General features: G+C 32.9%; 6 protein-coding genes, 1 long non-coding RNA gene, 2 other non-coding genes and 5 pseudogenes across 9 annotated transcripts; 9 read left to right on the top strand and 5 right to left on the bottom strand.

Moving 5' to 3' along the window:
* Positions 1-10,923: 10,923 nt before the first annotated feature.
* LOC25499858 (RGS1-HXK1-interacting protein 1) lies at positions 10,924-23,278 on the bottom strand. The gene is made up of 9 exons (XM_013592881.3): positions 22,985-23,278; positions 21,879-21,945; positions 21,701-21,778; positions 21,347-21,399; positions 20,586-20,669; positions 17,196-17,248; positions 17,044-17,108; positions 16,871-16,929; positions 10,924-11,465 (listed from the first exon to the last, which is right to left on the bottom strand). The coding sequence occupies exons 1-9, from the start codon at positions 23,228-23,230 to the stop codon at positions 11,376-11,378; spliced, it is 795 nt and encodes a 264-aa protein (XP_013448335.1). The 5' UTR covers positions 23,231-23,278; the 3' UTR covers positions 10,924-11,375.
* A 7,637-nt stretch (positions 23,279-30,915) lies between these two features.
* LOC25499857 (uncharacterized) lies at positions 30,916-31,495 on the bottom strand. The gene is made up of 2 exons (XR_003006955.2): positions 31,383-31,495; positions 30,916-31,258 (listed from the first exon to the last, which is right to left on the bottom strand). It is a non-coding gene; the product is annotated as an uncharacterized lncRNA (long non-coding RNA).
* A 5,910-nt stretch (positions 31,496-37,405) lies between these two features.
* On the bottom strand, positions 37,406-37,512 carry LOC112416821 (small nucleolar RNA R71). The gene has a single exon (XR_003007336.1). It is a non-coding gene; the product is annotated as a small nucleolar RNA R71 (small nucleolar RNA).
* Positions 37,513-54,515: 17,003 nt separating this feature from the next.
* On the bottom strand, positions 54,516-58,295 carry LOC25499852 (peroxisomal adenine nucleotide carrier 1-like; annotated as a pseudogene).
* Positions 58,296-63,804: 5,509 nt separating this feature from the next.
* LOC25498112 (cullin-3A-like) lies at positions 63,805-66,670 on the top strand (annotated as a pseudogene).
* A 6,560-nt stretch (positions 66,671-73,230) lies between these two features.
* Positions 73,231-74,048, top strand: LOC25499850 (cullin-3A-like; annotated as a pseudogene).
* A 4,041-nt stretch (positions 74,049-78,089) lies between these two features.
* On the top strand, positions 78,090-79,757 carry LOC112416596 (uncharacterized). The gene is made up of 2 exons (XM_024770850.1): positions 78,090-79,373; positions 79,557-79,757. Exons 1-2 carry the CDS (start codon positions 78,090-78,092, stop codon positions 79,755-79,757), a joined length of 1,485 nt encoding a protein of 494 aa, XP_024626618.1.
* On the top strand, positions 78,902-81,405 carry LOC112416319 (uncharacterized). The gene is made up of 3 exons (XM_024769733.2): positions 78,902-79,373; positions 79,557-80,498; positions 80,583-81,405. The coding sequence occupies exons 2-3, from the start codon at positions 80,286-80,288 to the stop codon at positions 81,177-81,179; spliced, it is 810 nt and encodes a 269-aa protein (XP_024625501.1). The 5' UTR covers positions 78,902-79,373; positions 79,557-80,285; the 3' UTR covers positions 81,180-81,405.
* A 1,873-nt stretch (positions 81,406-83,278) lies between these two features.
* TRNAL-CAA (transfer RNA leucine (anticodon CAA)) lies at positions 83,279-83,362 on the top strand. The gene has a single exon. It is a non-coding gene; the product is annotated as a tRNA-Leu (tRNA).
* Positions 83,363-88,157: 4,795 nt separating this feature from the next.
* LOC120577182 (probable membrane-associated kinase regulator 6) lies at positions 88,158-89,667 on the bottom strand. The gene is made up of 2 exons (XM_039828292.1): positions 89,030-89,667; positions 88,158-88,909 (listed from the first exon to the last, which is right to left on the bottom strand). The coding sequence occupies exons 1-2, from the start codon at positions 89,631-89,633 to the stop codon at positions 88,902-88,904; spliced, it is 612 nt and encodes a 203-aa protein (XP_039684226.1). The 5' UTR covers positions 89,634-89,667; the 3' UTR covers positions 88,158-88,901.
* Positions 89,668-107,150: 17,483 nt separating this feature from the next.
* On the top strand, positions 107,151-112,889 carry LOC25498107 (cullin-3A-like; annotated as a pseudogene).
* Positions 112,890-115,895: 3,006 nt separating this feature from the next.
* Positions 115,896-120,741, top strand: LOC25498106 (cullin-3A-like; annotated as a pseudogene).
* Positions 120,742-123,987: 3,246 nt separating this feature from the next.
* On the top strand, positions 123,988-127,695 carry LOC25498104 (cullin-3A). Its single transcript, XM_013592854.2, has 2 exons — positions 123,988-124,182; positions 125,691-127,695. The coding sequence occupies exons 1-2, from the start codon at positions 124,025-124,027 to the stop codon at positions 127,693-127,695; spliced, it is 2,163 nt and encodes a 720-aa protein (XP_013448308.1). The 5' UTR covers positions 123,988-124,024.
* A 7,476-nt stretch (positions 127,696-135,171) lies between these two features.
* On the top strand, positions 135,172-136,932 carry LOC25498103 (F-box/LRR-repeat protein At3g59210). Its single transcript, XM_024770377.2, has 3 exons — positions 135,172-136,139; positions 136,295-136,453; positions 136,549-136,932. Exons 1-3 carry the CDS (start codon positions 135,267-135,269, stop codon positions 136,819-136,821), a joined length of 1,305 nt encoding a protein of 434 aa, XP_024626145.2. The 5' UTR covers positions 135,172-135,266; the 3' UTR covers positions 136,822-136,932.
* Positions 136,933-144,179: the final 7,247 nt, after the last annotated feature.

Genomic DNA, 144,179 nt, shown 5'->3' with positions numbered 1-144,179 from the left:
TTTTCTTTTATACATTAAATATACCCTAGGTGCTCCGCAATCTCAAGAACCATATATATCTTTATAATATAGGTCAAAGTCTACTCATTATTTTTTCTTGCATGTCTTTTTCATTAATTTATCATACATGGAGGAAAAAAACCAACATGTCTGGTCTAGTTTAATCGGTAAAAAGTTGTCTCATATCCCGTAAGAATGGATGGTAGATAGTAGTTTTCTATTCGATCTTGAGGTTGATATGATTCTTACAATGCTATAAAAACTTAATTAACCAAAACTTGAGAAGAATATGAAGAAAAAAAAACAACATGGCTGGTCTACTCTAATCGGTAAAAATTGTCTCATATCCCGTAAGAATGGATGGTAGATAGTAATTCTCTATTCGATCTTGAGGTCTGGCCTGATTCTGATTCTTACGATGTTATGAAAACTTAATTAACCAAAACTTGAGAAGAATAAGAAAAAACCAACATGGTTGGTCTACTCTAATCGGCAAAAAGTTGTTTCATATCCCGTAAAAATGGATGGTAGATAGTAATTCTCTATTCGATCTTGAGGTTTGACCTGATTCTTACGATATTATGAAAACTTAATTAACCAAAACTTGAGAAGAATAAGAAAAAACCAACATGGTTGGTCTACTCTAATCGGTAAAAAGTTGTTTCATATCCCGTAAAAATGGATGGTAGATAGTAATTCTCTATTCGATCTTGAGGTTTGACCTGATTCTTACGATATTATGCTTAATTAACCAAAACTTGAGAAGAATATGAAGAAAAAAAAACCAACATGGCTGGTTTAGTCTAATCGGTAAAAAGTTGCCTCATATCCCATAAAAATGGATGATAGATAGTAATTCTCTATTCGATCTTGAGGTCTGACCTGACTGTGAAAATTCACCTAACCAAAACTTTTTTTCATGAAAAAGAAAAAGTGAGTGGAAAGGTGTATAGAAGACTAGAAGAAGTACTGGAGTTTCTAGTTGTGGTGGTTGTTTATAGACCATACATTTATGTCGTGTGTGATATTTTCCTCACAATTGTTTGTACAGTGTTGACCCCTAGTTTGTGAATTATCTTCAAAGTACACAATGACAAGGCCTCTCCTTTGCTGTGCCTGTTCTACCCATTTATTAGAAACCAACAAATGCTTTCTCATTGAGGTTTTGAAAGTGGAAAATTATTTCACCTTTTTCATCTTCTTAGTCCGTAATTGACTGCAGTCGGTAATTTGCCGCATTCATAAAGTCATGCATTCTCGACCATCCGATCATAATCGGATGATCCTGATTTGAGAACAGAATTATAAATAAAAATTAAATACTTTTTTCTAAACTGTTTGATCAAGATCAAACGGTTATTAATGTGATAAATGCATGACTGTGTGAAAAAATTGACTGCACTGAATCATAATTATAATTTCACCTAAGAAAATTTTCACTTGGATAAAATATCTCTCTTTCAAGTTTCAACCTTATGTTAATAACTTTGTCTGACCTTCATGTAAGCTTCCTACCTAGTTGGGGACCTTATGAAGTGACAACAAAGAAATGAAATCTATGTGCCAGTAAACATATACATAACATAGGGCCAAATCGTCTACAGTTTCATGTGAAATAAAAGGAAAAAAAAGAGAAATGGACAATTAGACATACCCCTAAATGTGTCCTAACAATTTTAGGTTGAATCGTTTTCAGCTAACTACTGTACAATAATTCTTTCTAATTGGAAACCATCGCTCTCTCTCTTTTGGATGGATTCATCCTATCACGTGGTGAGAGTATGAGACTGTTGGATTCAAGTACTGGTAGTAAATTTTAGGGTTAATATATATTTACCCATGAAATACTAGCGATTTTTGGTTTACTTCATGTAGAAAAATTAGATTCCAACCCTGTAACTTGAAGATTCTTTGGTGTTATACCTTCATGAATTTTGACGTACAAAATCGATGATATGATCAGGGTACGTAATTTAAAATTCACTCAAATAATAAGGTATGAAAATACCTTATAATTTCAACCTAAAAACAATACAGGGGTAAAATAGAAACCGGTAATATTACGGGGTAAATATATATTAACCCTGAATTTTACATCGACTGTGTATGCATCAATGAGTTAAATATTATATATATGAGTTCCATCTATATACTAAAGTATTTTAGATGAACCTGTGATGTCAAAATCTCTTTCGATACTAGATCATTGACTCATCGTTGCTCGTGCCACTCCAACTAACTTATCTACAAATGGTATCAGAGCTTTGGTTCAATTTAATTAGACTAATTTCTTACGACATAATGGAATCACCACATCCAAAATTGTCACTATAGTATAACTATCAACAATGATACATCTCCATCTCATATTTTCTAACACCTCATTGTATTTCTATTTCTTTCTTCGTATATCACATCATCAACCTATTATATCCATCACATCGGTCTTATTTTTTCTTTTTCTCTCAAGATCTATACACTCATATAGGTGTACACCAAATATTTCCTATAATTATCTTAGAGGTCATTGCAATGGAATCTAAACTTCATGTGAACCTAATTTAAGGGTTAAGTAAACTTGATATATATAAAAAAATAAAAAAAAAACACATGATGACCCCAGTAGTGGTCTCCTTTATGTATATCCATCCACACTTTCCTTTCTTTCTAATCCATCATCAAGATGAGTCACATGCTTTCTTCTCTATCTTTCCTTGTCTAACTTACAAGCTACTTTCCAAATGTAGGATCTAACACATATTAACCCATGCAATAATGCTTATTCACATGCAAGTTCTGAGTCATTTTTTCATTCTTCAATGCCATCATTTAAATCAATACCAACCGCATATTTTCATTGTAAAACTATTAAAGGTATATTCTCTAAGATATAATATATTTAATTCATCACACTTTTTTGGTAACCACTATAAAGCTATTATAGTATCATTGAGTTAATAATATACTTTGATATTAACTTTCTGGACACATGATTCAACTACCTAGCTAGATATATGAAGCATTCAGAACCTTTTCAATCTTTTTCTATTCAGATGTTTGTCTCAACTTTTTCACACTTGTGCTTTCTCTTTCTTTGTACGGGTACCCATTTTCAGATAGTTATTAGACTCTTGACTTGCTTTAATTAACTTATTTTAGTTTACATCAATAAAAAATTAACTTATTTTAGTTTACATCAATAAAAAATAAAAATTAATGAGGGATATTTAGTAAGGAAAAACTTGAAATTTCTCTCTAATTCTGTCACTAAATTTTGCGACCAAGAAATTTGTGAGAAATTTCAATTTTTCGTTTTTTTTTTTTTTTAAGAGAGAGATATTTACAAGTTGTTTTCAACCTTTATTATTGAGAGGATTTTTTTTTTTAAAAAAAAGAATTAATGAGAGGAAGTTGTTTTTAACTTATTTTTACAAACTCTGGCGGAAAGATTTTTGGGTTAAATAAGTATATGGTCCTCCTAAATATATCCACATTTAATTTTAATCCTCTTAAATTATTTCTTAGGCTTTTTATCCCTCCAAAAAATTTCATCCATGAAATTAGTCCATGTTCTCAATGTAGAGTATGGACTTATTTCATAGATGAAAATTTTTGGATGGACCAAAAACCTTAAGTAATATCTTTGGGGGACTAAAATCAAATGTTGGTATATTTAAGGGGACTATTTCCATATTTAACCCTAAATTTTTAACAACACAAAAATAAAATATTATACGCACTCCTGTCCCAAATATTTGGTCCTTTAAGGTTTAGGCACAAATATTTAGAAATAATAAGTTAGATAAGCTTACACAATTTTACCCTTAATTAATTTATTAAGTTGGTGTACTCTTATTTGGAGTGGTTTTGCACTTACTCTTGATTAATAAATTTTTTGCTTACAAAAGAAAAATTAAATAAAAGTAAAGTAAATTAATTTAATGCGTGATTTTGGTGTTTGTAAGTATATAAAAGGGAAAAGATCGTATTTATTGTATCTTGAATTCTTAAAAGGAAAATGCTAGATATAAAGAATGATTTTATAAGAAATATTCAAGAATGACATGGCACAATAATCACTTTTAGATTTCAGTCTCATTTATTAATCTTTCATAAAAAATAAAAAAAATAACACTCACCACCCCATGATTTCCGGCCAGTCTGAGATTTTATTGACTAACATTAATTTCAAGACTATTTCTTGATAAAATCTAAGGGTGATTATTCTGTCATGTCATTCTTGAAATTTTCTTGATAAAATCTTTCTTGATATATAGCATTGCTCTTCTTAAAATATCCAAAATTTTGGAGAAAAAAAAAAAAAAAAAAGGTTAAAAAGACTAAAGATTACGGACAAATGGAGTAAGATGGGGATTTTAAGACGCACCTTCAACTCAATACACCTAGTAGTTAAAAAGATACGTAAAAAATCATAACATCAAAAGGAAAGTTACTCTTTCTTTTTTTTGTTAAGCAAAATTTATTGATCACGAGCATAAACTAGCACAAATTCAAAGCCATTGAAGAATTATGCTCTTCTCCCATAAAAAATTGTTCACTCCCATCCAAACTTCTAAATATATATTTGCGTAGGGTTTATAACCTACATGAGTTAACTCAAGCAGGATTTATAACCAGCATGAATTAATTCATACAGCGTAACTTAAGTCATGCAAGAATATTTTCGAATGTTTGGTTGGGAGTGAACAATTTTTTATGGAAGAATAGCATAATTAAATCACAACACCAACAGAAAAAAGAAAGAAAGAAAAAGTAGAAGCTACATACTAAAAACACTCCTACCAAAACAACCCCCCAAACACATGACAAAACTAAAACTAAAACTAAAACAAAAAAAATGTCACTCCAACAAAATAGAGAAGACTGAAACCAAAACCTTAAAACGCTAGCATGCATATGTTATTGCTCACTACATAGTATGGATTCGAAAAGAATGTATGTAAACGATTTAACTTTATTTTATCTTTTATTATAGAAATAGATTATGCATAAGCACTTATATATGAAGAAATAGTCCTTACGTACTGGTTTAATATCTATATCTTTTTCATAGACTATACGTGCAGAAGTTTTGGAATTTTATGCACATCTTTATGGTATATAGCTCTCAATTGCCACGAATGAAAATCAACTTTCTTTGCATGATGGCCAAGCCATGGCAGAGAAATATACAACAACAAACAAAATTAATTTAGGCACTCGTATGAAAGTACTTTATCATTTTAAATATTTAAGATAACAAATTAAATATTTAAATCTTTTTTTCCACCTTTTTATCATTTGTGCGTGTGTTGAAATAAAAATCATTAAGGATTGTGGCCAAACAAGGGTTCCTCTTCATATCTTTATTATTTTTATTTCTTTTAAGAAGCTAAAAACTTCCATATCTATGTACAACCTTTCTACCTAAAAGGCAAATCTTAGATTTGGCCAAAAGGAGGCGTGATAATTGTCTAATATCGGAAATAAATTTTGAAAAGGCTTAACAGCAGTTTTAGTCCCCTAAGTATTAGGGAGTTGTGATTTTAACCCCTAACAAAATAAAATACAATACAGCCCCCTAAGTACTGTCCCTTTTGCAGTTTTGGCCTCAGACCAATTTTAATCAAGTCAATGCTGACGTGGACGCCACGTGTGTAATTTTAATTTTTTTAATTTTAAAAAAAAAAATTACATATGTGGCCATCTATATCAACATTAACTTGATCAAAATTGGTCTGGGGGGCCAAAACTACAAAAAAAGGTAGTACTTAGGAGGCTGAATTGTATTTTATTTTGTTAGGGGCCAAAATTGCAAATTCCTTATACTTAGGAGGCCAAAACCTTTTGAAAAAGCATACCCCCTCCATTAGCTTTCATTGGCTCTAGGTACTATATCTGTTTTGGTTGATTTTAGCCTACTAGCCCCTATGTCTTGTATTTTATGTTTTCATGCAGCTGAAAATTGCAGCATTTTTTTTTTTTTTATTGTTCCTTCAACAAATCTATTTGGGATATTGTTTTTGGCGGGTTTAGGTCGTCTTGTCTTTCTTAATTTGATTTGATTGTTTCTTTCTTAAGTCATAGGTCTTAGTGATGTTTGTTTAGAAATTAGAATGTAGTTAGATTAGGGTAGAAGTTTAGGTAATAGTAGCAAGTAGTGAGAGACTATGGAGCAAGGAAATATATTGTTCTCAAATTGGTTGCTAAGAAATATGTCATAGTTGCATATGTAGTACTGATCAATTATATGAAAAACTATCTTTCAAAAAAAAAATTATATGAACAATTAAACTATTAATCTAGCATCTTCCCTAGAAAAGAAAAGAAAAAACACTAAACTATTATAGCAAAATAGTTTATTATCTTCCCTGATCAATTATTTTGGTATCTTAACATCTCTCCGTTATATATTTTGGTCATTTCCGTGTATTTTAATTCTAAAACGTTAGGTTTTCTTCAATTTCTTCTGGAATTTTTCTCAGATTTTTGTTGTTGAAGGTTGATGGAGATGATACGAAGATGAAGAAAATGAAGAAAATCTAACATTTTTGCTCAAAAAACTAACGGAAAGGACCAAAATGTGTAAGGAGAGAAAGTTAAGATACCAAAATAAATCAAATTTTAATTAAGGGACCAAAACGATACTAATTAAATAGTTAAAAAACTAAAAATGCAATTTAGCCTAAATTATTCTAAAAATATTTTAAAATATGCATCACCTTTCAACTGTTTGGCTACTCCAAAATATAATTGTTTAAGGGAAGGTGACGGATTGTAACACAACTATATACTTGTCGTATTAAAATGTTTCTTGGAGGTGGTTTATTTTGAAGGTATAGGGTTGAATCAGATCTTAAATTATTTTTATTGGTGTTACAATTCAATAGGTTTGTCTTTATTATGAATGGCATAATGTGGTAATAATGGGTTGGAATACATTTTTTACTCTAATTAATATATTTTTCTAATTGAAAAATATGTTTCTTTCATTAATTTAATTTTTTGAATAATTTAAAATAAAATTACATCATTTTACAAAAAATAAAAAATAAATATTTCGTGGTTTACATATAGAAGATTTTGAATGATTTTAAATCAGAACTAACACGCTAAAGCCATATTTTCTCTACATTAATTTTTTTTTTCTTTTGAGTCAAGTGGTCAGCAATTTGAAGATAGTTTCAAAATGAATAAGTGAGAAATTTGAAGTTCGAATCTCATACTCTATTATTTTACGGAGATTTATGCTATTATTTTATATGAGAAATATTTGATTATCGGATTTTCCCCACAATACTCTATATATTTTATGAAAAATATTTGATTATCAAGCGTCAATGACAATTCAACTGACAAACATAATTTGTGGGCAACAAATTTTATTTCGAATATATATAAAAACAATAAAACATGTGATGCCAATATGATCATGTCAAATTAATAGCATTATAATATGCAAAATGTCAACTCTTAACACTTTGTTGTATCTTTTGATTTTAATTTAAGATGAAACAAAACGACCACCATACATTATTTTATTCACTAATATCTGTCCAAATCTATGAGTTTCTAAAATATTACCACCAAGTGTGGTTAGTATTATTATATTTGAAAGAATTGACTCATTTTTCATATTTAAAAATTTATATATGCATATGGATGGCGCATGACAGTGTTGTGGGTAGAAGAAGACATTGATGTATAAAAGTGGCATTAAATTTACTACACAAAGTGGTCAATGTCTTTTTAAAAAAATTAAAGTGAATTGAGTTTATGTGAATTGAGTTTATGTCCTCTCCCGTGAGAATTTTACTAAGGGAGTCCTTTTATTGGTGTTTTATTATAAGAGATATGATATTTGAACAATCATTTTTGACAACTTTTGTGACAACTTTCTCTCTCACACATATTGTTCTTCTACTTTCTCTCTCTATTGTTTTTATTTTTGTGTCACTATCTAAATTTTTTTGTATAATGTGGTTGTCCAACAAGTTGTCACATAAAAAGGTTGTTCAAATAACATTGCTCTTTTTATAATTGGCACTGTTTGTGGTAAAAAAAATTGAAGTCGATGACATTTCACCGACCTTGATCTCACTTGTTTATATGCAATTAGAGAATGCTGACAAAAGTATTTACAATTTACAAAACACATAGTTTTTTATCAGATCTTAAAAGATTAAAAACCACTAACAAGTGTGTTGGACCGTCAATACATTTCTAAGGACATAGAAGTCCTTCAAAATGACATTTAGACTCTCCCAGAGGTCTTGGTGCCCTTCAGAAGGGCTCTAAGGCCCAAGGTGCGTCCTTCCTAGGGCGCCGCCTCAACCAGCTTCTGGAGCTCGGCCTAAATACTTAAATATCCTCATTACTTATAGCTTAAGTAATCATAAATCAGACTTCTAGAGGGCTATAAATACAACCATTGAGAGTCTTTTCAAACCATGACCAATACAATACAGACCCTAATACGATTATTGTACTTTTGCAAATACTAAGTGTTTACAATTTACAAAAAACACATAGCTTTTTAAGTTGGGAATAAGATTTGATCCCACTTTCTTACAAAGTATGAGTCAACCCATTCTCAACTAAGCCAATCTTATGGTCAATGTCTTGATTTCATTATTTGCATTTTCTATGTGTATGTACATACGCATGTTCCTGGCTTGTACTTTGCTCGTACCAAGGTAGTGATGGAAGAAAAATATATAATAGTAATCTAGGACTAGAAAGGGGTCATCTAGGTTATAGCCCGACGAAGTTAGTACATATTGTCATCAATGGTGTATTTCTTTATTTGGATCTATAGATATATGTATGTATGTGTGTTGAATAGAGGTGAGTACAACCAATAATTTGAGAAAAATTACTATATGATTGTACTTTCTCCGAGAACTTCAATGTCTTAAAACTTTTGACAAGGATATGCTTTGAAAGAAAATATAAATTATAAATGAAAATTGACTTTGAATATTATGAATTTTCTTTTGGTCTTATTGGGCATAACCAAATAACCAATAATTTACGAGAACTATTAGATGATGATGATGATGATTTCACATTCTCTACAACCGAACATGAGATCTTTTTTTTAAAACTTGAGCTATATCTGTTGTAGATTGTAGTATAAAGAAATGAAACCTAAGGTGGTCATAACACATCAAATATGAAAATTAATTCAAGAATTACATTGAAGCTTAACTCAAAATGTAGAACACATGCTAAAAATATGATATCAATTACAAAAAAAAAACTCTCATAATGGAAAAACGCACTAATCAAATTCCACGGCAACGTCACCAATTTGATCAATATAATGCACATTAAAAAATGAGAAATGCTTCTTAGCACGACATTTTTGATGCACGACAACACACGAACTATTCAACGCCGTTGGATGCATGTATTTCCTTTTACTAATTAATTCTCTCTCTCTCTCCCATGTTTTGCTTTGAATGGGCATTGATTTCTACTATTATTTATCGTGTGCAATCGTGTCGTGCTATATAGCACATCTCTTAAAAAATTTATCAAGTAGTAGAAGGTTGTTAAAGTGGTTAATAGGATCTTATATTGGTTGTCCCTAAACAAAGATCTCCAACAACAGCACCAAAATGGAATATGAAAATGGCAGAAAGAAAAAAATGATGATGTTATGATGTTTCATCTTACTTATATGCTCAAAGATTTAACCTAATAATACATCCAAAACTGAGTGTTATTATAAAGTGGTGGTTGATGTTTTTCATTCTAATTATAAGGTGCTCTTGAGTCTCTTCACTAGGTGGAAGAATTGTGACATTTTTAAAAATTGGTTTATAATCCCTAATTATGGTTTTCATTAAGTCATTGTGGCTTCTTTGATTGGTTACTGTAGTGCACTATTTTTCCTTCATCATGATTTTATTTCATTGGATTTTTCTATTAAGGTTTTTAATGAAGCATTGTTTTTAGTTAGTTTGATTGTTATCTTGGATTTTGAACTAGTTCCTCCAAGTTGTAACATTCTTCTTTTATCTTTATTTTAATAATAATAGTTTATGGGGTGCTGCAAATGATATATGATATCTCTAGAGTATAAATCTAGTTGGGATGTCTTAGTTTTTACACTCTGACTTTCATAAAAGTATAAATAAATCCTTCACAAAAAAAAAAGTATAAATAAAGAAATGGATTTTCTCTCTCTTGTATATATCTAACATTCTTCCTTTTTTGGTACAATATATTTAACATTCTAAAACCGTAATTTAATAATATTATACAATCCCCTAAACAAAGAATTCTTCTACATTGTGGAATTGAGTCTAGGTTTCTTTATAAAAGTTGTAGTTCTATACTGCTGACTAATGTTTTGTTTGGTTAGATCTTGTTTCTAGAATAACACTTCTACAAAAAAAAATTCCCTGCTTAAGCTTTCAAAGCCACAAAGAACACCTCATTAGAACAATTGTAGTTATAATAATTATAGCCTAAACAATCACTAACGGTATATGCTTCAACAATCATGGCAAGCAAATTCGCTAAAAAAAATTATGTCAACAATCTAAATCATGACAAAATTGATTTTGTTTTATTGTGTTATACAAAGTAACCACCATCACCAAAATTCACAACAGCAAGGTTTTGGGTTCAAACCAGTGGCATGTTATTGATCATTTCATGCTAGAGAAATCATATCAACTCTCATATTTAAGAACGTTTAGTGGTCTTCAAACTCGTTTAGAACCACTAAACAAATTATTGATGACGATCGGAAGTTCAAGCTACGGTAAGATTGATCCTAGTATAGGGCAGTATGAAAGATGTGAATAAAATTCACAATTTCGGAGCTTCATGTAGCAACAAAGCATGCATTTATTCTTAGCAGAATTAACCATTGACGATAGACTAAAAAATAAAGAAAAAACAAACCAATGAAATAGAAAAAAGGTATGGCTGATTATATGGTTGCATCTCGGATATTTATAATTCAGCGGAGTTTCAGCCCTTATTTTCAGTTCATGTGATTAGATTTCCTAATCATGTTGAACTGAGCAATATTCTCGCAGATTTGATACAACTGCAATCTAATTCAATTCCTAAAATATTCGTCAACTAAGTTAGAGAGGTGTTTAGTAGCGAAACTTCATTCAATATAGGGCTTTGTATATTCGAAAGGATAAAAAAGTAAATTTTGAGTTGAAGGTAAACAGCCTCAATGTATTTTTCTTGTATAATCCCTTTCTACTGGGAACGATGCATCCCCTCTAGCAAACATAATAAAACAAAGGATGCATCTAGAAAAAAGGGAGGGCATGATGATTGGAGATGATGATCCTCGTCAGAAAACTTGTACATCCATTTATAGCATGATAAAGCAAAGTTTCTTAAATGGAGATGCCATAGTTGCTAATTTTAGAGACCTCCTTGGCCAAGGATCTCTTTTCTTGCTTTACATCAGAAGCAATTCGGGAAACCTGTAAACACACGAGTGCAAGATCAGCATATTGCATTAGCTGAAAAGCTTTAAAAATCAGTATAAGGCTCTGTTTGGATAAATAGTTTGATCAAGTCTTGCACAATAAGAGTTTATCATCTAAGTGCAAATATATAAATATGTTGCTACTATAAGAAAAGATATACTAAGTGCATATATATAAATATGTTGCTACTATAACAAAACATATAATAAAGTTGAATAGTTTACATATATGTTTGAAGCTGTTTTCATAAGCTATCCTGAAAAGCTTATGGAAATAAGCTCAAAATTTTATAGTATGTTATCATAAGTTGTTTTCATAAACTATCCAAAACAATCTCAAAAGTGCTTAAGTCAGTAAATAAGCTCAAATAAGTCAATCCACACATGCGTTATGTAGACTCTATATTCCTTCATTGTTGTTAAACGATGCAAAGTTCAATATGGAAATTTATTGAACTAATAACTGATTAAAGGTCATTGACTTGACTACGCGAGACTATATTCATTGTCTCTAACAAAGTTAATTGTAATTACTCAGTAACTTCTAATTATCAATCTAAACGAAACTACTATTTCAACTATAAAAGCATCGATTCAATACTTAACTGTCAAGTATATTATGAAAGATGTTTGATTATTTTGGTATTTTCCTTCTTTCATTTTATTCTTTGATATGATTGTTTCGGTTCCAACAGATTACATACTGAAATCCTATTTTATCAAACAAACTATTATCAACAAATACATTGTGTATTATCATCAATAAAGAGAACTGCTAGCGGCAGTCGCTTCAACACACGCGGAGAAGCACTCGCTCAATTATCAAAGGCACGTCACCTAATCATTTAAATTCTTGACCTGGTTCTGTCTGTTTTAACTTTTTTCTTATTATTAATTAATGAAAAACAAAATCCAAACGCTCACCCTTTTAAATTTCCCCACCTTCTCCTCAAAAAAGAAACCCCACCTCTTCCATCTTCTAATACACAATGAAATTCTAGCAGCTCTTGCAATGTAACCTGAATCCCAATTTTTTTAATAATCGTTCCAACTATGATTTAAGGATACCTTAAAAAAACAATATTTTGATGACATTTCCAATAAAATATCAACAATTGAGATCTCATTGTGTGTCATTGATAATCTTTGGTAGACTTATTAAAACAAGTTCTAATCCGTTGCGGGTGTGTCTGTCTTACTCTTCTGACAAGGGTTCACCAAAGAAGTGAACGAATTAGAACTTGAATTTGTTGTGTATAAAGAAGATTGGTTTAGAGATTGATTTTCAAATAAAGATGAAACAAAAAAAAAAGAGAAGGGTTTGGCAACAAGCAAGCGGCTTTTTATCATGGATGCAAGGGTTCCATACTTAACTTAAGTACCAAAGGGAATAAAAGAGGAACCTAATGTTCAAAATTAGAATTAGAATAACTCAAGTAGTTGATGGTGACGTTGGTTGTGTTTGTTTAGGGAATATGGGAGAAACTGAGTTGAGTATGTTTGTTCCACTTGACAACATGAGATTTGATAAACAAGATTCAATTTTGCCACCGTCATGGAATTGTGTGTTTCTGTTTTGCATATTGGTCACCGGTGATTTCAAGGGTTTGTGCTTAGAGAGAGTGAGTGAAAAGGAGAGCCGGTTGCTGGTTTACTCATTTACAAATACACATCGTAGAGTTTTCTTTTCTAATTTCGTATACTTCAATAAAAAAACGAGTCCACGAGACATGTCCATAACATTGTAGAACAACACGCCCCTCTCAAAGCACAACCCAATTTAACTTCACAACCCTGCAGTTGAGAGTCTTGCGCTATGAAGCACGGGGGCACCACTGCTGTCAAAAACATAGGACACAAACACCACTGTATATTTTTTATATATTAATCTAATAAAGCAATTTATGAGCACACTTTATAAAGAATCTAAAATGAGAAGCAAAATTTATGTTTATTTTAAATAAAGTATTTTCAATCTACCTAGAAAAGACAAATCAACCAAAACAAACCAAGTACTTTCAATTACGAAAAATATCCTAAAACAATGATAAAATCATATCCTAGTCAAAATCATGCTCTAAGTCTGGCTCATCAAAAAATTACGAAAAGTATCCTAAAACAAAATGATAAAATCATATCCTAGTCAAATTCATGCTCCAAGTCTGGCTCATAAAAAGAGAAATCAGCAACTTCAAGAAATCCACTATCATCCAATGATCCAAACTTGGCTCCAGTGACATCCCACATTTTAGTTTCATCTTGATGATATTGGGGAGTTCTCCGTTATTATGTACATATACTAAAGCTTTAACAACATGAACAAGGTTGTGCAAGTAGTTAAGTGCAACCTTTTGAAATAATGGAGCTCAAGCACCAAGAACAAACCACCATGTTTTTGGATCCATCCCATCTCTATCAACAAGAGAATCAAGATTGTCTAAACCTTCTCTTCCATCAGAGAAGTTTGCAAACTCTATTCACTTTCCTCTACATCAGGAAACAATCTTCTGAAACATTTTTCTCTTTCCACAGTGAGCTCAATGTCTTGATGTGGAGGGACTTCATTGGTGTGTGTGTGTTTAATCCAAAAGATGCAAGTTAAAAAGCATCAATTTGAAACTTAATAACCTTGGATTTAAAGAATGAGTTAGGCAGCGGAAAGGTGTGTTGTTCTTAGTTCAACTGTCAATTAATATAGCATGAACTACATGATGAAAGAGTGACTCTTGAATATTTGATATTCTTTCATGCTTATATATGGCCTTCCTAACATCTTCAATCATTGAATCCCACATATTATAAACTAGATTAAGACATAAAGCTTATGTGTCGATTCTTCTAAGAGTATCATAAACATGATCAATGAACGAAAGTATATAATCAACCTTTTTCCACCAATTTTTGTCCAACAAAGTATCATTCACAAATTGCGCCTTTTGAACATCATCATTCTTGTAAGAAGATCATTGATCACTAATCACTATTTGTTAGAGTCCAGTCTTCAAAAGCTTAAATCTCTTCAACATTACAATAGTGGATGCAAATCTTGTTGAAGCAACCAAAACCAACTTTAATGGAGTGAATGAACTGAAAACTGACAATTTGGGAGTGACCCGTGACAAAGTTATCGATAAACGTTGCATCATCCGCAATTTGGGTGATTCAAGAACACTCTTAATAAACATCACTATTTTTTTTCAGTATCCTTGGTTGCACATAGGTGCTTCAAAGCAAGATTTAATGTATGCACAAGACTAGAGTCCAGTAAATAGAAGGAAGTTCATCCTCAATAATTAAACATTCATTCTGTCTTACAAACAGATGCATTATTCGTCACTACTTGCACATCATTTGAAGGGTCAACCTCCATAATTACAAGATGTGGCTCTCACTCTAGTATTATCTTCAACACGTGTACTTTCACTCTGGTATACACCTGTTTATGGAGGTTGTAATACTAGAGTGAGAGTACACTTGTTGAAGAAAATACTAGAGTGAGATTCTCATCTTGTAATTATGGTGGAGGTTGGTCCTTCAAATGTTGTGCAAGTAGTGACGGATAATGCACCTATTTGTAAGCTAAGACAGCGGGTTTAATTATTGAGGCTGAGTTTCCTTCTATTTACTAGACACCATGTGTTGTGCATACATTAAATCTTGCTTTGAAGAACATATATCCAACCAAGGATACTGCAAAAAATAGTTGTTTATTAAGAATGTTCTTGGATCACCCAAATTGCGGATGATGCAACGTTTATCAAGAACTTTGTCATGGGTCACTCCCAAATTGTCAGTTTTTAGTTCATTCAGTCCATTAAATTTGTTTTTGGTTGCTTCAACAAGATTTGCATCCACTATTGTAATGTTCTAAGAGATTGCTTTTGAAATTGGACTCTAAAAAATGGTGATTAGTGATCAATGGTCTTCTTACAAGGATGATGATGTTCACAAGGTGCAATTTGTGAAGGATACTTTGTTGGACAAATATTGGTAGCAAAAGGTTGATTATATACCTTCGCTCACTGGTCCTATTTAAGAAACTCTTAGAAGAATCGACACAAATTTTTTTATGTATTCATCTAGTCTATGAAATGTGGGGATTCAATGATTGAAGATGTCATGAAGGCCATATATTCAAGAGTCACTCTTTCATCAGGTAGTTCATGCTATATTAATTGACTGGCTGAACTAAGAGCAGAACGCCTTTCCGTTGCCTAACTCATTCCGAGGCTATTAAGTTTTAAATTGATGTTTTTCAACTTACATCTTCTTTTGAATTATATATATATATATATATATATATATATATATATATATATATATATATATATATATATATTGTAGGTATTGTAGTACATAATGACTAAGTGAAGATATTAACATAAAGACATTGAGCTCGCTGAGGAAGGAAAAAAATGTTTCAGAATATAGAATGTCGTTTCCTGATATAGATTCTTAGAAATTATGGTTGGGCCTAACACAACACCACAAAACTAGTTTGTGAGGTGAGGATTGCCCCCACTTATAAACACATGTCAGGCCATCTTTTATCCAATGTGGGGAGTTGTTGGAGATGAGTTTAGATCATTGGATCATAGTGGATTTCTTGAAGTTGCTGAATTGTCTTTAGATGAACCAGGATTAGATGTTGGTTTTCTCAATATGTAGTGACTAGGATATGATTTTTTTAATTTGTTTTCGAATATTTTTCGTAATTGAAAGTGCTCGGTTTGTTTAGGTAGATTTATGTCTTTTTTTGGTTGATTGAAACGTGTTAAGTTCATATAAACATAAATTTTGATTCTCATTTTAGAGACTATAAATTTGTGCTCATAAATTGTTTTATGTTATTAACATATAAAATATATACAGCGGTGTCAGTGTCCTATGTGTTTTACATTAGTAGTGTCCTCGTGTCTGTGTTTGTGCTTCGTAGTACAACATAGACTAAGATACCCTAATCTAATATCAAGGTACTAATAGATATTCTAAAGACTATAGTTACTTATCAGTACTATGTTTTATACATCAGTGATGTCCTCGTGTCGGTGTCTGTGTTTCATAGTACAACATAAACCAAGATACTCTGATCTAATATCAAGCAAGATACTATAAGATATTCTAAAGACTTATAGTTACTTATCAGTCTATGTTATGGGTGTTTAGACAGGGAAAAAACAAACTACATCATTCATGATGCCATTTCATGGGCTAAACCTTGAAAATTTTCATCACATTATATCATGTCAAGTGTCTAATTTCCAGAAGCTAGTGAAATTAACCAAAAAATCAACAAGACTAATATAATTTATCACAGCTACTCTTTGATGTTATGGGCGTTAAGAAAAATAGAAACTATGTGGAATGAGAGATGACATTTGAGATTACACGACAGTTTACCTGTGACCGAAAGTGAGACGCTTCACTTTTAGGGAGCTCTCCAAGGATATCTTTTAAACCTAATGAACCAAACAAAAAATAAGCCACTTATCAAAAGCACAAGGTCCCAATGCTAGCTTATTTCATTGGCCAGCACTATCTTTTCCTAATTATTGAAAGTACATTTTGTATACCTCCTGCCCGTCTTTCAATTTTATATGCCGACTGAATCACATTTCGGATTTGCTTTCCGGCTTGTCTGTGATAAACATAAATGCATATAAATCACAATAATCAATGCATGAACACAACCAATGTTATGGCTCAACATTTGTAAATTGCAAACCTGAGTTTTGTCCTTCCATGTAAGAATTGCTCTTCTGCATGTAATGCACTCTTCTGAAAACATTAAATAAAATAAAAAAATGCCATGAATAATTTAATAGCAATCGAAATTCATGGGTTATCTCAAGTTTATAAAATAAGTCAGTCCCACCCGAGGGTATCGAAAGGCAATTGCAAACCTAGCTCCCTACAACAATCATTAAATGTATCAACATTTTCTATAGAGCAACTTGGATTAGTAACAGACTCCGTAGAGATGGAAGATCAATGGATCATTAGTGTGTGTGTGAACCTCCCTATTGAAATTAAAGAAGGAACTAAAATTAAATTAGTATCACCAACTCACAAATCATTCTTCTAAACCTACAGACTACCTTCATTACCAAAATTAATTTTGAGGCATTGTCTGATAAAAGATGGTAACAAGACATATAGAGTTGGAGACAAATAACATGGAACTAGTTACGTTAGCAACAAGAAAACAAATGTTGTAAATTTTACATGGAACTACACAGACTTAGAGGCCAATTTTACATTTGAGCAAAACATATGTTGTAAATTTTAAAAATGTGGTGACTAAAACTGTAAATTAGAAATATGGGACCAAAATCATGAATTGTATCGAAAATGACAATAATTGCAATGGAGCCTAAAAATAAGTAAATGAAATACTTGTATAATATGGAATGAAAATGGAGGTAAAACCCTTGATGAGAGTGAGATGGATCAAAATAAAAATTGAAATTAAAATATGGAATTGATGTGGCTAGGATCCAAAGTTGGAGGCCTTCACATAACCCCCGAAAAAACTACCTGAAAGCTCCTCCTCTCGTGTACTTTTTTAAAATAAATATATAAATAATCTTCTATGTTTTGCTGTGTTGCAATTGGTTGGCAGGATTTTTGGTAGGAATTATGTCCTGTGTTGATTCTACTACATGCCAACTTTTATAAAATAAATAATATTCTATTTTTTCTGAGAGCTTTATGTGCAAATATGATTGGCCCAGTTTTTCCTTTTAAGGAGAGAATAGAATCGCAACAAAAGCTGGACCAAGCACACTCTAGGTCTCCACACACCAATTCACTACTTCATGTTGGTGGTACCGGCTACTTTAAACAATTCAATCTAATTAGAGCCAAGAAATACCTTATTCCTGTCTGATACCACAGAAGTTAGGATTCCATGCATTCTTACTATGTCCCTAATGATTATCTCAACCATGTATTTGCCTGTGAAAAGATAAGCCACAGCTATAAACTGAGCATATTGTGTCAGTCTATCCACCACCATAAATAGTCTTATCAACCAAAAGCAGCCCTCCTATGACACCATATATACATCAGAACCAGAGTAGTTACCAAGCTCTTACACAAACCTTCTGATAAAAGTGTTGGTACCAAACTCTTCATTGGGGAACTCTTAAAACGTGTTTTGAGAAGAATATAAGAAGAGAGAAAGAAGCAAGAAACAGTGAGAGAAGAAAGAGAAATGGAGTAAATTTGGTGTATTGTACAGTATAAAAGAAAGAATTAGAAGAGAAACAAGTGTGTTTAATTTTCAAAAGGACCAAAACATTCCCGTTTTAAATCCAATTTACAATTTATACTACGGGTCCATTTGTTTCAGATTTTTTTATAAAAAAAATACTTTTGTGATGTGCTTGTTTAGGATTTTTAAAAAAATCATTTGATCATAAAAAATCTATTGACTCTAAAATGAAAAGCTATTAGGATTAACTTTTTCCCAAAATCTATTTTTTTTTAAAAACAAGGAGGTAACACATGTGCAAGTTAAAACTCTTTTTTTGTTAAAAAAAGTGATTTTTAAGGGTAGTAAACAAACAGAAATAGCTTTGGATTACTCTCAAAAAATTCTCAAGATTCTTTTAATATGGAATCTTTTTTTCTAAAGCTGAAACAAAAGCACCCAAAATCTTCAAAAATTGATAAAGCATTCCTCTTGAAATAGGAATTGAAAATTGTTATCATAATGATTAAGAAATGTATCAAAAAAGTAATAGGAAAGGAATGACATCTGAATCCCACCAACAGTCACTGGCATATGCTTCATAGTCTCTCTGTCACCATGTTGCAGCCATTTTTGACGGATATTAGTGGAATAAAGAGAAAAAGAGCTAATTCTCTCTCTCTCTCCTCTCTCTCTCTCTCTCTCTCTCTCTCTCTCTCTCTCTCTCTCTCTCTCTCTCTCTCTCTCTCTCTCTCTCTCTCTCTCTCTCTCTCTCTCTCTCTCTCTCTCTCTCTCTCTCTCTCTCTCTCTCTCTCTCTCTCTCTCTCTCTCTCTCTCTCTCTCTCTCTCTCTCTCTCTCTCTCTCTCTCTCTCTCTCTCTCTCTCTCTCTCTCTCTCTCTCTCTCTCTCTCTCTCTCTCTCTCTCTCTCTCTCTCTCTCTCTCTCTCTCTCTCTCTCTCTCTCTCTCTCTCTCTCTCTCTCTCTCTCTCTCTCTCTCTCTCTCTCTCTCTCTCTCTCTCTCTCTCTCTCTCTCTCTCTCTTCTCTCTCTCTTCTCTCTTTTTTTTTTTTTTTTTTTTTTTTTTTTTTTTTTTTTTTTTTTTTTTTTTTTTTTTTTTTTTTTTTTTTTTTTTTTTTTTTTTTTTTTTTTTTTTTTTTTTTTTTTTTTTTTTTTTTCTTTCTCTCTCTCTCTCTTCTCTCTCTCTCTCTCTCTCTCTCTCTCTCTCTCTCTCTCTCTAAAAGAACATCCTAGGTACCAAGCTCCTTTCCAGCACAGCGGTTAGTTATTCCCCCTTCAAAGACTCCCGACTTTAGACCATTTTTCTCTTTACGGTTTGATTTTCTGCACCGCCACTCTTTCTTTCTTTCATAGACTTTAGTTATTTGAGGTGTTCTATAAAAATCTAACTGGTGCCCAATAAGTATGAAGTTTCTGGTTCTACGAAAGGACTTAAAAGCGGTCATTGATCAGGATGACAGATATTTTCTATTTCTGAATTTTCATCAGCAATAATATCAATACATTATAAGAACTTATATAGGTGTAGTTATTCAACTGATTCTGACGGTTATTAGTTATAGTAGAATTTGTTGGTTATCTGACAACATGTGAATTACAATTTCTCCCAACAGACTAACAGACGTACTGAACAGACAAACAAGCTAAACATTGGTCACTGAGCTACTCGAATATGTAATTTAGTGCAGGTAATATAACCAGAGTGTTTTTGTCTATCAGAAAAATCGTGACCATTACTTTTATCTAATTAAACATCATACTTACTACTTTATTGTGAGCTTTTTACCAATGAGGCATTCTTAACGCGTGAAATAACTAAAAAACGTGACAAAATAGATAAATAACTAAAAAAATGTGATAAAATATATAAAACTACTTCAATAGAAGTCGAAATGTATTTTACCTCCATCCTTTCAACTTCAGATTTCAGAAGATCAATTGACTGCCGCAACTCTTTAACTTCTTCACTGGCTTTTGAAACCAAAGACTGCATCAAAATACAATGTCAAAGCAATAACACTGGTAGTTATTATGATGCACCTCCACATGCACTTCTAATTTTATCTAATGAAAAATATACAGCGAATAAATCAAGCAATATTGCAATTGTTATGGCAAGCTGGCCAAGCCATTAGCACATTTAACAAAGCACGTACCATAGTATTATGGTTAGCAAAACACAAGACTCTTTCAGAACAATGTAAGACGAGAAGATTTGAGTTCAATAACATTCATTTGTATGACAACTCAAAACTAACAGAGATGTTTTAACCATGTTCACTACAAATTATGTTAGGATCAACATTTGCAGATCAAAATTCTATGATCAAAACTATTTCTTCATACGAAGGAAAAAACATGAATATTCTCCCATTAACAAAAGCAGATCTATAAAATAAAAAATTTACAAACAAATTATGTTCCTTAACCTTTTTTCTTTTATTTCTCTTAACTTTTTTGAGTATGGCATTTTTTTCCAGTTTCATATTACAAACACAACATATTTAACACTTATACTCTCCAGTATTTATTCAAGACAATGTTCGGTACAGAATCAAATAAGATATACAGATTTGAATACATATACAATTCATAATTAAGTTAACTAAAAAAACTGCATCCTTGTACTTAATAACTAGACAGATAAATCAGGTCACCACTCACCTCTTCACTAACAAAAAGACGCTGCATGTTGTAGTACAAGAACCTACGAGGCCCTGCAACATAACCAAGATTTAAAAAAAGGATAATCAGTTATTGAATCACTTATGGAACATATAGAACAAGGTCGATAACATTGCCACCAATGAGAAAAGGAGCAGTATAATATGATATTCAGAAACCATCAGTAGTTTAGAGAATTCAATGATAATGTATACAATGATCCACGTAAGTTCTCTAATTATGATTATAATAATGATACAATGGGAACGAAATTCAGTAACAAAATACAAATATATTATATAATAGTAAGTACGCAATACTTGATGAAAGTACTAAACATAAAACAAATCTTACTTTTGAGGACCAGAAGCCCCATGGAAGCAGTGGCTCCAGAAGTAATTACTGGATGTGAAGCTGCAACAAGTACACCCTCTGCAATAGAAGAATAAACAAAAATCCTGAACACTAGGTACTTGATAAATCAAAAACAGAAGAACCAATCTCAAGTAAAATAAAATCACAAAATGCAAACCTTTGATCTTTCCAAACAGAAGTTCCTCATAAGCATTGTATTGAGACTTGAAATCATCCAAATAATCCTGCGCTCAACAGAAACAAATAAACAAAAAATTAATAAACAATTCAACAAAACCGTCGACGTTTTCAAAAGAGATAACACAAAAACTGAGCAGAACACGTGATTTCTTGTATGTTTGTTTACATTCCTGGAAAATTGATTATGACACGTTTGGAATGTTCTCATGTAGAATTAATTTACGTCTCTAGAATTGATTCATTTAAGCTAGAATTTGTAGTTTTTGCCTTTTACAATTGACTTTTTCATTTTTTAATCCACTTTAAATTGAATGTATCCAAACATAAATCACTATACATTCAACTCACTTTTAACCATATTCAATTTTACACAATCAATTAGTTCAAAATCAATGGCACCGCAAAACAAAACACAAAAAAATATAAAATCTAACGACACCATAATTTTGTATCATATATCATATCTCTATACCCAAGATCACTAGGATAAAATGGTAAGGGGTCCATTCCAGCTTAACCAGAGGTCCTAGATGGAATGGTAAGGGGTCTATTCCAGCTTAACCAGAGGTCCTAGGTTCGAATCCAGACCTGCGAATGCAGTAATGTTAAATCTCTAGAGGGGAAGCTTTGCCATCCATTGCGGTCCTATCCGGATCGAGAGGTTAGTATCTATAGTTGCATGCAGAGTATACCCAGTTCACACCGAAAAAATATATCACATCTCTATTCAATACATTAATCTCTACATCTTTGTTAATAGTTTCGTCGATAGTTTCTCTAATTTTTCATGTGCCTCTATTGGATTAACTACTCTCATCTGATCTACTCTCCTTACTACAGAATTTACCTTTCTTCTCTCTACCTGCAAAAACAACCTAAACCAAGTTTCCACCATCTTTTCTACAATAGCCGCTACCCCGGACGATATTCCAAACAATGTCTAAATTAATAACACAAAAACCAAACAGAACGAAAGATTTCAACAAATAAGATAAGAATGTATCAAATTCACAAACAGTTCGTACGCAGTGATATTCAATTTTGCTAAAACTAAAAAAATAAAAGGAATTATAGAAAATTTACCAATGATTGATGAAAATGAGCTGAAGAAGTTGATCGAATTTGAGAGAAACGAGAAGTGGAAGCGTCGATTGCAGAATCGACGGCGTCGTTGAAGGTTTTTTGGTAGTATAGGACATGGCCAACAGCGTAATCGATAAACGGTTTCACATCTAGGGTTTGAGGATTGGTGGTTGTGGACTGGTTAACGGTGGGAGCGGGTGTGGATGGGGGTGCTTCAGGTTCTGATGATTCCGCCACTGTTGCCATTGTTTGATGCACTTTCTCTATGAACGATGTTAGCTTAAATTTGTTTTGTCCCCCTTTTTTTTTTCATTTATTAAATTAAAGGTTAAAAATTATAATTTTCAAAAAACTATTTTCTTTCTTGTTTATTCACTCTTTTATCCTTTTTCTAGCATCTCCTACAAAAGTAAGAATATTGATGTTGACACATTTGATAGGATTGAAAAATACATTAAAAGACGAAAAACTTTCTCGGCAGTTAACTGCCGAATTCTAAAAAAACCGATTGCAGTTAATTGTCGATGATCTATTATAAAATCAGAACAGACATAGGAGTTTCCAAAACTCCATTGTTTTGTTTTTGGTTCTCCTAGGTGCAATTTTGAGTCATTTCAAGTCATTCCAAGCCAATTTCAATCACAAAAACAAGTAAGTTTTTTTAATCTTATTGCATTGTTGTTTTGTGGTCGAATTGTTTGTTTTTTTTTTCTGTTAAATTTCGATTATATAGGTTCCAAAAGTAATGTATTTGTCGGCATAAACAACTTATTTGTAGTTTATAGCACAAACGTTTATGGAAAGTTTATGTCAGTTATTTTTATGATAATTGATAAAATAAAGTTAAATTGTTTTTGTATATGTTTTAAGTTGTTTTCATAAGTTATTTCGGAGAATTTATGAAAATAAGTGCAAAAAGCATATGAAAATTGTGATAAGTTGTTGATCATGTCAGACCCGAGATCTTTGAGTTGATGACGTTGAATGTCCTTTAAAGGGACAGTTCCGTCAACAATAGCCTTTCTTATCCATCGTGTGCGGCCTTCTTCGGCGAATAGGTGTGGTCTACCTGCATGTGCTTTAACGCTCAAGCTAGAAAAAGTCACGGAAAGAGCGGTGCATTTGGGTGAGAATCAATGTATCTAACCCTATGGGCATGAGGCAATATTTAGGCTTAAATGTGTGTTTAGTCCTTGCACTTTTTTTTTGTTTGACATTGGTACCTACCTGCACTTTATAAAACTTTTGGCATTAGTCATTATGTTAAGTATTGTTAAAAAAAAAAAACTAACGGTGTGCCACGTGGACCAATCACACCACGCCATGTGGCACACTAAAAGACAAAATAAAATCAATTTTTAAACTTAAAAATATCATTAGTCCCTGCACTTTCAGCATTTTTGGATATTAATCCCTGCACTTTGGTATTGGTCCCAAATTTATTTTATTTTTTTAAAAAAAAACATTCAATGAAATTATTATGTTTTATTATTGTTTCTCATTATTTTTATTGGAATAATCATAAAAAAAGTAAAATAAAAAAAATTGATTAAAGCTTAATAAAAGATCAATAAAATATTATTTTGATTTTATTTAAAAAAATCTTTTTAAACAAAACTAAGCTTTAATCAATTTTTTTTTTTAAATTGATTTTATTTTATTTTTAAAAAGGTTTTTTATTAAAAAAAATTAAGCTCTAATCAATTTTTTTTATGATTATTCTCAATAAAAATAATGAACAAAACAATAATAAACATAATAATTTCATTAAATGTTTTAAAGAAAAAATCAGGGACCAATATCAAAGTTCAGGGACTAATATCAAAATATGTTGAAAGTGCAGGTACTAATGATATTTTTAAGGTAAAAAATAATTCAAAAGTTCAATTTTTTTTTGTCTTCTAGTGTGCCACGTGGCACACCATTAGTTTTGATTTTTTTTTTTAACAATACTTAACAAAGGGACTAATGCCAAAAGTTTTATAAAGTGTAGGAACCAATGCCAAAAAAAAAAAAATGCAGGGATCAAAGCCAAAATTGAATGAAAGTGCAGGGGCTTACACACATTTAAACCCATTTATAAAGTAGGTTTAGAGTGTTTTGCTCTAGTACCTTTACCTGGACCGTAGTCATTTAGCCTCTCAATGTCTCAATTTCATCCCAGATTGATATTTTTAAAAGAGAGAGAGAGAGAAAACAATTAATTACAATTAGTTAAAAAAAATTAATTACCACAAGTCTACCGATTAATTACGAATCATTTACATCATGTGCTTTCTTTAATTCTTTTATTGTTGACACAATACAAGTCATTAGATCAATTGCATATGACGACTGAGAGTTAGGGTAAGTTTAATGACTTATTTAACAATCTGATTTTCGTTAGATTTATTTTAATTAATTTTTATATGTGTTTGTGTGTGATTAATTGTCTATGTGTGTATTTTGATTGGGTATTTTGGTCATTTGGTAAATTAGTAATTTCATTGTGAGGTAAATTAGTAATTTCACCATTATTTTTACTAAGTTACTAGTGAAGTGTGGTAATTAGTTAAGAATCGGTAACTATTCGTTATTTTTAACCGTAAGTGAGTACAAACTTTGTGAATTACTGAATGAGGACTTTGAGCCCATTAAGACATTTTGAGGGTTGAGCTCATTAGTGTAGAGCCTATATAAACTCTAGTCTTTAAAGAAAATAGGGTTTCACGTTCATTTCATATCTTTTGAGAGAGGTAGAGAGAGAAAGAGCTAGAGGAAGAGAAAAAGGGTTAGAAGAGAATAGCTTGAAGATCAAGAAGGGGGTAGAGATTCAAGGAGCTAAATCGAAGCTAAGGCTAGGTTTGTGCTCAATTGAGGTAAGGGGGTTAGTGTTCATTCATAATCTTTAAGTTGTAATCTATTTTCTACTTAATTTCATAAGTGTTTAATTGTAGAAAGTGATTATTGTGAATTTAATTGGTGAAATTTGTGCTCTTATTTTGATAATATGTTTGAGTATGTGAATTTGATGATAATTAAGTTGTTGATGTTGAATTTACATGCTCAAGTGATATAGAAATGGGTACTTTGTGAATTTTGCTCAAATTGGTGAATTGTGGATGAATTCATGATTATAAGTTGTGATTGTTTTTAAGTGTTGTTTTTTATGTCATTTCATGAATTGGGTGTTGATAGGTTGAGTTGTTGTTGTTAATCGAGTTGTTTCGAAAGAAGTGAATTGTTGTTGCTAAGAACTTTGGTGTTTTGAGAAAATCGTTTTCAATTGTTTTCATAAGTTGTTTCAAGTGTCGAGAAATGGGCGTGTTCGATGTGTTTGAGCCTTGGGTTGAGCCTTTGATCATTTTGGGTGAATGGGGGATCTAATTAAGCGTTTTGGGGTGAAAAATGGAGAAAACTCGTGGCCGAAAGACGCAAAAACGCGCGTTTCGCGGCGCTGCGCCTGAGGTAGGGCGCTAGGCGCCCACTTCCAGGAGGCTAGTGCTAGGTGCTGCACTCCAGGCGCCAGGCGCCCTGATAGGAACAGCGTACGCGTTGTTTCGCGTTCGAGTGCTTGGGGGCCAATGTGTAGGGGTCCTATACACTTGTTTGAACATGTTCTTTTACCGTTTTCATTGATATTACTTCTGGAACATGTTTTGCCTATTCAAACTTTGGATTTTCTAAATGTTATGAAACTTGGATTTGTGACGTTTTTGGTTTTCGGAATTTTTTCAGAAAATGAACTTTTTGTGAACAAGGATGAATACATGGTTGGTCTATAGTTCATATGGACTTAGATGAAGCATGTAGGGTTGGTGCAAAGCCACGATCATGTGAAACTTAGTTTTCGGAAGAATGGTGGAATATGCGAATTTGGGATTTCTCATACGAACTTTGGCGAAACTTCGAACTAAGACTTGATAGTTTGTAAGTGGCCTATGTTTATTCTTGTAGGATTGATTAAGATTGAATTGTAGGATTTCATACTTGAATGAGTTGCCCTTTTTTGAAAAGTGTCAAATGGCCGTTTTTGTAAAGTGATTTGAACTTAGTGTGATTTTGTGAATTCTTGGAATTGGCCTAGGATACTCATATCCCTAAGCTACTATGAACATATGTGAGTAGTGCATGTGTTTTGTTGAGGCAATTGTGTATGTTTGTTTAGTTTGGTTAAATACTTTATTTCTTGACTTCCTTGAAATAGAGATTCTTTTGATGGTAACTTGATAGCGATGATGTTGTCGATGTTGTTGATGTTGAACATACTAAATGTTGATTGTTGATGGTGAATTTTATACATGCATGATTGAATGAAATTGGTGGTAAATAAATGTATGTATATAGCCGTTGTTTATAGTCGTTGATTATAGTCGTTGAATTGTTGTGAACATATGCATGGTTGTTTGAGTCATATGTCCATTCATCATATGTTGTGTTGGATGTTTATTCATATAGCCGTTGATTATGATGTTTTTGTTGCATCATGAGGTGACGACCTTGGAGAAGTATGGTACCACATGCATATAGGAGTCGTGTTTAGGCACATAGCATAATTTTGCATGAGTCCTAATTGCTTATGTGCTTGATATTGACTGTGTTGATCATGATTGTGTTCGTGATGAGAGTGATTGATGAATTGTTTACTTGTGCTGATTGAAATTATTGTGTTGATAAATAATGTTGAAGTTAAATGCTCTTGTTAATCATTTCAAGTTTAAATTGATTGCAACATTTCAAATTATTTATATTTGATTATGATAATGTGAAGCTAGCCCCCAGTGGTCTGTGGTGGACCGCCTACCTATCTGTATGAATGGGTAGACGGCGTGCAGGAGTAGTTGTTGATTGTTTGGTGAGTGCTTGAGGATAGAGGGACCTACCTCCGTTATCTGTTTATGAAGTCTTAGACTAGGCTATGATTAGGATGTCAGTCTTTATGTTATCATGGATTGATCATCTTGTTGAGATTTTTACCCATATGTCGGAATTTGGAGATTTTATATGGTGACGTATGTATGATTTTATAAAATGTATATTTTGGAGATGTATGTTATATATCCGCTGCGATTTTTGAGGAATTTTTATATGCATGTTTTGAGGTTTATTGGATACGTGACGTCTATTTCATGAATATTTGATTTATTCGCGTGTTTTATCGCTTTAATAGAAGTAGGGCGTTACAACTTACACCTGGTGTCAACGGATTCTAACTCATATATATGAGTCAGGATCCATTGACATCAGGTGTCAATGAATTCGTTGACACCAAATCACATCTGTTTATTTTTGTTAATCCAATGGCCACCATTTCTTCCGATTTTATCTCTCACATTACCATCTTGTATTCCAGAGACCGGAGTTCTTTGTTCTCACTTGTGTGATACAAGCTTGACTTCACCATCCAGAACTTCTCGCATATGCTCTCTAAGCTTGGAACCTCCTCTCTTCAAACGTCATTTCACCTGAACTTTGTTGGAACAAAATAAGTTTAAACAATGTCACTTATGTTTTGATGATAACAAGGTATTAAAAGTTCAATTGGATATGCTAATATTTGTTCAAGTGTGCATGACCATAAACTAAAATTTCTTGTGTCTTAATAAAGTATTGGTTATGGGAGAACAAATTCATGAGCAAGAATTTTCATGAGAAGCTATGTTGCAAGTCAGAATCTGAAGGAGTCAGACTCTGAAGGTAGTCAGACTCTAAAGATGTTTCAGACTCTGAAGGTCAGGATTTGGACAAGCTAAAGGACAAAGGAGCTGAAGCCTTGAAGATCAAGCCTGAATTATTCTGAAGATCATGCACAATGGTTCTGAAGATATCAGAAGGTCAATGAATGTCATTCAGTTAAGATACAAAAAGGACAACAATGTACGACCACTACTCTATTACCTCCAACATTCCCATGTTCATTATACAAAGCTACAGTTGTGTCTCTATTGAAAAATAACGGTTAATTCCTTATCAAGAAAAGGATTCAAATTCATTCCTTCATAGGACACCAACTAAATCAAGCAACAAATCAATGTTGGAAGATCAAGTTTCTCAAATGACTACTTGATGCGTTGACACTCTTCAAAGTCTCTTTTCTACCTCTATATAAAGGATTGAAGACTTGAAGAATATACAAGACTCTGCAATATTTTACAAGTGTCAAAACTCTGTCAAATTCATTACGCATCAAACACTTAGAATTTCTTACTAACTTTCATATCTTATAAATTCTTAAGTCTAGAGTCTGAACTGTTTTGTATTTGTGAACACCTGATTGTATATCAAGTGTTCAACCAAACAATTATTTCTTTGTAATTTTTGTTTGTTAGAAGTTTCTTGCTTGTGTGCTTGAGCATATGAAGTCTCTTGCTTGTGTGCTTGAGCAATTGTAATCTTGTGTGATAAAATAAATTAAGCATTGTGTCACAATGATTAAACTCATATGAAGTCTTCCATTAAAAACCAAGTTACAAAGCACAATTACCTAAATAGGAAACCATCGAAAAGAGTACTATACTACTATACATTCATATATAATAAATTCAACATTAATGGAAGATTAGAACAATTTTTACCAATTGATTCAAAAACACAAACATTAACGTTTAGCACAAAAAAAAACCTCTGAAATATTGAGAAGAAAATACATTTTGAACACAGATTCAGAATTGAAAAGTTGAAGTCAAAAATTGAATGCGGATTCATCCTTCAATTTATAGCGAGAAACAAAGCAAAAGACATAAATTGGAATCAAAACAAGATTTAACTTCTAGGTTAAGTACGTTAATGGTCAAATTTAGACAAGTGTACCAAATCGTTTACCAGGTAATAAAGTGTAAGTAAAGTATCGTATCTACACGAATTGTCGTTCCAACTAGGAAATTCACGTTACTTATTTGAGAACAATAAAATAAAGAAATAAAAGATAAAAAAAAAGGGTTTTGCAATTTAGTTTGTTTGCTGTAGAGCAAGTGTTTATGTGTTAACCTGTTTTGATTGCAGAATGTTAGTGGCGGTTATGATTCTTCGATTCCACTTCACTCATTTGCGGGAAGTAATTAATGATCAAGCATTATTCAGATTGATTTTACATCTTATATCTAAGTGATGAGTTAATGAGGTTTTATTTGTCACCAACTGTCATGTTGCACTTAATGATCACACAAGTTTGTACGTTTCGGGTCTTACTCTCTTACAGGTATAGGTTTATTCCCCTCTAGCTGTCGAGTTGCAACCTTACACCGGAGTTTCTACACAGGTTAGTGTTTAGGGTCGTCGACGTCAATCATGTCAGGAGATACATTTTCGTGTGTAAAGGTATGTGTGGGTTCTCACTCTCTCAGAAGTATTTGAAACAATGATGGATATTAGGGTTCCTAAATTCTCTGTGTCTAAAAGGTTCCCTCATCTGTTGGATCTCAGAGGGACATCAACATATTCTCCCTCTTATCAAGGACCAAAGATTTAAGAAACAAAGACCAAAGAAACAAAGATGTAAGAAGAATAAAGTTACTATGCTGATTTAAATCTTGAGCTACTATGTTTCCTTAATCTTGAAATCTATTTTTGCTCTCACACACTTCTACACACACAGAAGCTTTGTATTTTCAATTCTGCTTCGATGCTTTCATTCCTTCAAGTACCCCTCTATTTATAGAGGAAATCAGTTGATGAAGAGTTAAATGCTATGGACTCCTTTCACACGAAAGTCATGTCTTCAATGTGTGAAAACTATATTTTATGTCATGCTTTCAAACTGCTCCACTGCAAGCTATGTGTGTTCTCTGCACAACCTATACATAGCCAAACTATTTGAAAGGAAAATCTAAGCCATGCATTTAATGTGTAGAAGACTTTGACAATTGCTTGTTGCGATTTTCCTTTTGGCTGGAACATGCCCCACATGGTGGGACCAACACAAAAGATTTTGAAAATGAATGAAAAGGCAAGAGTTAAACCATAATAAGTGGACCCACACAGATTTATATAATATAATACTGTAACACATTACAATTGTTTACTAATATATTAAAAATACAAATAGTTATTTGTGACGAAAGCGTTTATCTTGTGTTGTCATGCTTGTCCTATTAAAGATACGAAACAAAAAGTGTAAGAGAAGTTATAAGTGTAATAATATTGAATGTGGCAAGCAAAAGCAGCTATAGAATTAGAAGTAACAGAATCATTCTTCAACTTAAGTGATGCACATGCATCCAAAAAGAACACATTTTGGCTTTGCAGGGGGAATACATTTATAAATTTCGCAATCAGGGCTTGAACCACATTTTTCACCTATGATATTAAACAAGAATAAAATAGTAATGATTGTCAAAAATAAATAAATAAATAAATAAAATGATGAAAAATTGTATATAAGGTAAATACAAATACGAAAATGATTAGAAAATAGGTTTACCGTAAGCATCGGCTACAACGAAAAATAGGGATAGAAAAATGATCATAACATAACTAAACTTGACAATGTTATTCATATTTTTCCTCGTACATGGAATACTCGTTTTATCACACTTTATATAATATACAAAATCCAGGCACTATTGATTTATTTCAATAAAATACTTTTTACCACTTTATGAAAATGTAAGAGACCTTTTGTAAAATTAAAATATTAGTTATCAAACACATATTTGGTACAATGATGAGCTCTGTTTGTGTCATTGGCTCATTTAATTGATCATTTGATTACACATAAGTATATTGTTGTTCATTCAAGTTAATTATTTTTTAAGAGATATTTATTATTACTTTTGTTTCTTTTTAATATTTTCATAATAGATTACAGACATTCCAACGACATAATAATATTTTTAAACATCAAAGATTTAATTGTAGGAATAATGGACAAATAGGTGATTCCACATTTATCCATAAATTCAAACTTCTTAAGGTTATTGATATGCCCCATGTGCATGGGATCTATCGTCATCATAAAAGTATTGATCCATAAGGACTTGTGATTATCAAAGCTATTTTTCCCAAGTGTTCTGTTAGATTTAGTTTTTTTATTGATTGAGAGTTTTGATGATTGGTTTATTGCTAAAAGTATGCAATTTAATAAAAAATTTATGGAATAAATAGAGTTCATCACAACAACTCCAATCTAAATCATTTCTATTGTTATGGGAAATCAATACTCACAACAAGGCAGTTAACATTGATTTATCATCACGGTCGTGGAAAATATTCGAGAGCTCGAAGCAAAGCAGTAGTGTTCAATGGACTCTAAGTAGTGTTCATCTGAAGAGATGCTATTATGAAGCTAGCATATACATATATGGAAGACGTTAGTATAGATTTAGTTTTTTTTGGACTCAATTGATATGATTTAGTGATTTTTGGCTTTAGTAGAGTACGTTTAGCAGACGCTATTAGCATCTGCTCATGATGGATGCTACATGTTATGATATACATAAATGAAATAAGTGCAATAGAGATGTTGTTGTTTAGAAATAACTTAACCAGACCTATATATCTTTTAATGACACTTGATATAAACATAATACATTTTTATAGATGTCATAAAACATAGTATTGTATATTATGAATTATCCATTGTATTAGAGTAATACAATGATGTTTAAAGAAACTTATTTATATGATTTATTTATCTGGATTAGATTTCTTCAATCTAGGGGTTGTCTCTTGAAATTCATCCAAGTAGACTTGAATAAAATAATCTATATGGAGAATAAATTTTATGGAACGTGGAGGCATTGTCGCTTGGAAGTATTTTATATTTTTATTTTTTGGGGACTTATATTAACAATATTTGTATTTTTAACATAAATTGTTGTTCTTCCGCTGCTTGATGCAACCAATGATATTTGACATCAATATGCTTTGTACGAGAGTGGTACATCGCATTCTTACTCAAATCCAAAGCGCTTTGACTATCACAATGGATAACGTACCTTTCCTGCTTCATTCCCAATTGATCATGAATTCTTTTTAGCCAAAGCATTTCCTTCCCTGCTTCATCCATGGAAATATAGTATGCCTCAGTTGTTGATAAGGCTACACATTTTTGCAATTTAGATTGCCAAGATATAGCTCACCCTGCAAAAGCAAACACAATTCCTGAAGCAGACTTTCTACCATCCAGGTCACCTGCCATATCCGCATATGTGTAGCCTTTCAAAATCGAATCTGATCCTCCAAAGCATAAGCACTCATTAGATCTTCCTTTTAGATACCTCAAGATCCACTTCACAACTTCCCAATGTTCTTTTCCCGGATTGGAAAGAAACCTGCTAACAACTCCAACTGCATGAGCAATATCTGGCCTGGTGCAAACCATTGCATACATCAAACTCCCAACTGCTGAGGAGTAAGGTATTTCAGCCATAGCTTGTTTTTTATCTTGACTAGTAGGACAACTTACTCTACTGAGTTTAAAGTGATTGGCTAACGGCGTGCTAACTAGTTTAGCACCCTTTATGTTGAATCTTTCTAGAACCCGTTCCACTTACTGTTGTTGTGACAACCATAGCTTTCTAGATTTCCGGTCTCGCAAAGTCTTCATGCCTAAGATTTGCTTTGCAGGGCCTAGATTTTTCATGTCGAAGGATTTTGACAATTCATTTTTCAAATCACCAATCATATCCTCGTCTTGCCCCACTATCAACTTATCATCTACATATAACAGAAGGATGATAAATTTGTTACCTCGAAATATTTTGACATATACACAATGATCTGCATCTGTCTTGGTATATTCATGACTCATCATGAACGAGTAAAATTTCTTATACCATTGTCTTGGTGCTTGTCTTAATCCATACAAGCTCTTCTTCAATTTGCAAACCAAGTGCTCCTTTCGAGTCTTCTCAAATCCTTCTGGTTGAACCATGTAGATCTCTTCATCTAAATATCCATGAAGAGTCTTTACGTCCATTTGTTCAAGCTCCAAACCCAAGCTAGCAACCAATCCGAGTATAACTCGAATTGAACTCATCTTAACAACTGGAGAGAGAAGATTTCATCAAAATCTATTCCTCGCTTTTGTCCAAAACCTTTTACGACTAAGAGAGCTTTGTATTTCACTAGCTTGTCACTATCTTTCTTGAGCTTGAACACCCATTTATTCTTTAAGGCTTTTCTGATTTCAGGAAGCTTCACAAGTTCATAAGTATCATTTTTCTGCAAGGAATCCATCTCTTCTTACATTGCTTTCATCCATTGGATTTTATCCTTATGAGTTTGAACTTCATCAAAACTTTTCGGCTCCCCCTCAACAGTGATGAGAATGTACTCCAAACTAGGGTACCTGGTAGATGGATGATGATCTCTGCTTGATCTCTTGAGCTGAGATGTTGGGCATTGCTCTCCATCCTGAACATCTTCCTCATCACCATCTTCAACTACTAACTCACCATTAACCCCAGGGTCTTCATCAAGATCTCCCCCTTCTGTGGCAACTCTTACAGGAGGAGTGGTAACTGTAAGATCAACCTTACCATAACGTTTAGGTGTTTCTGGAATAGCAGAATCTGACATAGTTTCTTGCTCATGAAACACTACATCTCTGCTTCTAATAATTCTTCTCTTCTCTGGATCCCATAACCTGTAGCCAAATTCCTCATCTCCATAGCCCGCACATATGCAAGGAATGGCTTTATCATCAAGTTTTTGTCTATGCTCCTTATTTACATGAACAAAGGCTTTACATCCAAACACCTTCAAGTGAAAGTAACTTATATCATGTCCGGACCGTACTCTCTCAGGAATGTCAAAGCCCAAAGGAATAGATGAAGATCTGTTAATCAGGTAGCATGTCTTTTGAACAGCTTCACCCCAAAATGGCTTTGGCAGCTTAGCCATTTTCAGCATACATCTCACTTTCTCCATAATGGTTATGTTGATTCTTTCAGCTACACCATTATGTTGTGGGGTGCCAGGAACCGTCTTCTCATGTCTGATGTCGTGCTCAAAACAATAACTTTTAAATTCATGGGAAGTATATTCACCCCCATTATCCGAATGAAGACACTTCAAAGATTTACCAGTCGCTCTCTCCACCATCGCATGAAACCTTTTGAAGTACTGAAACACTTGATCCTTACTTTTAAGGAAGTACACCCACACCTTTCTGGAAGTATCATTAATAAACGTCACAAAATATCTGCTACCACCAAGGTCTCCACTTCCATTGGTCCACACACATTAGAATACCCCATATCCAATTTATTATCTTTCAGCTTTGAAGTTCTGCTGAAAGAAACTCTATGTTGCTTGCTAAACAAACAGTAAGCACAAGGATTCAACTTAGTACCTTTTTCAGATGGAATGAGGGACTTCCTTGACAAAATTTGCAATCCTTTTTCACTTAGATGAGCCAACTGATGAGTCATTTATTGACTATTTTCATATGCTTTTTAGTTTAGTTTTATTTAGATTTTATTTATTTTATATTAGTATTATTTCCTTTTTAGGATACTTTACTTTAAATTGCATTTTATTATATTTCAGGAAAGAATATTGGATGGATTGAATCTTGGAGCAAAAGAAAGGGACTTAGAGCCGATTGGATGCAAAAATACGAAGATTGAGAGACAAAAATATGTCTCCCACAAGTCAGAAGCTTGGCACGGCCCGTGCTAGCCTTGGCACGGCCGTGCCACCCTCCAGAGTGCCTTTTGCTGCTTTTGCTTAGATTTTAAGCTACTCTATTTTTAGCCCAAATGTAATAGCTTAGATTTTAAGTCGATCGAATGCTATAAATAGAGTAGCCACCCATCACAAATATTCATCTTTTCTTGGAATACAATATGTGACAATTGTCTTTCTAATAAAAGTTCATTTTACTTTCTTGTTATTTATCTTTATGCTTTCTCTCTTCTTCTCTTTGTCTACAATGAACGTCAGTGAGTAGACTTCTCTTGTCTTGGGATTGTTGGATAAGTCTAATGACATAATCCTAATCAAACCAAGCTTTAAACCTTAATCTTATGTAACCCTAATTCCTTATCTAAATTCACCGCTTTAACATGGATCAACCATTATCAAACTGTGGAAACGAAAGTGGAGGGTTTGATAATTGTTTATCCATCATCTCAAATATCAATTCATAAAACGAAAGTGGAGCTTTGATATTCGAACAAGTGAATTTAGACAAAGATTGTAAAGGCAGCGAAATAGTCTTTAAAATCTTTGAGACATATAGTTTCGATCTTCAAGGGAACTAATAATGATCAAGTCAGCGAAATAGGCTTGGTTGTTAGAGGAACCAAAATCTAATAGTAATCAAGTCAGCGAAATAGGCTTGGTTGCTAGAGGAACAAAAGAGAAACTGTCTTGAGAAATTAGGTCTAACATAAGGTTATAAGTTTAATTGTTTGGTTCGTGAAGGACTTGTCATTAGGATGAACCAATAATTCCAAGACTTTTATCTTTTCTTTTATTATTTACTTTTAATTAAAAAACCCAAACTTTTCTATCTTATAAACCTTTAGTCTAATCATTTTCTAAAGTTGATTGAATTCATAACTCCCTGTCGGAACGATACTCTTTTATACTACTTCGGTAAGATCGTGCACTTGCGGTTTTATCTCATCAAGTTTTTGGCGCCGCTGCCGGGGAGTTATTGTAATTTGATTAACTTTTCAATAGTGTTTAGTCTAAAAAATAATAATAATAATAATAATAAATTTATATAAGTAAATAAAATATATTTATATATAAAAAATATATTTTATTTCTTTTTCTTATCTTTTTATTTTTTATATATTTATCTCTCTCTCTCTCTCTATAAAAAAAACAAAAAATATATATATATATATATTTATATATAAAATATCTCTCTCTCTCTCTCTCCATAAATAAATAAATAAAAAAAACATATATATATATATTTTCTTTCCTTTTCTTATCTCTTTATTTATTTATTTTATTTATATATATATATATATATATATATATATATATATATAATATCTCTCCCTCCCTTTCTCCTTATTTTATTTTATTTATTTATTTATTTATTTATTTATTATTTTTTTTTTCTATCTTTAAACGTTTTGATTTCAGGCATGGCTCAAAGAAGATAATAACGATATGGATGAGAAACGTGCTCTCAAAGAGTATGCAATCACATATTCAGAAGAGCCGTACGATGCTATTGTGTACCCTACGGTTGAGGATATTAAATTTGAAATAAAGCCTGCACTTATTTACCTGGTGCAGCAAAATCAATTTTTCGGATCACCCACTGAGGATCCGAATTTTCATATTTCAACTTTTCTAAGACTCAGTGGAACTTTGAAGGCAAACCAAGAGGCCGTAAGGCTGCACCTCTTTCCTTTCTCTTTGAGGGATAGAGCTAGTGCTTGGTTTCATTCATTGCAAATTGGTTCTATCACTTCATGGAACCAAATGAGGAAGGCATTTCTTTCCCAATTCTTTCCCCATAGTAAAACTGCTCAATTGAGAAGTCAAATCACACAATTCACTCAAAAAGATGGTGAATCTCTTTACGATGCGTGGGAGCGTTTCAAAAAAATGCTTAGGCTTTGCCCCCATCATGGTTTTGAGAATTGGCTTATTATCCACACTTTTTATAATGGTCTTTTTTTTTCCATAAAAATGAATGTTGATGCAGCTGCAGGTGGAGCTTTAGTGAATAAAACTTTCATAGGAGCATATGATTTGATCGAGGACATGGCACAAAACCACTATCAGTGGACAAGTGAGAGAGTTATCGCTGATATTACTCCTCCACCCTCTAAAAAAGAGGCAGGTATGTACCAGGTTTCTACCCTTGATCATCTATCTACTAAGGTGGACACACTTCTTCAAAAATTTGATAAATTAACTGTAAGTGTCGTCACACCTGCTCTTGTTTCACCACCTTGTGAATTTTGTGGAATACTTGACCATACTGGTGTTGAATGCAAACTAGGTAGTGTTGCTAAAAGTCCCGAGCAAAATTCTTATACCTTTGGACAACACACAACACCACCCGTGTATGCAAACAACGAACGAGTCCCTCAGAAATCCAGCTTGGAAATTTTACTAGAAAAACATGCTATGGAGCAATCCAAGCAATTTCAAGAACTTAAAAATCAAACTGGATCTTTGAATGACTCTTTTGTCAAGCTTACATCTAAAGTGGACTCCATTGCTACTCACACTAGAATGCTAGAAACTCAAATCTCTCAAGTAGCCCAAAAAGTAGCTACTTCCTCTCAAACCCTCGAAGTCTTTCGAGGTCAAACTGAAGCCAACCCCAAAAGCCTTGTAAATGCTATTCAACTTAGGGACGGTAAGCAGTTAGAGGGCACCATTATGAAAACTAAGACAATTGAGGGTGAGATAGAGAGTGAAAAGCAACAAGGTGAGAAAGTCATAGGAGAGAGTGATAAGCCAATCGTTTCACCACCTTATAAACTCAAAATCCATGTCCCACAAAGGCTTGTTAAGCCTAACATCATAGTGATTGAGAGTTTTTCCACCCCTTGTGTTATTGAGAGTGAAACCATTGAACAAGCTATGTGTAATTTGGGAGAGAATCTCAGGTTGATGCCACTATCCCTTTGGGAAAGATTCGGTATTGGGTAGAGAAACCTTATAATCGTCAAGCTAATGACTCTAAAAAAGCGCTTCGTGGGAGGTAACCCATGAGTTTTATTGCTTTTTGTTTTGTGTTGTTTTAAGTTATTTTGTAGGTAATTGTCCAAGAATGATTCAAGAAAAAAAAAAAATTGAAGTCCCGGTCTCCAGAACCTTGGCACGGCCTGTGCTCACACTGGCACGGCCGTGCCAGACCTTGCCCTTCCAAAACCAAGCCAAACTCCAGGACCTTGGCACAGCCCGTGCCAACCTCAGCACAGCCGTGCCCGACCTCAGGTAAGGTTAAACCTCATTTTCCTTCATCTTCTTCCCTCATTCTTCAAACCAAACCCCTCTCATCCCACCAACTTCTCTCTAAAACCTCCATAACCACAAAACCTCCACATCTCCATCAACCCTTCACCAATTCACAAAATTTCTTACCCAATTCAACCACAAAAACCATTCCCACCACAACCATCCATACAAAATCAACTTTCATCCACCCAATCCAAAAAACATTTACTAACCCCAACCTTCACCAAAACCACACCAAGTCCAACCAAGGTCAAGGCTATGGCTTCCAAAAGAAGTGGAAAAGAAGTTGCAACATCTTCAAGAGGGCCTCCCCCAAAGAAGCAAGTACCGGCAAATAATCATGGCATAATATTCAAGGACAACAAGCAAAAGGATAGGTATAAAAATCTCATTTGTAAACCCTTACATCCTTGCAGGTACCCTGATAATTATGACTTGGTTACATTAGGCCTTAGTGACAATGTGTTTAAATTTCTAAGACGATTAGGGTGGGTTGCTATGTTAAGACCTATGCGGGGTTATGAAAATTTCACCTATGAGTTTTTAAGTTCTATCATTTTTACAAAGGATAGGATGAATTTTGATAACCCTAATCATAGAATCTCTTTCCGGCTTATGAACATTGCTTACGAGATGTCTCTCCAACACTTTTGTGATGAGATGAGCTTCGCTAACGCGGGGTTCATCCACGACTCTTGGGATCAAAGTCTTAAGCCGGTTGACTATCAACCCGCCACCTTTTGGGAACATATCACTGACCTTAGGCAATTTAACACACGTTCAAACAAAGCTAGCCATATTCATAACCCGGTGCTTAGGTACCTTCAAAGGGTAATGACTTGCACTATTTGGGCTAGGACCGAATTGGGGAACACTAGGACGGATGAACTCTTCATGTCGTGGGCCATGCTTAACAACCACCCCGTTAACACATGCTTTTACTTGCTTGATTACCTTTCCCATGACGGTAATAGGTTTGATAGTAGGGGAGAGATAGTTGTGGGTGGTATCATCACATACATAGCTAGGCAATTGGGAGTGGGTGAGGACCAAGGGATTACCAAAATTGAGGGAAACAATAGGCTTAACATAGAGACCCTTCTCTTTATGAACTTCATTAAGCCTCATCCACCCATGTCTTACGCACTCAAACTCAATGTGCCTATTTTGATTATACTTTCTAACCCATCTCGGACTAACACCGAGGTGGAAGAAAATTTGTTGTATGTTGTTGATGATCCCATGGTACATGAAGAACACGATAATGAAGGCGACGAAGATGCACATTTGCAGCAAGAAGAGGAAGGTGCACAATTGTACCATGATGAGGAGCACCATGACCATGATGCCGGATAAACAAATGAAAATGCAAGATGGGCATGGATGCATACCGAGGCCAAGAGGATAAGCACCAAGCAACTAAGGAAAGGTGTTGAATTGTCGGGACTAAGGAATTATGTCCTAAGGGGCAACCGCATATCCGAAGAAAATAACCAAATGCTTCGGAACATGATGCACCATTTTCACCTCCAAGGTCCTCCCTATAGAACTCAATGAAAAATGTGAGCTTTCCTCTTCCTCTCTTCTCTTACTCCTCCTCCTCCTCCTTCTTCTTCTTCTTCTTCTTCTTCTTCTTCTTTATTTATCTTATTTTGAATCATTGAGGACAATGCTTCTCCTAAGTGTGGGGGGAGCCTAATAAAGTATCTTTAGTCGTAGTGTTTCCAAACTCCCTTGAACTTTATTCTTTTGTTCTGTTTTATTGTGAAAGGCATGGTTAAGTAGCTTGTTTTTATTGAAAAATATCATGACACAAAAATTTTCATTGTCTCCTCTTATTTGATTGATTCTTGTACATAAAAGCAAACTCTTGTGTTTTAAGTCTTCTTGATATACCCACATCTTGTTTTAAAGTGAATAAAATTCTGTAATGAGAAAAACACAAAGTTGCTTCCCTTGAGTAAATGTATGAATAGGTATTTTAAGGAAACACGTTTTAATCTTAGTGGTGCATTAAACTTAAAGATTTTCAAAGTGCCAGTAGTATAAGTTAGTATAAGGGAGTTCATAAAAAGCCAAAAAAGCCAATCTCATCATTGAATCTAGATTGGGGAAGGAGGTAGGCCCTCCGACTTCCTACGTGAAGATGATTGTTATCTTAAGGAAAAACTTTAAAAAGCATCATTGAATCTAGATTGGGGAAGGGGGTAGGCCCTCCGACTTCCTACGTGAAGATGATGTTTTAAGCGATACCATTGAATCTAGATTGGGGAAGGGGGTAGGCCCTCCGACTTCCTACGTGAAGATGTTGTTCCTTAAATAAAGAACTTAAATGTGCAAATGGCAAAGAACAAAGATTCTCAAATACTCCCATCTTTCTTATATGAATTATAGAAGGAATCTTTCTTGGTTGGTTTAGTGCTAGAATTAGACCATGTTTCCTCATAATGCCTATCTTATACAAGAGCAAGAAAAGGGTTGCACTTCACACACACACTCACTTGAAAATTGATCGTTGGGTTGAATAAAAATTACAAGAAATGTTTGAGTTTGTGATTAGTGTACATTTGGGATTTAAGCCCTTGATGAGACATGTACTTTAATTGAATTGTCATTTGATAAAACTGTTTATGCTACTATGTTTATGCCTTTTGCTTGAGGACAAGCAAAGATTCAAGTGTGGGGGAGTTTGATGAGTCATTTATTGACTATTTTAATATGCTTTTTAGTTTAGTTTTATTTAGATTTTATTTAATTTTATATTAGTATTATTTCCTTTTTAGGATAGTTTACTTTAAATTGCATTTTATTATATTTCAGGAAAGAATATTGGATGGATTGAATCTTGGAGCAAAAGAAAGGGACTTGGAGCCGATTGGATGCAAAAATACGAAGATTGAGAGACAAAAATATGCCCTCCAGAGTGCCTTTTGCTGCTTTTGCTTAGATTTTAAGCTACTCTTTTTAGCCCAAATTTAATAGCTTAGATTTTAAGTCGATCGAATGCTATAAATAGAGTAGCCACCCATCACAAATATTCATCTTTTCTTGGAATACAATATGTGACAATTGTCTTTCTAATAAAAGTTCATTTTACTTTCTTGTTATTTATCTTGATGCTTTCTCTCTTCTTCTCCTTGTCTACGATGAACGTCAGTGAGTAGACTTCTCTTGTCTTGGGATTGTTGGATAAGTCTAATGACATAATCCTAATCAAACCAAGCTTTAAACCTTAATCTTATGTAACCCTAATTCCTTATCTAAATTCACCGCTTTAACATGGATCAACCATTATCAAACTGTGGAAACGAAAGTGGAGGGTTTGATAATTGTTTATCCATCATCTCAAATATCAATTCATAAAACGAAAGTGGAGCTTTGATATTCGAACAAGTAAATTTAGACAAAGATTGTAAAGGCAGCGAAATAGTCTTTACAATCTTTGAGACATATAGTTTCGATCTTCAAGGGAACTAATAATGATCAAGTCAGAGAAATAGGCTTGGTTGTCAGAGGAACCAAAATCTAATAGTAATCAAGTCAGCGAAATAGGCTTGGTTGCTAGAGGAACAAAAGAGAAACTGTCTTGAGAAATTAGGTCTAACATAAGGTTATAAGTTTAATAGTTTGGTTCGTGAAGGACTTGTCATTAGGATGAACCAATAATTCCAAGACTTTTATCTTTTCTTTTATTATTTACTTTTAATTAAAAAACCCAAACTTTTCTATCTTATAAACCTTTAGTCTAATCATTATCTAAAGTTGATTGAATTCATAAATCCCTGTCGGAACGATACTCTTTTATACTACTTCGGTAAGACCGTGCACTTGCGGTTTTATCTCATCACCAACCTTTTATGCCACAAATTTGGCAAAGCAACATTCTCGACTGCATCAAGCCCTCTTTGATCAACTTGACTTGAGTTTTGTAAAGTGTCGAATACACGGCGCCTCTAGTAACCATCAACGATCCTTTGGTAAGTTTCCATTTTCCATCACCAAAGTTGTTTTGAAATCCGGCTAAATCAACCGGAGCTCTGATACCACTTGTTGGGCTCGACGAGCTTAACGCAATTGTAAATTAAAATTTCAAAATCCAAAAAGAGATTGGATCTTGCAGCGCAGCCTTAGCGATAAAAAAAATGAACACCAATATTTAACGTGGAAAACCCTCTAATACCGAGGTATAAACCACGGGACAAACTCCAAAAGATTTTCCACTATATTTAAGAATATTACAATATTCTCTCCACTCTCTTACACACACAAGAGATACAATATAGTGTTTCCGTGAGACCCACTCCTATTCGAATGCTATTATTTCAGCACCTAGAAGTTATAGAGATGATACCCACCCGGTGTATTTTTCCACACTTTCTGGATTTAGTCAACACTCTATTCTCACACACTTCTACACACAGAAGCTTTTTTGTATTTTCACTTCTGCTACGATGCTTTCATTCCTTCAAGTACCCCTCTATTTATAGAGGAAATCAGTTGATGAAGAGTTAAATGCTATGCATTTCTTTCACACCAAAGTCATGTCTTCAATGTGTGAAAACTATATTTTATGTCATGCTTTCAAACTGCTCCACCGCAAGCTATGTGTGTTCTCTGCACAACCTATACATAGCCAAACTATTTGAAAGGAAAAACTAAGCCATGCATTTAATGTGTAGAAGACTTTGACAATTGCTTGTTGCAATTTTCCTTTTGGCTGGAACATGTCCCACATGGTGGGACCAACACAAAAGATTTTGAAAATGAATGAAAAGGCAAGAGTTACACCATAATAAGTGGACACACATAAATTTATATAATATAATATTGTAACACATTACAATTTTTTACTAATATATTATAAATACAAATAGTTATTTGTGATCAAAGCGTTTATCTTGTGTTGTCATGCTTGTCCTATTAAAGATACGGAACAAAAAGTGTAAGAGAAGTTATAACTGTAATAATATTGAATATGGCAAGCAAAAGCAGCTATAGAATTAGAAGTAATAGAATTATTCTTCAACTAAAGTGTTAAATGCACATGCATCCAAAAAGAACACATTTTGGCTTTGCAGGGGGAATACATTTATAAATTTCGCAATCAGGGCTTGAACCACATTTTTCACCTATGATATTTGTAACGCCCTATTTAATTATTTGATTATTTTATTGGATTTAGAGTCTATTTTTATAATTTATGTGATTTAAATGATTATGTGGTGTGTTGTTGATTTATTACGTGGCTTATTTTATTATTTAATAGAATTAGATTTGAAAATAAAATAATATTAAGTTGAGGGGACTGTTTTGGAATTTAGAAGAGTATAGTGGAATAAGTGGAAATAAGATAAAGATGGTTGAGGAAATAAATAGGAGAAACTAGAGTCAGAATAGTTTTTCAAGTGAAACCTGTTTTTGGAGAAAAAGGGAGAAACCAAGAGAAAAGGAGAACCAAAGAGGAGAAGCTTTCGATCGATTAACCTAAGGTAAGGGTGGGACCAACTTTCTCTAATTCTAAGTATTATAACTCTGAAAATTGGATTTAACAAGTTGTAGGTTGTAGTTTTGAGGATTTGAGAATTAGGTTTAAAAGTTGGAGAATTGATTAATTAAGAGTAGGAACCTGTTGAATTGATGTAGAAATAGTGTCCAGACCTTAGAATATTCATAGAACAATGATTAGAATCAGTTTTAAGGTTAGAACCATGGAATTGGGTGAGTTTTTGAGAAAAACTGCATTCTGCCTGAGCTGACATTCATCGCTCACCATAGCGAGTAATTGATCTCGCCTCGCGAGTGAACCCAGTTCTCGCATGCTGATGAGTCATTTATCATCTATTTTAATATGTTATTTAGTTTAGTTTTAATTAGATTTAAGTTTATTTTATATTAATATTATTTCCTTTTTTGAACTATTTTACTACAATTGCATATTGTTATATTTCAGGAACGAATATTTGATGGATTGAGTCTTGGAGCAAAAGAAAGGAGTTTTGGAACTGATTTGGTACGAAAATACGAAGATTCGGAGACAAAAATATATCTCCCTCAAATCAGAAACTTGGCACGGCCCGTGCTAGGCTTGGCACGGCCGTGCCACACTCCAGAATTACTTTTGCTGCTTTTGCTTAGATTTTAAGCTACTCTGTTTTAGTTTACTTGTGGGACATTCTAGTGATTGCTTAGATTTTAATTCGGATGTAAACTATAAATAGAGTAGCTAGCCATCACAAACATTCATCTTTTCTTGGAATGCAATATGTGACAATTATCTTTCTAATAACAGTTCATTTTACTTTCTTGTTATTTACTTTTATGTTTTCTCTCTTCTTCTCCTTGTCTACAATGAACATCAGTGAGTAGACTTCTCTTGTCTTGGGATTGTTGGATAAGTCTAATGACATAATCCTAATCAGACCAAGCTTTAAACCTTAATCTTATGTAACCTTAATTCCTTATCTAAATTCACCGCTTTAACATGGATCAACCATTATCCAACTGTGGAAACGAAAGTGGAGGGTTTGATAATTGTTTATCCATCATCTCGAATATCAATTCATAAATCGAAAGTGGAGCTTTGATATTCGAACAAGTGAATTTAGACAAAGATTGTAAAGGCAGTGAAATAGTCTTTACAATCTTTGAGACATATAGTTTCGATCTTTAAGGGAACTAATAATGATCAAATCAGCGAAATAGGCTTGGTTGTTAGAGGAACCAAAATCTAATAGTAATCAAGTCTGCGAAATAGGTTTGGTTGCTAGAGGAACAAAAGAGAAACTGTCTTGAGAAATTAGGTCTAACATAAGGTTATAAGTTTAATAGTTTGGTTTGTGAAGGACTTGTCATTAGGATGAATCAATAATTCAAAGGCTTTTATCTTTTCTTTTAATTAAAAACCCAAACTTTTCTATCTTATAAACCTTTAGTCTAATCATTATCTAAAGTTAATTGAATTCATAACTCCCTGTCAGAACGATACTCTTTTCATACTACTTCGGTAAGACCGTGCACTTGCGGTTTTATCCCATCATGTTTTTGGCGCCGCTGCCGACGAGTTATTGTAATTTGATTAACTTTTTAATAGTTTTTAGTCTAATATATATATATATATAAAATATTTTATTTCCTTTTCTTATCTTTTTATTTTTTTTATTTTATATATATATATATATATATCTCCCTTTCTCCTTATTTTTTTTTTTTATTTCTTACCTTTAACCGTTCTTATCTCAGGCATGGCTCAAAACTACTATCCTTGGACTCCTTCCCCTGTTTTGCTTCCTTGTTATGGAATATTTGGTCATGTTGGTCAACTAGGTAGTGTTGTTAGAAGTCGTGAGCAAGTAAACTATGCTCAATATAATCAAGGGTTTAGGAACGATCAATTTTTACAAACCCCTCAAAATCTTTTTGGACAACAAACAACACCACCTGGTTTTGAAAATAACCAGGGAGTCCCTCAAAGATCCAACTTGGAACTTTTTCTAGAAAATCTTGTATTAGATAACTCTAGGCATAACAAAGAATTTGAAATCCAAGCTAGAAATTTGAAGGACTCTCTCGATAGGCTTTCCTCAAAAGTAGATTCTCTTTGTACTCACAATAAAATGCTAGAAATTCAAATCCCTCATGTAGGCCATCAAGTAGCCTCTCACTCCCAAACCTCCGGAATCCTTCCGAGCCAACCTAAGGCTAACCCAAAGGTTCAACCGAATGATGTTATACTTAGGGATGGTAAACAATTAGAGGACCCGTTGTGGAAACCAAGACTAATGAAGTTGTGATAGAGAGTGAAAAGCATAAAATATCACCACCTTATGGGCCAAAAATTCCTTTCCCACAAGAGTTTGATGAGTCCAAGCTAGATGAGCAGTTTAGAAAACTTATTGCAAACATTCAAGAAAAATTTCCATCTAAACTTAAGGATCAAGAGAGTTTCTCCAAACCATATGTCATAGGATCCGAAATTATAGAAAGAGCCATGTGTGATTTGGGGGAAAATGTCAATTTGATGCCATTATCCCTTTGTGAAAGATTGGGTATAGGATAGGAAAACCTTTCTTAATGTCAAGCTAATGAGTATAAAGGAGCGCTTCGTGGGAGGCAACCCACGCATTTAACTGCTTTATTTTGTTTATTTTTTGTTGTTTTAGGTTATTTTGTAGGTAATTGTCGAAGAACGATTCAAGACAATGAAAAATTTTGAAGCCCCGGAGCCCATAACCTTGGCACGACCCGTGCTCACATTGGCACGACCTTGCCAAGCCTTGCCAAGCCAAACTCCAGGAACTTGGCACGGCCCGTGACAACAGCTGGCACGGCCGTGCCCAACCCCAGTTGAGCATAACCACATTTTCTTTTTCCACTTCATCTTCCCTCATTCTCTAACACAAACATCTCTCCTCCTTCAAACTTCTTTCTAAAACCTAGATAACCACCAACCTTCACACCTTCATATCTCCATCAAAACCCCACCAATTTGCAAAAATTTCTTCACCCAAAATCAACCAAATTCGTAGCCTTCCCTAACCTAACCCAAAACCCACAAATTCATCACCAATTTCCACCACCCAACTCATAAACACTCACCCCATCACTAAACCAACCCTTTCCACTAGCACATTCGCTAAACCCAACCACACTAAATCCAACCAAGGTCAAGGCTATGGCTTCCAAGAGAGGTGGTAAAGAAGTTGCAAGCTCGTCAAGAGGACCTCCCCCAAAGAAGCAAGTTACAACAAAGAATCTTGGAATACAATTCAAGGACAACAAGCAAAGGGATAGGTATAAAATTCTCATCTCTAAACCTATACATGCTTGTAGATATCCTGATTCTTTTAGCTTGAATGTAGTAGGCATTCACAATAATGTGTTTAACTTTCTAGGAAGCTAGCAGCATTCACAACCTTGTGCTTAGGTACCTTCAAAGGATTATGGCTTGCACAATTTGGGGTAGGATTGAATTGGGGAACACTAGAACTGATGAACTTTTCATGTTGTGGGCTATGCTTAACAACCACCCCGTTAACACTTGCTTTTCCTTGCTTGATTACCTTTCCCATCTCGGTAATAGGTCTAATGGTAGGGGAGAGATAGTGGTAGGTGGTATCATCACATACATAGTTAGGCAATTGGGAGTGGGTGAAGACCAAGGGATTAACAAGATTGAGGGAAACAATAGGCTTAACATAGAGGCCCTTATCTCTATGAACTTCATAAAAACTCGACCACCCATGGCCTATACACTTAAACTCAATGTGCCTGTTTTGATTATACTTCCTAACCCATCTCGGACTAACACCGAGGTGGAAGAAAATTTGTTGTATGTTGGTGATGGTTCGCAGGTACATGAAGAGCACATTATTGGAGAAGAGGAAGGTGTACACTTGCACCAAGAAGAGGAGCACCATGACCATGAAACCGGAGGAAACAATGATAATGAAAGATGTACATGGATGCAAACCGAGGTTGAAAGGATAAGCACTAAGTAACAAAGGCAAGGTGTTGAATTATGAGGGCTCGGAAATGATGTCCTAAGAGGCAACCGCATATCCAAAGAGAATAACCAAATGCTTCGGAACATGATGCAACACTTCCACCTCCAAGGTCCCCTCTATGGACCTCAATGAAAAATGTGAGCTTTCCTCTTCCTCTCTTCTCTCATTTCTTCTCTCATTCTTCTCCTTATTCTTATTCTTCTTCTTCTTCTTCTTCTTCTCCTTCTTCTCTTTTCTTTTATTTTTCTTGTTTAGAATCATTGAGGACAATGCTTCTCCTAAGTGTGGGGGGAGCCTAATAAAGGGTCTTGATTCGTAGTGTTTCCAAACTCCCTTGAACTTTATTCTTCTGTTTTGTTTTATTGTAAAAGGCATGAATAAGCAGCTTATTTTTATTGTTTTATTAAGACATAAATTTTTTGTTGTCTCTTCAATGGTCGTTTCTTGTACACGAAAGTGATTTCTTGTGTTGTAAGTGTTCTTGTTATACCCACATCAAGTTTTATTGTGAAAATTCTCCAAAGAGAAAAGCACCTAGTTGCAATCCTTGAGTAAGTGTATGAATAGGTATTTTAAGGAACACGTTCTAACTTTAATGGTAACTTGGACCCTTAAAAATCTTCAGAGTAAAAGTAGTATAGGTTTGTGTGGGAATAATTCTAATGTGCTATAATGTGTAAACCAAAATGGGGCAGAAGAATATCACCAACATGTGGAGGAAAGGACACCCCCTCACTGACTTCCTAAATGTGGTGATGACTTCTCAAACAAATTATGCTTGAATAAAACCCTCTAAAAAAGAGGAACTTCCTAAGTGAAGATGAATAAGTTGTAGCACTACTTAGGGTGATCATGGAAACTTGGAGGAAAGGATCCCTCACGGACTTCCAATGTGAAATGATAGCCCCTAGGCATCTACAAGCCCCCAAGTATCTAAATTGTCAAATCTATCTAAGCTAACTCCCATCTCTCTTATATGAAATGAAGAAAGGATTTTTCTCGGTCACTTTAGTGTTAAGGTTAGAACCTCTTCCTCATAATATCTATCTTATACAGGAGCAAGAAAAGGGTTGGACTACACACACACACTCACTTAAGACTTGTTGTTGGGTTGAATAAAGTTCACAAGGAATACTTGAAGTTGTGATTAGTGTACATTGAAATGAAACCTCGAATGAGACATAAGCTTCTATTTGAATTGTCATATATTAATCTTTTTGTTACTGCCATGTCTATGTCTTTTGCTTGAGGACAAGAAAAGATTCAAGTGTGGGGGAGTTTGATGAGTCATTTATAATCTATTTTAATATGTTATTTAGTTTAGTTTTAATTAGATTTAAGTTTATTTTATATTAATATTATTTCCTTTTTTGAACTATTTTACTACAATTGCATATTGTTATATTTCAGGAACGAATATTTGATGGATTGAGTCTTGGAGCAAAAGAAAGGAGTTTTGGAACTGATTTGGTATGAAGATTGAGAGACAAAAATATATCTCCCTCAACTCAGAAACTTGGCACGGCCCGTGCTAGGCTTGGCACGGCCGTGCCACACTCCAGAACTACTTTTGCTGCTTTTGCTTAGATTTTAAGCTACTCTGTTTTAGTTTACTTGTGGAACATTCTAGTGATTTCTTAGATTTTAAGTCTGATGTAAACTATAAATAGAGTAGCTAGCCATCACAAACATTCATCTTTTCTTGGAATGCAATATGTGACAATTGTCTTTCTAATAAAAGTTCATTTTACTTTCTTGTTAGAGGAGCCAAAATCTAATAGTAATCAAGTCAGCGAAATAGGCTTGGTTGCTAGAGGAACAAAAGAGAAACTGTCTTGAGAAATTAGGTCTAACATAAGGTTATAAGTATAATAGTTTGGTTTGTGAATGACTTGTCATTAGGATGAACCAATAATTCCAAGGCTTTTATTTTTTCTTTTATTTTCTTTTAATTAAAAACCCAAACTTTTCTATCTTATAAACCTTTAGTCTAATCATCATCTAAAGTTAATTGAATTCATAACTCCCTGTCGGAACGATACTCTTTTCATACTACTTCGGTAAGATCGTGCACTTGCGGTTTTATCCCATCACACGCCATTGCGAGTAAATAGCTCGCTATAGCGAGTTACCTAGTGAGGAAAATATGATTTTGTGAATTAACGTTTGGGGTCAAGTTTTAGATGGTTTTGAGTGCCTAACATGTTTAGAAATGATGAGGCAAGTTTTTAGATCAAATTTGGGCATAGAGAAGTTAAAAATGGGATTTTTGAGCGAGCCATCAGTTTTAACTCGCCATGGCGAGTACCTTGTTCACCATAACGCGTAGCCTTTTTCTAAACTCGCCATAGCGAGTAGAGTGGCTCGCTTCGCGAGTACTCAGTGGCAGTCAGCCTTACTTAGATTTCTTGCGATCTTTGTCGCACGTGATGTTATAAGTTGGTCTTTGGGATAAGAATGGAAGTTGTTTACAAAGGTATAGCCTTTCAGAGAGTCTGAATTTAAATGATTAATGTTGTTGGTTATTTTGAATTACATATATTATGTGGAAAGTGTATGATATAGAAAATAATGTTGTTATATCATCCAAGTTGTTATTATAATGTTGCTATGTTGCAAGTTGTTTAATGGTGTTGTCTCTGCTAGTGTTGAATTATTAATATCATTAAGTTGCAAGTGTCGGTCTAAGTTGCAAAGTTGTAAGTTGTTGTTCCAAGATATTGGAGTCATATAAGTTGTTGAAGTTGTCTAAGTCGTAAGTTGCTGAGTCCATGCATACTCATTTAAGTTGAGGGCTTAATGCCCTGTGAGTCTATTTGCTCTACTACGTTGAGGGCTTGATGTCGTGTGAGCCTATTTGCTCTTTAAGTTGAGGGCTTAATGCCCTGTGAGTATATTTAAGCTCTATATGTTGAGGGCTTGATGCCCTGGTTGGTACCACATGCATGATTAAGAAATTGTAGTTGCATTGTCGAGTTGAAGTCGTTGATGTCGCATTGTCGTTGTCGTTAAGCTATCATTTTTCAATGAGCTGTTAATGAAGTACTATATGAAGAATTATTATTATTAATTGATGATGTCTATGTGGTTAAATGCATTTGATGAATTATATGCTTATTATTATTGAATGTGAAATCTCACCCCTTCTGTTTGAATGTCGCCTCTACGTGGGTAACGTGCAGATTAATCAAGGATAGCTGTTGAAGTGAGTGACACTCTCACGTGTCGTCTTAGGGTCACTCTGATACATAACGGGATGGGAATCTTGACCTGTTTTCCATGTGTTACGTAATTGTTATGGTTTATGTTGAAGATTTTCCTAGACTGGATTTTAATAAGTTGTTTAAGTTGAGGCCGTTGTGCCATTACGATGTTTAATTTAAATGTTTTCCGCTGCTTTTTTCTTTTTATAAAAATCATAATTATGTGGAACAAAAATTCATGATTAATTTGTCCGTCTTTTAAAAGCAGCAAAATTTTATCGTATAGGTTTTATAAAGAAATTTGATCAATGAATATATGCTTACTCAACGAAATTTGCATGTTTTGTTCGAAAAATCAAAATAAATTGAGATGTCTTCAAAATTTTATGAAACATTTCAAATCATTTCACTCTAGTTTTATAGAGCACTACGGAAAGAATCATCTAAAAAATTGATTTCTAGGTTGTGGTTTCCATTGTTTTGATTTTTTATTGTTGACAATTTAAAAATTCATAATTCATTTTTTCATTGTCGGAAAATTCTTATTTTATGTTGGAGAGACCTTATTTTAACATCCTAAGCATGACTGCAAAACATCATTAATAAATTCAACCTCAAGTTTTCAATTCATGTTAGAAAAAAAATTGTGAGAAATTTTTTTGAGAAGATTTTTTGTGACAAGATTCTCTACCAGGTCATCACACCTCATGTGTGATTGGGTTGTTGGAGAACCTAAATAGGAAAAATCTTAAATTATAACGGTAAAATTTGTGCTTTTATTTTAGAGATTATTTGATTTCACGTATGTTAGAGACTTCAACAATTAACCCTTTTTTAAATTTTCCTTTAGTAAATGTGCAACTTAAACTTTTTATCTTCGTCTTATCACCCCCAATTTTTTCGTTCAAGCTTAACCACTTTGCAGAGACGAAAAATATTCTATTATTATGATTAATAGGGGTATTATTATTTTAATTAGTGGTTCATGAAACTTGTGATTCCCTTGACATCTGCCTTCTAATTTTGCAAATACCAATTCCATCTCACAAAAATTGTCCGGAAGTCTTCAAACGAATAAATATGTATGAAAAATATATCGGAGATTAGTCACTTTAGTCCATGAATGTGATAAATTGCAAAATAGTCCGTGAATGTAGTCTCTGTTAGTCAATTTAGTCCTTGAATGTAGACACTGTTAGTCAATTTAGTCCCTGAATGTAGACTCCGTCGGTCACTTTAGTCCCTGAAATTGACCAACAAAGTCTACATTCAGGGACTATTTTGCAATTTCTCTGCATTCAGGGACTAAAATGACTACTCATTTCTCATTCACGGACTAAAGTGACTCATTCCGCATCAGAGCTAGACTGTACAAGCTTTATGCCCTGGGTAGGTTTTTTTTTTTTTTTTTTGTCATTATACAAAAAAAAAAACATAAGCTTCAAAAATATGTATGAAAAAATCGGGATGTTTAATAACCACGCCATTCCCTCTGATCTAGATAGGTTATGCTACTGAATTTTCCATAAAACTTTTTTTCAAATGCTAAATGCAACTGAGTTAACTTGTAAACTTCAACAAAACTATTCACAGCACCTTCATATCCTACGTAATCATGGATCATGGTTTAGTTTTATGAATCCAGATTCCTTGTTGTAAGAGAAGCACACAATTAAATGCACTAAAACAATATCGGCTATTGATTTGAGATCAGGCGGTTTATATTACACATTTACAAAATGAATTTTAAATAATCTCTAGAATGGATTTAGATCGGACAGTCGAGATCAGTTCCTATGCAACACAAATCATGGAAGGAGCCTGTTTCCTTGTTTTGGCATGCAGAAAATAGAATTCAAAACTAACAGAAGTTGATAAAAACATCGAATTACCGGTTAACCATTTACTTGAAGAAAATAAAGCAGTTGATTAGTACAGTTTGTTAGTTTTTCTTCAGCACATTGCAATGAAAAATCAAATAGAAAAGGTGATCAATTAGAGAGAATGAACCAATTTTGATAAATATTTCCACAAGAACTTGTAGTAAAGAAAAAGTTGAAATGATATTGTAATAATCATGAGTATTATTCTAACTATAAGATTCTCTTATAAACTAAAAAAAATCAACTTTTGCACATAATTTTTTTTCCTTCAGAAACTTATCTTAATAAACTGAACACAAGAGAAGTTATCTTGACTCTGTTCTGAAGTTATCTTAAAAATCATGAGTATTTTTTTTCCTTCTGAAACAACTCAATAGTACAAAAATATCTTGTTAACCCTTTTCTGTATCTTGACTCTGTTTCGACAAACAACTTAATTAAACGTTGATAGCATGAACATTTATCATATAACTATAAGTTGATAGGACCTGGGATGAGAAAGTTAACTCACATTTAACACATAAGTTGTCTAGGCCAATAGTATCGAGAGTTTATGTTTAGAGAAATTTAGAGGGACAAAATGAGAGGAAAGAAGTTGGAAATGAATTGTGTCAGTGGATTTTGCTAAAAGGAGGTTGGATAGAGACAGAAAGGTATCAACTGGGATCATTCTATTTGTTAGAGGCAGAGAGGAGCTTAGCACTTGGACAATAGGATAGAATGCCATTCTATTGTTGTTTGCTTTCATTGTAAATCTATTTTCTTCTAATTGTTGGTTCTGTAATCCAGGATCACATCATAAGTGCTTAGGTATAAGTTATTTATGTAACAAAAGATAAAATAAATCAACATGGTTTATATATAAGCTATAAGCTGTTTCCACAAGTTATCTTACGCAGCTTATGAACATGTCACGAGCTATCTTCATAAGCTCTTCAAAACAATCTCAAAAGTACTTAAGTCATTAGATAAGCTCAAATAAGTCCGATTCAAACAGACCCCTAGAAGAGAAACTCAAATGAATAGAAGGGTAGAAGACACAAAATTAAATGTTCTAAAAATATCAACCAGAAAATAAGAAAAATAACAAACTTTATTAACCTGAAACTGAAGTTACTACATGAAGAGGGTGCTTATTTTATTTATGAAGCACCTAAACTATTCTTAACTTATATCCTTCTGATGTAGGACTTCCACAACATACCAAAAAATCAACTATAAACAAAAACTAAGAAGTAACATTATTATTTATTATATGAAATATAACAAATCAAAACTCGAATGCATTTTATTAAGACTTTCAGCCTTGCTATGGTCTATTGCGCATTTGCGTAAATTCTTGGACTAGTTGTTCTACATCAACAAGCGAAGGGCATAGGACCAAAGAGAAGCCAGAAAAAGAACTCCGTCTTAGCTCAAACGAAATGGATGTATTTGTCAAAATGCACACATTGCATCGAAGCTTCTTCCTCCAATAACGACTATATTACACGTTTTTAACCCTACCCTTTGGGAGTAATAGATACCTTTTAATTGCAAGTATAAGGACCCAAGTAGTGGCTGAGATCTTTTCCTTGATCATCAAGAGCAATGCTGAGCTCAAAACCGTTTTCAATATCTGAGCATGCAATCCTTTAAAATAGCCCAATAAGCCCTCCTGTTTCATATTCCGATGACAACACTGGACACAGTTTTCGGTGATTTTATCAGTTTTTTGGAAGATTCTTCATCCGTGTCTTCAGCTTGAATTATGACTTTGCACCTATACGAAGATAAAAAAGAAAAAGATATCAGTAGTGCAGTAGAAACTAACTTCGCAGATCAAAACAAGTTGGAAGGAATAATTATATACCTGATAGCAGGATATGTTAGACAGGTAGCAATACTCTTTGAAACTGCACCTAAAATAAAGGCCATAAACGCAGACAGCGATGCTGGAGATACTCCTTTCTCAGCTATGGTTTGATTGTTTGTCAGTACTCGGTTTTTCAGCTGATCAAACACTGTATACTGTAGCACATAGATATTTCAAAGATAAGCTATATTGGTCTTGAAAAAAGCCTTTTAAGTAAAATGCAACTTAAAAGAAATAACAAATGACCGTTCCAGTTGAGACAAACTAGCTTGAGCTACCTGAATTGCAGGGTTAGAGGTGAGCATCAAGGAAATGCTAAGGCCATCAAATGCATCACTCCATGTGCCTTCTGTAAGGGTTCTCAGTAGCCCTTTAGCCTTTCCAAAGGGACTTGTCTGCATCCTTGAAGAGGCTGTATCCAGGGGCTACACAGTCATCAATAAGATACTCTTGTATTAAAATTACATAATTTCATTAAATTACATTCTCTTTCATACACAAGATAACAAAGACCAAATCTAAAATAATATGTTCGTAGATAATAACAGATAATTGCAACCATGATTTATTATATCTACTTGTGAAACATCATGTATGGTTATTGGTGCGAAATATTCACCTCCGTTGGGGAACCTGACTGGCCACCTTTATAGTGGCATTTCCCCTCCCAACAACGTTTTTTCCATCCACAAGGTTCGGACCCGAGACCTTGCTTAAGTGATCCGAGATCAATTCCACTCAGACAAACGTAATGTTGGAAGAGGTTCAACATTCCAACAGTGAAACACCAACAAAATAAGCATACCATAAAGCATAACCATAAGATTTAGATCACAATTTTGAGCTATCCAGAACAACAATGCCAATTTATAACGATTATTAGGTATGGTCAAAACATCGTAGAAGATATATTTTAAATGCACGCGTAAAACTAAAACTACAAATCTCTTTTATAAACAAAAAAAAAAAGGTAATGCTACCTCACCTGAGTTGTGATGGCGGTGACAGCCCCAGCAGCAGCAGCAATTAACAAATTTGCTCTTGTTCCAATGGATTTATATCCACTTTTTTCTAGATACAGTCTTTTAAAGTAACTATAACCATAAAAGTAGACAAATTGTGAAAAGAAGGATTGAAGATTTTTTGTTCCAAGTCCCTGGTAAAGGGAAAGAATCTGACGGTTAGATATTGCCTCCCATAACACATCAGAGAGATTCCTGCAAAGGTAAAACAAGTACAATGTAATTAAGTACATAAACCAAAGAGCTTGGTGATGTCTATCGAGGATATTGGAAAATAGTAGTTCAAATTCTGCTATGCTACAATGCTATAGCGTCACTATTTGACAGCACTTTGTACTAAACAGCGTATTGCAGAACAATAATGTTCAAGATTCCTTATGCTATAGCGCCGCTATTTGACAACACAGCAAGAGATGAATTGTGGTGGCTAATTTTGTTGAAGTAAGATCAATCAACCTAAGCCAATCAAATTCTGACAACTACAGAACCTTATTTTCTATGCAATTTGGCAGAACCACACGGGGAACATGCTTATCATTTGTAAAATTTGAATGCATCACACTTCATTCCCATTTTTAACTTAATCAAACCAACATTAAAATTTAACAAATCATCAAAAGAAAAATCAATAATTAAGAAACCTAAGCCATTCAATTGTTCCTCATAAGATATAATTTTCCTCAATTTGGTTCCTCTGCTTCCAGTTTCCTCAATTGAATGGTTAAATGTATTGATTATATCCAACTTGACGTGTTGGCACATTCCACAAGCTTTTATCCAACTTATTTTTAAGTATAAATTAAAAAAAACTTCACTCGAACCATGGACCTCTAGTTCCCCAAATCTTTCCAACAAATCTAATGCTAGTGATCATGTGACATTGTAAAAGGTTTCTTTCTTTTATTTAAGAGTTAAGAAATGCAATTCAACTTTCATTGAATGATTTGATTGAAAAAACTAGAAGTAGTATAATATAAACCAAAGCTAACAGCATTCCACCTTTCAATGTCCACACCAATACACTATTACACTTCTAGGATTAGCCATGACTCTTAGTCCAATAGATGTCGGTGTCGAACACCTGTGCGACACTCATACAACACGTGCTTGACAAATCAGACAAACGTCCCCAAAAAAAACTTTTCGAACACAACAAAGCATATATTTCAAAGTAATATATTAGTATTTTAAAAAAAAAACTTGGTATCTGGTCGAAGGACAAACAAACCAGTACGGAGGACCAATCCCACCGTCCATTATTGGGGGGTCTATTTAAAGCCAGAGCAAAACTATGTATGGAATAGCCCACGCAAATTGACAATACAGCTCAAACTACATACTCCTTGGATAATTGACATAAAAAACAGAGAAACTTATGCTACAAAGCAAATATTTGAAACTTGTAAAGCATGACAATTATGCAAAATTAAGAACTACAATACAGTTACTCAATTCAATGAAACAAGAGTCCTTTCCCACCACGACAAAGAACAAAATAGCACAATTCAAACAACACATTTTTTTCCATCAAGAACAAAAAAACACAATTTTTACACCAACAAAATCAAAATGATAAAAAACCCACCAATCAAAACAACTTAACAATCGATAATAACAAGGAAACCACCCAAAAAACAAAAAAACGATCAAACACAAAATCAAGAACAAAAACATGATCTTTACAACAAAGGGTAACAGGATCAAAAGCAAGAAATCATAAAATGAATAATCAAAGGGTTGTTAAACATACTTGTACTTTCTGTTACCCTTAGAACGTGCCTCAGCTTGATACTTAGTCTTGCAGGTATCAAGAGGGTAGAGAATTGTTGTGCTAAGCAATGATCCTATGGCTCCAGAAGTGGCTTCTGCCAAGGATTCCAGATCCACGTTCATCTTCCTCTTCCTCTTCCTCTTCTGTTTCTTCTTGTTCTTCTCTTTATGAATGACACGAGTGTCAAGGTGGTGGGTGTTGTATTAAATTAAATTATCAATTTATACAACGACTATAGTTTTTTTTTTATTTGTTTATTTTTATAAGACTATATTATTTTTTCTTTTCTAAATTATATTTTTTTCTCTTTGTTAGTTTTTTTAAGTATAATTTTGGATCTTTTAAAAAAAAAATATCATTGTGGTTCTTAATTTTTTTTTATTGCATGAGAAAAAGAAAAAGAAAAGAAAAATGAAGAAAAAAAACGAAAAATAAACTAAATCCTTGAAAATAACACGTCTAAGACATTGCCTAATAAAAAAGAGGTTCATTGAAAGTAGCAAAATGATATAAACTCTTAGCTTCCAATCTTAGTAAGAATATCGGCATAAGAATATGATGAATCGAAATAAATCAAAGCGATGTCACACAAAATCAATAAGCAGGAAAAAAAAGATTTTTTTTAATAATTTAGATAACTTGTTTTTTTCTTTTTGATATTTTAGATAATTTATTAAGAAGAAAAGTTATGTCATAGTATAGTGATATATAAGAATGCTAATTTTTGTCTAGTCATTGTTTCCTTTTTTTTTTTTTTTTATCCAATCACATTACCGGTTCTTAAATCGAACATGGTACAATTTGAGTTGTATTATCCAATCATTTATTTTTCAGAAAAACAAATGTACCCTATATATAATAATATGTAATAAAATATAAATGATCAACTCCTTATAACATATTGGGATATAAGGATGATATGAGTCCTGTGAACTTAACTCAGTAAAGACATTACATAATTTATGTAGGGGTTGGAGTTCGAACACTGAACACCCCACTTCTCCACATTTAATTGTGTGAGTTTCGACCACCAGACAATCAGATAAAAAAAAAGGATGACATGATGGTTGAGATGAGGAGTTACAAAGCGGATTGATAACGAGTATCGATTAACCAACATAAAATAAGATCGAATGAATAAAAATTTATTGAAAAATAAGTCAGGTCATTAAATTCCTTCAAAAAAAAAGTCAGCTCATTAAATAAATTTTAGTGATTGATAAGAACCAAATTGCTTATAAGGACAAATATTTAGGTTATAAACTCCCACAATCAACTAGTTGCTCTCAAATACAAACAAATACTAACAACGTTGTAGTATTAAGTTTGGGTTTGGAAATTGAAAGGAAAAGAAGAATATGGTTTGTAAGATTGCAAATTTTGACCAAGCATTAAAACATAAGAAGGGTCGTGGTCACCAGTCACCGATCATGGAACGGCTCCACGTAACTTTGTTTCTTGTTGGAAACAACAACTAGATGCCACAATGGATCCCATTGTGACCAAAAACGTGAATTGCGTGCTAACAGCTGAATCAAGAGGCTTGCTATTCTCCTATCTGTTTTTCTCATTTCTACCTTAGGTGCTGAAAAATACATTTACGTGAATTTGTTTGATAGAAACGAACAAAAATAGATGGGAAAAGAACAATTATCCTAAATTAAATGTCGTTGTCCCCGTGAGCATAGCTCAGTTGGCAGGGACAGTGCATTATTATATGCAGGGGTCGGGGTTCAAACCCCAAACACCCCACTTATTCACTTTAAAAGTGAATTTCTAGCCACTTGACAAAAAAAAAAAAAATGTCGTTGGCCGGCCCGGTTAGGGTTCGAATATAGAGTTGTTTTTTTACTTTTCAAACTTCGGAATTGGATTTTTTTTTCCTTAAAATTGTCTTCTTATCTCTTCTTCTTCAATTACTGGTCATTGGATCAATCTAACACTACACATATTAAAAGACAAAACAAAGATTAAAAATCTAAAATATCAAAGTAACGCGGGATATTGCAACTCAACAAGAAGCTTCTCTCTTCCCTTCTAGGTCTCCATTCTCAACCTAAGAAAATTGTGGCTGCCACCCATCTAGTTCTATGTTTTCTCACATAATATGCACTCTCATCAGTCATCACTACAATAGCTGCGGCGACAACTAGGTGGAGGAGTTTTGTTTCATCCTTCTTAACATGTATTCTCTCGTCACCATTAAATTTCCTCACTGCTGGTGAAATCCCTCATCGTCGGTGTCAGTTTCGTTGAGATCACATGCTAAGGCTGAGTTCAGGTTTGGAAAAAATAAGTTATTTCATATTTACGGATTTTGAACAACCAAACATATATAATTTGTCTTTTAATATGAATACCGTTAGATTAATCCAATGACTAAGGATTGAAGAAGGAAACAATTTTGAAGGAGAGGATCCGGCTCCTCAAAAGTGCCCATGTTATTTTGGATTGAAAAATGCTATATCTCGCGGGACATTATTTCCCGAGAGTGTCCCGGATGATTTGTTGCCTTTTTGTTCTTTTTTTCACAAATATTTCCTGTTGTATTTTTTTTTTGAAGAAGAAGATTTCTTTTTATTTTTGGTAGATAGACGAAATGACAAAGTCATTGTAAACTCATACACACAAGTGGAGGTACCAGGGTTCGAACCCCGATCATGGCATCCGGCCTAACAATTTTGACATTTTCCCAGTTGAGCTAGAATTTCTAGATGAACAAGAAGATTTCTTGTTGTATTATTAAAAGAGGGTTCCGTGAATTGTGGCCAATTGAGATGGAACTACCCATTACACTACTAACTTCCTTGTATTGTGGAAAAGCATGAGTTTTGATTGGCTAAACTGCTTTCGGGATAGATTTGGGAAATTAGAATTTACTGGATATCATTGTTTTGAAAACCGGATCGGAGATCAAACTGGTGAAACCTTCGGTTCATGGTTCGATTGGTTCAACCGGTTCAATCGGTTAAACCAGACAATAAATAAATTATGTGATGAATAAATATAGAGTAAAATCTTAAATAAACAACTTCTGAAATTGTTATTAATTTTTAGAATATTACTTTTTTCACCCTACTGCCTTCTCGCGCGTCCTGCAAAATTTCCAAAAATACCCCCGATCTGGATTATATAATCCGGACCAGATTATTAGTGATTTTGGAAAATTAAATTCGGACAAGATGTTATGTGCTTTTTTTTGTCTTTCTTTGATGTCAAAGGTCTCTGTTGACCGTTATATGAACCCCACACAAGCTGCAATGCTATTGCAGGGTTCATATGAACGGTCAACAATGACCATGACACCACCGACACCTCTAAAAAAACTAAACATTTGAAGAAAAAGGAAGAAAAGAGGTGAAGTGAAGAATGAAGGTATTTGTTGAAGATGGAAGCCTATTTATAGGCTAAAACAAGTCCTAGGTCATTAATACAGTCAATGAAAACGTGTTAGTGGTTGTAACCGTCCAAACCCACATTAATGGCTCTGGATCTTTCTGGATTTTACATTCCGGAATGTCCTTAGCCCTACAGAAAGTGTCAACTTTTCCCTCGTTCACCATTATCGCATTAATCCGAAAAACATATTCCGAAAAACAAATGTGTTTACCAGATTTTATATTCCGAAATGTATCAGTCATGACCGGTGGTCTGCAACACACGTTTTTGTCGGTGGTCGGGTCAAAAAATGTGTTTTACCACGTTTTTTGACTGCATTTATGGTCTCCCAACCGTTTTTGACCCACCCTCCCTATACATAGCCTTCCAAACCCCACCATTTCTCACACCATCCTCTCCCACCCTCTCCTCCTCTTCTTCCTTCTACAACCATGGTTTTCCATTGTTAGCCTTTCATAGATAAGGGCCTCGTGGAAAACTTTCAGGGTTTATATGAACGGTCAATGAGGATGGAACCGCGCTGCAACGAAGTGCGGTTCTTCTAAGGGTCATGTGGGTCAGTGTAGTTCTTAACTTGGCCTGTTTGGGTGTAAGTTTGAGCACCCCCCACCCCCCCCCTCAGGGGCATTGTTTTCTTCTTCCCGCCCTCCTCTTCCCTCCTCCTCCGATTTTCCTCCAATAGGCAAACTAATAGTATGTCCTATCACATACCGGTGGTTAGGCTCTTAGGAGATTTTAATTAGGCTCTTAGGAGATTATAAATGGGTTTAGGATCTTATGTAATAAGCTTAAAAAGCTTGAAAATTATTGTAATGTATTGTTCATATATTAATAAAATGAGTTGTTTTTATGTTTGTGTCTTTTTAATTCTGTCTTTTACCTTATTCACATTTTATCTTATGAATTGCAAAGTTTAAAATTGTAAAAGTTCTCGAAAAACACTATTCCGAATTGTTAAATCCGGAAACATCTGCAAAAAAACATTTCCCGCAAAAAATTAGAATTTTAAAATTAGAATTTCCCGCAAAAAACATTTCCCGCAAAAAATTAGAATTTTTCAACAATGGATGGATTAAATATGAATTTTTAATGCACCAATAACTCAAGAAACCAAAACATTGACCTAGAAATTGAATTTTGATCTGGTTTTTTGTAGACAGCTCTAAAAAAATATATATAGAGGGTCTGTAAAATTTTGTAGAATTCTGAGTAAGTTTCAATTTATTTTGATTTTTTGACCGAAACGCGTAAAATCATAATAAAAAGCAGCAAAGCTAGCGGCAGTTAACTGCCGGCGCATATGTCAGAGGCAGTTAACTACCGCTGGGGATAATTTGGTCATTTACTTGTGTGGGTAAAAAAAAAAAAACAATTTTCTTCTACCAAAACAAATAGCTTGCACTTAGCCGCCGTCAACATTAGTCTTTCCTTCTTACTTCTTACTGTTCCTTTCTTTTTCCTTGTTCTTACTCATCTTCTTTCTTCTTCGTGTACTCAGATCTGAAGTGAAAGGGAGTTGAAGAAAACTGAGAAAGAAAGAAAAACTCGCTTGAACGTCATTTTTCCAGGCCGACCGTTTTTATGAAACCGGTACTGGTTCAGCGGCTACCCCGGTTCCGTCCGATTCTTTCCGGTTCTAACAGTTTCTAGTCCGGTTTTTAGGACTAACAGCTTTAGACATCAGACCAAACCGGATTGGACCCCGGTTACCGGATGAACCAGTTGAACCGGCAAGTCCGATCCGATTTTAAAAACATTGCTGGATATAACAATTCTCTTTTGGATTATATGTTTGAAAGGTGTAAAAATATTCAAAACCCCTTCATTTAACAAATTTTAAAATCTTAAATAGACTTCGTAAGAAGTTCAAAAAATGGGAAAAGCATATTTTTTGATTATGTAAATAGATCGAATTGGTTTGATTTTTTTTTTTTTTTTTGACAAAATTAAACGATGTTTATTCATTTCAAATTGATAGATACAATACAAATTCAAAGTCGTTATTAAAAACAAAAAGGATGAACCTGCAAACGAATTCACATCATTCATGGTAATGTTAATAGCATAAAAGAGAGTATCTATGCCTACAAATATGATTGTATTCAAATCTTCAGAATACTCATATTTCTAGATTTGCAACGTGGACGTCGTCAAAGTTATAGATTAAATATGCACTTCTTCAAAACTAATCTTTCAATATGAATTGAATCAACACTGTATTAAGACATGAAATCAAAAACAACGCACAAATACAGAAAATCAAATTAAATAAAGTCGTGCAAACACTTTGAAATCATAAAAATAAATGAAATAATAATGAAAAAAAAGAAGCGAAAATCACTTAACAGAGAGCACACCGTTGGTCTCAACTATTTGCCTCAAAGCAACCTAGGTTTGCAAATTTTAATATTTATCAAAGTAAGAAGAAGAATATGATCAACAACGGTGTCAACCGGAAATTAACCATAATTTGCCATAGCAGAAATCCAGAGGAGGAATCCATCGAAGTCGAAAATTGGTTGAAGGCTACATGGAAGTTTCTGGAGCATGGAATCAGTGAAATCTTGAACAATCAAAATGAGCACGCCATCCAATTTGAAAGACTTTACAGGTTCTCTTTTGTAATTATCTATTTGGTCTTTCTTTAAAAGAAAATTTATTGTTACTCCTTCTCCTTGATATTCAAATATTATGCATATAGCTTGTAACACCGTGAAGCCTAATATATTCAAATAATATATGAAACTATAGTTGCTACGTAGTCGTATAGGTAGACACACTTAATCGAAGTGCGTAAACAAATGATTGTGTTCATTGTCTTGCGATTTATTATTTCTTTAATCTTCTGTTACTAGTTGCCGTTCTAAAAATAAATATGAGATTTGATATAGAAAATAGATGCGTAAATAATACGGAATAAATTATGACATTTTATGCTAAAAAAATATAAATTTCCTTTGCAACACCACACTATGCATTGTAACACCTACAATGCCTACAATTACAATACTTCCGCGCGCATCCACGAATTAAAACCGTGGAATATATGTTATTAATCGATAGTATTTCCAATAATTTGTGTTTTGTTTCTCTTCTCTGATCAGTCTAACACATGATATGGTGATTTTAAAAGAAGGTGAGAAGTTGTATATGGGATTGGTTGCCATCATGACATCACATGTGAAAGAAATATCAAAATCCATTGAAGAAGCAACACAAGGAGACTTCTTTTTGGAAGAACTGAATAGGAAATGGAATGATTACAAAGATGCAATACTAAATGTTCGAAAAGTACTATTGTATATGGATAGGGTTTATGTTATACATAACAATAAGACTAGAATTCATGATCTTGGAATGAACTTGTGGAGAGATAATGTTGTTAACTCCACCCAGATAGTTCAATCTCAACTGAAGAAGACTCTCGTTAAATTAGTTCATCGAGAATGCATCGGTGAAGTTATTAATAGAGACTTGACAGACAACATACTTATGATGCTAAAAGATTTAGGTGATTCAGTTTATGAGACATTATTTGAGATTCCTTTCATCGAAGTTTCGGCTGAGTTTTATAGAGGTGAGTTCCAAAAGTTAAGTGAATATTGTGATTGTGGCGATTATCTACGGAAAGCTGAGAATCATTTGATTAAAGGATTGATTAGAGTGAACCACTACTTGGATTCCATAAGTCAAAAGAAGATTTATAATGCAATGTACAAGGAGATTATTGAAAACCACATGCTTAGATTAATCCGGATAGAAAATTCTTGGTTAGTAACTCTCTTTCTTAATAATAGATATGAAGATTTGAGAAACTTGTACCAGATTTTCTCTACATATCCTAATGGACTCTTTACAATACAGAAAGTAGCGAATCTCTGTTAGAAACACAGGTGAAAAGTTTGTAAAAGATCCAAAAAGGTTAAAGGATCCTATGATTTTTGTTCAAGAACTTTTGGACATGAAAGATAAATATGATAGTATATTAAACTTGGCATTTAATCATGATGAAGAATTCCATGGAGTGCTGGACTCATCATTTGAGTACATTATTAACTTGAATCACAATTTGCCAGAGTTTCTTTCGTCGTTCTTGGATGTCAAATTAAGGAAAGGTTTCGAAGGAAATAGTGAGGAAATTATTCTTGACAAGGTGATGATGTTTATCAAATTGTTGCATGATAAAGATTTGTTCCATAAGTACTATAAAAAGCACCTTCCAAAGAGGCTTTTGTTTGGGAAAACAATATCTGAAGATATAGAGAGAAGTCTCGCTGTTAAACTCAAAAGAGTATGTGGTTACAAATTTGCACTATTAGAGATAATGGTTATGGATATAAAAACCTCAAAAGAAATGTTACAAGGCTTTTATAGAAGCCACGCTAAGCTAGGCGATGATCCAAAACTAATTTTTCAGGTTCTGACCACAGGTTCGTGGCCATTATTGAGAACTACAGATTCATCATGCAACCTTCCAGTTGAAGTTTCAGCACTTCATGAGAAGTACAAGTCCTATTATCTAGGAATCAATGCCGGTAAGAAGCTATCATTGCAACCAAACATGGGAAATGCAGAGATAATAGCAACATTTGGAAATGGTCGTAAGCACGAGTTACATGTCTCTACTTATCAAATGTGTGTCCTGATGTTGTTTAATGATATTGATCAACTAAGCTACAAGGACATTGAGACTGCAACCAAAATTAATTCTTTGGATTTGATAAAGTGCTTGTATTCGATGGTTTTCGTGAATGGAAAAAATATAATCAAGAAAGTGCCAATGAATGGAAACATTAGTGAGGGTGATGTATTCTTTATCAATGACATGTTCAAAAGCAAGTTCTATAAAATTAAGCTAGAGACCGTGGCTACGCAAAGGGAATCTGAACACGAGAAATTACAAACTCGAAAGAATGTAGAAGAGGACAGAAGGCCTAAAATTGAAGCAGCAATAGTGAGGATTATGAAATTCAAGAAGCAGCTTGATCATAAGAATATTATAGCAGAGGTGACAAAGGAGTTAAAGTCATTGTTCCTTCTTAATCCAACAGAGATAAAGAAAAGGATTGAATCTCTTATTGAAAGAGATTACTTGGAGAGGGACAATATTCACAATAATTTGAATAGGTATCTTGCATGAAGAAATTATATAAGGTATGACTCTTCTTTAGTAGGGAGTAATGTGAAAGGTTCAAAGAAGTCTAATTCAAAATTATCTTTAACTAGTTTTTCTTTGTTTGGGATTTCTTTCTCTCTAGACCAAATAGATTGATTTGTTCTTGCTTTATTGGTTTTCAGTGCACGAGGTTTCCTTGTTTGTGGATATTTTATGTTTTGTTGGTTTTGCCATGAGAAATATTTCTAATGCATTCATCACACAAAGACGGAAAATCAAAATAAACAAAGTCGTATTAGACGACGAAATCACAAAACGAACGAAAGAAAGCTGGAAATATGTGAAAAATCACTTATTTAAATACTTGATCCATCCTAAATTATAAGTCGTTTTGATACATTATATAATTAATTTTGTATGTGAAAGAGAGATATTATAAGTCCTAAATGGTATGGGAAAATAAATTAATGAATTGAAAGATGATATAATAATTAGGTAAATGTTTAATAGGAAAAATAATATTGATTGTCCATTGATATTGTAAGACGATTTATAATTTGATATAAAAAAATTCAAAGCGATTTATAATTTACGACGGAGGACTATTCAATAATTGAATGGTTTTCTACTATTTAAAGACTTGTATGTTAAATTTCAAATTTCTTCTAGTAACTGCATAATTGATTTTTTTTTTGTTGACAAAAAAACGATATTTATTCATTAAAATTGATAGAGTATACAATACAAATAGAAAATTGCTAAAAATAAAAATGATGAATATGTGAACAAACTCACAACATCCAAAATAATAGCAACAAACGGAAGAGTCATATGCTTAAGAATATAATTATATTCAAAATGGAAGAAATTACATACCTCACAAAGACGGGAAATTAAAATAAATAAAGTCGTACTAGACGACGAAATCACAAAACCAACGAAAGAAAGCTGTAAATATGTGAAAAATCACTTATTTAACTAAAAGAGAAAGAAAAACAATTCAAATGGGTAATTTTGGATCACATTCCGCTACTATTACCTCCATAAGTTCCTCACCGGACATATCAAATAGAATAGAAGCAAATTCCTAACAATACAAGGCCAGGAAGGTATAATACTAAAAGTGCAACATAATAAACTACACATTATAATATCCTCTCCAAAATCATGATGTCTTAACCACTAATTCCAGTTGCTTGGAGCTGCAAACTGTTTTCAATACCTGGAGCTGCAAAGTGCCTTCAATACCTTCAAAAATTGAACTCTTACTCATAATTGCAATGACCATATCTGGTTCGCACAAATCGTGCCACGATGCTCATCGATCATTGCATGATCCTTCACTTCTCCTATGTGTCCACCATCTTCAATGCAAAATCGCACCACGTTAATCTAGATCTGTGTCTCGATTGTCTTCAGATTTCAAATCATCATTTTGGCGCTCCTCGGAATCATGGTGCGAAAGCTCTAATGTGTGTCGTGAAATTTTGCAAAAAGCTCTAAATCGACGATCTTAACTCATTGACATCCCAACTTGGAACCAGAGTAATAAATTAGACATCTACGACTTGGCAAACTAAATTTCGAGTTTTAACTAGGAGAAGTATCCACATTTATTGTTCCACATTCCTCGAATAGGTTTCCTAAAAATAAAAGGTTGTGGAAATTAGATGGTTGCCTCCTCCTCAAGGTTGTCTTGGCCTCAATCCAGACGGTGCTGTCTCGATGAAAGAAATAGAGACTAATACATGGAGAGGATCTTGACTTCTTTTAAAGGTATTTGTTTGGCTTGACGGCTTGGCATTACCTGCTTGGAGGTGCAGGTGGATTCCTCCAACCTTGTTAAGGGTGTTTTGAATGATAAGGTGGGAAAGGTCATATGTTGGAATATTTTGAGGAAGATCAAAGATCTTTTGAAGCTAGCTTGGAAATTCTATTTTTTCATGTCTATACCAGGAGGCTAACAAATGTGCTGATGTGCTTGCCAATATGGATGCATAAAAAAATGTGTTGTTGAACTTGCCAATAAGTTTGAAACTATATTTATATTTTTTTCAATTTTTTTTTTTTAATTTGTGTTCAAAAAACTTTTAATTTCTAAAATTTGTGTCCAAAAAAACTTTTGACATACATATTTTATTTAAAAAACGAACTTTTCTAAAAAAAGTTATAACCAATGGGCTCTAAGAAAATTCTTATAAGTTTCTTTTCACGTATATTGTAGGTATATCATAACAAATCTTGATTTTGTTATAAATATCAACCCCTAATTAACAAACTAAATGTAGATATTGTAAGTACATTTTGATAAATCATGAGTTTGTTACACTAAGAACTTTAATTTTCTTACTTTACATTTTATTTACTTTAAAGGAACATCCTTGATTTTCTCACTTTATCACCATAGAGGATCAATCATTGCCCCATTTTTTTTATAGTATGTTTCTTATCACATTTTTTATTTTATCAGTATTCTTTTCCACACTCATATTCATACCAACAAAGTCAAGAAATGTGGACACTTTGAAGGATCTGGAAATACAAAGGGTTATTTTTATTCAATATTTTCCAATTTTATTCTCTATTTAGAGTGAACTTTGTTGTAATCAAGACTATTTCAATATAAATTTGTTGCTAATTTGTGACTTCGCTTTCGTAAATATGATCTTGATGTAGTTGCAATCAAGCATAACAGAAGATGATGAAGCTAGGAGGAGCATTATAGATCCATCGATTCGTAACGCGTGCTTGGATCAATCATTGAAGACAATGATGGAAACTTGTGTGAGATGTTTAGTTGAAGAGTGATTTTGGTGAAATCATGGTGACACCGAGATTTTATTAAACTGCAAGTATAGTTTTATCAACATCATAATGAAAACCATGATTATACCAAAATCACTCATTAATTCTAACATACACTAAACTTAATTATAAAAGCATTAGAAAGAGTGATGCTAGTTTTTCAAACATGCACATAGATGTTTTCAATTTAATTGTGTTGATATAGGCTTTACTATATGCCTAAGAGATTAATGTTAAGAGAATGTGAGTTTTGTAGATCACAATATCAAAATAGTATGTAAGCCTTTGTTGTAACATTTTTTCCCAAGAACAGTTGAGCTTCTAATGAAAAAAAATTGTTGTCAATAAATGCACCATGCTTTGTTAAGGTAGTGAAACCATGTGCTTTTCTAAAATCATGTTGCCTATTTTTTGGGGGCTTGAGCATCAATGTTTCAATGGTTTATGAAAAATAATAGACATCTTATGCTTTTCTTTGTTGAAAAAAATAAAAATAATTGAGGCTTATGATAGTAGACCTTCACCAAGATTAAAGGCATTATGATTGGCATCTAATATAATTGAGGACTATAATAGTCTTAATCAATATTGGTCATGATTGTGAGGAAGAGTTTTTCCACCCATAAGGTCATACACGATTCAAGGGATTAGTTTATGTAGTTACACACATATGATATCTGGTTCGCACAAAAAAAAGATTGTTCATGATTAAATATAGACTTAAATATATTTTTATCCCTATAAAACTTAAATATATTTATTACATCACCCACAAATTAAATCTAAATTAAACCTAAAAGACCTATGTAAATTAAGTTAGTCGGGCTTGACATGTATATCAGCTATGTGAATTTTTTTTCTCACCATCACACTTCTCAAAGTACCCTGATTTGTCTGAATTTTAGAATTTGGACGTGTAAAAAGGGGTTGTTTTTAGAACCTTTTTTTACACGTTTGGATTCTAAATTTGAACAAACGAGAGATCTCTTAGAAGTGTGGGCCCGTGGAAAGTGGGAAAAGAAATTCACATTTTCCATAATCTAAACTTTTATGTTCCCAATATTTTTTTTATTATCAAAAGTAGTTGGTAAAAACAATCTCTTTGCAGTTGTTTTTTTAAAATAAAAAAAGAATTTAACATTATAATGAGTTCTTAAAAGTTTTTTTTTAAAAGATAATAGAATAATAAATATGGTCAAAAACCCTTAAATATGACATGAGTTTTTAAAAGAATATTTTTTTTGAAAGATAAAAGATTAATGAATATGTGCAAAAGCCCTTAAATATGACTAAAGTGATTATATATACATCATAAGCAAGATATATAAATGAGTGCATCATAAGGCAATCAGCTGGCAATATTCATTCTGGTATAGTGAAACTGTTGGCATGTATATAGTTTTGTTTTAAGAATCTTCTCATGGTTTTTTGTAAAAGTTATAAGCGTTTTTTTCCTTCTCCTAAAAGCTAAGCTTTTAAGAATCACTTCATGCTTTTATAACAGCCATGTATGCACTACGCATGAGTACTCTTAACCCCTTCACGTTTCCTACATGATCCAAAGAATGTATCGTAAAGTTGTATTAGAGTTTCACATTGCGTATGTAAATGAACAATTGGATGTGTATATTTACTTAGATGCCCTCATTTTATGACTAACTTTTAGAAGTGAGATTCAAGTCTATTTCATATACTATACAAATCCGATTGAAGATTAACAAGAAGTTAGACTCACAACCCACACTAAGCGTGAATGAGTGTATTAAAGTTATATTGAAGTTCACGTTATCAAGAATCATATAGCTTTGGATGTATATGTAATTAGACATCCTCGTTTTATGTACTAACTTCTAAGAGTGAGATTTAAGTCTGTTTTATATACTATAAAAATCCGATTAAAGATGACAATGTAGAAGTTAGACTCACAACCCACACTAACCGTGAAGGAATGTATTAAAGTTATATTGAAGTTCACCTTATCAAGTTTCAAAGACAACCTTTCCAAAGTAAGTTTCATACAAACCATCATTTTCCCATCCTGTCAATAATTTATTCACGCAATATAACAAACACGCCAATAACTAATGCTTTAATCACGTCATGTACACCCCTTCACCACGTGATATTCACACGCTCCCTCACCAACCTTGAACTCTTTCTTTCTCACATATACAAAAAAAATCTCACCACATCATTCACGTTGCTAACCACATTCACATGACCAATGTTCACTCCCCTCACAAATCATCACATATAAACATCCACCCAACAATGTTATAAATTGCGATATGCAACCACAACTATATATAGTCACAACATTGATTAATGTGTTAGTGTGACGTCTATAGTTACATCGGTTGTATTTGTCTGTGATTTTCTGTGGCAGATACATCGGTGTTGTGTGGGGCTTGCAAGCACTTGAAGAGAAAGTGTATTAATTGATGCATCTTTGCACCCAAGTTGGATGCAAAGGTGCACCGATTAGTACACTTCCTCTTCAAGTGCTTGCAAGCCCCACACATCATCGATATATCTGCCACAGAAAATCACAGACAAATACAATCGATGTAACTATAGACGCCACACAAAAACATTAATCAATGTTGTGACTATATATAGTTGTGGTTGTAGATCGCAATTTATAACATTGTTAGTATGCCTTAGTATTTTCAGTTATGATACTAATAAGTTTTTTATGAGACATTAGTGAGTTGTTTTTTGAAATCGGCAAAAGACATTTGGGATTACTCCCTCCGTCCCAAATTATAAGCAAAAAAACAAAAATCACACTTATTAAGAAAACTAAAACATAAGAATTTGGAGTATAGTTTTTTGTATTTTCTTTGAAAAAGTTTTATAGGAAGATGTAAAAACAATTTTCATTGGCTATTGGTTATGGAAAAAATGAAAGAAAGAGAAAATTGAATGTAATTTGCATTTAATTTTATGAGAATAACAAAAAAAAATCTTGGAAAAGATAAAAGTTTGTCTGTTTTGCTTATATTTTGGGACAAAGAAAATGTGTTTTTTTTGCTTATATTATGGGACGGAGGGAGTACATGAAAAAAGAATACGAGGGAAATGAAAGAACCAAAAACATGCAAAACTCAACCTGATTCAAGAGTTCGAGATGCTAAAAATGAAGGAGGCGGAAACCATAAAATTGTGTGCAAATAAGTTGTTGGGCGCTGTTAACAAGGTGAGATTACTTGGTAATGATTTTTATGATGAAAGAATTGCGTAAATTTTTTTGGTTTCTGTGCCTTATGAGTCAAAAATTTCTTTAACTATATTGATGAATGCATTACAGTCAAAAATTTCTGTAATGCATTACATGCCAAATACGAAAGTATACTACAACCTACATTTAATTAAATATAGACCGTCTTAGATTTTTTTTGCCCCGTTTTATAAGAATCTTTTAAATTTTTAACTATATTAATTATTATTTATACTAACATATCCCTGCTTATGTTATATCTCTTTCTGCAATCTGTAATGAATGTTTTGATGAAAACATTAACTGATTTCCTCTCTTGAAGTGTAAATTTACAACACAATATTAATTGTTAACAAATTGAATATCATGATCAATTTTCTTGGTTCACTCAAATGGATCTTATGATGGATGCTAGGAAAAGTTTATTTCTAACACTTATTTTTAACACTATTATCTAATATCATGACCATTTTTCTTGATTCTCATGATTTACCCAAAGGGTTCTTATATCGGTGCTAAGAAAACATATTTTTCCAACACTTTTTTTAACACTCACTCTCTTATGCGGATCTGATAACTTTATGTGCTAAGAATTAGAGACAATGGTTGCTGATACGAAAACCTCAAAAGAAACGTTACAAGGGTTTTATAGAAGCCACGCTGAGCTAAGTGATGATCCTAAACTAAGTGTTCACGTTTTGACCACAGGTTCGTGGCCATTATCGAGAACTACAGATTCATCATGCAACCTTCCAATTGAAGTTTCTGCACCATATGAGAAGTCCAAGTCATATTATCTAGGACTCCACACTCATAAGAAGCTATCATTGCAACCAAACATGGGAAATGCAGAGATAATAGCGACATTTGGGAATGGTCATAAACATGAGTTACATGTCTCCACCTATCAAATGTGTGTCTTGATGTTGTTTAATGATGTTGATCAACTAAGCTACAAGGAAATTGAGAAAGCAACCAAAATTAATTCCTTGGATTTGATAAAGTGCTTGTATTCCATTGCTCTTGTGAAGGGGGAAATATAATCAAGAAACAGCCGATGAATCGATATATTGGTGAGGATGATGTATTCTTTGTCAATGACACGTTCTCAAGAAAGTTCTATAACATTAAGCTAGGACAACGGACACACCAAGAAAATCTGAATTCGAGAAATTACAAACTCGGAAAAGCGTGGAAGAAAACATAAGGCCTCAAATTGAAGCAGCAATAGCGAGGATCATGAAGTTTAGGAAGCAGCTTGATCATAGTAATGTTATTACAGAGGTAACTAAGGAGTTAATGTCATTATTCCTTCCTAATCCAATAGATATTAAGAAAAGGATTGAATCTCTTATTGATAGGGATTACTTGGAGAGGGACAGTATTGACACTAATTTGTATAGGTATCTTGCATGAAGAAATATAGTTACTAGTTTTTTTCAGTTACTAGTTTTTTCTTGGTAGGATTTTTTTTCTGTCTACCTTAACAAATTGATGTATTCTTATTTTTCCTGTTTTGTGGATATGATTTAAAATTTGGCTGGTTTCTAAGTGAGTAATATTTCTAATGCATTTATTTTTTCTTTTTTCATAATTGATCTATTTTATAGTTTTTTTGATAATCTCGATTTTATAATTATTAAAGATGGATTATAATACCATTACTCAAGATTGGCAACAGATAAAGCAATAAAGCACAAATAATTTTTATTTCTTTTCAATCTTTGGAGGTATAGCTTGCAAAACAAGATAATCAAAAGATTTCAAAGGAGATTTGCCTCTAGAATGTGTGGAGTTTTTAGGGTTAATATTTTTAGATAAGGAAAAACGTTTTGCCTTATACTTTTACATCCTGAATCTAACTATAGGAAGTTTAGTAACTTTTGCCATAAGGGATTTGTCCAATGCATAGAAATCTGCAAACATACATGAATGCAATTTTTGATACGAATCTACAATGTAGATATTTTAAATTTAAATGAATGTCATAAACTTGGTATAAAAATTGTCTTCGTCAAAGATATTAAAGTATTCTTAAATTGCTTATCTCAATATTCTACATTGCAAGCTTTTACTATTTCTCCAATTTTCTGCAAAGTTTATGCTCATATAGTCAACATGGCGTTTTAAATTGATCACCTTGATATTCTGCATTGCAAGCCTTACCATTTCTTGCAAACCCTAAGCTTTTGAGACAGTTTGAAACTGTGGTAGCTCCATAGAAACCGACTGAACCTCGGTTTAAACATCAAGTTGAGCAGGATTAGTCAGTTCTTTTCTTAGCTTGACAGACAAATAAATTACAACGTATGTCTTAACATCAACCGTTAGTAAGGGAAGAGGATAAAAATTCCTATACTCGTAATTGAGATATGAATCCATCAAGACATTTAAAGACCAAAACAAGAGGCATGAGATAGCACTACAACAAAATTGAGATCTAGTAACGGTTGAAAAATGTAACTAAATCAAGAAAAATGTTGCTAAATCCATAATTGAGGTATGAATCCATCAACACATTTTAAGACTAAATCAAGAGGAATGAGATAGCTAGGTTGAAATAAATGTTCTCTTGCTACAGAGAGTTAGAGTTTATTTACCAAGTATTGGATGCATAGCGGAAACCTGGATTTTAGTTGGATATTTATATGAATCACTGACGCAAGCATGGACACCAGACACAATGACATGACGACACTAGTTATAATTTGAAATCTGACATAATTGAATATAATCACATGTATTGGTGTAGTGTCGGTCAGGGTCGTCCCTATGAGATTGGAGGTTCGGCTCTCATAATAAAAATAGACCCCATATAAAAAAAAACACAATTTTTTAAAAGAGAAATCTTTTATTTAAATTGAAATTAACATCCGTATAATGACTATTAGCCATCGAAATCAAAATTAACAATTATTTTTAATAAGGAACATATTTTTTTAATTAGATATAGAAATATGGAACATGGTTTTTTTTTCTTTCTTTGAGTGGGGGTGGATATTGGTCAATACTCTTTTTTTCTTGACGCTCATCACTTTTGGAGGTCCAACTCAGTTGAACAGTTTACACTCCCCAAAGAACGGGTCTGATGTCGATGTTGGACACTGACACGTCCAAGACACTAGACACTCCCTCTATCAGAATTGTCAGTGCTTGAATTTTGATTAATATTTTTTTTTATCAACAAAAGAAGGTTTCAATAAAAGAAATACTTAATTTCACTTTTAGCCCCTATGTTTGGCTCCTTTTGGATTTTGTAGTCCCCTATTCAAAGTTTTGTTGAGTTAGCAATTTTTGCTGACACGAATCATTTTCACTTGTCCAAGGTGAATTTTAATTAAATTAAATTAAAAAAAAAAAGAAGAAATTGATTGATTGAACATAGCATAACCATCAAACACGCTCCTCTCTTTCTCCCACAACATCTATCTCCAATATCATCATCATTATCTCTCATTAGAGCTTCATCATCAGTCCCTTCATGATATTGGAGATAGATGTTGTGAGAGAGAAGCATGGTTTATGATTATGTTACATACCATAGTTTTAAAACTCGGCTCGGTCATCGACTCGGCGGGGGTACTAGGTCAATGGGTCAATGGTCGAACCATTGAGTCATTGGTCGAACCGGTTAGATAACTCGGTCCTTAGATTAAATGTATATAGTTATTTATCCGGATTAACTCGGATTGAATCGGTGACTCGGTCACTTTAGAAACTAAAATAATTAATGAGTGTTGTAATTTAAAAAAGGTTTACATTTAAGGACAAAAATAAAATCAAACGGGTGTTTAAATATATGGACGAAGAGAGTAATACATATTCAAATAAATATAGTAAAATAAAAAAATTCTTTCAAAAAAAATATTGTAAAAAAAATGTTTATTAAAATATTTGAGATGTCGGACAATAATATTTAAATGATAAGAGTGTGCTTGGTTACTTAAAAAAAATAGAGTGTATTTCGTTCCCCTAACAAAAACTGTTCAGTTATTATATATAAATAATAAGAAGTAATTTTAAAACAAAAGAGGTTCATGTTGTAGGAGATAAGTGATTGCCTTGCAAGCTGTGGGATGCAGGTTCAACACCCAGCGCTGCCATTTTTTGGCTTAATTAATTCAATTAAATTTCTGCTTTACTTCAAACCGGTCCGGTTTGTCAAACCCGCCGGTTCATCGTTTTTTCCCGAGTTTGACCGAGTCACGCCGGTTCAGTCTGATTACATGACCGATCCGTTTATCAACTCGAACCGGTCACCCCACCGGATCCTGGTCGAACCGGTTCAACCGGCCGATCCGGTCCGATTTTCAAAACTATGCTACATACTCAATCAATTTTTTGTTTTATTTTTTTAATTTAATTAAATTTCACAATGAACAAGTGACAATGATGCTATGTCAGCAAAAATTGCCAACTCAACCAAAATCGTTCAATTGATAAATTAAGGAATTAAAAGTGCAATTAAGCTTAAAAGAACTAAGAAGTGTGTGTTAGTAAATGTAAACATAGATTGAATGGATATCAAGGAAACAAAAACAAGAAGAAAAAAAATGTAATTAAGACAATGGGTTAATACCTTTTTTGTTCCTGTAATATGAGCGAATTTCGGTTTTAGTCCCTGTAAAAAAAAAAGTTTAGATTTTGTCCCTGTCATTTCAGATTCTTCCACAATTGGTCTCTCACTTGAACTAGTCAGCAGAATCTGCTGACGTGTCATGCTGACTGGGAAATTATTTTTGTTTTCATTTTTTTTAATTAAAAACAGTTGTCACTTGGATAATTACTTTTCATTTTAATTTTTATTTAGTTAAAATTTGAAATTATAAATAGGATGTAAAAACCCTAGATTTAGTTTTAGTCCCTTCAAATTCCATTTTCTCATTCTCTCTTGTTCTTCTGAAAAACTCCAAAAGCCAGAAACGTGAATCAAAGAAGAAGGCGTGGCAACGATTAGAACTCGATTGAAGAAACAAAACCAAGTTTCAGACTTTCTATTTTGGTTTGGAAATCAACGGTCACGGATCAACTCGAAAGGGAAAACGATTGAAGGTACGTTTCTTCCCATGCTATTGATTTTCGAAAAAACGATCATGATTCATGAATCTTTCTTAGTTTTTAGCTTTTATTCTTGTTTTTTTTAGGGTTTTTGAACAAACACTAATATACGTATATGCTCTTATCATCAGGTATGGGACTGTTCAATGTTGTTTTTCACCATGGCGGTGAGTTTGTTAAAGAAGACACAATGTTTTACAGAGGTGGGATGGAAACTGTGATTACTGGGCATGACTCAGACACATGGTCGTATTTTGAAGCTGTGGATTTGGTGAAGGAATGGAATTATGATAAATCGACCTTTAGGTTGTGGAGGAAGATAGAGGGAGTTGATGAGGGTTTCAAGCATGTCTTACTTGACGGTGATATTAAAGCTGTTGGGATACAAGCAATGAGCACATGAATGGATGGACACATGTATGTTGAGCACAATGTGAGTAGTAACTGTGAGTATGTATCTGAACCTAAGTGCATTGAATTGATGGGATCTGAAGATGATGGTGATGATGACAACAGTGAGTATGAAGCTAGAGGGGTAAGGTTGGATGATAGTAATGAGGAAAGGGCATTGGGGTTGGATGATGGTTTTGGTGTTTTTGAAGTTGAGCAACCTGCAAATGGAAGCAATAGGGTGGAGATAGAAGGCCAATCTTTTAGGTTGAAGACTGTTGCTAACAAGTCTCCAGGCAAGAAAGGTGGTTTTAATAAGTTGAAAGGGAAGTTGAAAGTGAAAGTTCCAGTTTGTATGACACGTGGTTCTACAAGTGTGCTTGATCCAGAAGATGAGTATGTGTCTGATGAATTGGGAAGCTCTGACCCTGATGCTTCAGATGATGAAAAAGGTCCAAAATATGTGAAATATAGGAAGGAGCAGTTGGGCAAGAGTTATGAGTTCAGGTTGGGTATGGAGTTTAACTCTCTAGATGATTTTAAGGATGCCATTGTGGAATGGAATGTATTAAATGGGCATGACATCAAGTTTGTTAAAAATGATAAAATAAGGGTGAGGGCAGTATGTAGGGAAAAATGTGGGTATTTTGCCTTTTGTAGTAAAGTTGGTGACAAACACACATACCAACTTAAAACATATGACAAAAACCACACGTGTGCAAGAGTAACTAAAAACAAGTCTGCCTCTTCCAAGTGGGTAGCCAAAGATGTGGTTAAAAAACTACAGTCAGATAAGAAGATAAACATCCCTACCATTATGAAAGATATGAGGAGAGAGCATGCAGTGGGCATAACTAAAGGCATGGCATGTAAGACAAAGCAAATTGCAAAAACAGTGGTTGAAGGTGATGCATCAAGACAGTACTCTATGTTGTGGAGGTATGCTGCAGAACTAAAAAGAGTTTGTGCAGGAAACAACTGCAAAATTAACATGGAGAGGCCAGCCCCTACACTGCAACCAAGATTTAGTCGTTTCTACTTCTGCTTTGATGGATGTAAAAAGGGATTCACTAGTGCATGTAGACCATTTATTGGTGTTGATGGGTGTCACCTGAAGACAAAATATGGAGGTCAATTGTTGGTGGCTGTAGGAAGAGATCCAAATGATCAATACTTTCCTTTAGCTTTTGGTGTTGTTGAAACAGAAACAAAGGATTCATGGAGTTGGTTTCTTCAGTTGCTGCTAGAGGATGTAGGACAAGACAAAAGATACGTCTTTATCTCAGACCAACAAAAGGTATTAATTTATGTCCCTTTGATTATAAATCTATGCTTCAATATAGTAAATCTGTGAGTCTGCTTCTTTTTCTTGTATGCTTTATGTAGTAATAGAGTAGATCTGTGATGAATTTAATAGATCTGTGATATATTAGATCTGTTACATATGTTTGTTGTTATATATGCATTTTGTGTATTACAGGGACTCATTCAAGTGCTTGAAGAAAAAGCTCAGACCATTGACCATAGGTTGTGCTTAAGGCATTTGTATGCTAATTTTAAGAAGAAGTTTGGAGGAGGAACATTGATTAGAGACTTGATGATGGGTGCTGCCAAGACTACATATTACCAAGGCTGGGAGCAGAAGATGAATGAGCTTAAGAATGTAGACAGAGATGCATAGGAATGGTTGATGCAGCATCCAACTAAAGGTTGGTGTAAACATGCTTTTGGTTTTTATCCCAAATGTGATGTGATTATGAATAATATTAGTGAGTCTTTTAATAGCACAATCCTAGTTGCTAGGGACCACCCTGTTCTGCCTATGTGTGAATGGATAAGAAACTATCTAATGAATATGATGGCAACTGCTTGTAGTAAACTTGATAGGTGGCGACACAATGTAATGTCAAATCCTAGAAGAAGGCTAGACAGGGAAATAGAATTTAGTGCTCATTGGGTACCAACCTGGAGTATAGATGAGCAATACTAAGTCAATCATGTCTTTAATGGTCAAGGTTTCATTGTTGATGTTAGTAAGAGACAATGTTTATGTAACTTTTGGGAGCTAGTTGGAATTCCTTGTAGGCATGTTGTGGCTGCACTTGGGTATAAAAAATTGAAGCTTGAAAACTATGTTGATGAATGTTACACAAGAAAAACATATGCACTATGTTATACTTTTAATGTGTCTCCTATCAATGGGGAAGAAATGTGGCCACATGTGGAAGTTGAAGACATGCTCCCTCCTGAGTTTAAAAAGGGTCCAGGTAGACCTAAAAAACTAAGGTTCAGGGAACTTGGTGAAGGTGGTGGAAGATTTAGGAGGCTAGTAGTAGCTTATAGATGCATTACTTGTGACAAATTTGAGCATAATGCTAGGAGCTGTAAAGAAAACCAGAACCCAACTGCACTAAAAAGAAAGGTATATGCATATGTTTACAATTTCACTTAACTTGACTGTATACAAGTTCTGATTTGACTGACTATATATTCATGATTTGTTCAGAGAAAGCCTGCTAAAAATGCCACTACATCTGAAGCAGAAGAAACAAGTGCTCCTGTTGATGATGATGATGATGCATTTTTTGATCAAGTAATTATCACCAATGCTGATCAACTAGATGTTGTTGTCAACAATGTTGTCTCCCAGCCAAGTAATGCTTCTCAGTCAAGTAGTGTGTCTCAGCCAAGCAATGTGTATCAGTCAAGCAATGTGTCAAAGCAGCCAAAGACAAAGCAAACCAAGCATCCCAAGAAGCCAAAGGCTATGTCAGTTCCACAACTAAAGCCTACTGCTATGTCAGTTCCAAATGTGCCAAACGCTATGTCAGTTCCTAAGCCAAAGCCAAAGCCTGCTACCACACTGAAATCTACCCACTTGAAGAAAAGATGCAGTCAAAGATTGAAGACAGTGAAGAGGCTTAAGAATATTGATGGACCTGGATGCTCTGCTGATCAACCTATGACAATTGATAATGAGGAAGAAGCTGGTGTCATGACCCAAGAGAGTGCTGCTATTGTTCCTGCTAAAGTACCTGTTCTTGGTGCCTGCCTTAAATTGATGAAGCCTTGGGGAGAACTATCTACAAGATCTACACAGTAGTTGTATTGACTGCCATTTGTTTTTTGATGTACTTTTTTTGGTCTGACTTATGCACTTGGTCACTTATGCACTTGCCTACTATGTAGCTGTTTTTTGGTCTGTCATATGCACTTGGTGTGCACTATGTTTTGGAACTAGATGCTTTCCTTTTAATTTCTGTTTTATGCTACATTACGTGCACTTGATGTGCTTTAATTTGTAATGAGACATATGCACATAATGCGCTTTATTATGCTATAACTAATTACGCTATAACTATGTTTGTTATGTTTATTTGAAACAGGTTGAATTAGCAATGACACTTTTCTTCCAATTCATATAACTAATAAAATACAAAGCATAATCAGTGATACATAAGGCATAATTCAATTCATTCATAATCACTGATACATAATTCAGTAAAGCATCATACAAAGAAAAGGCGTATTACATAGACATCAACACAGCACAACACATAGACATCAAATTTGTTCCAACAATTGAACCAAAATACAACCTTTGAACAACACAACACAACACTAGTAAGCTAGTTTGAAAGCAACTGCAAAGAAAACCCAGGACATTAACAATGCCATGTACAACCAGTTCTTATTCTTCTTCTCAGCCTCGTATTTCTTCTTCAACTTCATTACCTTCTTCGACTCAAGCACCTGGGCTATTTCTTGTCCGCATTCTTTCCCAAAATCCTTCCCAAATTTCTTCAAAAACTCTGTCGTCATCTCACACCCATTGCAGCCACTTTCAATCTTCTTCGAGAAACCATTGTCAATCTTCTTCTGGGGATAGCCATTTCTGGCAAAAAACTTGTCCAATTCATCATCCCATATGAAAAGTTTGCAACTTTGCACATTTGTGTTCGAATACCGACATTTCCAGAATTTTCTCTTAGGGTTCTCATCAGTGTTTGATAACCACAACTTCATAACTACATTACACCCACAAACTGGATGTGGATGATTTCCTCCATTTGAGTTGCCAATGCTCGACATCTCACTCCCACCCATTTGAATCTGAAGCTAACCCTAACAAATACATAAACAATAATTGGATTACGAGTTTGTGCAAACGAAATCGATTGAAATGGTTAAGGAAAGGCAAATCGAGTTTGTGTTTGAAAAATCTGGTTGAAGGAGTATGAAGAATATGGTTGAAGGAGTTTGTGTTTGAATGTCGATGGGGAGAAGAAGGAGAAGGATTAGAAGAGGATGGAAATTCAATTGGATTTTTCATTTATAAATAATTCACTTTTTATTTAATTTTAAAATAATAATTAATTTTGTAAAAGTAATTATCCAAGTGGCAACTGTTTTTAATTAAAAAAAATGAAAACAAAAATAATTTCCCAGTCAGCATGACACGTCAGCAGATTCTGCTGAATAGTTCAAGTGATGGATCAATTGTGGAAGAATCTGAAATAACAGGGACATAATATAAACTTTTTTTTTACAAAGACTAAAACTGGAATTCGCTCATATTACAAGGACTAAAAAGGGTATTAACCCTAACACAATTGAACATAATAATAAAAGACATGTTTATATTTTTAAGTTGATCAACAATATCTATCTACAACTCCGTGTTTTGAAATCCACAAGGGCGATGGGAATTTTTCATTAGATATTAATATTTACTCATTCCGGCCTTAAGTATAAACAACAATTTATTTTTTAATTCATTAAATTAAACATTTTTACATAATATATCTTATAATAAATTTCCGCCAATTAATTACCCGTAGAGTAATGCTAGCAACACTCTTTTGAACACTCTCTCTTATACTCACTCTCTTATTAGTTTAAATCATTATGGATATACACTTTAAAAATTGAACCAACAAAAATTGGTGGGACATACATTGATTTCATCCAATAAAAAAGTGACTGATAGAGAGAGTGTTGAAAAGTGAGTGTTGCTAGCATTCTTCGTTACCGATAAACTACAACAGATACATTAGTGTGCGTATAATATAATTAAATTATTAAATAATATAGTTAAAGAAATGAATGCTTTCTAAATAATCTTCATAGTAACTTAACTCTACGTATTAGTATTCTGTGTGCTTTATTTATTAAACGAAATAACGGAAAAGATAATAAGAAGTCAGGATGGTCGAGTGGTCTAAGGCGCCAGACTCAAGTTTTGGTCTTCGAAAGAGGGCGTGGGTTCAAATCCCACTTTTGACATTTTTTATTTTATTTTTTTCTCAATTTCATTTGTTCTTTAAAAAGGAAGGTTTGAGTCATTGAATTGAGGCCCCCATGAGACAGGACTTGGAGACAATAATTTAGAAACAAAAATACATTAAGAATTTTTTATTGGAAATTTTAATAAATAATTATGCCTTATTTATACATTATAATAGTACCTTCAAAACATTAAAGAATGTAAATTTCAATAAATTTTGATACTTAAATTAGGGTCCTAAATTTTCACAAAATGCATTTCTAGATAACAATTTTCTTTAATTATAAAATTTAGAGTAAGGATATAGTGAATAAGTCTAAACATATAGGGCTTTTAAGCACAAACGACACTTACAAAATAAATTTACATTTTTAATTTTCTAATCAATGTCCTGAGTTTTTAATTTTCCATTAAATAAATGTGGTTCATAGTTTAATTTTTTTGAGGGATGTGGTTCATAATTTATAACATTTAGAGTACAATTTTAATTCTCTAATCAATTTTACTTTCTTGTTATTGTCCTGTATCAAGTTTACCTTTGTATTTTTGGAATAGAAGGTAAACTCCATAATAAAGATAGAGAGAATATGTCCAACGACTTTATAGTTTTCTGAATTTATATTACAAAAAATCTGCTTCCAATTTGTTTAACTTGTAAAAAAATCTGTTAAAAAAAACTTCTAAAAAAATTAACCGTGTGATTGTTATGTCCGAGAGACGAGCGAAAAAATGGACCAACATTCCAAACCCTTAAGAGATTTTGACACAAACATAACCATCTATAACTTTAAAACAATGAGTATATGAGTCAGCTCTCTTATGTATCAAACATTTCTTTTATTCATAATTGATATGAGACTAACCATTCACATAATTTCGACATTTTTTCTCTCAAGCCTGAGTCACCCATATAACTAGTTTGATCCACACTAAGATCTCACTCGTGCTCCCCACCAATGATCTAAACATTAATGACTCTTAATAAACTATGACTTCACATCTTCACAAAAATCTTTAAAGTTTTATGTATATGACCTTTATTATATATCCTACGTTTCCATCCTTCATATTTAAAAATCTCTTCACAATCAAGAGAACTTGAGAAGTTTTTTTTTATATTTTTTTTAAATAAGAACTTGAGAAGTTAATAATACAAAATATTAATTCCTTTACATATCCGACATGCTGATCTTTATTTTCTTATCTGTAAGCTTTCTCTCCTTTGGTTGAAGAGCTCCAAAGAAAATGATAACACAGACAGAAGATTGTGGAGGTGACACAAAAGGAATGGTCCCCAAGCTGTTATTTTCCAATTGAGACCTTTCACGAGGGGTTGATTAGTTCCGATTGTTCGAAAAAGAAAGAACAATGATATTTGTATAATCATTTTGTAATAATTTTTAGGACAATTTTCTTATCTTTTTTAACTAATAAAAACAATAAATAGAACAAAAGAAAAAAAAAAAGAGATAAGAAACACTATAAAAATATGACTATCCAAAAACTGTCACAAAATAGCTGTACAAATATTATTTTCCAACAAAAAAATATGTTGTATTATAATAAACGTGATTTTGCTGTTTTTATTGTGTTATAAATTCCATTTTTGCTGACAATGCAACACATGTATATCACGTGGATGATTGAAACAGAATGTCTGCATGATTTACATACTTTTGTTTTGAAACAGCATGCTACATGGCTTACATACTTTCCTTAAAACCTCGGAATTTTCTGGACCCTCTTTTTTGTCCAATTGATGCATATGGTTGCTGGAATTTAATGTAGGTTACTATTTCTCATACTGTACAATACTGTTCACTATAGTACGAAAATTTTCATCACACTATATATATATATATATATATATATATATTTTCAAGCTTCAAAACTAATATTTTTATGCAAACATAGATGATGATCAAAAATTTGAAAACTGAAAGATCATCGTCATAATACACACAATTTGGGAAGAGTGTTAAAAGGAATATGTTCTGACAAGTGGTACGTAGAGAATATGTCGATATTCACATTCTTTCTATTCTAGTTTACTATCAAACAAGGCATCATCATGAATTCACATGCGACATTGATTATGAGGAGACATTTGCACCAATGACAAAAATGAATATTGTAGAATCTTACTTTCTCTTACTGCTTACTTTGGATGAAAATTGCAAAAAATTTATGTTAAAAATGTGTTCTTACATGGACACTTAGATGAGGATGAAGTGTATATGGAGATTCTACCCGACCCTAATATCACATGTGGAACCAATAAGGTGTGTCTACTGAAGAAGGACATATATGAGCTAAAGTAGGGGATGGGATTTGCTGCTGTAATATTTACACGCAGTTGCACGCTGTAGCTGTTCTACACCGTCTGATCTGAAGTGAACGGTTAAGATCTGACATTGTGTGAAATTGTTGAAATTTGTGTTGTGAATTGGAACCGTCAGATCATAGATTGATGGCTGAGATTTGCTACTGCGGCAAACTGTGTGAATTCACAAAGGTTATGATGTGTTTGGGCTATAAGCAAATCAATGAGACCACACACTTTGTTCTTGAACCATTTACAATGGAGAGACCTAACCGTACTTTTTGTTACGTTGATGATATTATTGTTACATGAAATGATTTGATTAAGGTTGTATTTGGTAACACAAATAAGTTAGCTTATAGCTTGTTAGATTAGCTTATAAGCTCGTTGGATTAAAACGTGATGTGTTTGGTAACAAACTTTTTTCATGAGCTTATAGCTTTTTGTGAGAAGCTATTTCAAGTAGCTTTTGAACTTATAGCTGGTACCTTTTATATTTTCTTCCATTTTTAACCTTTAATATTATTTTTTATAAAAATAAATTGCCCACTAAATAGGCCTTAACTGCCCACGTTCTATTATTCATTTTTCTTTAATTCTCTTTTTTACGTTGCTTTTTTTTTTTTTTTTTTAACTCTTGTTGTTATTCTCTTTTTTTACGTTTTTTTTTAAGGATTAATTCTAAAATAGTTCTTGAAAATTGGGGTAGTTATTATTTTGAAATTAATTATTTTTTCTACAAACTGTTTTTGAAATTAGGTATCAAAGATAGATGATTGAAGGATAAATAATCCAAATAAATTTATCATTTGCAGATATGCGTGTGCACTTACATCCAAGAAAAACATTAAAGTTACTTTTATCAACATTATGTAATATTTTTATTAAATATTTTCTCTTTAAATATCCGAGTTTAATGGTGGTCGGTAGACGATCTAAAATAACTTTGCACACATAACCAATCAAAGCATTTTAAATAGTCTCATAAATTAAAAACATGAATTGATGTTACGATTCTAAGTGTTTAGATTAGTTATGTGTGCAAAATTATTTTGGACTATCAACCCACTATCATTAAACTCTAAAACGTTGAATATTTGCAACGCGTTAGTTGCAGATTTTATTTGCTTGCATTTGTGGAAATAAATTTTTATATACCGATATAATAAACTTTTGAAAACTTATGACTATTTTCTATATCAACATTAATACATTGTTCGATTAAGTATTTTTTATTTTATATACAATACAATGTTAAATATTTGCACGACACTTGTTGCGGATTATGTGTTTATATTTGCTGAAGCAAAATTTTATATATCGATGTGAGTAAATCTGGATTCTGCTATTGTGGATCCTTCTATACCACTTAGCTAGTTAGCATTGCACAATTTGCATGGATTTAAACCCAAGTCCAACATTTTGCCTAAGCTCCTTCATAATTTGCATGGATTTGGACTGCTGCATTCAAGGTAACACATTCACACGGTTAATAAATCTAGACTCTAATTTTATTTTATTTTTCTTTTAACAAGATCTAGATTCTTTGATTTATATATCAATCCACGTTACTTCTTCCTAAATTTTTTCTTTGTTTTTGATATCAAAGATTTAATATTCATAAAAATAATGTTAATATGTAATATCAACATTTCAGATTTAAGACATATTTAAATGTCCGACACGTATACAATACTCACTTATTCTTCTAATTACATACAAATACAACCACCTATATTTTTGTTCAATTATTATTACCCATGACAGCATATCGGTGTCATGTATAATGCGTGTTTGTACTTCGTCTCATTATTTTTTTTAAGAAGCTAAACTAACTAATTCAAATTGATATAAAGGACAATTGAACCTGAAACCTTGAAAAAGGCACACTTCTATGTCTAAAGTTAATACCACCAAATCAACTCTAAGAGTGTGTTTGGATGAGGTAATTGGAAAATTTTAAAGAATTTAGAATCCTAGGCAATTTAAATTACTTTAATTTCTCAATATTTTTGTTTGGATGGAGAAAAAAAAAATTCATTGCCATCATTTTTGGGCAACTTTTATAAATTTTAATTTTTTGGGCCAAATTTGAAAATTGAAATTAGGGGTCAATTTGTAAATTTCAAAAATTTTGAGGGGTCAATTTGAAATTTTAAAAAAGTTTATTGGGTCAAATTGAAAATTTTGGAAAATTTGAAGACCAAAATGCAAAATTTGAAAAAATATAAGAATGAAAATTTTTGAAATTCTTAACTTTTAGGTGTCATTTGAAATTCTCTAAATTCAACTTGAACAAAATACTTTATAAATTTTCATCATTTTAAAAATTCTTTAAATTATTATCCAAATAATAAAATTCACCTCAAAGTATTTGAATTCCCTCAAAACATTCCCCATCCAAACACACTTGATGATTTTGTTACTTCATATTCTATTTAAAACTTTCGCAATATTTGGGCCATGGTAACTGCCAGCCACTTCATCCACCACTTGATTGCCCTTATTTGTCAAAAGCATGTTTGAACAGATGCCTAATTTGAGTGAGATGGGCAATGATTTTATCATCACAAGTGAATGTAATGCATGTCATGTTATCCACATCTTGAATAAGCTAGGGAATTTGCATGGTGTTTGAGAGAGGCACAATAATAGTAGTCATAAAGGTCACTATCTAATGTTCTTTCTTTGATAAGGAGTACACATATATACCAACAAGAGAACAAAAGATGCAAATTAGTTGAAGGAAGGAATTATGGTTTTTTTCTCCCAACATTATTTGTCCCTTGTGCCCTTCTTGTCTACCTTGTTTTCAACACTAGCATATGAACATCTTCTCTCTTGGATTGGTCACAAAATTTAGTAAATGTCAATGACTTTTTATAGAATATTCACACACACAGATCCATAATAGAGTTGGAAACAAATCAAGTTTCATAAAGGTCTAGAAGTCTCCAAAAACCTTAATGATCTTGAGAAAACCTTGATGAGCTAAGAACCTCCACCTAAAATTTGACTGACATTATGATAAATATATAAAAAGGGTAGGAGATGAAAATTGTCTTTATATATATATAACATTCAAAAGAGAATACCAATATCTAAACATATAGAAACTACACCAAGAAAATAAATTGGAATGCTCAATAAGGTACAATACATTTCTACGTGCATGCCTACCACTTTCTCATACAATTCTCCTCTATAGCTAAGGATCATTTTCCTGAAATGAAGAAATAATGAATTCAACGTTCCAAGTAATTAAGCAAAAGTATACATACACAAAAACATTAAAATATAAATCAAATAAAAATAGCATGGCTATATGCATGTATATATATACTTATTGATCTTTTGCAATGGAGGACTGCTTCAAAAATTTGGTCATCATGATCAAGATGAAAATTTCCAATAGGAGATGATTTCTGTGAACTTCTGCTCAAGCTTTTAACTAACCTATTTGTCTTGTAAATATTATTATCTCTGGACATTTTTCTTGATGGCCTCTCCATTTTATGCCTTAATGTGTTCAAAGACCTGAAAAATTGTACCAAAGTTCTCCATGTTGATTTTCTCAACCTTGTAAGAAAACCATGACGAATTTCCGTATTCCTTGAAGAAAATGTTCTAGAAGAAAAAGTAGCATCAATCATTGTTTGAATAGGTTCTGAGGTATTACAGAACAACTCTACTTTTGAAGAGTCATTAAAAAAGGGCTTAAGAAAGCCATCAGAGAAAATTTCATCAGCATGAACAAGCACAACATTTGATTGAGAAATGCTATCAAAATTGAAGTTTTGGGTATTATTTGAGGTGCTATCTCCATAGAAACTATTAAAAGAGTCTCTATGAGGCTCATCATCAAGGTAACTCACATGAGATTTATTAGAGTTTGATAACCAACTATATGAAAAACTATCACTAGCAAGAGGCAATGATGTTTCCATTTTAAAATGTTTATTGCAACAGATGTGTTGTGTGAATTAATATAAAAAACGTGTATACCAATAAGGACAAAGTTTATTTGAAGCAACAATGAAAAAATAATATTAGAAAATAGACTCATGCTAACAAGTGCTTGTTATGAAGGTAAAAAAGGAAATAAGTGATATATTATAAGTAAAAAATGTCAATTTCTAAAGTTGTAAGGTGTAAAATACATCTTTCTCAAGGTGTAAACTTCTTAACCAAAACATCATATGGGTTAAAAAGTTTCGACATGAAAATACAACCTAGATACTAAAAAAAAAATTTGATACACTAATATTCAATGAAGCATGGACACCTTCAAAATTAATCGTGTTTTCATGTCTGACATCTGTATGATACTCGTACAATACGTGTCACCGTCTAACAACCCAAACAAAGGTAAAAAAACAATTATTTCTTTGCTTCGACACAATTTAGGCATGTTTAAAAAACATCTACATTGGTAATAAAAGATGTGTTGAAGAAATGACGATCAACGATGGGGTTGGTTAAAGATATTAAATTTAATTACATTATGTATAGCTTTTTAGTAGTATATAAATGAAGATGAAATATTTCATATCTTGTTTAAAATATTTTCGTAATAAAACAAATTGCTATATTTTGATGCATATATATTTTGCTCGATTCTCAATTTAAAATCTTTTTATTAATAATCTTTATATCTTATTTTGCGTCAAAAATATTCATATGTTATTTAATTATAATAAATAAATTATTTAAATGTACCTTTTATTCATATGTTATTAATAAATACCCATTTTAAAAAATTAGATTTGGTCCCAAATTAATTTTTTTTAAAAGTTTGGTTCTTAATCTCATTTTTTTTATCACTTTTGATGATGTGATCTATTTAATTATGACGTGACCGAGCATGTTCGGTGATACTGAATATTCATGTCAGCAAAAAATATCTAATAAACGCTTTCATACCCATAAATGAATAGGCCACATCATAAAAAATTAGTCCAAAGTAAGATGAGAGATGAAAATTCAAGATTTTTTTTTTTTAATTGGGAACTGAGAGACCTGTTTTTAAAATACGAAGACCAAATCTTGATTTTTGTTTTTAAAAAAGAAAAGGATCAAAATGTATTTAAGTCTAAATAAATATATATGTATCAAATTTAGTGTCATACTACATCTGATCATTATTATAAACAAATATTATATTTTCAGGTTCATTAAATAATTAATAAATTTAATTTATAATATAGTTCAAATGAATCATATATTCGATAAATATAAAATAAAATTATTTATAACAGTGAACGGAGAAAGCATCTGTACGATATTAAATGTGTTCCCGACATATGCGGGTGTAGGCCTGAGTTTGTATCTAGGTAATCAGAGGGCTAAGTACAATGCATATATTCTAGAGGAATGCCACACCACTCGTAAATAATACTGTAGAAACAATGGCGACATTTTGTATGTGTTATTAATTGCTTATAGTGACTAAACAATGGTGACCACAAGGGAAAACTTGTCTATTGTGTTGACTGTTAAGGTCAATAGGGAACAAATGGAACAAAATATATGCAAGTATATTTTGTTTGATTTAAGAAGGAAATTTTGGTTGATTTATCATATTTATAGTTATGGTTGTCTGTATTTTCAACTAGACGAAGTTAAAAATGTGTAATAGGTGAATGAAGTTAATTAGATATTGTTGAGTCAAGATCTTCTCCATATTTTATATTCTCTATATTTTTTATTACAAAGGTTTTGAAAATATAGATACAATAAAGTGACATCCGATTGATTGAATTATTTAAGATACACTAAGGGAAATTTAACGAGGGAAAACGTAAAATTCCTTTTTAATTCCGTCACTAAATTTTGCGACCAAAAAATTTGTGAGGAATTTCATTTTTTCTGTCACTAATTTTCCTCACTAATTTTGTTTTTTCTAATAGTGTAAAACTCTTTAAAACCATAGTAATCAAAGAAAAAATGGAAGGAGAAAAATAGAGAGGATCTTAAAATGCTTCAATTACTTAAAGGAAGTTAAGTCTATATATGTCTGTTAATTTATTTTGCTTTGTGATTTTTTTTATTTTTTTATTTCATGAAAGTTCCTTTCACACCAAATAATAAAAATAAAGAATAATAACAAGTTGAAGCAGAAGAGCATGATGACTGCCATGCTTTATGATGAAAAACAGTGTTTTAGAATTATGAGCAAGAAAGAGCATGAGAGACGCCATAGTATTTTACTACTGCCGTATTATTTTATAAGCATTATATTTTATATGAAAGTTATGATTTTTTTTGGTGGTTGGGGTTTGAACCATATATAAAAATATGAAAGTTTGATTTTTTTTGTTGATGGTTGGGGTTTGAACCCCAATTTTTTTGTTGGTGGTCGGGATTTGAATCCCAGAACTTGCATACATTAAGCATTGTTCATACCAACTGAGCTAAGCTCACGAGGACATATGAAAGTGATGATTAAAAGCACTAATTTGCGCTCACAAAAGGAAACTTATAAAAATGAAAATTAGGATATAAAATTAAACTATTAGAATGGTAATATAGAAAAATCCACATAAATTTAGCTCAGTTGATAGTGACATTGTATATATGTAAAGATCGAAGTTTTAAACACCAAACACCAAACTATTCATCTTTAAGATATGAATTTATAGCTACTAAGTTATTTGACAAAAAAATTTGATAATGTAGGATTTTTTTGTTAATCCTCCAAATCTCATGGAAAATTAGCACTAGTAATTCAAAGTAAGACCGGAAAGAATCGAACTCATATTTTCTTGAACAATTAATCTTTGATAGACTCATTAGTCACTTAAGTTTAATCATTTTCTTAATCTTTGATAGAGTTAATTAATTACTTGACTTCAATTAGTTAATATACAAGGAATCTTATTTTCACATCTCACATTTTAAAAATAATACATGAAAGGTGTGAAAACTTGATAGCACACCAAATGAATGTTAAAACTGTTTTTTTAAATGATGAATTAGAAGAAGAAATCTATATAAAACAACATGTAGGTTTTGTGATCTATGGATAAGAAAACAAGGTTTGTAAGTTAGACAACTCTCTGTATGTCTAAAACAAGGCCCTAAGCAATGACACAAAATCTTTAACAATCTAATGATTTCAAATGAGTACAAAGTAAATGAAAGTGACAAATGCATTTATTACAAATATGAAAATAACATTTGCACAATGATATGTCTCTATGTAGACGACTTACTCATATTAGGTTAAAACATTCATGGTGTAAATGTTGTGAAATATTTGATATGAAAGACCTAGGAGAAACTTATGTAATTCATGGTATCAAGATTACTAGATCAGAACAAGGAATTTATTTGGATCAATCTGATCACTATGTTGAGAAGATCTTAAGGAAATATAATTATTTTGACTGTAAATCTGTAAGGACACCTTATGATCTAGATGTAAAACTCTTAAAGAACATTGGAGATGGTATTAGACAAACTGAATATGCAAGCATCATTGGAGCCTCAAGTATGCCACTAAATGTACTAGACCTGACATTACCTATGTCATGAGACTCTTATTTAAGTTTACAAGTAAAACGAGTAAGGAGAATTGACATGTTATTAAAAGAGTCATGAGATATCTCGAAATGACTATGCTCTAGGACTGCATTATCCAAGTTACAATGTTGTACTTGAAAGGTACAATGTTGTAGATTGGGACTAGGTGCGAATCTCTTTGGAGACCTCCAGGTGCAACGGTCTTAGCGAATTTTTCTTATTTTATTCTTAAAAAAAAAGGTCCTGCTAGGATTCAAACAAGCATCCCCGAGTATCAAATTAGCGATATTACCACCACAACAATTAACAACGTTGCACATTTTGTGAAACTGTTTAATATATATTCTTCAAATATTTGGCACCCCCGAAAAAAAAAACTCAAGATCCGCCACTGAACACCTTATCACGTGATTTCAAAGCGACCACTGGCTATATATTTTGCATCGCTGGAGGATCTGTTTCGTGGAAATTTAAGAAACAGGAAATTCTGACTCAATCTAAAATAAAGTGTGAGATGATAGCACTAACTACTTCAAATGAAGAAGCAAGTTGGATAAGATGTTTACTAGTTGAGATCCCTTTATGGGAAAAACCGTTACCGTATGTTTTAATTTATTGCGATAGTATTGCGGCTAATGAAATGATTGTGAATTGTTATTACAATGGTAAGAGATGGCAGATAAGGCGAGAACACAATACAATTAGAGAATTTATCTCTAATGGAGTGGTTATAGTAGATTTTGTACATACTGATTAAAACTTAGTTGATCCTTTGACGAAAGGACTAACGAAAGATAAAATCCTAAATACATCTAGTAGGATGGGACTAATGCCTATAGATCAACAGTGATGGTCAGCCGACCTAAATGACTACATATCCTAAGAAATAGATTCAATGGGTAATAATAAGTCATGAGATGATAAGAACATGCTACGATAAAACTAGAGAAGCATGATTCCTGAAGTAACATGAAGAAAAGATAATAGAAACTCTTAATGAGATCTGTAATGCATATGAAGTGGAGTACAAATCTACATGAGTACTCTTGATAGACTCATCTATACGAATGTGGAACTCAGACTGGTTCCAATGTGATTTTGAGGAAGAATATTAGAGGGTTTGTTAAAACTGGGATAGATGTTTAAGGCAATAAATGCACGGGCTTTTAGAATACACCTTAGAAAAAAGGTAGTGTGCGAGTTCTACATTTGAGATAGAGTTCAATGGTAAGAGAAACTCTTGTTAATCAGAATTTTACTTGTTATAAAAAAATTCAAGTTCTAGGCAATACCTTTATTTATTAGCAACCTTCTAGAAATGTCTTGATGGTATTTCTCGAAACCATTTTTTAATTCAAATGGGGAATTGTTGGAACACTAGTTAAATGAGAATAAATACAAAGTCCAATTAGGATAGAACTAGTGTTGTGTGAGTTGAAAAAAATATCCACAGAGAAGATAACACACATTAGTAGTGTTTATATAAGAGGGGGTTCACTTCCAAGGGCATGCCCATAGGGTACACATTTTTGGGAATGTAGTGAGCACTCGAGAAAATATATATATTGTGCCGTCGCCGGATGTTCGGGCCAGGCTTGGGTAAAAAAGATGTATATTTATTATCGCATAAAAATGTTAAATTAATTTATTATTTTAATCATTATACAAAAGCGCTTTCTTAACGAATATGTTTCATTTAAATTTGATCCAACAGACTATCCGGAAATTTTCGGTTCTATTCGCTCGCGTGTTTCATTGAAGCTTTAAGCTTATATGATCATTTGTTACTTGAACTAATCTACGGGTTGCTTAATTTTTAAGTTTACTTCTCCAGATTAATTAGGAACTCTCCCTGTAAAAGGAGAGCTCTCCTAGTTCCTTCGGTACACCAAAAAGTATTCTGAAACTTCGAATCATTTTCTTCTCTATGTATTCGACTTATATTGACGAGTCTTTCTTCTCTGCATCTTCTCCTTTTTTTTCCTTCGATTTCAACTGTTATTTGTAGCATATTTGATTTGTATTCATACCATATTGAGGATGTTAATTCTCAAACGAATATCTACGTTGCAATAGGTAATGGTACAGTTTGAACTGAGTTGTTTTATCGTGGAGATGATGCGATTGATAATATATCTTGCACAATTTTGGATAGTGTTACGAAATGTCTTAAAGAGCGATCTAATCGTGACTCAACCTGATCATATTTACGGTGATAAATGTTATATGATCAACCTTCTCCTTCATGTTATATGCAAACTAACTTTTCTTTTATAAGATCAAACTTCAATCTTGCCATGGGAACCCGTTGAGTATTCCTTGAAACCTTGTCTCTAAAGAAGACACTTCCTATTGCAACATTTCGACCCTTCCCTTATGTTATGTTCTTGTCGGTACCACCTTTGGTGGTCCTTCCGGCTTTTTTTAGATTTTTTATGTTTTGAAGATGAATTGATGCTTTCTTTCTTCACACTGCAAGGCAAGGATTAAGAAGAAAAGTTTTATGGTTCAGCTATATATATATATATATATATATATATATATATATATATATATATATATATATATATATATAAACTGTTCAGTTTATTTCATAAAATAGTAGAAATTCACTTAAAAAAAATTTAAGAAAAACTAAGGGTGGACTAAGATAACACTACTTTCTTAGTAGCTTTCGAAATTACTTTTAAATGAGTTTTTGTAAAATTTTGACAAATCTTTGAAATTTGAATAGTGTAACAAAATGCATAAAAATTATCAAAGAAAATGTAATTAATAACTTAAATACTATTTAAGTAAACACATTTTAAAAAAAAAAGTTTAAATTTGACCTAAAATGTAGAGAACTGTTTGCAAACTGAACCATAGAAGCTACATATTATCTATATTTAAAGAGAATACATGGTTTTAAGCTGCCTTTTTCACTTTCTATTATACCCTTAAACAAATTTCAGGCTTAAATATGTAAAGCGCCCATCTAAGTTCGCGTGTTTTTTTTCTTCGTCCCTATATCTTTTTTTTCTTTCTAAAACAACTCGTGCAAATTATTAACTTTTTGATATTTCGTCCCTCTCGTCAACTTCTGTTAAAAAAACGCCAAAGTGTCTAACGACGCATGACATGGCAATCATTGACATATCATTAGTTTCGTATGTGGCCTTACAGGTGATCCCTATTATATTACAGAGACCAAATCCAAAACAGAAAAAGAACCGAGGGATGAATTAAAAAATATGAACTTACAAAATTTGAAATTTAAAACTCATTTCTTCATCTTCTTCCTATCTCTTTCTTTTATTCCTCTCTCTCTCTCTCTCCAATTTTCCAATTCTTCCCAAATTACACCAATTACACCAGATCAGCTTGTGCTTGCTCTTCGTATTTGTCCTAGCTCTTTTCTGAATTTTGCTTGTAGACATGATCTACAATTGGTAGAGCATTCACAATATCTCCTTCCAAACTTATATGTGTTGCCATTTTGTTGGAAGAAGGCTTGTTTTGCCTACAAAGCCCTATGCCAGTGATGGTAAATTTAAGACAATTGCATAAAAAGCATTCCAAATTTAAGTTAGTAACACACAACAAGGTAGTGTTCTTCAAACCCTAATAATTTATTTTTCCTGGTTTGTTGTTTCGTATGTGCTTTTATTTGTAAAGAAAATGATAGCTCAAAGAAAAAAGTAGTAGTTGATGAAACTAGGTTAGTCGTTTTTGATAACTTTTAGTTGAGTTCAGATGATTCTGCATGAATTTGAAGCTACAAAGAGCAGATTTTATGTTCCAAGTGAAGAAGAAATCGTGCCATGATTTACAGCAATAGGAGCAAGATCTGGAGCAAGTTGGAATGACTTTTGGTTTGTAATAAATTAGAATTGAAGTAATTTGAGAGTTATGGAGTTACAAGTTGTTCTTCACTCTAGTAGAATTTATTAATGTGGTGTGGATGTTTTGTTTGGGATTCAAAATAGTAGCGAGGGATTAAAGAAAATGTGGGTTTGATGATTTTTTACGTGACCGATGAATTTAGTTTTGAAGATGAAGATTCGAGAAGGTGGAATTTTTCTGGGTTACGGTTGAAAAAAGACGGATTTTCTAAGTTAAGATGGCAGAAGATGAGAAGAGGGTGAAGAAGATGAATGAAATCTGTGAAAATTATAATTTTTTTTTCGTTTAGTCCCTCTTTTAATTTTAGTTTTTGAAATTGGTCCCTAAAACACGCAGAGAGAGAGAGAGAGAGAGAGAGAGAGAGAGAGAGAGAGAGAGAGAGAGAGAGAGAGAGAGAGAGAGAGAGAGAGAGAGAGAGAGAGAGAGAGAGAGAGAGAGAGAGAGAGAGAGAGAGAGAGAGAGAGAGAGAGAGAGAGAGAGAGAGAGAGAGAGAGAGAGAGAGAGAGAGAGAGAGAGAGAGAGGAGAGAGAGAGAGAGAGAGAGAGAGAGAGAGAGAGAGAGAGAGAGAGAGAGAGAGAGAGAGAGAGAGAGAGAGAGAGAGAGAGAGAGAGAGAGATGTGGAAACAACAAGGGTTTTAAATTTTAAATTTTGTTATTTAGGTGTTTTTAATTTCGTCCCTCTGTACCTTTTTTGTTTGTTTTGGTCTCAGTAATACAGTCAAGGATCATCTGTTACGACACATAAGCGTTTTTTGCCACATCATCCTGAAGTAACAATAAACATCACAAGAAATGGTGGTTTGAATTGCGATCCTTTTTAAATTTTAATTCTGAAAGGAAAAGTAAGTAAATATACTCAAGAGTATTTCTTGGTAAAGTTAGATAGAAAGATTTGTAGAATAATTGTTTTATAAAGGACTAGAATGTTCTCGAGAATAATTCAATAATTAATACTTAAATGAAAATATTAAAGCAGTATTAATAATTATTAAGGATCAGAGAACTCTGGAAACTTATAACTATATATATATATATATATATATATATATATATATATATATATATATATGGGGATTTGCTAGAACACACCCACTAGTTTTTATGTGGAGTGTTTTAGCAAGTTATAACTAAAAAGTTAATAAATACACCTTAAGGTGTATGTTGCTATAATACACCTTCTAAACAAACAAGTGGGTGTGTTCTAGCAAATCCTATAGACATTTGCTAGAATACACCCACTTATTTTTTAGAAGGAGTATTTTAGCAAGTGAATAACTAAAAAGTGGTTAAACACACCTTAAGGTGTAGCTTTGCTAAAACACTCCCACATAAAAACTAGTGGGTGTGTTCCCCATATATATATATATATATATATATATATATATATAGCAGTTTATATTTGGACCAGAATATTCTGGAGAACAATTATATTGAACTAAGAGCTGAATTATAAAGTGTTAATATTTAATTAAGGACCAGAGAACTCTGGATTAATATAAAGTAATTAAGAAAATATTAATTAAGGATCAGAGAACTCTAGAGATAATTTAGTAATTAGTTAAGGACCAGAAAGTTATGGATGATTAATTAATTATAGTGATAGTGTGTGTTTAGTGTTTAAACAAATAAATAGAAAAAGTTAGAAGATGACACAAGATATTTATCCTAGTTCACCCAATGTGGGCTACGTCTAGTTCCCACACTTTGTGTGAGATTTTCCACTATAGTTTCAAGCCACCAAATCGTCCTTAGTAGCACTACAGTTCTTGATCACGCCAGATCAGTCTATTACACCATGTATTGTTAACCTTAGCAGGTTTCTACAATTCTTGATCACACAAGAAAAGTTCTATCTCAAACTATTAAGCCCAATAGACTTGAGATCTAAATACACTTTGTGTTTGTAAGAGAGTTATGTTGTGGATCCTATTTTCTCAACACTTGTTTGAGACATGGGCGGTTCTACCGTGTAGCGATCCCGGGCGGTCGCCCGGGCTCGATCGATAATTTTTGCACATTAGACTCAACCCAAAAGCTCATTAACACATTTACAAAAAGAAAAATTTGGGCAATCTGAAAATTGTCACACGTAAATAGGTCTTGGAATTTTATTTAGCACACTATTGACAGTTTCATCGCTCTTATTTTAACGGGTTAATTGTTCAAATTGACTCTGTAATATACTTTATGTTTGAAAAATGACCCAATAAAATACAAAACATATATTCTAACATTGTAACTTGAATTTCTTCTTATTTAATTTTGGCCACCCTATAATATACGTGTAGTCTAAACATGTGACCTAAATGTTGAATTTTTTCACTATTTTTTTCTTACATGTTTAGCACGTTAAAATATAGCTTTACATAAAATTAAATTTCTTCGACCAGGGATAAATTAATTATGAATTTTTATTCCCTCATAATTATGAATTTCTTAAACAATTTATAATTAATTTGTATCTCGTTTAAAATTTACAAAATTTCATTGTGAATGTTTCTTATCATATTCTAGTCATGCCTACAAAATTAGGGAACTAAATTTGACTTGTGAGTATACGCTTACGCGGAACAAAATTTCAATTTTGCACGTTTCAGTTGAAAAATTAAAATAAATTTAAACGACTTTGAAATGCTATGAAACTTTACAAATCTCTTTTATGTATTTTTATAGATGTCTTTGCAAATAATGAGCTCAAAATTTGATTTATAGATCGAGATTTCTGTTGTTTTGTTTTTTGAGCTTTTGACACTTTAAAAATTCATAATTAATTTTTCGTTTGTCGAAAATTTATAATTTTTTTGTTAAAGCCATATTTTAACGTTCTTAACTCGCCGCTGGGAAGTCATGAAAAAATTCAATCTCTCAGTTGCTTTTTTGGACTTCGCGTATATTACATGTTATAAATAATAAAAATCTCGAATTACATGGTCAGAATTAGGGTTGGGAATAGGCCAGGCCAGGCCAGGCTTTGATAGGCCTGAGCCTGGCCTACGAAAAAATTTGCAGGCCTGAGCCTGGCCTATGGCCTTTCATAGGCCTATTTTTTTGGCCTGGCCTGGCCTGAAAGCCTATTTACAGGCCTACTTACTATTAAAGTCACTAAACATTCTATTTTATCTACTTTTAAATAGGCTTAATAGGCCTCAAAGCCTATTTGAGTGTAAGACTTGTCTATCACTATAAGGCCTTAAAAGCCTATTTCACTATAATGCTTTAAAGCCTATTTAAAAAGTCCACTATGAAGCCTAACATGCATAAACAGGCCGGCCTATTAGACTTCATAGGCTTTTTTGATAGCCTAAGCCTGGCCTATTTACTTAAATAGGCTTTTTAAAAAGCCTAAGCCTAGCCTTTTTAATAAACAGGCCAGGCCAGGCCAGGCTTAAACAGGCCAGGCCATAGGCCCCTGTAGGCCGGCCTGGCCTATTCCCAACCCTAGTCAGAATGCATGTTATTTAATTACAGGATCAATTTTCAGACTTCACGTATATTACGTGATTAATTTCAATTAATAACCCTATTTTAAATTGTACTTTTGTTGATAAAATGATAAACTTCATTTATTTTGATTTTTTTTAGGTAAAATAATAAAAATTAAAAAAAAAATCGATTTATGACTATTTATATATTATGTCATATGTGAATTTACGATTAATTTTTCGCCCAGGCTCCATAAATTTCCTGGCTCCGCCACTGGTTTGAGATTATGATAAAACAAACTTAAAAGATTACGATCCAAATCTAGTGAAAGAATAGAAGTTTGTTTGTTGTTGTAGTTGAAGAGCTTTTGAATATTTTTGATTGATATTCACGTGAGAGAGAGAGAGAGATTTGATATTGCTTTGAGAGAGTATGATAATCTTGTTGTAAGCTCGTGAGAATTAACAAGGGTGTGTGCTTGTATTTATAGAAGCTTATGTCTTGAAGCTTCATAGACAAAGGAAGTTGTGTTGTCCTTTCTAAAAACATCCCATGTACTTATGTTTTTTGTTGCTTGGCGTGCAAGAGTGCTCAAGGAGGAAACTTTGTGAGTTGCAGAACGTTATTGAGGACATTCTTTGAATTCCAGCTGTTTGGAGAAAGCACACGCGTGATTGTAGGCCAACTATGATATGGTGGCATTAGGATGTCATCCTTATCTTGTTGTAACTTTAGCATACCATTCTTGAGAATGTTCTTCTTGTGTAAACTTAGATTTTCTTCTTTCTTTTAAGACTCCTTTGGCCTTTTGACAATGAATATTCTTTTTGTTGCAAAGCCTTGCCATGACACATAGATTGCTTCCTTTTAGTGGCAATTATCAATGTAGCTCCTCTTTTGGTGAGACAAAGGGAATATTTTGTTCTTCCTTTCAATGATGTAGTAGAAAGTGTATGTGTGTCTTTTTGCTCTTTTGCTTTGATGAGATTATTTATAAGCTTAGAACGTTCTTCTCTTTAACAAGAACATTTTTCATGAAAAATTTATCACAAAACATATTAGTAGATAACAAGTTAAAAACTATAGAATGTTTGTGATCTTTAAAACATCAAATAAAGGATTTTGTTCTCAACACATCCTTCGCCATGTCAGCCACTATTAGACACTTTGGCGTTTTTGTAACGGAAGTTGACGGGAGGGACGAAAATCAAAAAGTTATTAACTTGCAGGGGTTGTTTTAGAACAAAAATGATACACGGACGAAAACAAAAAACATGCGAACTTACGGGGACAATTTACATATTTAAGTCCAAATTTGACTATGAAAATACAATTTATTAAAAAAGATAAGAATTTATATAATATTTGTTATGCTATTGATATCATTGAAAAAGATAAGTATAATTTGTTACAATATGAAAGTCCAACTGCAAGATATCTATTATCTATACCTATAATTTTAATCAAAATTAAAATTTTATAAAAAGTTATTATTCATAGTTTATACACGCGTTAGTGTAATAAAATGAGCAGGGAGACGTGTCCGTTGAATGCTAGTGTATAAATTATAATAAATATTTAATAAAATAATATTAATATATATATATATATATATATATATATTTTTTTTTTTATTTTTTTTTATTTTTTGAAGTTAAATAGGATTGCAGCCCAAAAATAAAGAAACTTGGGCCACCTTATAATTATCAATGTGGGTGTGTAAGTGATTCATCGTTGCATGTGTTGGGATATTGCTACTTTGTTTTTGTGTTACTTATCTGTTCGGTCTTGAACAAAGACTTGTTTTTTAATAAATTTTGCGGTTAAAAAAAAAAAACAAATTCACGATGGATATTTTTTCACTGCCATTTAAGTTGTGGTTGGAGGTTAGTAGAAGGGTGCATAATAATTATGATATGGCTGCTAGCTAGAACTTGGTGGTTTCACAGGTTAGAGTGGTGGTAGATATTCAATATGGCATCCTTATTGGGTCTCTTTCATTGCGATACTAGGGAGTGGATTTGTGATGTCGAATAGTTTGTGGGAGTCAATATGTTCATTTATGGGACTCATAGGTTCGTTTTATGGACGACTTTAGGTTGGTGCAAAAAATTATATGATTGTTAAGAGTTTAATTGGAAAGTTTGGATGTGTCATTTATGTAAATGCCATGTGATGGTTATCCTACTTTGTTCAACTTAGCTTGAAAAAGTGGTAGTTTCTTTGAATAATACCCCATTCGTCTCAAAATATAAGTAAAAATGAGTCAACGTAAGTTGATGTATCTGATATAAATTTTGAACCACATACATTAACTTTTTGTTCACCAATTTTTACTTACATTTTAGGACGAAGAGAGTACTCAGTTACATTTATTAACTTTAGAAACTTCAATGGATCAATTTTTTAGTTAAAGTAAAATACTGCTCCCGTCTCAAAATAGGTTTCTTTTGGATTTTAGACGATTATTAATTAAATGATTTGTAGAGTTGATTTCAATGGAAAAATATGGTTTATTTGATTAAACCACCCTTATTAGTTTATAATTAATGGAATGGTTAAATGATTAAAATGCAATAAATTGAGATATGTTGGTGGAAAATAATAATAAATATTTATTGGTATTGTAATAAATTGAGAAAAAAATATATAGCAAAAGGAACACATATGTTGAGACGGATGGTATTTTTTATGAAATGTAATTATTTCCCTCTTTTTCTAAAATCAGTTTTGTTTATTGTACGTATTTGCAAATGTGATCATCTAAACACTCATTTTATTACGTAGTGTGAAAAAAAAAATGCAAGCTAGTGTATGCATGTTTAGATTGACAAAAAAAAAAATAGAAAAAAATCATAGAGTCATGGTAGACTATTATTTTATTGAACTCTAGTAATGATGATGATAATGTCTTTTTAAACTAAAAGTATCTTGTGAAAATGTAATGGAAATCTATGCATGCAAGTATCCATTACTACAATACCCAAATCAAGTATAAATCCATTATAAACTTTAAACACTTTATTATGGTCAGCTAATTCCATACCAAGTGTATTAAGCAGGGAAGATAAGAAGTCTCTAATGACAAATCAGAAGATTCCAAACCTGAAATTATGGGAATGTTATTTAACAAGTTATCACTAACCCCTAGTTCAGTTTTTGTTTCTATTCTTTCATTTTTTGTTTCAATTTTTTACTGACACCGTTTTTCTTTCTATCACATAGGTAGAGTCCACATAAATAAATAGGCTCGTCCGAATTTTCAAGTGACAAATCTTAAAGCATCATCTCCTCACGTTAAATTTTTGTATAATAAAAAAATGCAGACTCTCCAAAATTTTAACCAATAATAATAAAAACATTTTTGTAAAAAAATGTTGAATTTGTTCCCGTGAGCATAACTCAGTTGGCAGAGACATGCATTGTTACATGTAGGGGCCGGGGTTCAAACCCGAACACTCCGCTGATTCACCTTAAAAAAAGTTAATTCTAGTCGCTAGGATACTTGACAAAAACAAAAAGAAAAATGTTGAATTTTTGTAAGCTAGATCCTAATTTTATTTTATTTAAATCACGTTTAAACTAATGCACCAATTAGTTTTTATCCTTTATTGTTCTTATAAAACCAGTATCCAATATTGAGAAATTTATAAAAATAGTTATTTGTTATGGAGTAAAATGATATTTTTGAAAAGTATATTTACATTTTTATCTTTTATATATTTCTTTTCAAAACTAATTTTATTTTTTTAAGAAAAAATTATAATATTATTTAATTCATTTAAAAATATTCTATATCTATTTAATTTCCTTTTTTTCTAATATTCTATATAAAAAATTTGTTAAAGTTTTTTTTTCTCCATATTTGAATATATTCATTGTATCAAACTGGTATCCGTTCCAAGAAAGAGAATTTTAGCACAACTGTCAATATTGATATTATTAAGTTGGACACAGAGATCTCGCAGTTGTGTGTTACTGTTAGTTTTATTAATCAGTTGTAGTGCGAAAGCCATGCACAAAATGGAGGACAAAATCATACATTGACGGTGCTTTGAGTCAAAAGTTCAATTAAGCCATATATTTATAATTTTTCATTGTTGCTTAAGAAAAAAAAATTAAATATGTAAGTTATTGTTCAATTTTTTTTATACATATTCTTTGAGAAATTTAGGCAAAAATAGTATTAGTTCATCATAAAATCTACGACAAATATCTTCCACGGTTCTTTAAATCACTCCCTCTGTTCTTTTTTAAGTGTTTTTTTAGGGTGAATTTTTCGTTCCTATTTAACTGTCGTTTTGGTATTTTAAGGGTATGATTTGTCAATTATACCCTTTGTCAATTATTCTTATATTTTTCAATATAACTAAAGTTTGTTTTTTTAAACAAAGTTTGTTTGTTTTGTTTTTAAACAAAATTTGTTTCTTGTTATCTTCAAATTTAAACAAAATTTTGTTAAATATGATAATAGTTCCATGAAGAGTTAAAATTCTATAAATAACATGAGTAATACATGTTAAAAATTTCAAGAGATATGCATAATATTTAGAAAATTGAAAATTGTTTGTTTTGAGAGAAAGATAAAGCGCGTAAAAAAATAGAAAATTGTTGGAGAAAGAGAGTAGTAACTAAGAATTTTTTGTTACATATTTAATTTATTGAAAAGATAAAGTGTGTGCAAAAAATAGGAAATTATTAGTGGATTAAAATGAGGGTATAATAGAGAAAAAGTGTGTAAAAATACACTTTACTATTTTTGTGTTAAAATTCTAAAACTGACACTTAAAAAGGAACGGAGGGAGTAGATGTTTATAATAAATTAGTCCTTTAATGTATTTATTTTTTGTAACAAATTGGTCCTTCAAGTCATTAAATATTTCCATTTCACCATTGCCATTTTCATCAACCTAAGTTTTTTTTTTTGTTTTGAATAATTCATCAAACCAAGTTAAAAAAGTGTTTATGTAGAGGTCTAATGGTAACTTGGTGGGTCCTAATTCATTGATATAAAAACTAAAATTCATATGTGTATTATCCAATTATGTCTTTATTTATAATATTGATCATGCAACATTTATGAGTAAATTAGGTTTGAATTCGAAAACAAGAAGGTGTAAAAGTGTGTAATTTATCATGTCATGAACAATTTTTGAACCCGTCACGTCAATGTTAAATGGTAACTTGAACAATTTTAACGAAGTTTGATGAAATAAAAAGAACACTGTAAATATTTTATGACTTAAAAATCAATTTGTTGCAAAAAAAAAAAAAATTAACTAAAAGATTAATTTGTTACAAAAAGAAATTAAAGGATTAACTTATTACAAACACCAAACTCAAAGTAAAAAAAATAAAAAAATAAAACTTAAAGGACCTTGAGAGGTATTTTGTAATCTAAATACCTCAAAATAAAAGAAGTAACCGTGTCGAATATGTATATTGATACTATTAGGATAGTTTCCGCTAAGTATTCTAGAAGTAACCTTTATATATGAGATTTGTTATAACACACCCATTGGTTTTTATATGAGAGTGTTTTAGCAAGTTATAACTAAAAAGTTAATAAGTACACCTTAAGGTGTATGTTTCTATAACACACCTTCTAAAAAAACAAGTGAGTGTGTTATAGCAAATCCTATAGGCATTTGCTAGAATACACCCACTTATTTTTTAGAAGGAGTATTTTCGCAAGTGAAATAATTAAAAGGTGATTAAATGCACCCTAAGGTGTAGTTTTGCTAAAATACTCCCACATAAAAACTAGTGGGTGTGTTCTAGCATACCTTTAAGTTGGGAATTCAGTATTCAACATTTGCATATTACAACATCTTTATCAATTGAACTATGCTTAGAATGATTTATTGGTACGATTTTTTTTTTTTTTTAATAAACTAAGCAAATTATATTAAATGAATAGGTAACGGCCCCTCAAGCACAAGGCGTGCTAGGGGTAGCTGTTAAAAGTTTACAGGCAAAACAGACAGGCTACCAACAGCCAAAGAAACCAAAAACGAATTACATCACAATTTTAAAACAACATAAAGGATTTTGCCTCCAAAAGGGTAGTCAAAATTGAACGTTATGTAGTTCGTTTTCAACCACCAATATGTTTGGAGTTTAACCTTCTCAAGAAGTCCGGTAAGTTGATCAAATTGATTATTAAAAAATTTATTGGTATATTGGTACGACTTCTATGTCAATAACAATGTTAAAAAATTTATTTTATTTTATCAATAGACAAAATGACAAACACAACTGTAATTCACACGTATAATTGCAATATTCCAGTGCAGATGTTCAATCTAACTATATGGACATTATCAATTGAGTTAACTTGTACAAATAAAATAATCTAATGTAGGTAAAAAGATCCTTCAATTCATTTTAACCACACATTAATTTTGTAAATTGAGACATTATAGTTTTGTTTAACCAATAATAAAATACCAATATCTATTGTTTTTGGTATATAAAATACCAATATCTATTTATTTAAAAATATTCTACATCTAACCAATTCCTTCCTTTTGTAAAAAAAAAAAAAAAAAAAACTAATTCCTTCCTGCATAAGATAAAAAAAACTGATTCTTTTTTTGTTCAAATTCCTTTTATTTAATTCTTCCATATAAATTTTTTTACTAATTTTGAATAATACAATGAATGAAACCATAATACAAAACCAAACTTCGTATCATATAAGTACGACGCGCTGAAACCATTCAACTAAACCAACGTTCTTCTTCACTACCAAACCAAACAGAAAAATTGCTGCCATTTTCTCTCAACTCAAAAGCTTCATTTCAACCTCATAATCGCTTTCTCGGTAACTTCTCTAGCTTTTCTTGTTGTTAATCTCTCATTTCTCTTCAATTTGATGTTTTTTTTAATGGAATTAATCTAGGTTATGTAATGGATAATTATGTTTTTTCTTTTTTTTTTTTTATGCATTGTAGGTGTTTGTGTATTTGCTTGAAATAGAAGAAGATGAGTAACCCAAGGAAGAGGAATTTTCGCATTGAGGGTTTTAAGCATGGGGTTGTAATGGATCCGCAGTATGGTGATAAAACTTGGATCATACTGGAAAATGCTATTCATCAGATTTATAATCACAATGCTAGTGGACTTAGCTTTGAAGAGCTTTACAGGTTAGTTTTTTCGTGATTTCTATTGTTTGATGTTGGTTTCTTCGAAAAATTTGGGTTTATATGATGTTAATACGTTATGTTGTTTGATTTTGATGTTAATTCTGCAATTATTTAGCTTGTTTTTTATAAGATATATAAGGTTTGATTGGATTTGCGTATTTGAACTTGTTTATTGGCATAAGTTTTGTGATACTATTATCGGTCTTTGGGTCGGATATCGAGTTTTTTTAAAAAAAAAGTTTTGTGACACTGTTTGGAAGAGCTTATGAAAACAGCTTATATGATTGTCATAAGTTTTTTTTAGTTTATTTTCATAAGTTTTTTTTATTTGTTGTTGCTTCTTGGAAAAATTTGTGTTTATATGATGCTATGCTGTTTCACTTTGATGTTACTTGTGCAATTATTTAGCTTGTTTTATACGATATATAGGGTCTGATTGGATTGCCGTATTTGAGCTTATTTACTGGCATAAGTTTTTTGACACTGGTTGGAAGAAGTTATTTCAGCTTATTTTCATAAGTTCTCGAAGATAACTTATAAAAACAGCTTATACCTTATATGAAAATAATTTAACCGATAAGCATTTGGGGTAATAGCTGAAAATAAGCTGTAGATCCAAACATCGCCATAGTTGTAGTTAGTTGTCATTGTTTTTTTTAGGGGTTTTATAATGATCAAATTGGTGCCTAGGAAAGCAAAAATTTTCAATCTTAGGGTTTATTACTTTGGAGATGTTTGGAAGAGCTTATTTGCTTATGTTATGGTGTAAGCTATCTGGAAGAACTTGTGAAAATAGCTGATGATATGTCCATAGTTTTCAAAATATTTTTATAAGGTCCTTCAAATCACTTATTGTCATAAGTTGCTTTCATATTATATAGAATTTACCCTAATTTTCTATTTGACTAAAGACATAGTTTTTATAAAAGGTCTTAGATTATAAGCGACTATTTAATAGCTGTTCAGATATGAATCTATGATATAATCCAAACAAGATCAGCTACTATGATGTTGTATTACTTGGTTATTTGACTAGTTCATTAGTCATGACTTGCGGGTGTCTTCATTTGTTTCGTATTCTTCACTCTGTTGAACTTATGTGTCTTGTCTTCTGTCATTAACTTATGTGTCTTATTTCTGTACCAAATTTGTGCATATGAAAGCAAATTCTATCGTTCTTTGGGTTTACACTTTGGGGATGTTTGAAAGAGATTATTTTCTTATATTATGACATAAATACTGGCATAAGTGTTTGGAAGAACTTACGAAAATAGTTGATTAAATCCTCCAAATCACTTGTTATCATTTTTCCAAAAACTACTATCACTTATTGTCATAAGCTACTTTCAGATTGTGTAGCGTTTACCCTTATTTCCTCTTTGATTAAAGAAATAGGTTTTATATAAGCTATTATACGAGAATTGCTTATTAGTTAACTGTTTAATTAAGCTCTATATCCAAAAGCTCGCCTTTTCTCTTTTTCTTTTGAGGAGCAGATTGGATGAATCAAGGGGTAACTTAGTGGCATGCTTATTGAAAATTTGAGGGTTAGTGGAATAATGGTTTATGGGTATCAGCTACTATGATGTTGCATTTGTTAATTGTTGGCCTAGTTCATTGCATTTTTGTACCTTATAGCTCATTGGTCGTGCATGTCTCCATTTGTTTTGCATTCTTCACTCTTATGAACTATGGTTACCTGTGTTAGTGGACTGTTATTATGATAAGATGTCATGTTTGGTACAAATCTTTTAGAACCAGTCACCATATGTGTTAACTATACATATATGTTAATGTTTAGCTTTGTTAAGTTCCTGTTTTCTTGCTTGGAGTCTTTCCTTCTGTCGCAAGCCATCATTGCGCGAAGGCTGTAGACTTCAAAAAGGAAAATAGGGATTGATTAGATTCGAGTAATACTTTATCCTTCTAACATCTTAATTATTTTAAAAACTCCATATTTCACATATATTTGATCGCCTAGCAATTAACTTTTTTATGTATTAATAACACATATATTTGATCGCCGAGCTGGCATTCAATATTTAAGATGCTATTAAGCTTTTCCTCATTCACACAACATTCCTAAAAACATTTAATACTTCCTACCTTAAGAAACTGGGCGAGTTATTACGCTGATCAAGTAGAAGGATATAGATTTATTCAACATTATTGCATAAATCTATAGAAGTTCAATTTTGTATATCATGAAATTTAGTAACGTTGAGCAAGTCGGTTATTTTGAAAAATATGCAAATTATATTATGGTTTTGTTAATGCTCATTAGAGAGATGTTGATGTTAGGATCCAAATTAGAATTTTATTTGAATACAAAGCATTTATTTCATTTTTCTATTTCTGATGTAATGAACGCTCTTTTCCCAATGAAAACATTTCAATTGCAAGTTTATAATGTCTATGTGCAAATAGGGTTAGGATCCAGTGTTGTCAAATAGTGCTGATAGCGGCGCTATGGCATAGTGCATTTTGATGAATTTGCTATGAAAACCACGATGCTATCTTAGTTTCGCTATGCCGCTTTTGCTATTTGTACGGAACATTCTCTGCTATTTCACATAGTAAATTTTTAGTGTTTCACTATATGTTATTGATAACACCGGTAGGGCCTAATAATGAAAATAAAATAGTCTTATGTAAGACAAAGATTGACAATTTTTGCATGAAATTTAAATGTTACTTTTAAACTGATAATTAGATGGTAGATGCACAAGCTGTGGTTGGACATTAGTCAGAGTTTATTTCCTACTTTCATTATTGTCCTCTCCTTTATTTAATAGTTTATAGAATCTAAAATATTGAATTGTTTTCACATATAAGATGATCTTGATATACAAAATTTCCTATTGATATGTGCACATCAAATGGATGGTGTACTTTATTGTCTTTATTATGGGTATTTTATCATCTAATATTTTTTGTCTTTATTTTGTTGATTTAGGAATGCTTACAATATGGTTCTTCACAAATTTGGTGAGAGGCTAGACTCTGGGCTGGTTGCCACCGTGACTTCTCATCTCCAAGAGATGGCTAGATCTGTTGAAGCCACTCAAGGAAGTTCCTTTCTGGTAGAATTAAACAGAATGTGGGAAGATCACAATAAGGCATTACAAATGATTAGAGACATTCTGATGTACATGGACAGGACTTATATCCAAACCATCAAGAAGACAACTGTTTATGAACTTGGTCTGAACCTGTGGAGAGAAAATGTTCTTCATTCAAACCAGATAAGGACTCGACTGTTGAATATGCTTTTGGAGTTAGTACACAGTGAGCGTGCCGGCGAAGTTGTTAATAGAGGACTGATTAGAAGTATAACAAAGATGCTAATTGATACAGGTCCTTCCGTTTATGTGGAAGAATTTGAGAATCCTTTTCTGCTAGCTTCAACTGAGTTCTATCGGGCTGAATCACAGATATTTATTGAGTGCTGTGGTTCTGGGGATTATCTCAAGAAGGCTGAGATGCATCTGAATGAGGAACTTGATAGAGTGAGCCACTACTTGGACCCTAGCACTGAAACGAAAATTACTACTCTGGTGGAGAAGGAGATGCTCGAAAATCACATGCTTAGATTAATCTATAAGGAGACTTCTGGGTTAGTAAACATGCTTGGTGATGATAAATATGAAGATTTGGGTAGGATGTATAACTTGTTCAGTCGTGTCACCGATGGTCTCTTGAAAATACGTGAAGTGATGACTTCATAAGTCAAAGACTACGGTAAGCAGCTTGTTACTGATCCTGAAAGGTTGAAGGATCCTGTTGAATTTGTGCAGAGGCTCTCAGATGTGAAAGATAAATTCAACAAGATTATAGATTTGGCATTTAGTAATGACAAGTTGTTCATGAAAGATCTGAATTCCTCATTTGAATTTTTCATGAACTTGAATCCTCGTATTCCAGAGTACATTTCACTCTTTGTAGACGATAAGCTTCGAAAAGGTCTAAAGGGAGTTAGTGAGGATGTTGTAGAAATTACCCTTGACAAGGTTATGGTTCTATTCCGGTATTTGCAGGAAAAAGATGTGTTTGAGAAGTATTACAAGCAGCACCTTGCAAAGCGTCTTTTGTCTGGAAAAACAGTTTCTGATGATGCTGAGAGGAGTCTCATAGTTAAGCTGAAGACAGAATGTGGATTCCAATTTACCGCAAAATTAGAGGGCATGTTTACAGACATGAAAACATCTGTAGACACGATGAAGAGCTTTAATGCTAACCACCCTGAGTTAGGTGATGGTCCTACACTTACTGTGCAGGTTCTGACAACAGGGTCTTGGCCAGCTCAATCTAGTGTGACATGTAACCTTCCGACAGAAATGTCAGCACTTTGTGAGAAATTTCGGTCATATTACCTCAGCACCCATAATGGCAGGAAATTGACGTGGCAAACTAATATGGGCACAGCAGACTTAAAAGCTACTTTTGGGAGTGGTCAGAAACATGAGTTAAATGTCTCCACCTATCAAATGTGTATACTCATGCTGTTTAATAATGCTGATAGACTAAGCTACAGGGAAATTGAGCAAGCAACCGAGATTCCAGCTTCAGATTTGAAGAGGTGCCTGCAATCTTTGGCTTTGGTTAAGGGAAGAAATGTCCTTAGGAAGGAGCCTATGGGTAAAGATGTTAGCGAGGATGACACATTCTATGTTAATGACAGATTTAGCAGTAAACTGTATAAGATAAAAATAGGAACTGTTGTTGCACAAAAGGAATCGGAACTGGAGAAACTGGACACTCGACAAAAAGCGGAGGAGGATCGGAAGCCCCAGATTGAAGCAGCAATAGTGAGGATTATGAAATCCAGGAAGCAACTTGAGCACAACAATCTTATGGCTGAGGTCACGCAGCAGTTGCAGTCGCGATTCCTTACAAATCCAACGGATGTAAAGAAACGGATTGAGTCTCTCCTTGAGCGGGAATTTTTGGAAAGAGATGCTGTTGACAGAAAACTGTATCGATATCTTGCCTAGAATTGGTAAGCTTGTTTGTTGGGTAGGTTAAAGTGATACAAATGTTGTGTCTTGTGAACTAGGTCAAAAATTGGTTCTCTATGTTTACTATTTGTTCTTCCAATTTGACATGCTGTTTTTTTTTTTTTTTTTTTTATCTTATTATCTACATCACCTATCACATTAATATCTTCCTCCAACTACACTCATTTCTACTTATACTAGAAGTTTATGTGTGCAAGTTTTGACATGATCATGACAAGTGACAAATTTGTTTCTTACGAATGGATGGTTTCATCGAAAATATCTATCAATAATAAATTGTCGTGCTTCTATAATCTTGTTATTGGTAGTGTTAAGTTTTTTGTTACTGCCTGTGTAAGACTTCCAGTTAGACGAGACTTATGAAATTACTCAGTCTGGTAAACAGATTTTTTATACAACTTAACCTAAGGTTCTTTTTACTGATGCAGAATAACATACGGTAACAACCTGTGTCTCAACCACAGTGAATAGTAGTAGAATTTACTTCGAGTGTTCAAGAAGTTAGTACTTGGTGTCTTGTTCCCTTACTCCCCCCTCATACAAAGCCATTGGCAACATAAATAAATTCAAATTCAGACTTGTTGTGCAAAGGGATTCAATCAGGAACTTGGATATAATTTTATTTCACATTTTTCCTTAGATGTGAAACCTTCAACAAGCCAGTGATTTTTACTTTGCCTATCACTCACCTCAAATGGGATATCCATCAAATAGATGTGAACAATGTTTTCCTAAATTGTTTATGACTAGAAGATTACATGTAATATAGTAATCACAATTGACATAAATGTGAATTAATGATTGATTCCAGCAACTTAAGATTTGAATCCTTTCATCTAAGCTATTATGCAATGTAGTAATTCTCAATCAACCCACACAATTTCTTGCCTCATAAGTCATGATCCCTATTGTATGATAAAAATTCCTTAGTTCCTTATACATTCATATTGCCATATTCCCATGGTCAATATGTTTGATTAATGTGTTAGATAAGTTCTTCTATACTTGAAAATATACCAAATTTTAATTTTAGTCCTTAATAAATAAAACGGAATATTTTTGTCATCACAAAATTTTCTGATCAATTGTCTCTAACGGACGTAATTTTTATATGTCCTTGAATTTTTTTTACAAATATTAACAATATTTATTCATTCAAATTGATAGATTACATTGATACTATACAAATTCAAAGTCGCTATAAACAACACAGATGAATTTGCATACAAACTCATAACATCCATTTTAATAGCATAAAACTGCAAGTACATACATCTACAAATATGATTATTTCAAGTCTTCGGAATACTCATTTCATATTGATCCTACGAGCATTGAAGATTTAATTATTAGATTCAACTAGCATAGGTTTAGTATGTTTGTTGTTAACAAAAAAGGAAAATATCATTTTGGGTTTCGGTATCGTTCAAATTAAAGATAAAGAGTAAAGGCACCTGGTTTTGAGATTTCAAGTGAAAAAGAAAAGTTGGGAAATTTAAATCAACTTTAAACCAAATTTCTGGTTGCAATTGCTACGATGTTGTTACAACAAATTAAATCGGACAAAATTTAGGGGTCATTTAAACACATTCATCATGGTTTTCATTAAAGTAACACTGTCTATATTCTTATTAATTACAACCATGTTTCATTAAAGTCAATATCATTAAACATATTACGCGTTAATTATAATAAGGGAAATGATAACTTGTGCCTTTAGTGCACATATTAAGAATTCTACTAATAGAAATTTTGTATTGAAATTTGTGTTTTTTATTGTTCAACATGTTTAATATTAATTTTTTTCAATTAAATTCTTATCATTAATAGAATGAAATTAATATTTAACATGTGTCTTTAGGACACAAGCTAACATGACCCTTATAATAAACCTATTGGTTAACTCAACATATCACTCCACTAGATCCTTTTAATGACTCTTTCAATATCATTAAAAATTGCAAAAGTGAATTGTCAATTATTCTACAAGCTTAAGGTAATGTTAAAACTGTAACGTCCCAAAATTTTATTTAATAATTTATGTGTGTGCATATATATGGAATTGAGAGAGAAGAGAGAGCATGGATTTTGTCTTCTCTGCTAATGGAAACCCCCACCCCAGCAGACCAATAAAACCCCGACCTAATTAATGGTTAGTCCCCTGTCCAAATTGTTGAGGCTAATGGACATTCAGGAGGAATCTGGCTCCTTCAACACTCTACTGCTACAACTACCACAAACATCATTGATTCCAACCAATATTCTATCACCTTCACCATCAACCTTGGTAATGTTTCTACTACTTGCACTTGTGTTTATGCTAGCCTTAACCATACTTGTGAAACAATTTTTGGAATTACCTAACCAAGCATAGCCAAACCATCACCGGTACTTCAATGCTCATAGGTGATTTTAATGAGACTCTCGAGTCTCTCGACGCGCTTGACAACGCTCTTCTCGCTCTCTCCTAACGGATGCGTGCATGGCCTCATTATCACCCCTAATCCGATCAACATTATCCATACCTGTAACTTGCATAACACAACATGATCCAAATTTAGGGCACAACACGACACAAAAGGGGGGGGGGGGGGGGGGGAATACACACGAATCGGTCTGGATTTCAAAATCCGAATTGCAACAATCTAATCCGAAAAACAAAATCCAGACAACTTCAGTGCCCAACAAAAAAAAACGCCCAAATTAACTTGCATGCATAAGGATTTCGAACTAACTTTCAATTTGATGTTTGATAAGGCTTGAAATGCGGTGATTTTAAGCAAGAAAACTCCAAATTTGGACTGATTCGTGCAATTCGGATTTTGGGATAAGGGAGAGAGAGAGAGAGAGAAAGTGAATTGTAAAACTATAAAATAGGGGGTGAATTGCCTTTTATAGTTCGAAATTGTCCGGTTTACGTAATCCGGACATTATTTCGTTTTTTTCCAGATTACATAATCCGAAGGGCCTTTTTATCATTTTTCTAGGGTGCGTGAGTATGGCATAGAATGGGAAAAGTAACAGTGTTACAAGCATAATTCGGCCCACTAATTTTTTGAAGAAATAATTTGGCCCACTATTCACAACCCTAATACTAGTCGTAGGAAATAACATGTTTTCAAAGTAGGTCATAACTCGTTTACTTACGGCAAAAAGTATAAAAAGAAACGCAAAGCAACGATAAAGAGAAAGTTGTGTTTACAACGAGAAGATGAGTAACATGGGGAAGAAGAGTTTTGCGATAGAGGCTTACAAGCACCGTGTTGTCATGGATGCTGATTATGCTGACAAGACTTGGAACATCCTGGAGCATGCAATTCATGACTTATACAACCACAACGTTAGGAATATCAGTTTTGCAGAGCTTTACAGGTTCTTTCTCATGATTCTCATTATTTGTTCTTGAATATTGTTTTCATCTGATGCTATTATGCTATTTTGTTATGATCATAACTGTGCTTGTCTTTTGATTTTTTATTTCTTATGGTTTTTTCAAATGGTCATAATTGAATAACTGTATAATATTGTTTTATTAGGGTTTATTGAATAACTGTATAATATTTTTTTATTAGGGTTCATCTAACTGATTGAATATTGTTTATCTGATTTGATAAATATTAGTTTTTTTCATCTGCTACAATTATTTTCACTTTGCATGATGCGGCAATACTATTGTGGTTGCGGAAATGTCCACAACTGCATCAGGCTGCAATTTTGTTGTGATTGTAAATCACAGTAAACTCATTGCAACTATGTAGTGATCACACAAATTATATATATTTTTCGAGGAATGCTAGCAACACTCTCTTTTGAGCACTCTCCCTAGCACCCACTCTTTTATTGGATGAAATTAATGTAGGACCTACACTTTGGAAATGGAACCTACCTAAAGTGGTGGGACATAAATTGATTTCACTCAATAAAAGAGTGAGTGCTAGGGAGAGTACTCAAAAGATTGTGTTGTTAGCACTTCTCATATTTTTCATTATATCATAGATTAATTAGAGAGTATTTTAATTAGAGATATTTCAAAGTGATCGAAAGCTGATAATGTGATAAATATGAGATTAATGACTTAGAAAATAGGAGATATTTGAGTTATAAGATACTAGCGTTAAGATGGGCACTTTGTGCCCGCTTGTCTGCTTTTTTTATGGCACTAATACTTATAAATTACAAATAGTAGTTTTTAGGGTTTCCTCAGTCATAATTTGATCAATACTAGGGTTAGCTTATTTTCACAATTAAGTTCCTCCCAATCACTTACTGCTTTTCAGTTAAAGTATAGTTTACCTTTATATATAAGCTCTTATATGATAATCTCTTTTTGAACAACAGTTTAAATAAGATATACATGCAAAACCTCTTGTATAATCACTCAATTTTGTATGCAATGAAAATGAATGACGTTTGAACAAATCACTCAATTTTAACAAGTTGCTGATTATATTATGATTTTGTTAATAAAATTCATTAGGGGAGGCTTCATGTTAAAGATCCAGATAGGAATTTTATATGGATAAAAAGCATTTATTTCATTTTTATACTTCTGATGTAAGAAATGCTTTCTTCCTAATGAAATAATTTACATTATAAATGTAGTCATGTAATAAAAATAATGTGTAGCTGCAGATACGGTTACGACATTAGTCCTTACTAGCTGTGGTTGGACATTAATCAGAGTTTATGGCCTAATATCTTTATTGTCCTGTCCTTGATTTAATAGCTTATACAATCTGAAAAAATAAATCGTTTTAGCAGGTAAGATATTGCAGCATGAGCAAAAGAAGAGAAATGATATAGTTAATAGTCGTAACTTGCAGTACAAGTCACAATAGTGTAATACAATTCTAAGATAGTAAATGTTAGTTAGTGCTACAATATCAACAATTAATGTCTAAATACTTGATGTACTCTCTTATTCTCTTAATGGAAAATTCACAATATCATTTATTTGATAATATAAGATGATCTTGCTATACAAATTTTTCTATGGATATGTGCACATCAAATGAATGTTGTACCTTTTTTTATTTTTAATATGGGGTATTTTGTCGTCTAATATATTATTGTCTTTAATTTGTGCATTTAGGAATGCTTACAATATGGTTGTTCACAAATTTGGTGAGAAGCTATACTCTGGGCTGGTTGCAACCACAACTTCTCATCTCAAAGAGATAGCTAGATCTCTTGAAGCCACTGAAGGAAGTTCCTTTCTGGAAGAATTAAACAGAAAATGGAATGATCATAATAAGGCATTACGAATGATTAATGACATTCTGATGTACGTGGATAAGATTTATATCCCACAGACCAAGAAGACACATATTTATGAACTTGGCTTGAACCTGTGGACAGAGAATGTTATTTACTCAAAACAGATCAGGACTCGACTGTCGAATATGCTTTTGGAATTAGTATGCAAGGAACGTGCTGGGGAAGATGTTAATATAGAACTGATTAAAAATATTACAAAGATGCTAATGGATTTAGGTTCTTCTGTTTACGAGCAAGAATTCGAGACTTCGTTTCTACAAGTTTCAGCTGAGTTCTACAGGGCTGAATCTCAGAAATTTATCGAGTGCTGTGATTGCGGTGATTATCTCAAGAAAGTTGAGAGGTGCCTGAATGAGGAAACAGATAGAATGTGCCACTACTTTGACCCTAGCACTGAAAAGAAGATTACTAGTGTGATCGAGAAGGAGATGATTGAAAATCACATGCTTAGATTAATCCATATGGAGAACTCGGGGTTAGTAAACATGCTTTGTGGTGATAAATATGAAGATTTGGGAAGAATGTATAACTTGTTTCGTCGTGTTACTGATGGTCTCTCGAAAATACGTGAAGTGACGACTTCACACATCAGAGAGTCCTTGAAACAGCTTCTTACTGATCTAGAAAGGTTGGATGATATTCATGTTGAATTTGTGCAGAGGTTGTTAGATGAGAAAGATAAATATGACAAGATTATAAGCTTGGGATTTAATGAAGACATAACTTTCCAGAATGCTTTTAATTCCTCATTTGAATCCTTTTCGGATGAGTACATTTCTGCAGAGTACATTTTAGTATAGAGAGAGTGACTTAGACAGGCCTCAATAGTGAGGATTAAGAAATCTAGGAAGCAACTTGATGTTTGGCACTGTGTGAACTGACAGAACTATGAAGTATTTGATATAAACCAATTGCATGAATTAATTAGTTTGAGAGTTTGTTGACAATTGCATGAATGTAATTAGTTTATTGAGTTGGTTGGCTCTTTCATTTTATTTTTTATATATAAAAATATCGATTAAGGGAGATACGATTCGTGCAAGCTCAGGTTTCTAATTTGAACCGGAGGATGATAACGGATAAAGAGAATTCTCACTTTAGAGGAGTCGGATCCTTCTGACTAACATGGATAAAATATATTTAACCCTCTCCCTAAAGCTTTAGTGTGGTCTTTGTTTGGATAGTGTCATTCGACACTCATCTTTATTAGACAACCTGATGCTCTGTAGATGATACCTAATAAAACGAGACTGGCCTTGGATCCCTACAAGTAATTTTAGGAATATATTTTATATACTTTGTAAGAAAATCAATGTGTTAGGTCATAATTCCATTTTGTAACTGGGACGATTTCTGGTGTTAATGAGAAATATGAATACGAGAAAATTATAAACTTGAAATTTAGAAATAACAATTTGTTCCAAAATGCTTTGAATTTTTCATTAACTTGAACCCTTGTACTCCAGAGTACATTTCACTATTTGTAGACGATAAGCTTAGAAAGTAACTAAAGGGAGTTAGCGAGGATGATCTAGAGATTACTCTTGAAAAGGTGATGAGACTATTCCGATACCTGCAAGAAAAAGACATGTTTGAGATGTATTCCGATCCTAGATTACCAAGATCCTTCTTTCACTTTACTTACTGGAACTGGAGAGGTAATAATACCAAAAATAAAAATAAAAGAAAGACCTAAAATATCTGTTTTGAAAATGAATGAAGACAGTACAACATAACATCATTAAGTTTACATGGTTTTTAGACATCAAATACCGAATCGAATAAACTTGAAGTCATTTCATTTTGCAACAAGTCAACTCCTTGATTGTAAACAAAAACACACCCTCCAGAGTTCCAAGATGTTGTAAACTTGTTCTAGCTGCCAAAACTTACATAGAGAACAGAATTCTATTTCTTGGATTTAAGCCATTTAAGTAGTACTACCTTTTTTCCTCTTCTTTTGATTCTATCATGGAGAAAATCAGACGAACAATATACATGCCAATATTGCCAAACACCCCAAAAGAAAACCTAGAATAAAACCGAACATATGGTTTTTTGTTGCCAAAGGGACACTATATATACAATGAAATCAAAAGATAAATTGACGTTATAAAGATGAGCAAATATCTCTTCAATTGCTCAATTGTGTCAATTACGTTGGAATCCTTATAGTCTTTGCCAAAATGGGTCATACGGCACTATAATTTCTTTTTTCTAGCATTTAGGATTCCAAACATAAAAAATAAAAAGAAGTAATCGATGGATTATTTTTCTAGCTAATAGAACCATGATGTATTAATTATGCAATATGCATAAAGTCAAATTAATGGGGCGTTTTTGTTTGAAAGAGTAAATTTAATGGAGAGTTAATTCGTAATTTGCATGGGAATTTAAAATTAGAATGAAAAATTGAATTGAAAAAAATAATATAATATGTAAAAGAGAGTATGCATTAGAGCAAGTGTCAATCTTAGAACAAAAGTAAAAAATATTGGGAGCTTCCTTAGAATGACACATCAGCAAAGTGTAGCTTAGAATACATGTATATAGAGATAGAGATAGAGATAGAGATATAACTGACCTTGCTTCCTCTATTGTTAGATTACCCATCGGATAGAGATAGAGATAGAGATATAACTGACCTTGCTTCCTCTATTGTTAGATTACCCATCGGTGAAGACCGTCCAATTTGTGCACAACTCTTAGTTGAAGGCGTCATTTCGGCCAAAAAAATCGGTGAAAATAAGGGCTTTCAACGCTTTACTGGGTTTGAATGAGATTTTGAATTCTGACAGCTTGATAAATCATTTCATCATCCTTCATGCTAAGTCAGGTCTGAATATGATTTGCTTCAACAGTTCATTCGTCCACACTGTTATGGGATGTGCCAAAAGTAGCGCCTCCGTTTCTTGGACGTCGTTATCATAGTCAAATCTATCTTTTCTATCCTTTGATACCTTGTCTCTGGCCCAACTAATACTTCTCAAATAAAGTAGACGGGACGCTGGTTCTCCCTGACTTTTCAAACAAGGATGGAACTTTCAGGGTCGATGGATGTTGTCAAGTAGTAAATTAAAGTTTCGCCCCTTGATGGTCGGATTAGACAAGTGTACCAAATCGTTTATCAAGTAGTAAAGTGAGAAGTAGAGTATCATATCCACAAGTATTGTTGTTTCGTCTAAACAACCCGTGTTACTTTGGGAACAAATTAAAGTAAAAGAGATAAGAGTTTAAATTTTTGAAATTTAATTTGTTTGCAGTAGAGCAAAGTTTCCCTATTTTGATTGCAGAATGTTAATGGCGGTTAAGATTCTTTGAATCCCATCTATTTATTAGTTGGAATTAATTAACAGTCAAGTCAAGTACAATTATTCTAAGTAGACTATTTAAGTCATGAGTTCGTTGGGACGTGATAATCTAATCAGCTATCAAGTTGCATCTGCTAGTCGCACAGAGATCCTTATGAGCAGGGTCTTACTCTCTCATAGATTGGGTATATCCCTTTGCCAGTCGAGTTGCACCTGTTGATCCACGTGACAGTTCGTAAAATACCTCGTTTTACCAAACTTTTACATATCAGGTTGCGGAGGTTTATAAACTCCCCAAATTAAAAAAAAAAAAAAAACTGGCGTTAAATGAAATTTTTTGTTTATTTTTGGGGAAATACATTTTTCGTATTATTATATAGATATGTTTTTGTGGAAATATATGTTTTGTTTTGTTTTGGGGAAATATATTTTTCGTATTATTATGGAGATATGTTCATACAAAATAATCTTTTAAATAGACTTACCCTAAACATAAAAAAAAAAATAAAAAAAAATAATAAAAACTTTTAAATAGACCTACATACCACCATACCACACTTTTAAAAAAGTTAGACTTATGAATGGAGTTGGATAGGGAAGTAAATGGATATTTATAGATGCGGATAAATATATATCCGTGTCCGCACCGTTGGATAAATATGATATATGTGTAACCTCCATATCCGTGAGATATCCGTTATGCGGGCAATCCATGAGTTTTTAGTTATCCACGAGTATATACATTTATCCATGGATAACATTTAAAAAAAAAATGTTTTTGTTGATTTTTTTTTATAAGCACCTAAAATTTAACAACAAAGTTCATGGCATTCATTTTTTTTTTCAAAAACATAATAATATACCTACATTAAAATAACAATATCCATGCATTTCATTTTTAACAAAAAAAAGTTAATCACATTTAACAAAACCAAAGTTACTTGACTAAACAAAAACATGAATAATGTTCATCACATTTAACAAAAACTAAGTTCCTTGATTTAACACAAACATAAATAAAGTTCATCATATTTAACAAAAACAAAGTTTCTTGCTTAAAAAAAAAAAGAGTAAATTACACTCTCCTCCCTTCAAAGATACTTGAATTACACTCCACTCTCCTCTTATGTTAAAATATACACTCCCCAAAGTCTAATAAAAATTATGGTAAAAGACATTTTTGGATTATATAATCCAAAAATTCCTGGCAATACAGTTTGGATTATATATTCTAAAACAGTGGTATTTTTAGAAGAAAAAAAAAATAGGACAAGTGAGAAATAAGTAGGGTGGAAAAAGTAATAGTCAAATTTTAATTTGGCTCTTTTCAAAATAGGTCATACAATTTCAAAGACTAATCTTTTTTTGGTCAAGATTTCAAAGACTAATCTATCTAACTTTTTTTGGTCAAGATTTCAAAGACTAATCTATCTAACCTAGCATAAACAATTAGAACTGATGAGATAAAACCGCAAGTGCACGGTCTTACCGAAGTAGTAATAAAGAGTATCGTTCCGACAGGGAGTAGTTTAATTTAGTTAACCTTTAGAGATGATTAGAAGAGAGAAGAGGTTGTAAATTGGGGGTTTTAAACGGTTAAAAATAATATAATAAAAGAGCCTTGGGATCGTTGGTTTCATCTAAATAACAAGTCCTTCTCAAACCGAAACCATAAGCTTATAATGTTATGTTATCCCTAATTTCTCAAGACAGTTTCTCTTATGTTCCTCTAGCAACCAAGCCTATTTCGCTGACTTGATTACTATTGGATTTTGGTTCCTCTAACAACCAAGCCTATTTCGCTGACTTGATTGTTATTAGTTCCCTTGAAGATCGAAACTATATGTCTCAAAGATTGCAAAGCCTATTTCGCTGACTTTGCAATCCTTGTCTGAATTCACTTGTTCGAATATCAAAGCTCCACTTTCGTTTTATGAATTGATATTTGGAATAATGGACGAACAATTATCAAACCCTCCACTTTCGTTTCCACAGTTTGATAATGGTTAATCCATGTTAAGACGGTGAATTCAGATAAGAAATTAGGGTTACATAAGATTAAGGCTTAGGGCTTGGTTTGATTAGGATTATGTCATTTAGACTTATCCAACAATCCCAAGACAAGAAGAAGTCTACTCACTCATGTTCATCGTAGACATGGGGGAGAAGAGAGAAAGCATGAAAGTAAAAGACAAAGAAATAAAGGAAAAGAACTTTTATTAGAAAAGCAAATGTCACTTATTGTATTCCAAGTAAAGATGAATATTAGTGATGGCTAGCTACTCTATTTATAGTACACAATTGACTTAGAATCTAAGCAAGTATATTCCTAGAATATTCCTCGGTAGATTGTGCGCCAAAATAGAATAGCTTGGAGTCAAAGCAAAAGCAGCAAAAGACATCTAGAGGGTGGCACGGCCGTGCCAAGGCTGGCACGGGCCGTGCCAAGCTTCTGACTTGTGGGAGATATATTTTGCTTCCCAATCTTCATGTTTTTGTGTCCAATCTGCTCCAAATCCCTTTCTTTTGCTCCAAGACTCTTTCCATCAAATATTCCTTCCTGAAATATAATAAATTGCATTTTAAAGTAAACTATCCTAAAAAGGAAATAATACTAATATAAATTTATATAAAATCTAAACTAAAAAGCATATTAAAATAACATATAAATGACTCATCAAGAACCTTGCAAAGAGTATTAAAAAGAAACGCAAAGCAACGTTGAAGATAGTGTTGAGTTTAGAAGGAGAAGATGAGTAGCAAGAGGAAGATGGTTTTTCAGATAAGGGGTTTCAAGAGCCATGTCATGGATCCTGAATATGGTGACAAGACTTGGAACATTCTTGAACATGCATTTCATCAGATATACAATCACAACACTAGTGGTCTCAGTTTTGAAGAGCTTCACAGGTACTTTCTCATCATTCCCATTATTATGCTGTTTAGTTTTGATCATTCCCATTGAATTTTTTTCTTAGGGTTTTATAAATGATATAATTGAATAACTGTTTAATTAAGATTGTCTGAATTACACATTCATATGGTGTATGGTTTCAAATTGATGATAAGGCCCCATTACATGCATCAAACTATGTCGTGATTGTAAACCACAGTAAACCCTAAGCTGCAACAACCAAAGTGAAAATGCCCCATTACACCGCATCGAACTATGTAGTGATCACAATTTTTTTTTTTTAATATTTAAAGGATTAGAGATATTTTAATGTGATAAAATAAATTTGAGAGGAGTGATAGAAAGTTGATAATGAGATAGATATGAGATATACTGAGAAAATAGGAGATATGTGAGTTATAAGATATGTAATAAATTATAATATTTAAGTAATAAATTAAGATACGTTGTTGTACTCAAGTAGTTCTCATTGAACTTTTTAGGGGGTTTTCAAATGATCAGATAGGTTCTTAATAAAGCAATTTTTCATAAGTGTTTGGCATTACTCTTGAAAATTGATGATGATGATGATGATGATTTAGAGCTTATTTTCATAATTAAGTTTTGCCGAATCAGTTACTATCATATAATATGCTTTCAGTTAATGCAGAGTTTACCATTATATATAAGCTCTTGTATGATAAGCCCTTTTTGAAAAATTGTTTAAATAAGATATATATCCAAAAGCTCTTATATAATAACTTTGTAAAGTGACTGGTGTATATTTTCATCTGGCTGCTAATCAAGTAGGCGGATAGAGATTTATTCAACATAATTGGATCAATCTATGAAGCTTCAATTTTGTATGCAGTGGAATTGAATGACGTTTGATCAAGTCACTCATGTTGAACAAGTTGTTAATTTTTTTAAGAATGTAATTGTAGTAGTTATCATTGAATTATTTTTCTTAGGGTTTTTTTAAATGATCATAATTGAATAACTTCTTAATTACGATATATATCCAAAAGTTCCCTTTTTCTCTTTTCCTTTAATGGATCTGACTATTCATCTACTACAATTATTGTCATGTTGCGTGATGCGGCCATAATAATGTGGTTGTGGTAGTGTCTGCAGCTGCATCAGGCTGCAATTGTTGTGATTGTAAATCACAGTAGACGCCTTGCAACGCTGCAACAGCAGCAATGTAGTGGATGCAAAGGCTCATCACACTCTATCGAACTATGTAGTAATCACACAAATTATATATATTTTTTCCTTATATCATAGATTAATTAGTAAGTATTTTAAAGGGTTATAGATATTTCAAAGTGATAGAAAGTTGATAATGAGATAAATGAGATTTTAATGGAAAATTCACACTTTCGTTCATATGATAATATAAAATGATATTGCTATACAAATTTTTCTATGAATATGTGCACATCAAATGGATGTTGTACTTTATTATTTTTAATAAGGGTATTTTGTCATCTAATATTTTATTGTCTTTATTTTGTGGATTCAGAAATGCTTACAATATGATTCTTCACCAATTTGGTGATAAGCTATACTCTGGGCTGGTTGCCACCATGACTTCTCATCTGAAAGAGATGGCAAGATCTGTTGCAGCCACTGAAGGAAGTTCCTTTCTTGAAGAATTAAACACAAAATGGAATGATCATAATGAGGCATTACGAATGATTAGAGACATTTTGATGCATGCGGATATGACTTATTTCCCACAGATCAAGAAGACACATGTTTATAAACTTGGTCTGAACCTGTGGAGAGAGAATGTTATTTATTCAAACCAGATAAGGACTCGACTGTCGAATACGCTTTTGGAGTTTGTATTCAAGGAGCATGCTGCGGAAGATGTTAATAGAGAACCGATTAGAAATCTATCAAAGATGCTAATGGATTTAGGTCCCTTTGTTTATGAGGAAGAATTTGAGACTCCTTTTTTACAAGTTTCAGCTGAGTTCTATAGGGCTGAATCCCAGAAATTTGTTGATTTTTCTGATTGCGGTGATTATTTCAAGAAAGTTGCAAAGCGGCTGAATGAGGAAACAGATAGACTGAGCCATTTATTGGATACTGGGACAAAAGAGAAGATTACTAATATGCTGAAGGAGACTATTGAAAATCACATGCTTAGATTAATCCAATTGCAGAATTCTGGGTTAGTAAACATGCTTTGTGGTGATAAATATAACGATTTGGGTAGAATGTATAACTTGTTCCATCGTGTTCCTGATGGTCTCTTGAAAATACGTGAAGTGATGACTTCACACAACAGAGAGTCCATTCTGGATCCTGTTGAATTTGTGCAGAGGCTCTTGGATGAGAAAGATAAATACGACAAGATTATAAACTTGGAATTTAGTAACAACAATATGTTCCAAAATGTTTTGAATTCCTGGTTTGAATTTTTCATTAACTTGAACCCTTGTTCTCCAGAGTACATTTCACTATTTGTAGACGATAAGCTTAGAAAGGGTCTAAATGGAGTTAGCGAGGATGATTTAGAGGTTACTCTTGAAAAGGTGATGATGTTATTCCGATACCTGCAAGAAAAAGACGTGTTTGAGAAGTATTACACACAGCATCTGGCAAAGCGGCTTTTGGCTGGAAAGACAGTTTCTGAAGATGCCGAGAGGAGTCTCATAATTAAGCTCAAGAAAGAATGTGGATACCAATTTACTTCAAAATTAGAGGGAATGCTTAAAGACATGAAAGCTTCTCTAGACACGACGAAGGGCTTTTATGCCAACCACCCTGAGTTAGGTGATGGTCCCATCCTTACTATGCAAGTTCTAACAACAGGGTTTTGGCCAACTCAATCTAGTGTGACATGTAACCTACCGGCTGAAATGTCGGCACTTTGTGTGAAATTTCAGTCTTATTACCTCGGCAATCAAAATGGCAGGAGATTGTCTTGGCAAACTGAGATGGGCACAGCAGACTTAAAAGCAACTTTTGGGAATGGTCAGAAACATGAGTTAAATGTTTCTACCTATCAAATGTGTGTACTCATGCTGTTTAATAATGCTGATAGGCTAAGCTACAGGGAAATTGAGCAAGCAACCGAGATTCCAGCTTCAGATTTGAAGAGGTGCCTGCAATCTTTGGCTTTGGTTAAGGGAAGAAATGTCCTTAGGAAGGAGCCTATGAGTAAAGATGTTAGTGAGGATGATGCATTCATTGTTAATGACAAATTCAGTAGCAAACTGTATAAGGTAAAAATAGGAACTGTAGTTACTCAAAAGGAATCGGAACCGGAGAAACTAAAAATTCGGCAAAGAGTGGTGGAGGACCAGAAGCCCCAGATTGAAGCAGCAATAGTGAGGATTATGAAATCTAGGAAGCAACTTGAGCACAACAATCTTATAGCTGAGGTCACAAAGCAGTTGCAGTCGCGATTCCTTGCAAATCCAACAGACATAAAGAAACGGATTGAGTCTCTCATTGAAAGGGACTTTTTGGAGAGAGATGATAGTGACAGAAAACTGTATCTGTATCTTGCTTAGAATTGGTCTTTTTTTTCAGTAAGATTATATATTAGTGTGATACAAATAATTGTTTTCAACATTAGAAAGTATATACAGGAAAATTGGTTTCAACATTGGAAAGTATATACAGGAAAATTTGTTTCAACATTAGAGGAAATTTGTTTCAATTGTTTGCTACATTTGGTTATCCACATAGGGTAACTATTCTCTCCCGAAGACGCATCATTCGACTGAACTCTGTCATCAATATTTTGTATGTCCTCTCTCAATATTATTTTTAATATCTATGTTAATTTCCGATACTGCTGCGATTAAGTCAGTTTTATGATGCAGTTATGTTTTAATAATTAATTAGCCCTCTAAACTTTGTAAAACCATGAATGTTTTTCCCTTCTATGCAGTTATGTGTTCTCTGGTCGAGAGAAATACTCTTAGATTAATCAATAAATGCCAGTTGTTATACAGTACTTTAATGCTCCTTCGCTCAATCGTTTCAATATTCTTGGAGAAATACTCTTATCTATTCTCCGCTCAATCGTTTCAATACTTCGGATTTGATTGCCTTGGGCACCTGAGAGACATAAACTTATCATTCATTCTTATTGGAGGTCTTAACATTATCATGAGCACTTAATGAATTTGGTAGAGTGGAAGTTTCATGAATAACTGCATTTTCAGAATTATAATGGAAAACCATATACTTTTTTTTAGAAGAAAAGCATAAACTTCTTCAGTTGAGTGGTTATATAACATGTTAAACAACTTAAAAGTTGACATAAGATAGTAGGAAGATACTTTCTTACATTCAACTAATCAGCTATATCTTCTTATTGATTACTACCCTACTTCATAAAAAATAAATCACAAGTTATCACAGTTCATTGTGCTCACCTATTAAGTATCATTTATTATTGAATAAAATCTTCTTTGCTATTAAATAAAGAATCTAAATAAAAACATCAAATTGATCAAGATATTAGGCTCAATGGTTGATGACCATTAATGTCAAAATCGTTCAGGATACCTTGTTTTGGTATGATAGGTGGATAGGAGGTACTCCGTTGTTTAGGCGGTTTGGACGTTTATTTAGCTTAGCACTTAATAAGCTGAGTACGGTGTCAGATGTGTTCATGCGGGGCTGGGAGGTAGGAGGTGGTGCGTGGAGCTGGAGGAGACCTCTGTGGGTGTGGGAGGAGGAGATGTTAGGCGAGTGTTGCTTGTTACTTAATACTTTTATTGTGCATACTGATGTTTCTGACAGCTGGCAGTGGCTCCCGGACATTGGGGGAGGCTATACAGTAAGCAATGCGTACAAGAACTTAACGTTTCAGGCTGCCCCTTTGATTACCGTGACAGATGATCTCGTTTGGCACAAGTATGTTCCTTTGAAGGTGTCCATTCTAGCTTGGCGACTTCTTCGCGATAGGCTGCCCACGAAGACCAATCTCTTGCGGCGCGGCATTGTCCACCCCGAGGCTATCAGGTGTGTCGCGGGGTGTGGCTTCGACGAAACGGCACACCATTTGTTTCTTCATTGTGATTTTTTCGGTGGCCTTTGGCATCATATCAGGAATTGGCTTGGCTTGTCAGGTGTCGATCCGTTTGCCATTCATGATCATTTTTATTAGTTTACTAACTCTATTGGTGGGTCAATGAAGCGGCGGACAATCATGCAAATGCTTTGGCTCTTGTGTGTATGGGTTGTTTGCCACGAAAGAAATAATAGAATTTTCAATAATACTGAGCTTACTATGATAGATCTTGTAGAAAAGGTTAAGTATCATTCTTTGTGGTGGCTGAAAGCTAACAATGCCAACTTTGTTTATGGCACGAGTAGATGGTGGTCGGACCCGTTACTTTGTTTGGGTATCGACTAACTTATTTTTGTAATTTTGTAGTGACTGTTTGTTCTTTGGGGTGACCTCTTTAGTACACCTTGTGCTATTGAGAGTTCATCGTCGTTGTTAATATATTTCATTTTTGATTCTTCAAAAAAAAAAACCGTTTAGGAGAATCCAGGTTCCAAATATATGAAGGTGAGAAAAACACAAGAAGGGGGGTTGAATTGTGTTTTCTTTTTCTCTCTAAAAATCTTCTTCTGATAAACCTTCAGAAGCAGTTTGTGAGTGCTTCTGATGAAATGATCAGAATTAGTTATGCAGCGGAAAAGAACAGAGCAGAGAAAAGAAAGACAAAGACACAAGCAGTTATCCTGGTTCCTTCCACAACACGGAAGTAGTCCAGTCCCCCTTGCACTTCCAAGGAGATTTCACTATAATCACAAAGATTACAAATGCTCAATACTTTCTAAGTATGAGACTTCACAAAAATGCTCAAGCACACACGCAAGAGTCTTCCAATGCTCAAACACTAAGCAAGAGACTTCTAATGCTCAAGCACGCAGGCAAGAGACTTCTGATCAAACAAAAATACAGAGAATTGAGTTTTACTTGAACACTTGATATACAATCAGTGGTGTTCTCAATACAATACAATAAAGACTCTAGACTTTGAATTTCTAAGATGTATCAAATCAGTGCAGAAATTCAGTGTGCTTTGTAGAATCAATTTGACAGAGTTTTGGCGCTTTTGAACTTGTATATCTCTGTCTACAATCTTCAAGTCTTCACTCCTTTATATAGAGGCGTGAAAGAGACGTTGAGATAATCAGCACGTCTAAAGAGTCGTTTGAAATCCTTTGATCATCCACCAGTAATCCTTTGCCTGATTTGGGTGTACTCCTTTGAAGAATAAGCTTCAAATTCATTCCCATCTTGAGGGCACAAATTCTGCAGGCATAGCTGTTGTCTTGTCTTGTAGCGTGGACAAAAACAGAGTAGTGGAGATAGTGGTTGTACACTTGTATTTTGTCAACTCTGTTAACGAAGGACAAATGCTCAGTGCTATCCATATGACCGTTGATACCTCCCTTTCAATTCTTCGTTCTTCTTAGATAAGATTGAATTGAGAAACATCTACTTTGGATCTTCAGTTTGAATAAATGAATTAAATGTAGCATCTGGTGATGATATAGCTTCTGATGAAAACCTTGCTTCTGATGACGTCATCACTTCAGAAGCACTTCAACTTCAGGAGCAGTTTTCTTCAGATGCTTGGAATTCTTTTGCTTTTCATTGTTCTTCCAAGACACGTTGAAATTACTTGACTAGCCTTTGGTCCTGTACACTTGAACAATAATTAGTAATAACCAATTGACAATTTTTAATACCTTGTTATCATGAAAACTCATTAAGGTTCATTGTGAAACACATTTTGTTCCAACAATATATTGACTAGAATAATTTACAGTGAAAGGTATATCTGAATTAAATCAAAATAAAAAATGATGGTTCAAGAGTTTTGCTTTCTCATGCAATATGCATGGTAACTGTAGTCTAGTCTACCTCACTTGAAAAGCAAGCCATTTTGGAGGTTGCCCCTAAGATAGCACAACTTCTGCACCAAGACACTGATAATATTGTGGAAACTTCACTTGAGGCACAACAACAAACAGCCATCCAAGGAAATTTTGTCAGATAAATCAAGCACATATTTGCACTTCACAATGTATAATGTTACAAATGATATTCGAGCACAGGGATATCAATCATGAGAAGAATAATGAACAAAGCGCCACTGATCCCAACGGTAATATAGAAACATTAAAAGTGGTCGCCCAATCTATCACTGAAGTTGAACTTGTTCGGAGGCGGACCTAGGTGGAGACATGGGAGGACCATGGCCTCCCCAAAGTCTCAAAAACTTCATTTTTAACAGGTATATAAACATATTTTTACCTAAATGTTATGTTATATATTGTAACGTTTACGTTATACGTCACTTGTTTACACTCCAGCACAGTGGTAATGCATCTCGCCTTTGAGCTTTAGGTTGCTTATTTGATCCTTGATTCGTCCATTTTTATCCTTTCACTAGTGTTTTTTGCATTTTTAAACAAAAGATGCGATGAAAATATTGCACAATGCAAGTATTGAACCATGATTAGGGTTGCAAAATACAAACATCCCAACCACTTGACCTACACCTTTAGATTTTAATTATTTTGATAGATTAAACATATATCTTAAAATTATGGCCCCTTCATAAAATAATTATTGGCTCCGCCATTAAACTTGTTGAGGAAAACATGGTCGAAAAAATAAATGATAAAAAGTCGATGTAGCACCCTTTTGCTCTTGTTACTCCTCTCCTCAAATGTGTCTATTAGTAACAAGGGATCTTGAGATCATACAACAAAACATTGATAGCAGCGAACGATCCCAATGAAAAAGAAATTGATCTTGTTATCGAATATCTTATTCAAGGTAAAGATGTTGTTGTCCCTTTTATGCCTTATCGGACGAAGAACCAGAAGAAACCAGAAGAAACCAGTCTCCCTTTTACACCTAATTGGACGAAGAAGCAGAAGAAACAAATCAACAAACTCAATTCCTACAACACTCGATCCAAACGTGAACCCAAAGGGTGGTTGAGCAAGACATTTTCTTAGAAGGGGCCAAATCTTTTTGAACAATGACACCAACAATACAACATTCTTATAAAATAATTTGTTTCAAGGGTATAACGGAAAGTAAACAAGTCACCCCAAAACCATCCATTCCTTTTATACATAACTAGCGTCCCATAGGTTCGTATGTTCGCTTTTTTATTGCTCTAACACATGTAAATTATGAACTATATATTTAATGAAAAAAATAAGAATTTATATTATATATTTTTTTGTTATATCGTATGTGTCATTAAAATAGATAAACAATTAATTTGAATTTTTATAATTTAAAAGCAAAAAATATTTCTATTTTCATTTTTAATCAAAATTTCATATCGTCCATAATTTTCAAATATTATTAACACAATAAAAAACGGAAAACGACACGTGGTAGTTTTTAATTATATCAATCTTTTATTAGTATATATCTGAAAATCTAAACCTAAACGATTGAATTCAATTTGTTACAAAAAGGTCAAATTGTTATAGACAACCGTCCAATTTATGATGAAACAATCTTTTACTACTAGACTATATTTATGTCATGGTCAAACTTCATGTTAGTGGCATCTTTTCTTCTCCTTTTATGTAAAATCGGGGGACACAATTTTTCTTGAAATCTTAAACGATATGGGCTACTAATCGTTCAATATTCCCTCCACAAGCAAGCCCATTAACCCAACAAATCACCAAATTAACGGTATTTATTGCAATATCGTCATTTTCACTGTTCATTTTCCAATTCTCAAGAGTTTTGAAACTTACTGTCTCTTCGCTACCTCCAATCCTCAGCAGCATATGCATGCATGTATGTATTCACTTCTCTACCTTCTCCCCATAAGAGCATGATTTTCTCATGTATCAATCTTTGTTGAATTTTCCTGTTTTATGTTTCTTTCTTTTTTATCGACTATTTTATATTGTGTATGTTGTGTTGGAATTAGAGTTAGTGTTGTGTTTTAGTCCTTTTAACTTGCACCTAGCTAGTAATGTTGTGATGGAATTTACGTACGCTTGACACATTAGATTTGAAGGTGTCTTTGATTACAAACATGTTTTGGTGTCAGATCCAAAAAAAGCTAATTATTTCTATTTTTTTAAATCATTACCAACATATATGTTAGTATTGTATATTGATTCCGTGTTAAGAGTCCCCCATCAGATAGGAGATGAGTTATCGATGTGTTTATAGGTTGGTGCAATCCTCATTTTACAAGTCAGTTTTGTGGAGTTGTGTTAGGATCAACCACGATTTTAATGGTATCAGCGCCTATTGAGATCTAACTTTGGGCTTTCTGCATCGTCCACGCTTCAACCCATTGGGTCGGGCTTAAGCGTGAGGGGGTGTGTTAGCAGCCAACACTAAGTGGATTTAGTCCACATTGGATAGATATGATTCTTGAGAAGAGTTTTTAACCTTGCAAGTCGGTTTTGTAAGGATGTATTATGTCCCAATTTTCTAAGAGTTCGTGTAATTGCTTCATATATTAGAGTGCATGTGAGTGATCTACGCGTCACCATTTAAAATCTGTTATTATTATTTTTGGTACAAAGAAAAAACTGCAAAACTAAACGGACATTCCTAGGCATGCAAGCTCCAAAAATATCATAAAAAAGTAGTATATGCACAGCTCATCAGGAGGAGCCGTCGCATTAGTGCATTTAAAGGAATCTATGGAAAGGCTAAAATTTGCTAGCCGATTAGCACAACGGTTTTCGTCCTTCAAGACAGAACTGAACATGCCAATATAAAGCCAAAAGACATTGAATGTGCCGCATTGAAGTAGGAACCACCACCCTAAATTTTCAATTATCTGTAACCAAAGTTTTGCAACTCAAGAGTTTACCTCAACTCGTTTTACCTAGGTAAACTCGACTCGTAAACTCGACTCGTAAACTCGACTCGTAAACTCGAATCGTAAACTCGAATCGTAAACTCGAATCGTAAACTCGTACGAGTTTACTTAAAATTGAAATTTTATACAATTTATTATATGTATACATATGTAAACTAATATAATACTGTAAAAAGATCAATAGTGAAAAATATAGACTTACTTATAAATGCAAAGTATACCAAACCACCATAAAAAAGTGGTATGCTTAACTTAGTATCAAAATAGAAAAATTAACACACAAAAACATAGGTTTCATAAGTCTCTAAAGTCTACCCATCCCAAAAAGAAAGTTTCACAAGTTTCTAAACTTGAGAATAAAACTATCCAAAAAACAAACTAGGTAATTTCTTCGAAAGGTCAATCTTCTAAAGTTCCATAACATCATTCTCATCTATATCTTCATCTTCGGAAACCTAATGTTTCATTCGCTCCCCTGTTCTTGAAAACTTAAAGAAAATGATATGAAATGTTTCACTTCAGTAAGCTGAAACCGTGTTGTAATGCTAGTAAGCTTAAACGTGTTGTAAAGCTAGAAAGTAAATATGTTTCATTTGGGCTTGAAAAAAATGGGCCAAAAACAATGGGCCATTTTTGAAGAAAAAAAAATACTGGAGTAAACTCGCAAAAACGGTAAACTCGCCCGATTTCACACGAGTTTACTGAGTGTTAACTCGGTCAAACTCGTCAAACTTTCCGATTTTACTAGAAATCGAGTTTACCTCCGAGTTAACACGTTTTTAGCACCTAAACACGTAAACTCGGTAAACTCGCCGAGTTGACACGCGATTTGTGGAACATTGTCTGTAACCATGTCTAAAAGAATTTTAGAGTCCTTGAGTTGGATATTACGGTGAAGCGATTGAGTAGAGCAACTATTGATTACTTTTGAGAAATTCTGGATTGTCAAAACATGTAACAACATATATTCTAGAAATCCATATTTTTGCTTTGTTTTTAAAAAGAGATTAGAAGCTAAGTGTGTCTCCTAAAACTTCATGAATTCCATCCGATCCCCGACTCTTGTATTGCCCATTTACCAATCATGATTTGTCTCATTAATTTTGTTTTTATTTTTGGCTGGCAGGCATAGCTGATGGCTGATACAATCTCATTACCAGATTTACCTAAGATCAAAAAACATAATGCTGGTGACATGAAAGATATGATAAGCAACATGCCTGATGCCATTCTTCATTATATTCTTTCTTTACTCTCAACCAAAGAGGCGGTTAGAACTTCAATATTATCACCAAAGTGGAGATACTTGTGGACTCAATTATCTGTCTTTGAATTTAAAATTCCTTATCCTCTTTGAATTTAAAAATGAGGACTCAGCTAACTGCCTCTTAGATCTTGTGGAAAGACTACTACACAAATCCAATCACATAGAAAGGCTTTGCATTGAAATACTTAAAATTACTGTTGATGTTAACAAATTTACTACTTTAGTATCTTCTGCAGCGAAGCACAGTGTGCGTGACCTTCAACTTTCAATAGATGATAAAAAATATCTAGATACGATATTTGTGTTACCCAACTGTTTATCAGCTTTCCCTTCATTGAATAAGTTGTTTTTAGAACTTGGGTCCCTTTTGTATGTTCATGATGGAATTTGTTTCTCTAGTCTGAAGACGTTAAATCTTTCAGATGTTAGATTTGTGGATGAAAAGTCAGTGCAGCAACTTTTCTCTGGGTGCCCTGTGCTAGAAGAGTTGATCTTGTATAATTTTATTTGGAAGAACGTAAACGAGATCGCTATTGAAAGTTCCACATTAAGGACATTGAACATTCATTCTAAATCTTCTTTTTTGGATTATGATCATTATGACTGTTGTACAGTTACAATCAATGCTCCGAATATTTCGTCCTTAACTTGCACAAGCACTCCGACACTAAAATTTGTCGTGGTTAGTCCGATCTCCATAGTTGATGCAAATATTGGTCTTGAGTTTGACTATCCACAAAGTGAACAATATCGTGCTGAGTGTCTATTTGAGCTATTGAGTGCACTTAAAGGTGTCAAGTCTCTCACTATGACAAGTGATACTTTTCAGGTATGTTTGTTGGTTTTCTCGTCATTTTTCATTTTCTTTAGTATATTTAGAAATGATGCCTATTGACATTGTGCCTTTATTTTTATGCTTTTTTTAATCATTGCTTATTTCTGTGTATCACAAAACAACTGATATTGGTTTGCTTCCTCCACAAGTCTCTTTACTTTTCAGCGGATACTCTCCATCTCCTTCCTTTGTTCTACAACTTGACACATCTTTACATAACTCATTCGTGGATTATGGATTTCACTCTTGAAGTACTGTTTGACATTCTACACAAGACTCCTAAATTGGAAGTTCTTGGTATTCCTATGGTATATCTTATATCCTGACTTGGATGCTATCATTTGTCAATTGTTGTGTTTGTGTAATGTTATTTTTGTCGCTGATTTGTTTATTATTTCTTTAGGTATATTGCTTACATTTGGTGGATGAAGAAGTGACAATAAACTCAGTGCCCTGTTGTTTCAAATCTTCTCTCAAATTTCTTTGGATTTCAGATTTTAATGGATACAAATATGAAGTCCAAATGATAAGTCTTTTGGTAGAAAAGTTTACAATCTCGGAGGAAATGAAGATATCCTTTTCTGGATTTTTATCAGATTGTTTGGAGGAAGAGACTGCTGTCAAGAATCAATTGCAATCTTTAAGTCACGGAAAATTTGCTATTGAGTTTAAGTAAATCCCTTTTGTCTCATGCTTATCTAAAAAAAAACTTTATATAGTTAGACAACAAGGATCCTGTTTATGCATAATGTTGGATAATCGACTAGAGAGACCAATGACTATTGAATTTGAGGATTGATTGTTTAGATTGTGTTGTTTTTGTTCCTTCACTTTTTTTTTTTGTACTTTTATATGTAGAAACAAGTTAATTTGGAGACAAGTAGTGTCACTGTTTCTCCCTTTCTTATTGCTGGATGTGTTTATAGTTGAGGTTGTGATCTTATGATTCAAGAAAGACCCATATTACACAAGAGAATGTAGAACAAAAATGCAAAGAATGCATATTTCTCAAAAGTGCAGCAACATTCTTTTTTGAAAAGAATAATAAAGAAATTAGCTTGAAACTTTATGCCTAAAAGCTAGTACCATAAGTGACACAATTGTTATGATATTAAAAAGGCTAAAATATGGTTTTAGTCCCTGCAAATATGCTTCGTTTTGATTTTAGTCCCTGGTAAAAAAAAATTGTTTTTGGTCCTTGCAAATTTTTTTGTTTTTGAAAATAGTCCCTGCAGGGACTAGGGACTATTTTCAAAAACAAAAAATTTTGCAGGGTCAGGGACTATTTTCAAAAACAAAAAATTTTGCAGGGACCTTTTTTAAAAACAAAATATTTTGCAGGCATCAAAAATTACAAAATTGGTTCAGTTATAATGTGCCACGTATGCAAATCATCACAAAAGTGGGGTTAGAGACTATTTTCAAAAACAAAAAATTTTGCAAGGACCAAAAACAAATTTTTTTTTACCAGGACTAAAACCAAAATGAGGCATATTTGCAGGGACTAAAATAATATTTTAATCTATTGAAAATTCTACTACAACTTCATTAACAAGTACAAAAATGAAATAGTCATTGTTTCCAAACCTAGTTCTGATATACTTGAATTGGTATAAACAAAACTAAACCAAAAAGAATATCAAATATATATATATATATATATATATATATATAATATAGAATTATTTGCAAAAGCATTTTCATGCTTAAAAAGCATGGTAGTGGGATAACTCAATTTTTATTTTGGTTTTCTATATGTTCCCACCATTGGAGGTAATCTTATTTAATTCACGTCAACACTAAAATGAGGGTACCTCTTCCAGCCGAGATTCAGACATTGGTTTGCCACGTTATAGGAGATACTCAAACCCTGTTGGTATTCAATTAGAACATAGTTGGTCCTCATTCCAAAGCTCTGTTCACACATGAATAACAGATGAGGTGGACTCACAAAAATACACTCAGCCAATTTGAACGTTTATACAATACAACACACAAGTACAACATAACACACATTCATTATCTATAACAAAGTTTTGTAGTGAATGAAATCAATATCTGTTTGAAGAGTACATGTTTTTTATCTTCCTTTTCTCATATATGTGTAAATCTATAGATAGATAATAAATTTGTTCAAGTTTAAGATATGTGTAACCAACCCATTGACATGTTTCTCACTTTAACATTTCACTCTACTACTTTTTATGGCCCCTACATAAAAAAATTCTTGGATCCGCCACAAAACTTGTTAGAGAAAAATATGGTTGAAAAAATATATGATGAAAAGTTGATGCAACACCTTTTTGCTCTTGTTACTCCCTAAATGTGTCTGATAGTAACAAGGGGTCTTGAGATTATACAACAAGCATTGACAACAGCGGACGATCCTAATGAGAAAGAACTTGATCTTGTTAGCAAATATCTTATTCAAAGTAAAGGTGTTGATGTCCCTTTTATACCGGGCGAAGAAGTAGAAGAAACAAATCAACAAACTCAATCCCTACAACACTCGATCCAAAGGTGAACCCAATGGTGGTTGAGCAGAGCCTTTTCTTAGAGGGGGCCAAATCGTTGAACGTATGACACCAACAATAAAACATTATTATAGACAAATTTGTTTCAATGGTATAACTGTAAGTGAACAAGTCACTCAAAACAACATATTTCCTTTATATATAACTAGTGTCCCACAGGTCCATCTGTTCACTCTTTTATTTCTCTAACACATTTTTTTAGGCAAAAAATGAAGGAGATAAAATAAAAATAAACATGAGTTACAGAGGCAGGGGGTCATTAGCCCTGACCCATATACGTGGTAAAATCAAACAAGGTGAACCCACCCTAATCAAACTTCATCAAACAAACACTCCTCACAAGCACAACTTAGCGAACACGCGTACGGGCGCGAAACCAAGTTACAAAAAAAGATGAAGAGTGGACATTTGTAGAGACCAATAAGGGTCCGAAGTTGGCGAATGGATCTCCCGCCAAGATGGTAATAAGATCCACATACCAGCAACCTCTGAGCAGTGCAGTAGGCATAAAACTGTTTCCAGCAAACGCCCGAAACAGACCATATGAACTGAGACGGATAAGAAGACGGTACCGGATTATAGGTAGACCTGACACATTGAGACCTGCAGATCTCAACAGACCTGGAACCTCAGAGAATCAACCGCATGAAAACCAATTAAACCAGTGTCAACGTGTTGACCTAGATCGAGGGATGAGTCAACACGTAAGTAACCACAGACCCTTTCGGGTTAAGAGAATCATAACCTTTCGGGTTTACAAAACCAAATCATCACAAAAGGTCTCATCTGCAGCCCCCCAAGCCCTGTACAAGAACATAAAAACAAGAACATAAACAATACGAAAAGTACAAACAATACGCAAAGTGATTATACAAAAATAGAAACTAAAATCGCCTCAAATCCAACCGGTTCAGGAACAAAACAGAGTTGAATAACCTCTGTGGAAAGTAACAACTTCGACATGGCAATCCAAAGGAGCACCAACGACGAAAGAACCACAAATCATGAGCCAAGCTAATGGCAGATCTGGGCAACAAAAAGTAGGAGTTCGACCACCAAACAGGAGGTGGCGCAAAACCCAAACAAACTCCAAAAATCAACGAGCAAAAGAAGACAGACGGAACCCAGGCTGAAGAGAGATGAACGACAGCGAGATCTGAACAGCAACTCGACGACGAACCACCCAAAGTTCACGGCTCCAAAGCCCATTGAACTCGACGACGATATGGAGAAAGAAGGTGGGGAGAACCAACGTTCTCGTCGCACCACCGCAACTGGAAGCTACATCTTAAAATTGAAAGTTTGGATTTTGGGGTTTGAGGGCGGAAGAAAAGGTTAGTTCCTATTTCTCTAACACATGTAATTATGGGTGGGGTTTAACATGGGAAAGGCTATTTTTTCCTACCATGGGAAAGATGTTTTTGAACCATTTGATTTAAGAGGAACATTGATCTTATGATAATCTCTTCACACTTGATTTTTTTCGTCACTCTTTCCCTTTTCCATCCTAAATGCCACCTTCCCTCCCTACGACGAATCCACCCTCTCCGCCGCAAACGACGTTGTTGTCGACTGCAACGGCAGCACATTCGTAACAAACTCCGCCTGAACCTTCGTCTGAAAAGTCACCATCGACGGACATGCCTCAATCTTGTCAAATCTCCATGAATGCCACCATCAGTTTCTTAAAATAAAATTTCACACGCTTGTATCTTATATCTTTATTGATGTTGTTTAAAGTTGTTAAATGATATTCCAGAAAATTTTAAAAATTATAAAGCTTATTCATGATGGTCAATTATAAAGCTCATCCATAAAATTATGGCACCGATTTTCTTCTCATATCTAGAATGTTAAGCCATTTGTTTTGCATAGTATGTCAACATCATTTTTTACATGATAATTGAAAGTTGATTCCTAGCTAATAGTAATTTTGCATTTGAATTTTTAAAAACAGAAATTCCTTCACGTTTTTCCCCTTTCTCTGCCATAGATTTCACATGACTATGGTGAAAGTGGTTGTGGGTGATGTTGCTGGTAGTGGGTGGCATGGATGAGAGAGAAGGATGATAGTGGGTGGAAGAGACATGTGGGAGAGAGAATGATTGGGGAAGAAAAAAATCAAGTGTGAAGAGACTATCATAAGATCAATGTTCCTCTTAAATCAAATGATTCAAAAACAATTTTTCCATGGTGGGAAAAAATAGTCTTTCCCATGCTAAACTCCACCGTAATTATGAACAATATATTTAATGAAATTAGTTAAATTTTGATTAAAATTATAGGTATCGATGTTTGCGATTTCAAATTGCAACAACATTTTTATCTTTTTAAATTACATCAATCGTATAACAAATACTCATTTCATTCCTTTTTAAGTGTCGTTTGACTACGGATTTACCATTCTTATTTAACTATCATTCTATTTATTTAAGGGTACGATTTGTCATTTATACTATTTCTTAATTACTCTTATCTTTTTCAATAAAACTAATAATGTTATCAATTTGAAAACTAAAGTTTGTTATTTATTTTTAAAGAAATTTGTTTTTTTTTTAAAACAGTTTTATTTTATAAAACAAAATTTTATTTTTCGTTATTTTCAACATTCAAATCTATGTCACATAGTGTGAATCTAGTATTAGTTGAAACTATAGTCGAAATCTATTTGATAGAAGGAAATGGAGGAAAAATATTTTTTTCTTAGATTAACGTGAAGTTGGAATAATTTTTATTTTGTTTGACAATTATTAAAAAATATGTGTACAATGTTTAGATTATTGATAATTCTTTCTTATGGTAGAGAGATAAAGTGTGTTAAAAAAAAAATTGTTGAAGGAAAAGAGAGTAAATAACAATTGTTTGTTATCAGAGAAAAATAACACATCAAATTTATTGGAAAAAGAAAGTGTTTTGCAAAAAATAAAAATTTATTGATGAATTAAAATGCACTTCTTCATTAAATTAGTGTTACTCTTCCAAAACGACACTTAAAAAGGAAATGAGGAAGCATAACATAAATTTTTTAATATTTTCAATGACACAAACAATATAAAATTATTATAGGAAATTTGTTTAATAGTATAATTGAAATAATAAATAATCTAACCGAAAACCTCTTATTTTTTACACATTGTTACAAATAATATTATTCTTGCACAGTGAGATTGTTCTTATTTTAATGAGATTTAACTATTTTTTAATTAATAATTTATGTAATATTTTAAAAAGAATAAAATGGTAAACAAAATTATTTCAATGAAAGGTAAAATTAGATAGAGAAAAAGTCGATTCAAACTTTTATATTTTCTTTTGTATATAGTTACAAATATATAATATATAAGATATTCCCACTCTCTCTTTTGTAAGTTGACGTCTGAAACTCTAATTTTTTCTTCTTCATCCATCAAAGAAGGGTGGTTTAGGGTCAATTTTTGACCCCAAATCACCCCTCTAAAACGTTTTTCCTCATTCCCTTCTATTTAAATAAGTGATTTTCACGTCGAATTAGGTTTTCCTTTTGTGATTTCGTCGTCTTAGTGCGACGTTGTTTTGTTTGTCGTCTTTGTGCGACGTTGTTTGTCTTTTCCCTTGTTCAGGTGTTTGTTCGATTCAGATTGTTAGAGTGCAGATCCAACAAATGACTTTGGCGTCATCAACATTGCAGATCCGGAGGCATGATTATTCCGAAAATTTTAATATAGTCATATTTGTAGGCTTATGCACTTTGCCATTTTATGCTATTAACATGGATGTCGTGAGTTTGTTCACAATTTATCCTTTTTGTTTTTACGAATTTCTATTGCATTGATGTATCATATCAATTTGAATGAATGAATGTCATTTGTTTTGTGTAAAAAAAAAAAAGATTTATGAATAATAAAGTATGGTTTTTTATTATATCAATCTTTTATTCGTATTTTTCAAAAAAAAATCTTTTATTCGTATAAATTTGAAAATCCAAACCAAAATAATTGGGTTCTATTAGCTACAAAAGATCGAATCATTTAAGAGAAATCATGTTCAATCTTTTATGAAATAATTTTTTTATTAAATATATATTCCCTCCACAAGCAAGCCCATTATGGCTAGTTAGACTATTATGGCTAGTTTGTGGAGTATGAAATTTGTGAACTGAATCAATTTATTTTATTGGACAAACTCTGTTTGCTGGGAAATGGAACATTCGAGGTGTTTAAAGTGGCTGTTTACCTGTTCTTACTTTTTACGCTTGACATACCAAAACATGACATGATTTTTGGCGGCAAAAAGAATCTTGAACTTGTTTTTAAACTTCAGCTAGGTGGTTTCGTCTTTAAATTTTGGGAAATGGTTTCATTCTCCCTCCACCCTGCGCTCGCTTGCACGCTATAACATCCCAACATTTTTAGAAAACAGAGATAGACACTTAAACGTGGGTCGTAGTTCCTGTGTGAAAAGTGAGAGGTTTGATTGAAATAACTACTAATAACTTCATTTTTTTATGCAATGCAAGGTGAACTAGAGTAATTGTATTATTTATTTTATCTATTTGAGTTAAAATATTTGGTTAGTACTTCCAAGTTATATATTCTTTTAAATGCAACTGGTAACCTTGGCGCAACTGGTAAAGTTGTTGTCATGTGACTGAAAAGTCATGGGTTCAAGTCCTGGAAACAGCCTCCCATGTAAAAAACAGGGTAAGGCTGCGTCAATACACCAAAAATGGTGAAACTCCTTCCCGAACCCTGTTTATGCGGGAGCTTTAGTGCACCGGATTGTCCTTTGTCTATTCTTTTAAATGCACTAAGTCTATATTGGGCCATGTTTTTGAGATCATAAGCAAAGCTTTAATGTTGACTTGATTGACATGAAAGCTAATTCAAAATTCTTTAATGTATTTTTTGATATCAACATAATTTCTTAAAGCTCTTTTTCAGTAATATCTTTACTTTTGTATTTCTTAAAACTATAGACTTTTGTATTATTTTCCTGGGATCACCTTCATGTTAATGGGATGTTGCTAATGTTCTTTAGAATATTTTTAGCATGTAAAGAAGGTTTTCATACTATGATCTTTTCATGATATGAGCCTAATTTAGTTCCTTCAGATTTGATTGTTGGATCAATCCACAGCCTACAGGATGTTTGGAACAAGTTTCTCATTAATAACCACTGTTCCACAAATCGAGTGTTAACACGTAAACTCGCTCAAGTTTACGTTTTTAGGTGGCAAAAACGTGTTAACTCGGAGGTAAACTTGGTTTTTGGTGAAATCGGAAAGTTTGACGAGTTTGACCGAGTGAACACGTGTTAAACTCGGTAAACTCGTGTAAACTCGTGTAAACTCGGAGTAAACTCGTCCGAGTTTACCTTTGAATTTTTTATTTTTATTTTTTTTTGGTTTTTTTTTTCTCATTTTCTTTCAAAATTCAATTTTTTTTTTAATCCCAAGGTGTTGAAATGTTGCCTTTACGGTTAACATAACTCGGTTTTTTCATGCTTGCTATGTACAGAAGCT

The sequence above is a fragment of the Medicago truncatula genome, chromosome 7 (assembly GCF_003473485.1).
Source record: "Medicago truncatula cultivar Jemalong A17 chromosome 7, MtrunA17r5.0-ANR, whole genome shotgun sequence".
Lineage (NCBI taxonomy): Eukaryota > Viridiplantae > Streptophyta > Magnoliopsida > Fabales > Fabaceae > Medicago > Medicago truncatula.
The sequence above is the reverse complement of the archived record's forward strand: the minus strand, read 5'-3'. Positions and strand labels throughout refer to the sequence as shown.

Bases quoted from the DNA above. Each gene is read 5' to 3' on its own strand.
- LOC112416319 (XM_024769733.2), top strand. From the start codon at position 80,286: ATGTGGCCACATGTGGAAGTTGAAGACATGCTCCCTCCTGAGTTTAAA. The intron at 80,499-80,582 runs GTATATGCATAT...TGATTTGTTCAG, and splicing joins CAACTGCACTAAAAAGAAAG to AGAAAGCCTGCTAAAAATGC.
- LOC25498104 (XM_013592854.2), top strand. From the start codon at position 124,025: ATGAGTAGCAAGAGGAAGATGGTTTTTCAGATAAGGGGTTTCAAGAGC. The intron at 124,183-125,690 runs GTACTTTCTCAT...TTGTGGATTCAG, and splicing joins AGTTTTGAAGAGCTTCACAG to AAATGCTTACAATATGATTC.
- LOC25499858 (XM_013592881.3), bottom strand. From the start codon at position 23,230: ATGGCAACAGTGGCGGAATCATCAGAACCTGAAGCACCCCCATCCACA. The intron at 21,779-21,878 runs GTTTGCATTTTG...CTTCTATTGCAG, and splicing joins TCTGTTTGGAAAGATCAAAG to AGGGTGTACTTGTTGCAGCT. The intron at 17,109-17,195 runs GTTTGCAATTTA...TGTTTATCACAG, and splicing joins CATGGAAGGACAAAACTCAG to ACAAGCCGGAAAGCAAATCC.
- LOC112416596 (XM_024770850.1), top strand. From the start codon at position 78,090: ATGGATGGACACATGTATGTTGAGCACAATGTGAGTAGTAACTGTGAG. The intron at 79,374-79,556 runs GTATTAATTTAT...TGTGTATTACAG, and splicing joins TTATCTCAGACCAACAAAAG to GGACTCATTCAAGTGCTTGA.
- LOC25498103 (XM_024770377.2), top strand. From the start codon at position 135,267: ATGCCATTCTTCATTATATTCTTTCTTTACTCTCAACCAAAGAGGCGG. The intron at 136,140-136,294 runs GTATGTTTGTTG...TTCCTCCACAAG, and splicing joins TGACAAGTGATACTTTTCAG to TCTCTTTACTTTTCAGCGGA. The intron at 136,454-136,548 runs GTATATCTTATA...TTATTTCTTTAG, and splicing joins AAGTTCTTGGTATTCCTATG to GTATATTGCTTACATTTGGT.
- LOC120577182 (XM_039828292.1), bottom strand. From the start codon at position 89,633: ATGGAAACATCATTGCCTCTTGCTAGTGATAGTTTTTCATATAGTTGG.